Source organism: Harpia harpyja, chromosome 6, assembly GCF_026419915.1.
Source record: "Harpia harpyja isolate bHarHar1 chromosome 6, bHarHar1 primary haplotype, whole genome shotgun sequence".
NCBI lineage: Eukaryota > Metazoa > Chordata > Aves > Accipitriformes > Accipitridae > Harpia > Harpia harpyja.
The window spans coordinates 34,876,280-35,020,458 of NC_068945.1; the positions used below are offsets into that span (position 1 = coordinate 34,876,280).

At 40.1% G+C, this 144,179-nt stretch overlaps 1 protein-coding gene and 1 long non-coding RNA gene across 2 annotated transcripts; one reads left to right on the forward strand and one right to left on the reverse strand.

The window, feature by feature from the left end:
- Positions 1-18,145: 18,145 nt before the first annotated feature.
- Positions 18,146-25,978, reverse strand: LOC128143551 (uncharacterized). The gene is made up of 3 exons (XR_008235790.1): positions 25,859-25,978; positions 25,717-25,775; positions 18,146-19,288 (listed from the first exon to the last, which is right to left on the reverse strand). It is a non-coding gene; the product is annotated as an uncharacterized LOC128143551 (long non-coding RNA).
- Positions 25,979-26,361: 383 nt separating this feature from the next.
- LRIG3 (leucine rich repeats and immunoglobulin like domains 3) lies at positions 26,362-70,835 on the forward strand. Its single transcript, XM_052790582.1, has 19 exons — positions 26,362-26,646; positions 33,921-33,992; positions 34,308-34,382; positions 48,606-48,740; positions 49,386-49,529; positions 51,781-51,924; positions 52,238-52,381; positions 52,803-52,946; positions 54,305-54,385; positions 55,056-55,127; positions 55,498-55,569; positions 58,162-58,325; positions 61,928-62,248; positions 62,790-63,071; positions 63,684-64,136; positions 64,346-64,504; positions 65,596-65,739; positions 65,826-66,101; positions 69,335-70,835. The coding sequence occupies exons 1-19, from the start codon at positions 26,471-26,473 to the stop codon at positions 69,577-69,579; spliced, it is 3,303 nt and encodes a 1,100-aa protein (XP_052646542.1). The 5' UTR covers positions 26,362-26,470; the 3' UTR covers positions 69,580-70,835.
- The last annotated feature ends 73,344 nt before the right edge of the window (positions 70,836-144,179 follow it).

A 144,179-nucleotide genomic window follows, 5' to 3' on the forward strand; every position in this document is an offset into this window, starting at 1 on the left:
TTAAGCTGGGTACAATAATGCTGAAAATGCAAATACTTGATACATGCTAATGAAAAAAACACATAATAATGAAAAAAATCGCACAAAATAAAAATCCTTTGCTGTGATAGGTAAGTGTTAGGAAACCTATTTTGTATACAGAGGAACAAAACAGTAGAGAAGTCCATAGTCATGGCCAGTTAGCAGCAGTGCAGCACAAAAAAGCTACAACCACTCCAGCAGTAATCACAGCTGGGACCCAGATTTTGAGAGCTGCCCTGTACCCAGTTAACTCCTGTGCTTCTTCCAGTAAATGCCCAAATAAAAACAACCGGACTTGTAGTTCATGTAAAAAGCCGTCTGCCAGTTCCCTTCTTTAGCTTCCGAACAAGGTTCCTCCCAGTCAGAGATTACAGGATATGAAAGGCTTGTTTCTGCTGTGATGGTAATGGGAAAATGTGGTAAGGGAAGGCTGAAAGAGAGCATATGCTGCTCCAGGCAATGCTAATGAGGGGGCCACTCATTAGCACAGTAGCCTTCCCTGTCATAAATCTGCCCCTGATTTGTTAATGTTTGCTAATATGTAGTTTACTGTAATAAATTAGAATAAATTGTACTAGCTAAATTGCCTGTGAAGTTGCAGTTTCCCTTTGCAAGACTGGAGCTGCCCGTGCAGTTGATCCCTCGTTCCGTTTGCTCCTGCTCCTGCTCCTGCTCCTGCTCCTGCTCCTGCTCCCGCTCTGCGCCGTGCGGCTCCCAGCACCGCTGGCCCCAGCGCCGCTGGTGGACCCGCGCGCACCCAGGAGGTGTAAGCAAGATGAAATCGCAACCATTGAGTTCCACGTGGTTTCATGCTGAAATAGGGCAAAGCCAGACGCTTTATTTTCGGAGAAGGTAATGAATGAAGTTACCCAAATGAGGTTTCTGAGAAGATTCCAGCCAACCTGGGCTGAGATTTGGAGTACATGTGTCCAGAACGAGACGTTAAGCCAAGACAGTACTGATCACAAGTACCCCAAGCTCTTTTTCCAGTGGGTACAGTAAATTGCTGATACCCATTTGCCAGATCCATATGCTGCCATCAGCACTGTTGACCACACAGAATCTAGTTGGATGCACAGAAAAATTACACAGTTGCTCCTTAAGCTGTTTGTTTTCTTAGGATGAAGTTTGACATTGCAGACAATAGCAAAAGGAAGGGAAAACTACTTTCTGCCATTGACTGTGAATTCCCTTACACCACTGACACTTAAGTGAAGCACGTGAGCCGGTTCAAGAAGCTAAACAAGAAGAAAATTATTTTTTTTTTCCCCCACAGATTTAACACACTGCTGACCCAGAAAGCTGAACCAGTTCATTAAAGAGACAGACAACTCACTGAAGTCAGCCAAAACACCAGTGATTACGCAAGAGGAACAGAAGGAGCGTAAGTTGAGGGATAACAGGACTTTCTGTAAAGCAAAATTGCACCCTCAAATATCCTATGTATTATTTAAATAGTCTGCAATCAGCAAAATCCTTATTTAAATATCATTAACAGGATCCAGATGCAGTATCACAGAATCACAGAGCGGTTGAGGTTGGAAGGCACCTCTGAAGGTCACCTGGGCCAACCCCCCTGCTCAAGGATGGCCACCTAGAGCTGGTTGCCCAGGTCCGTGTCCCCAAGGATGGAGACTCCGCAGTCTCCCTGGGCAACTTCTGTCACTGCTCCATCACCCTCACAGTAAAAAACTTTTGGATGTGCAGAGGGAACCTCCTGTATTTCAGGTTGTGCCCATGGCCTCTGGCCCTCTCTTCGGGCACCGCTGAAAAGAGCCTGGCTCCCTCTTCTTTGCACCCTCCCTTCAGATATTTGCATACATTGACGAGTCCCCCACTGAACCTTTTTTTTCCAGGCTGACCAGTCCCAGCTCCCTCAGCCTTTACCATGTGAAAGATGCTTCTAAAATTCTGTGAGGAAAATTTTTTCTATTCCTTCTCCTGTGAGGTCAGGTGATGGAAGACAGGATGCAGCGTGCATTAAAATCTATCATTTGATCATACCAAGGTGTCTATGGGACATCTATATGCTTAATCTCCCTTCATAATAATTTGAAATCTTGTCTGTATAATCAATAGAGTCTAAAGAGTGATTCAGCCCATCCCAAGTAACTGTCTAAAACAGGAGAGATGAACCATGCTCTAAAACTGCCTATTTCAATAAAGGAGGCATAGTGTAGTTAGTTATCTACACTGAAGGAGACTAAACTTGGACAAAATTAGTGTCTCTGTAAGTTACATGGAACTCTGAAGTGCAATTTGTTAAAAATTATAAAATAAAAATACAACTGACGTGTGCTTATTCTGCACAGAAGGTATGCAGGGGGTATTCTAAGGTGCTAAATTAATGTCGCGGTCCCTAAAAATAACTTTAAAACAGTTTTTCAAAAACTCTGTTCTCAGCTGCAGAAGTCACACGTCTTTGACATAACAAGGTTTGAAGGATCTGGTCTTTGAAAACAGGCCTCATAAAAAAAGATTTCTCTGGCAAACAAATTTACTATAAATGCACTATTATTTGGTTAATGGTAAAATATTACAAATGTTGGCCTGGACCATAAAGATATTTATATCAGCCGCTGTTTCTGGGGTCATTTATGAAGTAGGATAGAACACAGGATAATTGTCATTGCAAGGAAGATATTTAGTGTATTGAATAGTGATTACATAGCAATGTACTGTAGAGATTTAGTTTTGGTACACTACTGTATTCTTTTTTGTTTAATGAATAGTCTCTGGTTTGTCTGAAGCTTTTGTAACTTCTTGCACATGAAAGAAGTATATATAGCAGGAGAAAGGAGAAATTATGGATGAGCTTCAGAGGGACTTTGATAGGATACAGATTCAGCTTCCTTTTAATCATCTGGATGTCATCTGGACAATCATCTGCTTCTTCACAAAAGAAAACAAACACTAGACATTTTTGGCACGAGATTTAAGTTGGCTGGTATTAAACAGCAGCTGTAGATCAAGTCCCTCCATAGTAACCCTCCCCCTCAATAGGGATTCTAATTTTAAATATTTAGGTTTCCATGTAGATGAGACTGTGTACTTCTGGAGACACACTCATGCATTTGTTTATAGAAAAGGGGTTGAGATGAAATTAGGTGTGTTTTATTATTTGAAGACTTGTTATACTTTGCCTGTCAGGAGAAGTTTAGCACTGTAATTAATGTTTCCATGAATTAAACACAGGAGTCTAGTACATACAGTGACAGTATTTAAGTAAGATATATCGTTGCTGTATCATTTGTTTAACAGACTTTGCCAGTTCATATTTCACGTTCATTTTGAATATTAGTGAATCTCCGGTTGTTCTTCCTTTAAAATGTCATTGTTGCATTGCATGGGAAAGAAATGTAAATCTATATTCTTACAAAGAACAAGAAAGTCTTTTCAAAATTCTCCAAGTACTCAGAATATTTGATAGGGAATCTAGGCCCTGATATGAATCTGGGGTTGCACCTCCAACTATGCCTTTTTGGTCCTGGAAATAATTCCAAACACTGAAAACACTGAGTGTTGAAACATTGCTTTACACATCCTATTTCCTTTCAAAATACTGCAAAAAATATTTAAAATATTTTTTGCCAGTTTACAAGCATATAAGCCAATAACCATATGGACAAATATGCTTTACTGGAAGATCTGAATTCAGATTTTCAAAATCTTAAGGCTCTGAAAGGAAGAGAAAAAGTTATCAAGGTAGGTCAGTGCCTACCTACTCTCATTATTGTCAGTAAGGTCTTTGACATATGGGAAATCTTTAAAAATCCACGTACTTCCGTACACATTGAAATGAGAAGTGCTAGATGTTGTGAAAATCTATCTGATAAAGTGAATGATCTTTCAATCCAGTTTCTTATGTCAGTACGCACTAATCAAAAGAATAAATCCAGCTCATTTTACTCTCACTTGGTGTTCCATTAACTGCAAATTGGATATTGGGTCTTGAAGAGTTTGTGACTTAAGTGCTTCTCTGACATTGGATCTGGAGTAACTAGAAAACTCAACTTACTAAAATTTTTCCCCACGTGAAGAAGGCTGGAATCAGACATTTTCCTTCAATATTCTGAAAGAAAACAGTGCAGTAGCTGAAACCAAAAGGAATGCAGGGGGGCCCACAGCAGCATCCAGTATGAAATGCATACAGAGGTTGTCTTAAGAGGTTCTACCCTTCAGAAGCTAACCACAATGTTATTTTCTTGATAGAAGATAAGTAAAGAAGGTAATGGTAATGACATGCAGGGAGATAGGGTCATGCTGACAGGGGGAGATGGATTTTAGGAAAGACAAGGGCGGGAGAAATATGGTAGATTTTAGACTAGAAATTAAGATGGAAAAACAATACAGAATATGAGGAGAGGTTTTTTATTTTACCTTTTCAACATTTTTTTCAATGGTTTAAGTCCTTTACCCCATTTCACAATGCAGAGAGTCCAGAAAAAGTTTCAATGACAGAGCTGACTCTATCATCTCGTCACAATTGTATTGCCTCCTGAGATGGAGAATACAGGACTAGCTTCACAGACCATTTCTTAAGGTTGTACCTAACAGAGGATGTTCAGCGATGAAGATTAAGTCTGTTTTATTCAGGCAAGAGGAACTACTATGTTTTGGGTCTTTTTAAGGCTTTCATTTTCAGAGAAAATTACGTGAGTGACACAAGAACAATTATGGTTACAATATACTCCATATTTCCAAAGCCAGTCTCCAAAAGGATTCATGACTTCATGCTAACCAGTTTTGCCACGTGTATTTATCTCTTGTTTACTATTGAAGCTATTAACTAACCCCACATTAAATTAAAAAGCTATAAAAGATTAACACATCATTTATTTTGAAATGCAAGCTTAATTGAACATATGTTTTGACCTAGAGAGGAGCTTGTTTGTTTACCCATAACCACACAATGTGCACGTGGTGAGATTGCCACATAAATGGACTGGGCAAATGAAGCAAACAGCCTAAATGATGAATTTGGTCTCTGACATTTCTGACCTTTTATTGTATCAGTGAGAGTAATACAGGCTCATCAGAAGTATACAGTCAAGTGAAATTATTCCAGGAAGAAGTAGTAATGAAAACTGGAAAATAATAGAGAACTATATGAAGATTTCAGAACAGATAATAGAAAAAGTTTCTTTTCATAATTTTCTCCCAAATTCTTTTTCATTCTACATTCTAATTACTTTTCAAGGCCAGTGATTTAACCCTCCCCATTTTAATCAGGAGAAACATAAAAGCTGTATGATGAAAAAAATGAATTGGCTAGCTATTTCCCTCTTTGTCATTCTGACCAGTGGATCTTCTATGTCAAAATAATGTGTTGCTTAAATTGCTGACTAGTTTTCCTTAACTAGCCCATGGAGGTACTTGGTATCTGCAGAACATTACTTACATTGTATGTAACTTAATCTTTAACACAACCAACTTTTCCAAACAACAGTTTATAAACATGAGCCATTCTGTTATTACTCCAAGGGCAAAGAACACGATTTTTCTTTAAATTGTACTGGCAACTCTTTTTCTCTATTGAAATGTGTGGAGTCATTATGAATTTGCACCAGAGAACCTGAAAGTAGGTTTTTTCCCACAGTACAGCATAAATCAAGCTGTAGTATGGATATGATCCGTGAGTCACGCATGTTGAAGTTAGCATACATGCAGGCACAGCATGCAGAGCTGCCACTGCTACTACGTGTGATTGATAGATCCTGACATCACGCTGCCAGTGGCAGTCACTAACAAGAAAAGCTTCGGTGACCCACGCCTGGATCATATAAGACTTGCGAATATATACACAGACAGCTATGCATCTGCATCTCTTTCATAGAAAGAAGAGCCATTTCAGGTGACCAATTTCTCAAGAGCCTAAACATTCAACTCTATGAAAACTTATTTGAGGACTCAGAAACCAGGGACTGAGTAAATCTATGTTCAGCTGCATGCAAGGGAATGGACTTTATGAGCCAGATGGTCCTTCTCCATCATATGTTCCTTGTATGAGAACAGAGGCTAATATAAGTGATTTGAGTAACTATCTTAAGACGTTATATAATATATATTATACATATAACAAATTCAGGCTTCTACTTTCAGTGTATAGCTTTGAATCACACCCAAGCTAGATACTTCAAACAGTCAAAAATCAGCTCTGCAAAAGCCCCTGGGGTCTCTTTTTGAATGAAAAAGAGACTTTTTATGGTGGAGAAGTCTCTTCCACATCATAACCAATGACTGTTGACACTAGAATAATTTGGTTTTATTCTGTTACAGTAGCAATAGTCAAAAAGTTATAATAAACAGACCCCAAAATTGTTACCATAAAATTCATTTAGACAAAAGAAGGTGGTTAAAATCTTTTTAATTGGACTACTTTAACGTATCGTCTGTTGCTATAGCACTTCCAGCAGAGCAATAGAAAATGGGAAAATACCCCAATACTGAGAGTTTAACCACAATTGATTTGCCTGACGCTAGGTAGAATGAATGCAGCAGAAGACTATTACATATTGCTCATAAATTGACATGATCTAGCCACAAAGAGAGCACAAAAAGCATGCCTTTGCAATTACTTATGAAAGAAAATCCTGTGTTTACACTCACACTACACAAGCAAGTCGTGTGGACCAGTAGGTGCAAGCTGGTGCTGTACATATTTCAGAGGTGTGTTTCGGACCGCTTCTAGTCTGGTCCTGTGGATTGAATGCCCATTAAACTATTGGAGCCTCCTGAGCGCATTCCTGGAATACATCTGCAATGTGAACTAATGCAGGGAAAGTGGGGACAAAAGTGCACTCCTTATGATTAGTGGAGTTCTAGTCAACAAAATCAATGGAGTCTAGCTCCAGGAATGCTTATTTTTCCCTGCTGACTGTAGTGACAGTTTGACATGATGAGCATACTGTAACTTTCTAAACTGAGGAAGTCAAATGCCACGTTCTCCGTCTCAGAAGATAAGAGTGCTGTCTAACAGTGTCTATCAGCATTGCCCTGTGTGAGTTCTCCCATATCTACTAAATGTAAACTACTCCCTCAACCGTTCTCTCCCTTCCATTCAGAATGGTCCCGCTCCTCTTCTTCTGTCTCTTTTCTGGAAACTTAGTGGCACGTAACCTGCTGGTCCTCTGTCTCGGTTAAAACTGGTAGCAGGTTCAAAAACAGTAGGGGATGATCTGACAGACAAAAATGCAGAAGGACTGCTCAATCCTCTAAACTTCATTTATTTAGGAAAACATAGGCTAAAGCACCAAAACCATTACCAAAATCACAGCAGAAGACTCAAAAAAGTACCTACTTTAAACAAGAAGTACTCCATGCTTCATAAACTTTGCAGTCAAACCTGGGCTGCCTCACCCAGTGTGTGAGAGCAATGGGACACTGCTGATTTTTTTAGCTGGAGCCACTAGCTGTTAAGAAAAAATCTTTCTTTCAAACCATTCACTTACTTTTTGGTTTTAAGTTACATGGGCAAACGGAGCTAAAAGAACAAGCTGAAGCAAAGAAGCACTGAAATTTTGCAAAGGAACAAACCAGAAAAAGGCATTCCTTTGTTTTCTCATATTCACGCAAATGGAAATCTGAAAAGTGAAAATGCTAATGGTACTTTGAAAGTATTGAGTATCTTGGGCAATTTAAATCCTTAAAGATTACTGCAGAGAGAAAGATATTTCCACGGAGTAATTCGCTGCCAGTATCAGAAATTCCCCTTTATTAAACAAGTTCAAATGACAGCTCAGTGTTTCCAAACTTAAAGAAAATGTGAAGTGCTATGTTTTCCACAGAGAAAAAGAGACAATATTTTCTTTTCTGGAATAAGTTATTTTACATTAAGTGAAACAACAAAACCAGAAAAATATAAAAAAATTAAAATTGCCAGTTCCATCGGAGAACTGCAGCTACCCCCATAGAGAGCAAAGTCCTGGAAGAATATCCTGCTTGGAAAATGGAATTGTTACTGCTGTATGTTACAGTTTCATATACCACAGTAAAGGCACTTCTGCCACTTTCTTCTGGAGTTAGAAAATATTTTACTGCATGACTCAAAACTTTCACTGTATTTGGTTTTCCTGAGCTTCTGTCAACAGCAGTTCATATTCTAGAAGATGGTAGACAAAGTATCTCTCATAAATACATCATTTATGTAAGAATAAAGTATTATGGATCAGTCTGGAAGTGATAACATTAACAAATATTAGTTATTGAATAAGATGATTTCTTGATCTATCTGTGAAAGTAACAAGTTATTTGAATGAAAGAGCAAACTTTCCTTCCTCAATTTCTAATTTGAAGTTATTCTTAGAGAAGAACCAAGGATAAAGGAACACAAGACAGAGATGGACTGACTGCAAATGTCTTGGCTGGGATGGTACAATTCCATATTGTGGAAAGCAAAACGAAGACAGAAAAAAATTACCTATATTAAAAGTATGAAAACCAGAACTCCATTATATCTTAATGTCATATTAAGAATTTAGAAAGCAGCAATGCATCCAGTGATGAAAGCACTGGTAGACACAATCCAGGATTTTCAGATCTTTCGGAATTTTAGACAATTTTCAGAAAATATCATGTAGTTTCAGATCTTTCTTGAGAGAGAAAATGAAGCTTTAATGAAAAGCTTTTAAAGGGGAGATTTTCAGCATGGAGGTTTTTGATCAAAACAAGCATAAAGAAGACATCAGAGCAGGCAGCAGCAGCGAGAGGCAAGCACAGCATAAGAGCTCTGGATTTAAGTTCCTGAACTGCTTATACAAATTTGAGCAGCTGCACGACGCGGGGCCGAGAGGTGTGACTGAGTTCTCAGTGATCCTGTGGTTGTGCAAAGCAAGGGTATGAATGGTACTCTTCTACCTGGCTGTGTTACCGGCCAGACTATTCTGTGGTGGGTCTCTTGCCTTCAGGTTTGACCAGACATGCCACCTGGTCGATACATACCGGTTTCTATATTTTCCAATAAAGCAAGTTTCACTGGAAAATTCCCAACCAGCTCTCATCAAGAATGGGCTCTTGTTCGTCGGGCCAGATGAGCCACCCCACCACCTGACAACCTTTCCCACACTTTTTGGCAGGTAGCACTTGGTATGAATGCCAACGGGCATCATCCCAACCCCGGAAGGTGTTCACTGTAAACTGAAGCAGGCATCAAGGGGACTCCTACGAATCGAGACAGCAGCTGGGAACTTGCTCATTACCGGAGGAGAGAGGTCTGGAGAGAAACAGCCCGTGATCACAGCGTCAAGCTTCAGCAGATGCCTACACAGGTGCTAAGGTAGAAATACCGGGCTGAAACCAAACTGAGGGAAAATTATGTTCAGATTCCAGTTAGACAGCGGGAGACGGAAAGCCACGGGTGCAGTGCCCCGAAGAAAAAATAAAAACAGACTGTAGTGATGTATCCTTTCAGATACTGCAATTACCTAGGAGAAATCAATGCATCCTTCAGGCAATTAATTATGCGGTGTAAAAGCAGACAGAGACACAAGAACAGAACATAAGCAAAGTGTTAGTCCCAACGTATGCAATCCCTGCAGGACAGCTAGAACTACGCTGCCCAGAGCAGCATTAGCGCTGCATGAAAACCCAAGGTCACGTTCTCTGAAAAGGGATGAGTTAGTGGGATGTGTGATCTCATCGCCACTAACCATCACAAAGAAAACACCGCACGCTGCAAGACTAAGCACAATTCACATTACTGAGATGCTAGCGTTGTGCTGCAAGGATAAGGAACAACTCACTAACAGCATTACTAATGACAGAGATACACATCAAAGCATGCCTTCTGGAGACAAGTTTTCTTCCAGCTCCATAAAACAGAAAATATATGCGAAATGCAATACCTTTGTTTCTCTTTTGAGAGTGTTGAGAATGGCATGACAGTAGAAAAGTTCATACTCCAGAGCTAGCCATGTCTCAAGGAGCAAACGCCTCAGGAAGTTAGTCCCTGTTATAGACAAAGTTACAAGATGGAGCTTTGTTTAAAAAGGCAGGGATAAAGCAGTAGTTCCAGAGGATTTGGAAGACGACACAAATGCATTCATCACACGTGGAGAAAGAGGTATGTCTGAGATGAGCTGGGGAAACAGCTATTTCACAAGCAGAAATGCTAAATTGGTAGCATACGCAGATCTATGAAAAAATGTTCATAGTCCAGCCATCAACAGAACCAGGAGATCTGTAATAGATCTTTCCATTACTAAAAGTTACAGAAACTACAAGATAGCAACAGATTAGGACTCCATTTTCTAGGAAGTGGGCTGAATGGAGGGCAAAACTAAGGTCACAGGCAAAAATGTCTGGTTTGCTTATAAAGCCTGTCAACTGGTTGCTCTGGTTGTGTTGAGACCACTAACACCACGCTGAACAAGAGATTCTCACTGCTTCTTTGCACTTCCTTACCATCATTTCTACTTTGTGTGCACTGATTCTCAGCTTACACACAAATTCAGGCGGAGGCTCTCTTTTTGATCTTTGAAAGATGTGTAGCAAACCTGAGTTCTTGAGACAACAGGCCTCCATGCCCCATGATAGAACACAAAAAAAAGTCAGTGTCAATCGGGAACTTAAGCACAAATTATCATCTAATAGGTGCTTTGACAGCAAATGAAGGCAGAGTTGCAAGACATCTTAGACTGTCACAGTAGTTATCAATCAGCCATGAGGGAGGGACCTCAGAAAAGGATGGATCAAAAAGAACAATGTTTTTGTTTCACACTCTAGCAGAAGAATGAATGACAGAACAAAAAAAGCAGTAAATGACAGGGGTTCCAAAGATCCAAGGCCAATGCACTCAGGTCAGCAGATCTGTGTCCAGCCCTCAAGGAATGGGAGGATGCAAAAGCCAGAGCTGCACTGGAACAGAGAACATGGGAGACACAGGGCAGGTTGCCCTGCAGGAGGCAAGGCAAGAGTGAGGAGAGTTATCAGTGATCCGTCTTCTCGTATGTAGTTAGGCCAAGGCCAGGATCTGAACTTAACAAGAATCTCAGTGATCAGTGACCCAACGCTTCTGATTTTTCTGCAAGACTTGCAAACGACATCAGATAATAGCAAACAACATCAGGAGCAAGCCGGCGGCTACATTAAATAGAACCCAAACAAGCACATAGAAAAGACTAGTAAAACCATGAAGGCATGAAGGGAAAGGATGCCTTCCTAGAACATCTGCCCACTGCTAATGTCTAGCCCCAGCAAGTCAAGAAAGGCTTTCATAGAGAACACACAATAGTTACTAAAGGAACTTGTAGGTACAACTCAGACGGAGGGATACAGCCTGGAACTGTTCATCGGTTGCTTCTTACGCTGTGGAGAGAGGTTCCCTTACGGCAAAGCTGTTCAAGAAGTATATGCTGAGCTCGTACTAACTCAGTGAGGATAAGTTATAAACAGTATGCAATGAGGACTGTTTATATTTTCTCTGAAAAAGGATCGGTATGAAGATGTGCATTCTCTAAAACCAGCATCTCAGAAACACCTCCAATCCAGACCTCATACTCTTAGTGCTAAGAGAGGGTTTTCTCTGGGTCTCTGAAATTCTCAAGACAGTTCTGATGGTCGTGTTGGAGGCAGCTAGCACTTTTCCTTCTTCATCCAGAGGTGAAAACAAATAGTGAGAGAGCATCCCTTACTAAAACAGAGTAAATTAATTATATGTGTATTAGGATTTACATTACATTGAAGTAGATTTACAGCAACCAAATGAGGAAATCAATGAAGGGAGTGCTGACAGATACAGGGAAATGGTTAAGAAAGTCATCATAAGTTTTTCAGATGTTGGCTGCAGATGTTTGTCTACAAGTAACTATATTCTTTAAGAATCTCTGAACCCTTGGTGAATTAACTGCTTGCAAAACAAGAAACTGTTCTTAGCATGCCGCTCCAGGCAGTACGCAGTGTGCACTAGGGAACTCCAGCAATCAAAACCTAGGCAGGATTTTGGTAACAGTAGTCTTGGGATTAGGAACTTAATTTTAATTTATGGTACCTGGCTGCTTCTGTGGGTCTAAGTCACTTATTCAAAGGTGTATTTGAAGTCAATGACGGAGTTGGAAACTGAGTTTTGACTTATGTGCTAGAACTCTGTGCTGGGGCCATTCTTATGTGAGTGAATGGCAGCTGAACTCATCAGGTTCATGACCTAGAAAATATATGTGGAAGAGTGTCCTCGCTTGTCTTAAAGCAGAGATAAACTCTCTCTGCCTTCTTTTCTGAGAGTGACTTCATTCTATACATGACTTTTAAGTATATGCTTTATTTTATTTTTTTTAGATTTTTGGGAGACAGAGAGAGGAAGGGAGGAGGAGGAGGACATCAGTAGTTCCCTTTCAAAATTATTTTGCAAATACAGATTTTACTTTTCTGTACATAAGATTTTGATCAACTTGTAACATCCATTTTGCCTGAGGCTAAGACAGTCTTTTCAGCTTATGTAAGGGAGAGAACTGAGCCCTATTGGATCTGTCTACGGATATCAATAGTGTCTCCCTGACCTCTTCACTCCGTGGAAGCTCCTGCCTTTGGATAACACAAAGTTTTAGAGACAGAAAGCAGAAGGAGAGGGAGCCCATCTGCTAGCAACAGGAGCTTCCCCTGCTGACCCCACATATTTCCACTTGGAAATCCAAGGAAGAGTTAATGCTTGCTTCAAAGCCTGAGGCATGGATAACTTCCCTTCCACTCTACCTGGCTGCAGCCCAGAGTTGCTGGGGGTCTTAGCATGTGGCAGCCAGCTTGGGTGGCCGTGCTGCAGGGACTAGGCTGGGCACCGTGAAGAGCGGGCTCTATGCTGGACTCTAGCTTTCCTTATTCCTGTGAGTCAAAGAATCACAAAATGCCTGCCTACGTCTAAAACAAACAAAGCACAACCTCCTATTGTTATTGAAATTTGACAAAATTATTCCAGAAATGAACTTAGACCTCCACAGGCTACATGATTCCCAGACAGCGCCATCAGTCACTGCACTGAAATACCTGATTTATTATACACAGGTATGAGGTAATTACTACATATTTATTAGTTATTATTTTATTATGTGTTTATTTTGGAGAGGCTATAGACTATCTGTAATAAGGTTTGCATCCATTAGGCAGCCCTTTCTTAAGCTGTTTTATACCTTTGACTTGCCTTGGCTTGAAAATTACCGCGTTTATTCTGCAGGCAATGGGGAATGGGTCTTGTTTAGTTTAAAAAAAATATGTCCTAGTGCTTCAGTTTCTGAATTTCAACTCAGAAACCGCAAAGGAAGTTACTTTTCTTGCTTTTTTCCTTAAGAAGGCAAAAAATACGGAGGAATTGCATCTATTTTGTTCAGCTTTGACAAGTTTCCTATGAAATCACTGGCTCTGAAGCACATGGGCCTTAGTCCTGCCATGAGTTCCATCCTTTCAAAAGTCTGAACATTCATAAAACCTTCATGAAGCAAATGGGCATCTGCCTATTCACAACTCATCCTCCAGACTCAGGGGTTTATGATCTTTTTTCCATTTCTTTCCCAGGCATCATCCTCTGTCTGATCAATAGGCTATTTGGTCATGAAACAAGGAAATAAACTAGTTTGAATTGAAGCACTGCAAATTCCTTACTGGTACCCATTGTTACATTTGAATTGGTGTATTTTTGTATAAAAGATTCTATTACCAAACGTTTGTGTGTTCTTTTCTCATTATTTAAATGCAAAACCTTGTTCCCCTAAACAAGGTCCTCCCCTTTTAGTGGTAGAATGGTGGAAAGTAAAACATTTGATTAATACATTCCTTGGCAATGTCCTACCAGCACAACCAGAGATAGGATTGTTTTTTTCATAATAATCTTTTCCCTCAATAACTCTTAGTAGAGGTTCCCTTTAAACCTACCAGGGTCAAGCCTTTGCAGTCCTCAAATGCAATTGGTTTTATCATGCCTCCCTTCAGTACGTAAAGGCAGTTATTTTTATTTTGTTTTGCTCTATTCCTTAAGGAGAAAAAAGGGTTTTTTTACAAGTTTACAGTTTTTAAAAATCCTAACGGTGACAATCATCCCATTGACTTCAAAATTTTTCTGGGTCCCATTTCCTCATGCTATTTCCTGTCAATATTTTGTAGTCATCCTAAATTAATTTAAAAATGAAGTAACATCTAAAGAGAAGTGTTAAAAATTTTGCTTTTTTTTTTTCTTTCTTAAGCAATAAACATCTTGAGACTTCACAACAGGTGTCTCGTTTGTGTAGTTAAACCACATCTTTATTACCTCGTTCAGCTAAGACAAAAAGGTGCAAACGTTTCGCGATACTGAAAGCTTTTTGGTGTGCCGAGCTCCGAGGAATAAACAGACTTGAAGCTGCCAGTGATGGTCTGAAGAAGTAATTAGCAAGTGGCTTTCTAGAAGGATTAGTGCCCTTTAATATGCTGATTAACCAGTTTTAAATAGGGAAGATCCTTGAGTAAGTCTTTCCAAGCAAAGGGAATGTCTTTCCTTGCTGGTATATGATACTGGTATTTGAAAATCAAAAGTGATCACTCCCTGAAGTGTGGTTAGTTGTACAAATGTAATTAGTTTCAGAACGGGAAAAGCGCTTAGAAACACATTTCTCGTCTACCTATGCTGTCTGGCCGAACTCTTTATTTAGGGGGTTTCTCGCTCTCCCAGGAGCAGGCAACACCCCCCCATGGACTTCGATGGGAGCGCAGCGGGAGCCTATCGCCTCCCGACGACATACGCCCGCATCGCGACAGCCGCGCCGTGCCTGCGCTCCCCCGCTCCATAACAAGTGATGGAGGGCATTCAGCAAATTGCCTCGCACTTTGCAAAAGTAAGTGCTAATAGGCCTGCTCTTTCCAGCCCTAATTAGTCCTATGCATTGGAAATGGCTCTGAAAGCTTCTTATCTCTCCGTCGAAGACAACCTCGAAAAGCAAATAAATAGCCGAGAAATTCCTCTTTAAAAGCCCAGTTATAAGTATTATTCAGTGGAGAATAGCAACACTCTGCCTCTTTCTTACAAATAAACGTAATTATTTGCAAAGGCTTCTTAACTCCTAAGTGGCTTGTCACACCCACGTCTTCATACGAATTTAATGAAAAGAAGATGTCAAATGTTGGGTGAAAGGGGATTGAGTCGTTTGTCTGTGCTGCCTGGTAAGCTCAGAAGTGTTCTTCCCTCATCTTTCACTCATACACCTACTTCTGTGTTAATTTCCTTGCCTTCTCAGTATTCTCCTTTATTGCAATCTAAATTTCAGAGTACAATTCACTATGTATATTAACTTTTTGTACGATTAATCTCCTTCAGAAAACACCGCTCTCGTGTCTTTCTATGACTTCAGATACGGGAGTAGTCTGCTGGAATTAAAAGCAGCACTCACACTCCTAAAATTAAGCAGGTGTATAACTGTTTGCACAACAGAGGCCTAATTATCTCTTGTCTCTATTCCTAGTATCTCCAGGTTGCATTTATTATTTGCTGTCCTCTGTTGTGTTTAGAGTCCTTACCAATCATAAATATACACAAAATATAAATATATATAAAACGCTTTTTGCCCATTCTTTGAGACCACAAACAAAAACAAGGAATACAAGCCTTGCCATCCGGCAGGACATGTTTCTCCAATGTCTCTCCAGACCCTTTGTTGGTCTTTCCTGAAGTTTCCAGCTGAAAATCGACAGATCAGTTTAAAAAAACCCAAATAAATCAGATTTCATGATGCAGTGTACTGAGTCCTCTACTTCACTTCCCAGAATGGACCAACTATGTTCCCAGAATATTTCACCAAGTCCATGGCAGCTGTAGGACTGTGTTTAAGGTCACTGTCAGACACTATGAGATAGCACTGTACTATTAACTATGGGACAGAACAGCATCTTTCTAATGGGCAGAAATGCCCAGCCTTTTCTTTCATGGGGACAAATGCCAGCCTCTTTAAAGCCATGCAATAAAACACCCGTTAGCTTCAGTGTTATCCCTTTTACTTGATGTTTATTTACTGTACGTGTGGCAATAACACATATTCCCAGTTTAGCATCAAAGAGACTCAAAATTGCAGTTATATAACAATTTGGTGAGTTTGAAAGAGTGAAGTGAAGGTTCCTCATCTGGGAACTTCTAACGCCTCAGCGGAGAGGATGTTTCTACCAGCACTGCAAGTCACAGAAATCTGTGGGGTGCAGCGGCATTTGCAGTTTTTTCTGCCAGGCTGTTGAGCCTGAGGCTGCCATAGATAGTCTGGGTTGAAGGCTGCTCTAGGTGTGCTTGGAACCTGACAAAAATGCACAGAGTACATGAAGTTAAATATCACGTGTGCAGAAAGTTAAAGTACGTATAAAATATATTTGCGTGTATATGTAGATATAGATGTGTGTATATATGAATTTACATGTACAATATAAAAATGGGGGCCTGAGCATTAACTGCACGTAATTCAAATCAAGAAACCAGGCTAAAAAAACATGCATTAAAGAACTGTAGCATACATGCAAACTTTGTGGCTTTAGACAAGCTTCTACAGCATTAGAAATGGAAAAAGAACTTAAAGTACAAGCACTGATGCACGCTCTCTGGTTTGCTTTCAAATATTTTTCACGTTTTGAGCCCCTATACATATTTTATTGGCAATATGAATGCCTGTCAGGCCTAAGAAAATGAGCTTGCTTTTCTTGTACTGCAGGCTCCATGATCATTAATACTAGACCTGCACATTATTGGAGTAAATGGAAGTGCACATTGGAGCCAGATCAGGTGTGAATATGCAATTGCATTCTGCCAAACTGGACAGCATGATGTTCAATGCTCTCTTTAGGATCTTATACTAGCTTTGTTGGAGCTACGGATAGATCCATTCTGATCAAGCATAAAGTTAAACCAGTTGAGGGAGACAACATTTGAGCCAGCAGAGTTTCAAAGACCTATGGAAAAAATACTGAATGCATTTGAAGAGGCAGAGTGAGTTTTTTTAAGTTCAAGGGACTGTGATGTTTCTCATCTCAGACTCAGTGCCCCGAAACTGCATTTACCACCACATTAAATGAGATTCTTCAGGCTGCAATTTATTTGATATGTTGTTTTCAGCGGTAACAACAGCTTAATGCGCACCCAGGACCCCTAATGCCTTGCCACTTGTTCCCTGGTTCATATTATGGCACCTGGCATCATTTGTGGGGCCAAATGACAAACCGAACGAATGAACAGAGCCAGATTAAAAATAACTCCACCAAAAAAATTATGATCTGCCTTCCTGTAAGGCACCACAAGCAGCTGTGCTCACACCAGGGAAAGGGTGGTAGGGGCAGGTCTGAGCAGGCAGCACGCTGGATGGGAAAATCTGAAGCCAGCGCTGCTTGAGAAAATGGTATGAGGAACCGTTCACAGGGATACTCTGCACTGCACTCCCTCGTCCTCCCCACTTGAAAAGTTGTCCACGGGTGTGGGAAGGTCCTCAGGCCACAGGTTAAAGGCTATTCAGGCACATCTGGTTTGCTGCAGGAGCAGCGCTAGAGAGAGCTTTGGGCCGCTCACAGAATGCTTGCAGCTGTAAAGACTTTCCCACCAACTGTAGTCAGGTCCGCTTTGCCACAAGCCTGCACACCCAGATCCTACTTCATGACGGGGTCCTGGTCAGGAAGGGTTCTCACCACCCACCCCACCGGGCTCTCCTGTCCGTGTCCAAACCTTCTTCTTAAACACAGGCTGGAGTGCTCCTCTGAATCAGGGCATTCTACAACAGTCCGTTATGGCTCTGGAAATCAGTGGATGCCACTAAATAACGATGACAACGACAAAGGGTTGTTTGCATTTGGAGAGTAGGCAGCAGTAGCTTCTTTAGTAGAATTATTAATCTGTGTGAGCTGCTCTAACACATTTTATCACTGAATATATACTTCATTTAAAAACATCTGTTTAAGAAAAGAAAAGAAGTATTTGGAAAGCATTAGAGTAAGTTTAAGAGATTTAAAACACAAAAGCAGTCAAGCAGCTATACTTAAAAATTAAAAAAAATCCTACCACTTCATATTTAACCGTTGCCATTTTTTAGACGACATACATTCAAAAGCCATGGAGGAGATTATGGCTTTAGTTTTAACTGAATGCCTTCTTCTTGTAGATTTTATTTGAACATACTTTAAGGTTTATTTTTTATGACACGCAGCCATATATGTGTAAAAAGCACATTTATTTATAATTTAAGAGATTAATTTATAGACAAACTGAAATGTACACAGGGCTAAGTTTCTTGGCTAGATCTCTTTTGATACTATTTTTAAATTGTATTATTTTACTAATAAGATGCAAGTCCAAGGGTTTAACATTGCCCTGGGAGAATTACAGTCTCTGAGGAACACATTGCTCACAGCTGCGGTGAAATATCCATCACTGAAAATTTCAGCACTTTTAATTCCATCTCAGTGACATCAGTAGGATAACTGAAATATTACTCACATGTGGTACTCGGTGAGTGTGTGTATGATTTTATCAAAATTCTAGGAAAGTAGTTCTGTGTTTTCATTAGCAGGTTTTTTCTAACAAAAAATCAGAATGAAAAATATTAGTGCGGATAACGTGGTGTATTAGTGGTGAATTTTTTTTTCATTATGATTAAAATAAGACATAATTTTCCCAAAGTTTAAATGGTCAGCAAACTTCTTCCTGTTTAGTTTCTAGCTTTTTTTTATGTATTTTTTTCCCCCAAATTGGGAAATACGTACTGTAGAAGTAGCTTAACCAATCTTACGGAGACTTTTCTGATTCTAAACCCGTCAAAGGATAACTCGATTATTGAGTGTCTGCAATTCAATGAAAACCACGGTTTCTTAACCACTGCTGCCAGACTTGTGCCCAGCCCGATCATGTACGCGGTAGCACTGCTTTGATTTTGACACTGTACATGTGGGCCAAGGCACAGCGGCACCGTGTGCTCGTATCCACCTGGGATGTGGTGGGATGCTGACACTGCTGTTGGCACCTCTCTAGAAGGTTGCTTTTTCTACTGCTAAGGTCAGTACAGTCCAAAGAGAACTGCACACCGAGCTATTTGCCTTGTAGCGATGCTACAAGCGTTGCACCTTTTTGTCCTATTTATTTCCTCTCCATAGGCTGCCACAGCAATAGAGAACACAACTGCAAGGAGAGTCCCTGAACTAGAAGTTTCTTGTTTGGAGATGACGAGCAGAAAAGTATTTCAAGATTCAACACATGCAACTCTCTGCGCCACTATAATATTTCCTTTGAGAGATGGGAGAGCGTCGAGAGGCCAGCGAAAGGGAGCGATGACTGAGAGGAGACGACTAGGCTGCAAACCTGGGAGGGAAAACAACAAAGGAAAAACTTCACAACGGACAACATTCACAGAAATGTGTGCTGATGCTTCTCTTAGCTTACCCTAGCAGAAAACCCACTTCAGAAAGTCACTGAGGGCCAAGAGAAGTGTCACGGCCATTAGGAAACGGACAAACGTCAGTCTCCCAGTGTTAGCTGGCTGCTAACAGGGCTATTTGGAAGGTGACATCTGCATTTCAGAGGCTTCCCGAACCACGTTGCCTGACTGTGAGAGATGTAAAAGAGGCCACAGCAAGTTTTGCTTGCATAAGATTCCCCCAAAGTGTCAGAGCCACGAAGAGGATTCATACCGGTATCCCTCGCAGTTTCTCCCCATGCCATATTAACGAGATGAATACAAAGAGCGTGCCGCAGACCATTGTTCACCAATCTGGCCAGCTGGTGCACAGTGCTGGTGTTTGCTGCGGCTCCCGCTGGGCTATAGCTGGCGCCCAGCCCACCCAGATCAGCAGGCTGTGTTTGCTGCTGTCTGATCCAGCCTGCTCTTTGATGCTCCGGCTCGGAAAGTCAGACTTTATTGGCAAACACGGCTATTGGAAGTAACCGCTTGAGCAGCTGTGCAAGTGGTGCAACATGTGTTTGGCCAACTTCTTACTGGGACAGCGCTTGCTTATTTTGTTTTGTATAATAATTGGGAAAGCAACAAGGCAGCAGGCAGCAGAAAGAGGGGAGCGAGTCCAGACGACACTGCAGTCTGCTGTGACTCACTGGTTTCGCAATGATGGCGATGGGATAGCTTTGTGCAGAATCTCACGTGCTGCTTGCTGCGCTGCGACGCTGGGTATTCATTTGGTGCGAGCTGTAAACGGCGTCCTCCTGAGCCTGTTACCGGCCTTCTGTAGCCCTCTCCCTTCCACACCATTGCTCTCCACTCTTCTCCTCTTATATCTGACCCCCAAATGGGATATAGTAGTTCACCTTAGCCCTCACCAGAACATTCTTTCTTTCCCTCACATAGAAAACTCCAACTGATGTCCCCCCAAATGCCTTCTCTGATGCTTCGTTGTTGACGCATACTTATCTAGTTTGTCCTAACTAGTCGTAGGTCCTTTTCCACAGGACCCTCATTTTGTATTTGTACATGATCCTTCACTTAAGCATAGCACTTCCCCTTTGTTTTACTAAATCTCCTAAGATTTGATCTGTTAAGAAATCCTTAATACAACTTGCTACATCAGCAGACAACAAAGGAAACTATTACAGGGGTATAATGAAATTAAAAACTATGACAATTCAATTTGTCAGAAATTTTGCTTATTACCGTTACAACAACATTTAAGATACCTATAATAGAAAACGTTTGAGAAATATGCTTACATGTTAGTCTATTTAGCTATTCAATGTGTACGTTTGAAGGCACAGAGCAGGAATCATCTAAAAATCCAGGGTCTAATCTAAACTACTCATAAGGCTTTTTCTAGTCAACGGAGAAGGAGAAAATCCTCCAGAGGCTGATTCGTTCCAAATGCCTTGCCTATTTTAGAAAGGTAGTAATCACTCTCTGGATGTGTCTTTCTCCACCGACTACAGAAGCCAAGACAACTGCTTTAGAATAGATACCAAACTTCCAATTTGCTAAAATTACACAAGATGAGTCCCAGCTGCAGCTTGTTACCCCCCTGGAACAGACAATCAGACCTAAATTCTTCAAAGATTTAGGCCTTAACTCCCATTGATTTCTCACCGTGAGATTCTTTTAGCCGTTGACTTCAATGAGACTTACACACCTAAACGTGGTGAATACTTAACATCGGGGGCTGCAGAATGCTGACAAAAATCTTACCAAATCTGCCCGTGACGATTTAAGCAGGTACAGCCTTCAAGCACCCGCGCTTCTCCCCTGGCAGAAATTTCCATCCCCGTTGCAGAAGCGAACATGTGTTCGCGTTTCAGGTGCGGTAACCCCCCCACCCCACGGAAGGGGAGGAGGGAGGAGCGGAAGACATTTCTGTCTGGGAGAGCCACCCCCAGTTTTGACAGAGCATCTCTTTCGGATTCCCTTTTTGGCCACTTGATCTTTCTTACCGCAAATCATTTACTTATTTTAAGAGATTATTTAAAAAACCCAAACAAACTAAAACAACGAGTGGAACAGACCTGGCAGGTGTTTTATTACAGTAGCACCATCCTGAAATTACATCTACTTATTTTTATTCAAATTGACAACATTTCCACTTGAGTGTTCCTTAATGACATAAAACTAACTCTTCGTTTTTCCTCTTTGAAGTTACATCATTGTAGATGTTGATTGTTTAATTGTCCTTCCAATCATGCACTTAACTTTCCACTTAGTCCCATGCAGGACATGACTTGAAGACATTAACAATCGTCACTAATGTGGATTGCCTTAGGATGTTTAAGTTTATTTGTAGTGGAGGCAAACGCTCACTGTTTGGATGAATTCTGTAAAAGCTGAACATTTTCTGCCCTAGGCAAAGTTTTCAGAAAGAGTTCAGATGGTTTTTCTGGTTGTAATCAGTGCATTCAAATTATGCATAATTTGGTTTTCATGGTTTTAGTGTTGGATCACATAAAGTCAAGTATAATTACTACCAAAAATAAATTTCTGTATGCACCTTGGTATATTCACTGTGGACTTATGACACACTAGTAGGAGATTCACAATTACTAGGAAATTATTTAAGAACATTTTATTGTTTCCCTCAAATGCAAGTGAAATTGCAGTGGTTAGTCACAGGAATTGAAATAAATGGTCATGAAGTCTTAGTGCTGTTATAAACTAAAAGTAATATCAATTGCTATACCCAATGGGCAGAAGAAAAGGAGGGTGGGAAACCTTAGAGTCATTTCCATGAAAAATATTCCATGATATTGGATGAGATTCTTCTTCACACACACAAAGTGAAGAAGTGAGAAGGGTCTTCTGCATCCAGTAGGGAGTTTTCGTGGGAGTCTCTAGTAACTTCCAGACAGGTGCCTGAAACAAAACCTTCTATTGCCTATCGCAAGCTATTTCCTGTATACAAGCAGCCTCCACAAAAAGCATGTCCTGCTCCACTTTTGTTTTTTAAGCAGGATGGGTCTCACTGGTTCATCTCTCTCTCCAGCTGTGGCTTTAGAAAAAGTTTTGTTAGCCTTAAGATTTTTTTTTTTTTTAATAGATTAAATTGGGGAACCTGCAATAGGGAGTGATAATCTTGAGAGGATGAACTCTTCATTTCCTTCTCCCAGACAGTCCTAAACATTCTTCTCTGAGTAGAAATAAAATGGAACTGGGAAAGTTTAGGAATAAAGAGACAGGACATTAATTCTGCCAATACTCCTACAGGGCCATTTACAGAGAGGAAAGTGGATAGATGGGCCATTGATTTCTATCTCAATCTTATCAGAAGTGAGATGTGTCAGAGCATAAGCAATGTTGTTCTGCTTTGCTTCTGCTTTTTGCTGCTGAACACCGCCTAAATCACTTTATTTACCATGAAAAGTAAAAATAAGAAACGAATACTAGACACAGATTTGGATTACCTGGTGATCCAGGAATACACGGGGAGATTCTTAATTCCCAGGGTGGCCTTAACGGACATAATCTCTTAGTAGGTGTAACTGTTCACTCCTTTTGACCTTCTGACATAAATCCTGCAGATTTAACCATACACAGCTATATGCAACTAGATGCAATTGTCTCTTGTAGTGGCTTGAGACTCCTTTGAAAACTGACTAAAAAAACTGAATTTAGATTAATCAAGGTGTTAAAGTTCCTAATGTTATAAAAGATGTTCTAATTTTACCTCAGAACAGAAAATGTATAGTATCTTAATTTGGTTTTGCTTAACTTAGGAATAGGTAAATTACTTTTAATAATCTGCTAAAACCAGCCTGATTTAAGGTTGACCTTTTCTGGAGGTAGGTTACTTGAAAGCAGTGCCTGATTTCAATGCGTTAATGATATGTAAAAAAATCATATTTAGACAGCTTCTGGGTGTGTCTTTTGCCTGAAGTGAATGAATATTTTAAAGAACATAAGTTTGGACTTGAATCTGTAAACCTGTGTTTATCTGATTTAAAATAAACAGGGACTGAAAAAGACACCATTAGAGTCAACCCGTAACATCCCAATGAAGGGTCTACAGTTCACTATGCAACCTCCTTTCCTCCACTCCCAACTCACCCAGACTACTATGCTCCCTACTCCCGTGGAGGAAACTAATCTCAATAGCCAAAGAGAGAGCTTGAGGGTCTAGTTTTACAAGATTTTTTCTCTGCAGCCATGCTTCCCCCTCCTCAGCATCATCCCCTCAGGCTGACCTATATTCAGGCTGCTATGGAAAGGGCCTGTCTTTGCGTAACCACCAGGAATAAGTCCTCTTCCTTGTGCAGCTACATGGAAAACTGGACGAGGGAATTATTCCACCTTGGAACTAAAGCGGGGGGGGGGGGGGGCCTGTTATGATTTTTGGTGGGGTTTCAGCCAAATCAGTCCCTTAATCCTGTTGAATATGCATTTACACTAACGCTGATGCCAAACGAGGGTCAGCAGAAATCCCTTGCCACGTGGGGAGATAACAGGGTAGAGGAACGTGAGACCTCTCATTTTGATACAAGCTTACTTAGGGCAGATATAGTCGAGACAAACCCGTGAAGGAGACAACTGTATTTGCGTATGTACAGTCATGGTGCGCTCCCAACCTAAAAGTCATGATGAAGAGACCCCCGGGCTTGGGGGCTGCCAGCGCTTGCAGCATTCGCGTCAGGTGTGGAATCGGTCCCTAAGACTTCTGAAGAAAGCACATCTCCCTGTGGGGGGAAAGACTTTCTGTCAGGGCCTCTGAAGTAGAGCAGATAAGCATTTTAGAATTCAGAATATAATCAGTTTTAAAACGTTTTATTGAGTATTTTGAGAAAAGAAGCTGCAAAGACAAATGGATTAATTTTCTGAATTGATTTACCTTGCTTAATTTAAAGCAGCTTCATATGTTATTAGCACCAAATATGCGTTAGGTTTTATAAGGGCACAGTATTCCACGACTGCATGAGTGGTTTTCAAAATTACAAAACCAGAAGTTCTTGCCCTTTTCAACATTTTCATCTCTTTTTTTCCCTGCTTTCTTTTCTCAGATTCTCTCTTGTTCTGCAGTTCACATATGCACCGTGTATATTATTGACTGCTGCGATACAATAAGTTCAAAATGCTTTGTTTCTATTTTTTCTTTCCCTTGGATGTTGAAACTGACAGCTTAATGACTCTGTTGCCACCTACTAGTGAATAACTGCCCTTGCCAACACTCAAGATAAGACAAGCTCACTTTTCCCAAATAAGAGGCCCTTTGCTGTGCGCTCTGGGAACTGTAGTACAGGGCTTAGTTACTTTAAATCCATTTTAATTTTAGTAAAGTGCTCCATAAATCTCTGGAGCAACATAAACATGAAGGTCTTCCTCTTGAAGTTTTGATTACTTCGCAAAAGTAGCAAGTATAGCATATTTTACCTAACTATGAACACAACATGTTCAAGTGCCCCTGTATCTTGGTATAACGGTGTGAAACAACTGGGCAGCGAGCACAAATGCTGGCACTTTTGAAACAGAAGAAAGCTTTCCCACTGACTTCAGTGGGAACAGGTACAGGCTAAGGACGGGTAGCTTTGAAAATCTGAATTTGGCACTGTCCTACTGGCTGTTTAGAACAGCTCAGTGTTTCACATGCTTTGTTCATCTAGTGTCACCCTAATGTTTTTGAAAGGAAGGCGGTGGCTGCAAAGAAACTGAACAACTATGACACGCCAATGCCGCCAAGACAGTTTTCATTTATAACAAATAAATGAGAGTAAGTTGTAAATATAGCGCTATTTTTTTTTCCTGTATTTTGCTTCTTTGCTTCCTCGCTTTCACGTGTAGAAAAAAATGTGTGTTCCTGCAGTGCTTGTTTGTTTTCCTGCATTAATTTCCTTCAGGAGCACCAGCGGTCAACGGAGCGCAAGCTGACAAAACACGGCACAGCTCTGCGCACCCTGAAACAGCCGTGTTGACTGGGGCACGGGAGTGTTTGTAGTTACCCAGGACTTGCCTGCCTGGCTTGCAAATTTGTGATTCCCGACTAAAACGCAGTTGCGTTTCTTGAGTTTACTCCACGTCCCGAGATACACATGGGAACAACAAGACCAGGGACGAAGTTTTGGCCTTACAAATCTTGGTGTGGGAGCTGTCAGGCTTTTGAGGCTCCGGGTTCCCAGTGTCTAAGGTGGTCTACAGCCCTCCAGGTGAGACGTGTAGGTAGGAAGGCGGGAGAGGACGGAGAGCGTCGGCGGGCAGCCCCAGGTCCGCTGCTGCAGAGCAGGGGTGTGCGAAGCCTGCGGTAATCGAATCCATCGCAGGGTCCGGGCTTACATATGGAACTCGAACAATAGGTATTTACTTGAATTACATAGATTACCTCAGAGATGTGGAATCCGTACGCCCTGCCCACTTCCCCGAACCTCTGGAGCTGGGATCCTGTGGGGAACATAATGGGGCTTAATTACGGTGTCTGGACGAGCCGCGCAGGACCCGGAAGGCAGGAGTTAACCTCACCTCACCTTTAACATGCCGGTGACCCCGGGCTCGGCTGGGAACCCGCCGGGGCCTCCGGAGCAGCTTCTGCATTGCCCCGGCTCCCGCTCAACCGGCGAAGGGAAACCCTCGGGTGAGCCCCGACCCTCCTCACGGCACCCAGGGCCGGCCGCCCGCCCGCTCCCCGGAGGGCCCAGGGAAGGCAGCGAGGGGCCCACCCGGGGCGGGAGGGCAGCCCACCCGGACCCCCGCGTCCCCCTCCCCCCCCCCCCCGACCCGAGCCCGGCGGGACCAGCCCGGCCGCGGCTGTCACATGTGCAGGGGGAGGGGGCTGCGGCGGGGCGGGCCGCGCCCGGGGCTCCCCCGGCCGCACGGAGGCGGGCTGAGGCGGCGAAGAGTTCGCCGAGTGGCTGCCGGCGGGCCGCCCCCGTCCGTCCCGTCCCCCCCACCCCGGCTTTCTCTCCGTACTTTTTTTTTTTTCTCCTACGCTCCCCCTCTCCTCACCGCCTTCCCCCCCCTTGGCGGCGGCTCCGGGGTATGAGCGGGAGCCGCCACCCGCGCTGAGAGGCAGGAGGTCGCTCCGCGCCGCGCCCGGCTCTTGTCAGTGAGGGAGCGCGGGCAGCGGCTCCGAGCCCGCCATGCCCCGCGCGGCCACCGCCGCTCTCCTCCCGCTGCTGCTGCTGCTGCTGGGGGGGGCGAGCCGCGCCGCCGCCCGCTGCCCCGCTCCCTGCCGCTGCGCCGGCCACCTCGTCGCCTGCAGCCGCCTGGAGCCGAGTCGGCTGCCCGAGCGGCTGCCGCGGGGAGCGGTGCAGCTGTGAGTAATCGGGGCGGTGGGCACCGTTAGTGGGGGGGGGCGGCCCGCGCCCGTCCGCCATCTTCTGCTCACCCCCGGGGGTCGAGGTGGCCGGCGCGGGGGGCCGTGGTGCCGGCCGCCGCTTTTTGGGGAGGGAAGCGGGGGTTTCGTGGCGGCGGCGAGGTGCGTGGGGCGGGAGGGGGCAGCGCCTGCGGCCGGCGGCTGCGTGCCTCGGCGGGACGGCGGCCGTCCGTCCGTCCGTCGGGCGGGCTGCGGCCGGGCTGACAGTGGGCCCGGCAGCGCTCCTCGGCGTTGTGAGAGGGGGAGGAGGGAAAGTTCCGACGACTTTCGTGGGCAGCGTGCAGCAGTCATCGAGTTAATATCGATCGGCGTGTCGGGAAAACCGGCCGCGGTTGCCCGGTAGTTTCGGCTTTAATGGTTTTACCAGCGCCGGAGCTTGCCCCGCCGGGTCCGGTGGCAGGGGTTGACGGAACCCGCAGTAAGGCGTGCTGAAATGCCGCCTCTGGCAAATTTACTTTCGTTGACAAACTTTTACGGGCAAAGCATAAATTACGGGAGCTTTCTAAAAGCCTGAAAATAGCTGAGGGACTTTTCACATTTGTTTTTAATCTCTTGTCACTCAAAGATCTTCTATATAGTCGTATTAATTTTCTATTACATTTCCAAAGCAGATTGAGATAAGGACTTTAAAGTAAACAGGAAGACTTTCAATTAGTTGTGGCTAATTCTGTTCAATTGCCTCGTCTGGAGGTCATGCTGCTTTACTCATGAAATGTGGATGGCTGTATTGACACCATATGGAACGGAACATAGGAATGGCTCTGGGAGTTGAATATTTCCAGGAGTGGTATAGGAAAGTGTGAGGGGAAAGAAACTTTTTTTTTTTTTCCTTATGTGATTGAAGTATACGAATCAAATACCGGATCTGCTCTACATTCAACAACTGGTTTTGCTTCCTATTAAATTTCATCCCTCCTGTTCTTTTGAACTATTTCAGTACGCTAACGTAAGTTTTCTGACAAAACCTAAGGGGTTTTTTTGATACTAAGCTAAGTTTCATAGCTTAGTTTCTTGGCTAAGCTTACTTCAGCGCTGTTAAGTAAAAATTCAGGTGTGACAGCATGCTACACAAAAAAAAAAAGGGGGAAAATCACAGAACTTTAATTTTGAGACGTGCTTTAAAAAGCATTTTGTACTAGCAGTAATCCAAATTTGTCTTTCCCACTTATTTTACTGAGAGGCAATAAAACACATTGCAGGGCTTTTTTTGTTAGCACAAGGGAGGTTTTTATAATTAGAATTCCCATGGTAGTGTAAATTGTCCTTATGTAAGTTCACATTCCTTCAAAAGTGTGAGAAAATAAGTTCCACTTGTATAAATAAGCTTTGGTCTGTTTTAAGAAACCCTGCTGTGATTACTCATTGGACAGCTGTGTCACTCGCTCTTAAACTCACAGGAGTACATCTTTGTAGGTGTCACCAAACCATGTGGTCTGGCCGCTTTTGTGTAAATATTTCTTTTGTTTGTGTCAAATGCCTTAGAAGTACCCTGCTCTTTCTTGCTTCCCCTCTTCTTAATAAGAGAACAAGGAAGAGTGCGGCGTTGTCTGTTACCTCCAGCTACCCCAGCACTTGGAGCTGGGATTGCGCAATCTCTAAGATGATAATGCGTTTCAGTTTTACATACGCAAAAAAGGTTTGACTAGCCTGGATTATTGTTGCAACAAACTGTGCACTTAAAAATTGTAAAAGACTGTTTATGAATTTTATTGGTGTATGTTTACTGGGTTTTCCATGGAAGTCCATAGCGGGTATAGCCAAAGGCTAGTAGTTTAATTGCAGGCTTTCCAATCCTCTTTAGAAAACAACAACTATTACACCATGTTCTTAATGTACACAGGCGAGATCTCCCAAGCAGGAGAGTGAAAGCTCTTGTGCCTGAGAAGGTCTAGGCCCGTGTTAGGCTTTACACCTTCCTCTGCCCGTCTGTCTGCTCGCCCAGATGGAGAGCGTGTTGGATGAAGTGGGTTTTTTGAAGCTCCATTTCACTCTCTCATGCCTTTTGTGGTCAAGTCCCCCAGTGAAATAAAATGAGAGTGTCTAATGCAGAAAGGCTGCATGACCTCAGAGTGGACAGGAGGGAAATAAATAAAAAAAAAAAATAAATGAGCCTGAGTACTGAGCTATGTCACCTTCTTTTTGGTGGCAAGTGTGAGGCTACTGCTTTGTACGGAGGTGGCTTCACAAAATGGGGTGTAAACAGGCTGTAATTGCCAGCTTTACTGTTATTTTAGCTGAAAACACCATCTTCTGTAACCCCGCCTTCATGGAAGATAGCAATCTGTTGAAAACTGATAAACATTTGTAATGGCTTTGTGTAGAAATAGTTTGGAAGTTAGATTTCCATTTACTTCCAGGACGTGTGTCCCGAGATTGCAAGAGCGTGGCTTTGTTGGAGCTGGTGTAGCAGAGGCGGAGGGAGGGAGGAAGAGTGTTTCAGCGTTGGCCGGTGTCCTCCGTGTGTGCAAACTCCCGGTGGCACTGCTGTACCCCTCGCCAGGTTCACCGAGGAATGCTAAAACTGTCCGTGGGGTGGGAGGGAAAGTCTGAAAGATGGTTTTCACTTGTGTTTGTATTACATCTTTAGTATTTACATTTTATAAATCCTCTAGTTCTCTACCAGAATTGCCAGCAAAAAGGGCCGTATGGTTTTCACAGCTGTTTTTCAATATTTTCCAGACTAAAACTTGAACATAGCAAGCTGATTTATGAGTCACTTTGGATCAGTGTCTTAAAACAGCTACAGCCTGGCTTTTTGTTTTTCAGCTCTCCCGATTTCTGCTGAATTAGCAGCTCTATAGGCCCCAGTGGGACTGATTAAGAAGCTGTTTCTGGATTTGCATTTTAAAATTTGACTTGGGGCTCAGGTTTCTGAGTTCTCTAAGGAAGAAGATGATAATTGTGACTAAGTGTTGTAAATTAAGTTAGAGTCTAAAAGTTATATTTATAAAATGTGTGAAGAAACACTCGCCCTCTCCCTTTATGCATTAGGCCTTCCTTTCAATTTTTTGTCACACAAGCATCGATGTTCAGAGTTACATTTCAGCTTTCTGACGCAGAGACTTGCGAGTTACGAAAGGTGGTCATGCAAACGTAATGGAATATAGAAAATAAGACGGGTTCTTAAAGGGCCTCAAAACCTATGGCATGCTTTTTCAAGTGGAGGCAATTCTACTCAAATGCTCGATCACTTTTATTAGAAATCTGAGGTGAAGAACAGATATATATACTTTTTATTGTTATAAAGAATTTCTTAATATAAATCTGGTTGCTGAAGTTTCTGAGTGCATTCACTGCTATATGTTTCATGGCTTTTGAAATTCTAGTAGCAAAAGTAATCACAAAGGAGATTTTCTCCCCACTTGTGAAGTGGTTTTAACAGACAAGGAAAATTTAGAAATGGAAAATGCATAGTAATAATCTTAGTGTTTTAATGTTGTCAGTTCCATTTCTGTGAAGGAAAAACACCAGTTCATTTTCAAACCTTTTCTTCATACTTGTTTTAAGATACATTGAGAAATGCATTGGACTGAACTGTACTTGTAGCTTTGCGACAGGGATGATAGATTTTTATATTTGAAAAATGCCTCAGATCCAGTGCTTATAAGTTTCGAAAACTACAGGCTTAAGCTTCACTTAGAGTATTGGTAAAAGACAAATACTTTCACTTCCAACCACTCTGATTTAACTTAAAAATCTAACTTGCAGGGCGCTTTGTCCTGAAGCTTCTCATGCCAGTAGTACTCAAAAGGTGTTTAATAAAATATTTATAATTCATATTTTATCCAACGGTTGGTAGACAAGCATGTATACAGCTGTGTGAAACAGGCGATTCAGTATTGTCTGGAGGGTTTTTTTGTTGTTGTTGTCGTTTTGCTTTGGGTTTTTTTGTGACTTGTGTTTGACAACCTGCTGTAAGTAAACCAGGAATGAGGAATTTGTATGTATGTATTTTTTAAAGTAGGTGCTATGTGGAAAATCTGAGGGTATCTTTAGTGTTAAAAAACAAACACACAAAAAAAAGTAGTTTGAAACCTAGTGTAAGTTGTTACGCTCACGGTTGCCTTGATAGACTCCAGATGGATGTGAGCTTGAGCTATGAGTGAAAGTGTCTGGCTCCAGTGTGGTGATCATGCACAGCAGTGGTTGTAATTGCAGGATTTTTATAGTTTAAGGACTCTGCCAGATTTTTTTTTTTTTTTTTTTAACATGTTGTAACTCCAGCAGAACAAATCTACTCATGTCTGTTACTGTCTGGTAGGTCCTTTAGGCAAACGTTTTAAATAAACCTTTTGCAGGGTTTTTAGATGAAATGAAGAAATGCAGGTTTTTAGCACTAATGTTGAAACTCTTTGTTGAAATAATTACTGATTCCTCAGTCTTGTCTGAAGCATGAAGAACAGTAACATATTAGGTACTAACAGCCATAACTTCACTAAATTTTGGCTGTTTATTTGCATACTTCTTATAATCCCTACAGACTAAAGCCAAATATTGAATTAAGTTTGAGGGTAAAAATTGTCTCTACTCTGTCTGCTTTAAAGGGCCAAGTTAGAGTCCCGTCTAGATCTTTGTAACAGCATATTTTTTCATTATTTACATTTAAGAATGCAGTATGAGAATTTCAAATCTGTGCAGCTAATGTCTTCAGACAAAGGGATTTTTCTCCAGTCTATGGCCAGAGGAATGTTTGCACTAGATTTTTAAGCAGTGAAAGATGCAGTCCTCTAACTGAAGTGTGGTTAACCTCATTTACAGGAGAACTCAAAATCATAATGATGAAACTAACTTTTGTGGGTTTTTAAAAATGTTAACACTGTATTGGTTTTCCATCTTTAAGAGGAAAATCTGTAGGGGTTTAGACACCTGGAAGAAGGCGCAGATATGTATTAGGTGTTTGAGTCCAGAGCTGGGTCTCGGAAACATCCCCTCCGTGGCCACCTGAAGGTGGTGGAGGGTGTTCCCCTTCTCTAGGTGGCTCCCCCTGCCCCAAGCCTTCAACCCCTCTTTTTTGTGCTGGAAAATGCCTTTCACACCTGCGGGCCTGCCCTGTTCAGGCTTGGGAAACGTGGCACGTATCTTCTCCCTGCCCGTGGCCATGAGCCAGGCACTGGTGCCACAGCTCCGCAGCCTGCTGGGCCTGATCCATTTGGCTGGCTCAGAGCACACCTCGTAAACGAGTACTGGTGGTACCCCTTGTAATGCCCGTACGTGCCTGGGATTATTTTTAATGTTTGATTTCTTTTTTTTATTTATTTTTTTTTTTTAACCGCTGACTCCAGGGGAGGACAAAAGGGATGGTAGAATTGTCCTGGCAACATTGAACAAGTACTGCATAAAGCACCAAACAGTTGGGGGAGTCTAAAACGTGGTTTTACCGTCCCCACGTGCTGTCGAAGAAACCTAGGTGCCTGGCTGGGTTGCAGCATTACACCTGTGTCCAAGGCTGTGCAATGGTGGGTGCAGAGACACCTGAGTTCTCTGGATCTGCAGTTGTTCAGGGCTTAGTCACAGAGCAGAACATCTAGCACGGACGCTGAACCTGGCTTGATTTAAGCCAGTTCTGGTCTGTGTGCAGCAAGGATACGCCGATCATCAGGTTTCTTCACTTCCAGAACTGTAGATGGAGAGTAGACACATCCATGGCAGTCAGGCCTGTGTTTGGCATGCTCAGTATAGGTGACTGTACTAAGTCATATTATCCAGAAAAAGTAATGAATCCCAGGAGTTTGCTCATAGATTCAACTTGAAATACACTTCATGCCTGCGTGGCTTGATGAGGACCCCAGGCATGTTGGATGACTGTTCAGTGCTTAATTAGCACGGGGAAGAGTGTCATGAAGTGTAAGAAAGTTCTTTGCCTTTACCTGATGCTACAACAGCTCACTGCTGAAGCGTGCTGATGAAATTCTTCATGCATCTGCATTGCAGACTCTTACTGGAGTGAGTTTAAGAACTCCTTAAAAATAGTGCAGTTTTTGTTTGCTGGCTTGGATAAACTCAGTGTTAGAACATCCAGGGAGCACTTCGCAGATGGCTGAATTGGTGCAGGTGAGGTAGTGACAGGCTGTAGTATGGGAGCAGGAAGGTGCATGTTGTGGTGGATGAGTGACTGAGAAGGGAGAGATCTTCAACAGGGCTAGCCATGGTTACAAGACCAGTTGTGAATCTGTACCACTTGTGCAGATCTCTACAGATGTGCGAGTTTTGAGTTGCTGTAATTACCTTCTCTGCCTTCTATTGTACGGTCATTCTTTTATTTCTGTGATGTTTCCAGTACTTATGAGCCTACAGCAAAAGTTTCTTAGAACTCTATGGTGTTGCCAAACGTTTGAGAGGACATACGGTAAAGATGCATGGTGTCTGTAGGGAAGTGAAATTCTTGACAGCGGTCAAGAAGATGTCTTGCATTCTCAGTACTCTGGCTTGTTTTGCAGCCAACACTGCAAAGATGCTAACAAGATTTCTTATAAACAGCATCAATATATATTTGGGATCTCCAGTACAGAGTGGCACAAGCTAAGTGCTCGAGCTACTTCTTCAAGTATGATTAAGTGCAGTATTAATGTGACTAGTATACAGACATCTTAAAACTCAGAATGGAATTAGGCTTCCCCATGTCTGTTTTCTTCTGATATTGCTTGTTTAGGATCCCCATTAAATTTGGTTATGTAGGAATGGAGTCCTGAATTGTGTGAAAGCATGAAAATATAATTGAGATTTATGGGCAGTCCTCATTGTGCATTTACGATCTGTGCGTTGCTTTAGAAAAGTAACTGAGTAAATGGTACAAGTAGTATGATTGACTCAAGGAATGAGACTGCAATGAGCGTTGGTTTATGAATTTTCCTTGTAACCAAGAGGTTGCTTTAGCCAGATCTTTTGTTGTGAAGGGATGGGGGAGAGGGGTTGTTGGTGTATACAAGTTAAAATCTTAAGATGTTTTTCATGGGTCTTATACACATCCCAATGAACAGTTCTAAATTCTTCAGAGGTATAGGAAATTCTTTGACACTGCTGGCAGTGATCAAGGTATTTACACTTATTTATACCTTGTATACTCAAATGAGTTTCTATTCTGATCTTACTAATATGAAAAAGAACTTTTTATGTACTTGGAAACAAATGATAACATAATTTGGATTAAAATTGTATTGCTTTACCTGATGTTTTATGGCAAAACTGACAGGCTGTTTATTTTTGTAACCTCATAGGGACTTAAGTCACAACAAATTATCTTCAATCAAGACCAGTCTCTTGGATCACCTCCATAGTCTTCAGGAAGTGTAAGTTAATTTGTCTTAATTAAAAACAAAAACAAACCCCCCCCTCCCCCCCCCCAAACTCCAACAAAACCCAATCAAACCCAAAAACCCCAAACAAAAAGACCCAACCAGTATTTGTGTATGCTAATTGTATAGATATGTCTCTAGGGTTAATTGGTTGAACAAAAGAGATGTTTGCTGTTCTGATACGTTACATTAAATGAAACTGGAATTATTTTTGAATTTTGGGGTGACACTGTTTGGCAATTTAGCAAGTCCAATGTACCTGCTTCTGATTAACATCAAAGCTGACTCTCCCTTTTCTGATATTAATAGGAAGTTGAACAACAATGAACTGGAGATCATTCCAGATCTGGGACCAGTCTCTGCGAATATAACTTTTCTGTCTTTGTAAGTAGATCTTAGTCTTGTCCCTAGTTAGTGGAACTAACTCTACAGAGTTTGTGAAAATACGTGCATTACAGAGATTAAAGTGAAATAATTGGAAATAGAGCAGCTTGTGGTTAGGAAGTTGATTGTGTCATATTATTTAGCAGGTTGTTTAAAATGTGTATAATTGAGCTTAATCCTTGTAGTTTTTATGCTTCCCTCGGATACAAAGACTGCATTAGAATTAATTTATGTTGTGGTAGTGCCCAGAAGCCTCAGCCCTGTTGTGCTAGGCACTGTACAAACATTAGTAAACGTTACACAAACTTGTACAATGTAGACTTTAAAACAAGAGTTATACTCTATCATTACGCATCTTGGCTGAAATCCCACTTGCGTTAAATCATGGCAGAATTCCCTTAATTTCAGTGGGCAGTATGGGGAAATCCCCTCGAGACGCAGCTTCAGGACAAGTATCTAGGTTAGAATATGCTTTGCCAATATCTTTAAAATGTCTTTTTGAGCTCATTTGAATGTGTGGCATAATTTTTTTATGGCTGCAGTTAATACATATAATTGTGACACATGATTATGTCTATGTTCATTGTTTTGTTTGAAAGAAATTAGGAGGTTACTTGATGTGGGATCTGTAATACGGGTATAAAGTTGCAAAAGGCATACAGGTCCCATAACCAAACCAGTTGATTTTAAAGGAAGTTTTATTCCTGAGGTTTTCACTTGAAATCAGTTTGATTTTTTTTCCTGTGATCTAATTTCTCTAAAATGTTGAAGGAACTGCTAACAAAAATAGTTACTATCATACTATTAATTGGAAAAAAGAAAAGACATGTTTTTCGTGTGTGGGATTTGTGTTTTATCAATGGGAATCTAAAGTGTCTAAAGCTAGTAATATGTAGCCCTCTGGCCAAATCCTGCCCTTGAATACAAATTGCAAGTTACCTTTCTTGGAAGAACCCTGAAGGGTTAAAACAATACAGTAAACTTCGGAAAGCTGTTCAGTTAATTAAATTGATCACTGTTCAATTGCTTACATCTGGTGATTTATAGGGGTTTGTTTTTACTCTAGGCCCAGGTCAGCTAAGTCAGCTGGTGCAGCCGCTGTGTCTGGACTGCTCTGTTTGAATAAGAACTAAGTGACATTTGATACTGATGTGGTTTCTTAAAGATCAGAATCAGAAAAGAATGAAAGAAAAAGCAGATGGTGTCTGACAAATAACTGTTGAATTTAAGCATATCTTCTATTTTGCATTAGTGTTGACATTGTTTTTACACTGGCATAGCATTCTGTAGTTTAAGCATCTAATTGATCTGAAGAATTTTTTTTCTTTCTTTTTTTTTTTTTTTATACCACCTTGCTAAGGTTCTTTTTACCACAAGGTTGGAAATACTAACATAATAAAGTGGTTTATATATCCTCCTGCCTTACTTCTGATGAATACAAAGTTGAGAATTTGTCTTAGCATCTCCTCTAGTCCTTCTCATGGAAACTTAACTAGTTTAGATGAACCTAAAATCATCCTTCTGCAGCTGAGCAAAGTTACTTGTATTCCTTTGAGAGAATAAATGAAAATCAGTCACTGCAGGACTGGTTGTTCCATATCCTTAGGTCACTAGCTTGGTTCATTTATTCAGGTGGTCAAACATGGAAAAACCTTTGTTATATCTGTGCTCTGCACTTTATATGCTGACACTTAAAAGAAAAAAAAAAAAAAGTATTTCTAAAAGCTGTTATCATACTACCAATGCAGTTAAAGTTGGTCTGGTTGGGTGCTAGCTTGTTCTCATTCTCATTTCCATTACTTCTGTGTGGTGTTGGGAGATTACTGAGTAGGTGTGCTCCAGCTGAGATTTAATACCTATGCTGTGACCACAGCAGAGATTCCTTGATATCAATATGGTAGAAATAATTCATTAATTAATTTGAAGGTTTCACGTTAACTTATGAATGTCAGTGTATAATAGTTAAGACAATTGTTTGTTCTGTATCAAAACGGATTTACATAGAGCATAAAATTATAGAGTGGTATTGCATTTTTCAAAAAATAAAGCATCTTGTTTCTTTTGCAAAGGTTTCTCTTTAAAACATAGAATAGAATCATAAAATCATAGAATCATTTCGGTTGGAAGAGACCCTTAAGATCATCAAGTCCAACCGTTAACCTAGCACTGCCAAGTCCACCACTACACTGTGTCCCTAAGCACTACGTCTACATGTCTTTTAAATACCTCCCGGGATGGTGACTCAACCACTTCCCTGGGCAGCCTATTCCAATGCTTGACAATCCTTTTGGTGAAGAAATTTTTCCTACTATCCAATCTAAACCTCCCCTGGCGCAACCTGAGGCTGTTTCCTCTCGTCCTATCACTCACTCGTTACTTGGGAGAAGAGACTGACCCCCACCTCACTACAGCCTCCTTTCAGGTAGTTGTAGAGAGCGAAAAGGTCTCCCCTCAGCCTCCTTTTCTTACAGGTTGGAAGTTATTTATGTAAATATGTTATATTCTTTTATGTAGAATGAGATTTAAATAAAGAGGAATAGACATACAGCAGTTGTCTGGCATAAAAATAATATAGTGGTATCATAGATGGACAAATATTCAATCTAATGATTTTTTTTTTTAGAAGTGAAAAAATACGTTCAGTTATTTTTTTCTGTGTTGGATGTTATTTGGAGGAGTTGAATCAAACTGAGTTAATATAGCTAAGTCATGCAAAAAGAACACATGTGGAACAATTAGAATATAATTTTTAGAACCACTCTTCAAAGAATAACTGTACTTGAAACATCTGATGACTTTCTTCAGGATTTTAAACTTTTATATGAAAGGAGCTTGTGGAGCCTTTCCAAAACAAACCACTGTTTCCTTGTTGAGTCTTTGCTCCGGCTTTCAAATAATAGCAGAAAGGAGGGTGCTAGTCTTCTGAAACTTGGTTACATTTCTTGTGAGATCATATAGATTGGTTCATTACTGTTGGTTGAGAAGCCAGTTGGTTTTTTTCCAAGGAGTCTTCAAGGAATGCCAGTGCTTTCACTTCTTAGTACTTGTCATTCAGCTGTGGAGCCTTAGAATTTTACCTGTTCCGCAAGAATTTTCTTGCCCTGCAGAGGAAATTACACTGCTGATATGTCTACAGTGAAAAATAGTGCAGGTACCTCCGTACAGCACTGTATGTCTAAATTCTTTGAGCAGTATAAACAAGCATGGGTGGATTATCATGTTAGTGTAGTTTCCATTTCTGGAGCTACCTCATTTCTCACTATCTAATTGATATTTATCTAGCTTAGATGTTTGCATACTGTTGAATTATGCAGGATAAACATACCCAGAGCAGTAGATGTTCCCAGTCTCATGGTCACACTCTGTCTGTAACATGGAACAACAATGCCAACATTTTGTTTTTATGGATGCCAGTTGGGAGTTGAACACCATGGGAGAGAAAAGTATCAAGCAGGCACACCCCCACCACCACCCTGGGAAGACCTTATGTCTGCGTGAGGGGAGTATGCAAGCACATGCAGGCACACTCTCATTATGATTTTATTCACGTGATGAGTATGTATCTTGTCACATGGCATAGGAGAGCTTCTGAGTCTCCTGGGAATCTGGAAACTGTTGTGAGCTAAATGGGTGGTACATTGGGTTAAGTCTGGTCAGGAGGCTTTAGGTTGTGAAGCTGTGATGGCTTGCCTGACACTAACAGATATAATATGTTCCAGACAAAGAATAGGATTCATTTTCTCTACCCTAAATTCTTGAAAGTTTTTGACATTGTAAATACGAGTTACTAAGTGTAGATCCTCTTCAGGATGAGTGGAGAGGAAAAGGCTCTCTGAAGTGATTTGTCTTCTCTAAGATAGTTCAGATGACTTTCCTACTGAAGCCCATCTAGATACCTATTTTAAACTAGCTTTTAGATGTCTAAAGTTAGGTTCTTTTTGAAATATCTAGCCAATGTACTTGGGCATGCCTGTTTTACAGTGGTGTTACTTGCAAAGGTCTGATTGCATCTTTCAGCATGTTGAACCATTTAAGTAAATTATTGGAAATTAAAATTGCAGGGTGTTCTTTTCTCTCAGCCACCCAGCCCTTTTCTCTGTCTTCTGTGAGAGTAGGCAGGAAGAGAGCAGTTTATCGAGGCAGAAGGAGGGAAGTTCAGCCATTTGCCAGAGACTGCCAGCTCTCCAGTCAGCACAGTAGCTCTAGCCAGGAGGCCAGGTCCCCCCAAGTGCTGGACAACATAAGCTTTTGGGGAGAGTACTGGATTTAACAACTGATTACCACAAATATATAGTGTACAGGTGCTACACACAGTAATGTAGGTGTATTTATCTATCCCTAGAAGTAAAATATGTTAGACGTTTCCTAATTTGCATTCCTGAACTGCTTGTAAAAACAGTTAAATTAGTGTAGAATTGCTTTGAATGGTTGTGGTAGAAAATTCTGCAGTTCTGGGAGAATAAACAAGTTACTTTTCATTGTTTCTAGATAGGTGGATTGCTTTTGTGTCAGGTAGAGAAGTGGGCACTAATGCCCTCGTCCCAGGAGAACAAGCAATTTGGTTCCCATTCTAATGGCATTCCTTTTCCAAGATGTACCAGTCCTGTCCTGTTTATCCTGAAAATCTGCGATGTTGATACATGAGAAGAAAACTAGTATTGCCTTTTAGGTCTGTCATTGCTGTAAAGTATTGTACCTAGGCTGAATCCAGAAATAGATTGAAACCGAGTAATATAAGTACAATAGCCTTGTACAGAAGTCCTGCATGGTGTTTAACTACCACCTACCATTTGCATAGGGGTTTTACTTTAAAACTTCAGAAAATGTTAACTGCTTTTAGTGTGTTTAGTGCTTTGTAAGGAAGAAAGACACTGATTTGCAAATGCTACAACTTTATTTAAGGTGATGTTTAAGGATATACGGTTTAAATAAGAAACGCATGCTACTTTACTTGCAGAATTTTTAAAAATACATAATTGCAGACATCACCCAACATCATCAGTGTTGAGTACTGTGGAAATAGGAAGGCAGCAGTTATTTTAAAGAGACAGAACATCTTTGAGTATTAAAGAATCCTACCTCCCCAACTAAATTTTACTGTTCTTATCAAAACGTATATGTAGAGCTAGACTTAAGATGAAAAAAACATGTTTCTTATTACCCACATTGAGGATATGTTATATAGTAATCATCTTGCTCCCTGTAGGGACTAGAAGAGCTGTACGTGCCAAAGTCTCTAGTGCGTATAGTGAAATTCTAATGTTAGGCTAGCTTTAAACGATGGAGTGTTTTAAATAAACTTTTGATTTTACATTTTATTGAATAGGGATTATTTTATTTAAAAGCACTAGTACATATGGTTGAGGTGATTTAGATGGAAATATCCTTGTAGCTTACATTGTAAAGACTGATCATGTTAGTCTAGAACACAAACAAATATTTGGTCTTACTAAAGCCAGAGTGGACAATACGAAGTTCATGGTGCGGAAGCGAAAGGAGTGTGGATGATTCACAATTCAGTAATGTTTTTCAAGTTTTACATTAATATGTGGTTTGTATTAGGTTCCCACTTCACTTTTTTCAGAATGTGAAATCTTCTGTTCATAAGAGGCATACAGAATATGCACCATGGCATAGGTTTTCCCCTGCTTTGCTGAGGGGACCCTCCAACCCCATCTGCACAGGAAACCTTTGAGGCAGTTAAAACAAGGAGCCGCACGGCCATTAGCTTTTGAGTTCTGAGATGATGAAGAATGTTGCCAGTATTGAGGAGGTTTCTTGAAATGTGCCCACTTGTTTGTTAGGTGCTGGACTGAATCCACAAGTCACTTTTCTGAAGGCTTTCTACAGTCATCAGTTTGTAATGTCTTTCTGTCGGTATATGCTGAGTTTAAATGCATCGTATTTGAAGACACGTGTCTTGTGTCCTGGATGTTTAAAAAAGTAAATGAACAAAAAGTATTAACAAAAAAGATTGGTCAGGAGATAAAAACAGGACAAAAGGACTTTAAAGTAGCCAGTCTTAGGTGACTGCAGGGGTCACAAGTTTTCACAGTAAGCAAAATTGTTTGAACTTTAAATGTAGCTTTCTGATCAGCCAGTATAAAATGACTCTGATGACTTGGTTATGATGACTTGATTATTAATCTCAGGCCTTTGGTGTTCAGTGAACACTTCTGAAAAGCAAATCTAAAAGCTAGAAGTGAATTGCTGTACTGGAAAAGTACAGTCATTCTCTTCAAAGGAAAAAAAAAATAGCAAAATTACCTAAGCCATCAACAATTTGTTTAAAAAAAATTATTATTTTGATCACTGAAAACAAAAAAAACACAGGGAATGCCTAAAAAGTTTTTTTCAGGTCCAGACGGTAGTCTGTGCTCTGAATGGGAGGTTCTACTTGTTGCTCATCTAACCCACACAGCTGCAGCAGGGAATTTATTGGAGAAGATGATCTGCAAGTTTTAGTGTATACTAGGCTTCATAAATAACTTAATTTTGAAATTTCAGAGTTTATCAGAAGAGCCCAAGTTTAGCTTTGTGTCTTCCTGTATTAGCTCCTTCCTGCTACCTTGCTTAGTTGCTCATTAATCCTGATTTCAGTCATCAGTAAAGTTTCTTCAACGGACAGCACGCTTTGCTCTAATCTGAATAAAATCCTGTTGATGAAGGAGCTAGTTACAACGCGGTTGTTTCTTGAGATTGGTAAAGCATTGTGCTGTCAGGCGGTGGAGACAGAGCTAACTCCAATGTGACACAAACCTTTAGTGTGTGAAGCTTATGATACTGCAGTGTCAGTATCTACTTACAGGGCTGTCGGGGTGAATGGGATTGTTCATGCTACCTAACTTAAATATGTAATCTGAAGAAGGATTTTTCTTTATAGCTCTTAAACCTAAGTAAACTAACTCTTAAGTTGAAGTGGCTTATCGTAGATCTTTGCTAAACAAGATGCTGAACTTGTGACTAAAGATTTGTAAATTCATCTGTATTTTAGGCAGTTTCGTGCTTGCTTCCATTCTCCTTACCAGGAAGAACAAGGAAGAACAAAACAGTCTTGCCTTCTTCATATGGGGGGGAATAATAGAGCATATACTGGTCACTGGTTTTCATTCTTTGTTAAAAAAACAATAAAATCTTTGTTGCCAAAAAGGTACTCTTCCAAAATTTGAGTGTGTGCTGTCGCATCCTGGCTTTGATTAACCAACACACAGCTTAAATGCCTATCTAACTTTATGCACAAATGTAGTTACTGAAGAAAAGTGGTGATTAATCCCTTATACTATTTAGAAGGGATTTTATTTTAGTATTATGTGTCCATTTCTGTTGAAAACATGGAAGAGTATATTAAATATGTTTTGTGATAGTGGACATCCCAGATCATGCTTCAGATAGTCATATTGAGAAGTAAAATTCAACTAATTGAACCAAACATGCAAAATAGATTATACATTTGTCCCAGCTGGCAATGTGGAAATGAGAGTGTTAGTTTGCACTGTGTGGCAGTATCTTGATGAGAAAAATGCCTGTGAAGGGCCTTCTGTAAAGAGAGAAGATTTTTCATAATCCTTGTTTGCAAGATAATTTGGAATAGAGGTAGGTATGAGAAATCTGCCTCTTTGTCATCTCACAGTAGGCTGGGAGTGGAAGTTCTGTGTAAAATCCAGGAGAACGCTGTCTCAGTTCGCATTTAGAAAGCTACAGTCACAAGAAAGAAGTTTAGATGCAACTCCTGAAAATGAAAGCTTACATTCAGTAGGAGTGGATGCCTTTCCCTTCTATGCTTGCCAGAGAAGGTGGTATTGTGTGTTTATAAAGCTAGCATACTAAACTGAAGTCTGGCTCCCAATATTAAGAAAATGTTGGTCAAATATTTTACATCCTTGTCATCTCTTCAGCTACCACTTTATTATGGGAAGGATTAAGATTTGGATGCTGCCTCGAAGAGTTTGTTTTGAAGAAGGATTGAAAGAAAGGATAGAGGAATGCCAGACTGGGCTTCAGGCGTAAGGCTACTTGGAGGAAGTCCCAAAAATGGGAGTGGTGGTAAGCCATGTGTGACTTGGGCTGAAGTTGTGATCAAAAAGGTAGAGTGAAGAAACTTACTGGAATTAGTTCTTGCAGTCTTTGACATTTGGTGTGGAGACTAAGAGGAAGTAAATGAAAGAATTTGAAAAGGAACCTGTCTTAGAGTTGCAGACATGGAAACTAGATTTTTATGGCAACAATTTAAGCTGAATGATGGGAAAGGGAAGAAGTATGTAGAAACCCAGAGTTTGTTGTAGCAAAAATAAAAAGTAGTGACAGCCTAAACGAATGCTTTTGCAATGAGAATGGAAAAGAATGCAAATTTTATGAGCTATTTGCAGTGGAAAAAAACTGGCATGATTTTCTGATCAACAGTGTTAAAGAAAAAGATGAATTAAAAGGAATAAGAATGGATCAGAAAAATAGAGAACACTGTTCCCATGTGACAAAGTGGAAGAACGGTAGGAAATTTTACCAAGGAGGAGGTGCCAAGTTGTAGGGCATACAGTACGGAGAAGGATGGAAGTCAGAATGAAGTTAAGAGGTCAGGCATAGGTATTGGGCTTATATCTTAGAGAAGTGGTAGGTGGTTATTGCAGTAGAGCAGTGAAATGTAATGACTTGGTGTCGAGTGAAATAGAAGTGGATAGGAGAGCATCTCTCAACTTGTACTAACAGTTGAGATTGGGAGTAGATGTAGAAGGGTGTGCGGTCTGAAGTGCCTAGACTTCGGTCTGTGCCCTCCGAAAGGTAGGGTTGGCTCTGTAACAATAAAGGATAGGTGTTTTTACTTAACTAGTCCGTACATCAGATTAGAAAGATGATTTATAATACTGGAGGGCACTATGCTGGGTTTAATCTAGGTTATACTTATAATTGTCCAAGACTGTAGCATTCACTAACAGTCACAGAGCTCACCAGATCTGCGGTGGGTTATTATTCCTGTTGTCAACTCATGCTGAAATAGCTATGCCTGTACTGCTTTTGTTTACTGTTGTTAAAGTGATGAACTTACACCTTCACTTGGCTATCACATGCTAAGTAACTTGTGATTATTTTGGAAAGGCCAGAAAGTGGAATGGGAAACAGACTCCACGGTATCAAGAAGAGAGTTTGGAAGGAAAGTTTAATTAATTACATATTGGTACTATGACTGGAATCAGAAGAGAATTGCTATGGAAGTATCATGTGTTTGGAAGTTTGGCAGCTCTGATCCCAGAGCTGTTTCATTCTGCATCTTTCTCTTCCCCTTTTCCCAGTTTATGTTTGGTTTGGGAATCAACAAACCTTTGGTCTCAAGTTTTGGACAGGGTGTCAGTAGTCTACAGAGTTCTGAGGTTTTGTTTTCTACTTTATGCCTGTATACTGCAAAAAGCACAAAAAAAATAAGAGCAGAGACTTGCTGACATGTGGCTTGAAAGAGCAATGACAGGCATGGATCATGGAATGAAGACCTTCAAAAGAAAGAACAACTGCTTGCTGCAAGAAACGTTAAGAAGCCTGTGTCTGAAGGAGGCATCAGACTTGTAGACCTACCAGTAGGACTGGAAGTGAGCCAGAATCCTGACTCTATTTCTGGCATCTTCATCTTGGAGAAGAACAGGTTCACTTGAAATATTTCTGTATCTAATAGTTGCAAAGATTCAAACAACTGGATGTTCTTAGTTCAGTGTGGTTGGGTGTCTAATGGTGAGAAGAGCATGTAGTCTCTTTCATATCAAGGGATTTTTTTCTAAGAGTAGTGTTCAGCTTGAAACCATAATTACAATATTTTAAATTATGTAATTGTTCATTACAGTATGGCTAATTTTAGTAGTCAAATGAGTAGAAATTGAAGAAAAACAATCTTTTCTCTCTTTCTTCTTGTAGGAGTTACTGAGACTCTTCATTCTGATATGTGCTCCTTAAAGTTGTCCAGCCTTATCCTAAAAACCACAAAGCATGTGGCTTTCAGCCCTTTTTGAGGAAGTTTATTACAGTCTTGATCTTTCATCTTTACTATCAATTATTTTTTTTCTTTTTGCTTAAATTTTCTTTCACTCAGTGTCTTGACATCATTGTTTCTTACAGGAGCTCCCAAAGTCCAAAGGAGTTTGGGAGGACAGGAGGGGGAGCACAAAAAACAATAGATGATATGCCAGGAGTCGTATGATGTCAGTGGGTGAGTGGAGGGAAGAACAGGTGAAGCAACCACAAAGATTTGAGGAAATGTGAAAAAGGGGGCTGTGAGCTGTAGTGGCACGTAATGGAGACCACCCGGTATGTGCTCGGATGTGGACAGTCACGTCTGCTTTGCCTGTGCTCTGATACAGCTGCCTCCAAGCCAGCTCTAATCTGGAAGCCATGTAAACACAAGACGGTCAAACTAAACATCCATGAACCCCAGTGTCTTGGCTTCAGCACCGCTCAGAAAGATATATCTAGCCCTAGCAGAGTGCTTTTTTCTCTTTATATATCCTCTTAGTCTCTAGCAAGAGACTCTAATACGATTTCATTTGCCTGTTTGTGGGGCGTATTCAATATATCCTGCCTCTCAGGGCTCGGTTGAGGGACAGGAGATACTGTATTAGTCCAGAGTCACACAGATGTTAAAACAGTTATTTTGCATCTAACAGCTTTGGAGAACTGGCTGCACAGACACAGCTCTCCAAAACTGTCTTTCTAGACAGCTTGTTTTTTACCAGGTTGCTCCACCTCCAGGCTCCTACACATGCTCCTTGTCGGTATCATGGTGTGAGATAAGACTAGGAGGTTCTCAAAATACAGCAGATCAAGATCTACCTGGAAGAAAAGAAAGAGTTATGCTGGAGAAGGAAGTGCAAGGGTATTTTTTGGTGCTGAGATTTTGAATAGAAACAAAAGATAGGACTTTAGGTCTTAATCTGTTTCTGAGTTGGGGTTTCCATGTTACAGGATCAGAGTAATGAAGCTTGCATAGATATTTCTCTTAGGTAGAAAACATTACATATTGACAATCTTTATCAAGAGATACTCAATGATACTATCTCAGATCTTTAAAAATTGGGGTTTTTTTTCAGCACATAAGAACTATTATGTCTAAATGGTGTTAACTAGATCCTTAGCAAAATGGATACGGAAGTTGCTGTCCTGCTTTGTATTTCCCCAGAGGCAAGGAAAGTACAAGTCAATATGTCAGATATGGTGTAGCTGTTGTTTATGTAGAATGAATCTTGGGATCGTGATTGATAGGGCTGTTAGAGATGTTTTGGCCTAGTGGTGTGGTTAAAGTCATGAATGCTGAGAGGGAAAGCTAAGGTTTCTCATACCCATAATGAAAAACTGATATTCTGTCTTAAGCTTCTATTCACACAGGCTTATGTAAAAATAATTCAGTCAATCTGCATGCACTCTTGGGTTGTTGGGGGTTTTTTGCTGCATGTCAGGGTGTAGGCACTCAAATTGCAAAAGGCATGTTCAAATTCATGCAGGTATTTTTGGTGGTTTTATCTGTGTTCCTCGGTGCTCCTGCTGCTTTAGTTGTAACAGGAGAAGTTGTAAGGAAGCTGTAGCGTTTCGCTGTTTCTTGCACCTGAAGAAATTGTGGTCAAATTGCTGCAGGTCCGCTTCTGTGAGAACTTGATGCACTGGTTCTCTTGTTGCAGGGGATCTCTGTTGCTCTGATCTCCCCTTGAGGGTCTGTGAAATGAAACCAATGTGGTGTGTGCAGCTTCTTTTGTCTGAGCACGGTAATAACAGCACTTTGTTGGAAAGTTGTTTTTTTTTGTGGTGGTTTCCCGCCCCCAGAGAGCAAACTTGTATGTCATTGTGCTGACACAGAGGATACTGTTTGGTTCTGCTTTGACAATTAGATAGGCTTTCATTTTCAAAAATGTCCTTCCTGACTAATTTTGACGGTGATTTGGCAGTTATGAGGAAGCCAATACATTGTTTTTATTTGCTTTACTTAAGTGATGATTGTGAAGAAAAATCAAATTAGAATTGAAGTTTCTCATTTTAACTAAAGAGTTAAAAATATGTTCAGTGCTAGATAATCTCCTTCCAGGTGTGAATTATGGCACTTAAATTTTCTTGAAGAGGAAACTGGACTGAACCATTCAGATATTTTGCATTTGAGCAGCTTCTACAAATATGAATAAGCAGGAAGGTGCAGTGAGGGCTGGTTTGATTTTCATTGTGAGATGGGCTAGGACTTTGATGTGTAGCTCTGTTTCAGTGAACAAAAGAAGTTGCTTTCTCCCCACAGTGTGACCTTCTCCATCTCCAAAAAAGAAAAACGTTCCCTGAAACAAACAAGCTGGGGTTTTTTGTTTGTTTTTTTTGTAACCTGGTCTGTGTCAGGTAATTTGCCAGTTAGTTTAAGCGCTAATCTGAAGGCTCTATAAGAGTTTTATTCAGTTCCATTAGGTCCAACTAAACTTTGTAATACAGGGGCTATTATCCTGCCAGTTGTGAGGAATTTCTGTTTTATGGAGCAATGCTGACACAAAGACAGCACTGTGCAAGCCGTCTCTATAAGTGAACACTTTCACACTGCAATTTAGGAGGCGTGCAGTTCAGGAAATTGCTGGCTTCTGCTGAAGCACACTTTTACTGCAAGGAAAATTTTGTTCGTCACTCAAGTAATTGGCAGTTTTAATACCTTGTTAGTAATTACCTTATAAACAAACTAATGCATAAAGGCAAGGCTCTATGACCTGTTATCTAACTCACAGTCTTATTTGGCCAGTGGAGCTGACACATGGTGGTGGTGTTTGTTGTTGTTTTTTATTAAACTAATTTGTTTCCATTTATTATAAATACTTTCAGCTAAGAGTTAAAAAAATGCAGTGTACCTCTACCAGACAGCCTGAGGAATGAAACATGATACAAGTGCAGCGTTGGAGGGGCTGCAAGATCACTTACCCATTCCCACATGTGGTCAGAAGGCCCATTAATCTTAACTTCTGGTTCAGTTTTTGAGTCAGGACTTCTTTGTCTCGCAGTAATCCCTCCCCCATGCCTTGAATATGTGAGGATTGTCCATGGTATCCTAAATGTGTGGCTTACTATTTGATCCAGAGCAAGTATTTCCAATAAAGGCAAACACCTTCCAGAATCAACATTCTTGTTGATAGTTTTACTGAAATCGCCTTTGCCTGCAATCTCTAGGAGCTGGGGAGAGCTCCTAAATTGTGATCGTTCATCATACTAGCCTACAGAATGTACCGCAGCCATAACTGACTTGAACTTCCCAAGGTAACAAGGATCATTTCAGGTTACGTTCATTTAATTGGTCACGATCTGTTTTCCCCTATGTACCATTAGCCCCAAACAAATAACCCTATTAGTGTTGCTGATGTGCGTGTATGGTTCTGTACATTATGCAACTGGGATGGAAAAACTGGTAGGTTGCTGGGTATGAACACAAAATATGATCGCTAGAAAAAGTACATTTCATTGGAAGTGAAAGAAAGGGTGTTCCTTCTAGTAGACTAGGATACCCATGTCTTTAAACAGTTGCAGAGTTTTTGTTGTGGAATTGGGTGTGACGCTTAGCTGAAGTTTGACCAGACATGAAGTCCAGAACCTTTCTAATGAGCCGTAATAAGCAGAAATTTTATTCTTTGCTAACGCACTAGAAAAACTTTAGGATTAAATACTAGGTCTAACTGCAAAAGTGTAGAATATCTTTCTGAGGGGGCACACCGTCATCCATCTTTTCTAATTTAGCTCTGTTTTCCTGGAAATTCAGCTTGATTTTCATGCCGTAGGAGTTTTCAAGAAAACGGAAACATTATGTCTAGCTACTATGATGTTAATTTGGTTAAAATAGAGAGCAACTCTAATCTCATTTCATTACAATACTGTGATATACTGTTCAATGTAAATACAGGATATTTCTACTGTACAGAAATAGATGACCATAGAGTTTTATATCTTGTTTTAAAAGCCATGAATTGCAGTAATTGGATTATAATGCAATTTTTTTCATCTTGTTTGCTGGGAATATGTTTTAAGAAATGTTGATGAACACATTTATGTAGAGCATTCCAATTTGTGATTTGGGATGGCTAGAAATGAATGTTATGTCTAGAGAACATTCTTTATTGGTTTTCTTTAACTAGAAGTTATTTTCAAGTAGGAGAATTAAGAACTGACTTTTGTGAGAGTCATGTGTAGTTAACAAGTGTTTGCTCTGGAAATGACAGTCTTTTGACTACTGTCCTTAAATTTCAGGACCAGTAACAAGATTGCCAACATATTGTCTGAACATCTGAAGCCATTTCAGAGTCTAGAAACTTTGGACTTGAGCAACAACAACATATCAGAGCTAAAAATATCATCATTTCCATTGTTACAGCTCAAGTATCTGTAAGTAAAAGTATTATGCGTTTTTTTTCTTTCAGGTTACTTTCAAAAAACTTATTGGAAAACTTAGATTGGCAGCTGTTTGTTAGGCTACTAAATCTTCTTTCAATTAGACGTGCATTAAATATTTATTCCTACTTTCACCTGTTCAGTTTAACATAAGCTGCTAACCTGAATACATGAATTGTTACGACGACATGTTTTAGTTCATAAAAAGTGAAGGTCATTATTTTGAGATGAAACAAATAGATGTGTCTCTTGAGAGAATTAATTATGTAACAAAATGAACTTACCTTCCTCATGGTTAGGCTAGTCTTGAGCTACATGGAGTTTGGTGGACTTTTTTGAATCTACTTTAATCCTTATTCAGTAATACTGCAATACCAGTGCTATACTGAGTGAGAATAAAGTAATGGGGTTGCAACATGCTATCTTCTGCCAATAATACGCTCCTGCAGAGTAGAGCAAAATGTTGGTGATGAAATACTATTTGACTATAGACTGAGCTGTCAAGAGCTCTAATTAATGCAATAAATGAAATTCCATTTATCAAGGAGTAGGCAGTGCAAGAGCTTTGTGTTTCACTACTTGGTATTAAGAACTTATTAAATAACTGTAAATTTAACCTTCTAGACATTGTTTCAACAGGTACATTAACAGTAACCGAATAACCTCCATGGAGCCTGGTACTTTTGACAATTTGTCTACCACACTTAAAGTATTGAAACTGAACAGGAACAAAATTTCAGCAATCCCTCAAAAGATGTTTAAACTCTCCCATCTGCAGCACCTGTAAGTGCAACCTACAATTGACTAATTGTTTTCAGGTTTTCCAAAGCACTGGCAGTGGTTGAACTTTAGCCTTTAATTTAACCAGAGGCAGAATGAGACAGACACAGAAAACATATTACTACAACCCTTACTAACTGCAGCTTTGTACTGAACAAAACTAGTCTTATATATTGGTGAGATGTGAATAGTCTTTGTGTTTAAAATTGTGTTTGCCTATTAAAAGAAAAAAAAAACCCACAAAAACGCTGGAGAAGGGGTAATAGCAGTATTCCTGTAAGAAAGTATTGGAAAAATACTAAGTGAAGTAAACTTATATAGTTCACTACAGCAGTCTCTTATTTATTTTGTGCTTTCACGGTGAAATGAAGGGAATTAATTTGCTTTCAGAAGGTATGACAGTAAGCAATATGCTTGAGTAAATAGACCTCCATCAGCTTCACTGACACAATGCTGTGTATAAATGTTTTACCGAATAAATAATAGATAAAGTTATTTAATATGGAAGAGGCTGGGGAAATACTTTTTTTGGAGGTGGGAAATCTAGAGTGCAGGAACTTGACAAGAGAGTGGGCTGGGACTGCACTTTGTCAAATCCTGAATGATTATTTTCCATATTAGGTAGTCAGGAGTTAAAAGTGGTGAACTCTCTTAGGTTAACCTTGAAAGTAAAAGGTCATAAGAACAGTAAAGTGTTAGGATGCTCGACACATCTGGAAACAGTGACTGTGTCTTTTCTGTATACAAATACAGGAAGAGTTTGACTCAAGCCTCAGTAGAATAGTGTGAGAACAGTCCTGCAAAGCTCAGTATTTGATAATGATCTTAGTAGACTTTCTGATCTTCAGATTCAACTGAAGTTTTGGAAGTTGGTGATATTCTTGCCTAAAAAAGTTCTGCTCGTTCACAATTTAATCAATAGGCTGACCTAGTTACGTTAGGTAGCTAATCTGCAATGAAGGCCAAAAACTTGTGTTATCACCCAAAAGAAGTATTTGGAGGAGGAGTGGGGAAGAACTGAAGGCTGTTCTTCCTGACTGTTCTTCACTGCTTATTGCACATTTAAACACAGGAGGAGGAGTAAGGTTCTCTGTTGGGTATCTGTTATCAGGTAGGGTTCGTATCAGGCTGCCAGAAAGCAAAGCTGAATTCTTACAAGACTGAGACTCTGAAAAATAATTGTAATGTAATTATGGAGAGAGAATTATTTAGGCCCTTACATCCCATGGGGAGGTAAGTTTTGGAAGGAGAGGATTCTTCTTGGTTAGGTAGGATGCAGACTGATAGATCTAAGACCTTCTTGAAGGGGCAGATGTTTACTTGTATGAGGGCCTTTTCTGAGTATTGTCTAATCCTGTCTCTTTATACTATAGATCAGTTGTTGCTAAAAAATAAACTGTTTATTTTGCAAATGATAGCTAGTTTTAAAATTCACTGTTACAAAAACAGTTAACATTGTTCTTTGTGCCTGTGTGAGGTTAGACTTCCCTTTTCACGTAGCTCAAAGTCAGAAAGCTGCTTGGGGCTGGTGCAGGGTTTGGAGTTAAAAAGGACCAAAGCCAAGAAAGTGGTGTGGAGAGCAGGAAAATAGAAAATATTGAGTACTACTGTCACTGCAGCTTGCTCTCCAGCTAATTATGCCTTATAACTCCCTTCCAGGATACACATAGGTCCCAGCTTCTGACCTAAGGGGTGTGTGTAGTGGCAGAAGGGTGAGTGCCAAGACCGCTTGAGAAAGAGGGAAGAAACTATTTGTAACTAGTTGTGGAGAATGAAGGAGGAATGTGTAATGAATGCTTGGCTCCAGATTAAGAAAGGGAGGGATCACCCAGGGTATTTAATTTTGCCTAGTTATCACAACTAAAAATTTTAACTTTTTCTTTCTGACTGATTATTGATTGCAATTACAAGCTAACCCTTATGGCTCTACTGCTGGATAAACATCAGGAACTTGCTTTCACTTTTGAATTTGTGAACGGGTTTAACCATGACATTCTAGGTCTACAGGGTTTCTTTAAATCTGAAAATCAAGGAACTACCAAGTACTTGTCCTCAGTGTCAGAACAGCAGAATAGTGTTAGCATGGTTAAACATAGTGTATTACAGTAAAATGTTTGATTTTTATTACATCTTGTCTCTGTTGTTTTATGTGCAAGAAAATCATTTAAATAAGGTTTGTTTCCAGAGACGGAAGAAAGGTTGTTGGCATGTAGGTGAACTTACTCTGCCATAACTGTAAATTTTATTGATGCAGGGAGCTGAATCGCAACAAAATTAAAAAAATAGATGGGCTTACTTTCCAAGGACTTCCAGCTTTGAAATCATTAAAACTGCAGAGAAATGGCGTTACTAGGCTCATGGATGGCGCTTTCTGGGGATTGACCAACATGGAAGTCTTGTAAGTATCACCTTTTTGCTGATAACATATTAAGTAGAATTGCACAAAATCAATAGAATTGCGTGATAAAATTTAAAGGTGTTTTTGAATTAAATTGTTATAGCGTGGTTTGAAAAGCAGCAAGCAGTCATTGGTGAGTGTGTAGGACAGCACATTCTGAATGTGTGCATACAACTCTAAATGCAAATAGAGGCTGCAGCTATCTAGCCAGTATCATGAAGTCAGATGCGGACCTGTGGCAAAGCATGCACGCCGTTGAGTTTCTGAACCTTATGTCTTTTATCTGTTTGTATGTGTTTGTGTGTGTTTGTAGGCAGCTGGACCATAACAACTTAACAGAGGTAACGAAAGGCTGGCTTTATGGCTTGCTGATGCTGCAGCAACTCCATCTCAGCCAAAATGCCATCAACAGGATCAGTCCTGATGCCTGGGAATTTTGCCAAAAACTCAGTGAGCTGTGAGTAGCTTTTATTCTATTCCAGTTTTGAAAGCCAGGTACATGCCAAAGCATGAGCTTCTTACCACTGATCTGTGAATTTTTCATAACAAAGTTTCCAAGGTGACAATAACTTTTTTGTATGTAAGACAGTTATATTTTGTTGAAAGAAGTTGAAGCCAACCGTGACTGCTTCATTTCACTGTGGCAGTTGTACTAAAGCTGTAACACTCATTTTCAAATGAAAGAAATTCATTTTGCAGTAATTTGTGAATTGTTGGAAACGGTACGCAAGCTGTGTGGTCAAAAATGGTGTAGTAGGTTTTGTGATAGTTGTAAGGGGGAAAAAAACTTTCTCCCCACCTGAAAATTCACCTGGTTGAATTGAGTAATAAGCAGTGCAGCATAAACATTAGAATACGTTTTTTCCTTGAATTTGCAGAGATTTGACGTTCAATCACTTAGCAAGGTTAGATGATTCAAGCTTCGTTGGTTTAAGCGTGCTGGTTGGACTGTACATTGGAAACAACAAAGTAAATTACATTGCTGATTGTGCCTTCCGGGGACTTTCCAGTCTACAGACTCTGTAAGTTGACAAACTCAATTTTTAAGGTCAAAAACCTTAAGAAAAACCCTCCGTGTTTATAGTTTCTTTTTTTTTCCCTTATGAAATATACAAGTACCTTTTGTTAACTTTCCCAGATCAGCGTGTGTTTTTCTTACAGTAGGATTTTTTTTCAGAATAGTTGGGAGAGGGAGGACTTCCTCTTTTCGTTAAGGCTGTGCACAATGGATGGTGATAATTATGATACGAACTTTAAGTAGCATTGTTACGGGAAAGGCATGTCTCCATTCAAAGGCAGCAGGCAGCACTGCTACCCACAGCTTTAGGGATCTGGATCATAGTTTTGTCTTAACTGAATCAGCGTTTTCCCTCGTGGAAATAGAAGACAAAACTCAAAACTGTTGTTACTATGGATACTGATGCTTGTCGTGACTGGGCAATTGCTTTAAGCATTTGAGCATTTTTTGAACTAGCATTTCTTAAGGGAAGGGGAAGAAAGAAGTAAACTAATCTACATTCCACTTCATTAAAATCTTCCAATTGCGTACCATTGACCCATCTGTTAGCCAGATGAATGAAATGGTTGTCTTTCCCTCTAGGCTTTGAAAAGGGTGCTAACGCTTTACTTTCAGGGGTTTGCTCACATATTCACAATTTGGGCATGTAGCAAAGGTGCAATTCAGAGGGGTGTATGCTATGTTTTTTAAGTATACAGAGAGATATAGATCATAAAGAGAGGAAGTCAGACTTCCAAGGTGTCTAGGAATTAACTGTTAGACTTTTCATCCTAGATTTTTTTTTTTCTCCTCTAGCCCTACCCTGTTGATTCTTTGCTGACACACTGTTTTTTCACAAATCTTTAATCTGTTTATGCTTCACAGATAATTAAGCTAGTGTTGCGGATGTTGTATGATGTAAAAATGATTCACTTGTTAATAAATCTCTGTGCGTTAATATTAGGAACTTAAAAAGGCCTGAGTGTATTTTGTTTTGAAGGGGCAACAGTTGATCCCTTCCCTTCCTGTGATGCTCCTTCTCTTATGATAGTCCTGTATCTGAATACCCTTGTAGAGGGATGTGGGTTTGTTTTCTAATGATTCTTAAAATTGTTGGGTTTGTGGTCTTTTTAATTATCAGTGGAAAAAGTACTAATAGTCTTCAAAGTCTCTCACTAGAAATTGAAATGAAATAGCTAATCAGGAAAAGCTGCTCTTAAAAAACAAACAAACAAGCAAACAAAAACCCCAAACAAACAAAACCAAACCTACCAGAAAGCTATCTTAGAAATTATTTTAAATAATACATGCTCTTGAAGAAGTATGTACCTTGTTCGTTTTAATAGCTCATGTGGTTTGATTTCCTCTCCCCCCTTTAAACAGGGATCTGAAAAACAATGAAATATCATGGACTATTGAAGATATGAATGGTGCCTTCTCTGGCCTAGATAAACTTAGGAAGCTGTGAGTATTGCTACAATATTTGTATCTCATCATTCCCTAAAAAAAATAGCTTAGGTTATGTGTGTTTCAAGGGACAAGCCCAACACTTAATGATGTTTTATTTTCCATAGCTGAGATGATTTTTTTTTCCTCTCTTACCATTTTGTTCTCTATAAAACATTCCTTTTCTATAAAAGAAATTCCAGATTTTTTCAAGTCAAACTAATCTGAAATATTTTAGATATTACTGCTATTTATGGAAACATTTCTCAAAAGAATGAGGTTTTCACATAATAGGAAGTAATAAGTGCATTATATGACAAAGGCATAGTGACAGGGATAGTCTTTGATAAAGTAATGCAGCATCCAATGGAAGTGGCTTCATTGCATTGAAATTTTCAAATGCGTATCTATGAAATAAAAAGATGCTTATGTGTATACATTTAGAATAATCCATATCACTGAACTGTACACATTAAATGTCTTCTGAAATCATTATAAAATCTAGATGTTTACTCAAGGGGAACAAATGACTGTCTTTTAGAGGTGAGACATTTTGCTGTATTGGGGAAGGTTGAATTGTGAATGTTGGTCACAATTCAGAAATAAATGCCAAAAATGCAATTGTTCAGCTCAAAAAATGCTTCCATGTTACTGCATCTTTTTTGCATCATGCACTTATATTTTTCAGGATACTCCAAGGAAACAGGATTCGATCCATTACAAAGAAAGCATTTTCTGGTTTGGATGCACTTGAACACTTGTAAGTAGTAGAAATTCACGTTTAACCCCACATTGGAAAAAGTGAATTTTGATACTAATTGAAATAAAAGTAGGACTAGCAAGCTTTACTTATGACTTTGAATGAAATAAACTTACCCTGGTTGCTACTGTGATATTCAGAAGGTTCTTTTATTTTGGAGTTATGCCAAATATGAATTTTGGAATTAATGCGGAAAGTGTTATGTATTAGGCATGCTATAGAACTCCTTAATCCTGTCTCTTCAGTTTTTGAGCTAGGGGATCCTTTGTATACCACTAGGGTAGCAAACTATTCCTTGAGTCTTAAATACATTCAGTTTAATAAATTACTCTTTCCGCCTCTAATGTTGTTTTTCTTTTTTTTTCCCTAGAGATCTAAGTAACAATGCAATTATGTCAGTTCAAGGAAATGCATTTTCACAAATGAAGAAACTCAAAGAATTGTAAGTTTCTATCTAAAGACATCACCTCTATTAAATACATAAATCCGTATAAGTATATAAATAAAAGCCTTGTAAGATGTTGGCTGATGCAGTGATAAACTCCCACTGTAATCTCTCTGAAGTCATGTAAAAAGGGTATGTCAGTGTTTTGATTTTTTTGTTTTTTATGTGATGACTGTATTTAAGTGAGATAGTGTAGGATAGGAGGCATTCATTTTCTGCTACATTTGGTGTCTAGAGTCCTTATTTTAAATTGGCTGATCTCTAATAGGTATTAGATAAGGGAGACTTTGATGTAATGTGCTATAAGATCAGCAGTGCTATCACTGAGCTAAAGCTTACTGGACCAGTGAAATGCAGTGCTGTAATTCTTTTGTAAAGACCTGGTTGTCAGTGCTTGTAATTGGGTCCTTCTATCCTGTAGTGGCAAAGGGGCAGATCTTCAGAGAAGTCATGAAGCGGTCACTCGGAAGAGTGTATTCTTTAGTGAGTTTTGGGGAGTTTTATGTCCTCTTACCTGCTGCTTCTGTTGATCAATGCAGAAAAATGCTGTCACTGTTCCTGTGTTTTGAGCACAGCTAATTCTTCCTCTAGCATATATCTTATGTCTCCTCTATTCATACAAGCCTTCTCTAGTCAGACCTGTTGTCCTGAGCTGCTCTGTGGATAATCTGTCAACAAACTAAAGAATAACAAAAAGATGCTGCTCTCATTATGAGTAGAAACTGCCGGAAGCTTGTCTGGAGCTTTTCATTTGTGTTCTCCAGACTTCTATCAAGTATCACCCTAGCAGCTGGCTCTACTTCATCTTATGGTATTATTCCACGTTGGGTGCCATAGAGAAAGTAATGAGGAGCCTTGTGTATTTCATAGAACAGCTCAGGTTGGGAGGGACCTCAAAAGGTCATCTGGTCCAGCCTTTTGTGGAAAAGGGAGCCTAGACAAGATTATCTAGCACCCTCTCCAGTTGTGTCTTGAAAACCTCCAGTGCTGGAGACTCCACCATATCCCTGGGGAGGTTGTTCCAGTGTACTATGGTTCACACTGTAAAATATTTCTTTCTTGTATCAGGACAATATTTGGTTCATTCAAAGTTCGGTTTGATGTTACCCATATCCTGGTGTAGCTGCAGCTGTTCTAGAAAGCAGCAGCCATGCTTCTACCCATAGCCAGGAGTTTTCTGCCATTCCTTTTCCTTGAGTTGGATCTGGCTGTGTAGCTTGATTAGTTTGCTGAACTGACTCAGCCATCTGCAGGGCAATTGCTAGTTTTGGCACAAGAGAAGCGTTGGGAGCACAGTGCTGACAATTAGGGATTGATACAGATCCTATGAAGAGTGATCAAATGTGATGGAATGACTGGCTAATGCTGTTCCAGGAGGTGTAAGATGCTACAAGATACCAGACTCTGAACACTTCAATGAAATAACTATTCAAGATTTGTTGGGGGTATTTTTCTGTGCTTTTCTTGAAACACCTGGTAGACATCCATTATATCTGAGGAAGATGTAGACAGATGGTAGAAAGTACTTTCCCAGAAGTAAGATTGTTTAGTTTAAATTGCCATCTAGTAATTTTATTCTGCAGCCCCTAGAGAGTAAATCTGAAAATAATATGACGGATACCCACTGTATCAGGGTAGCAAAAAATGCTGTGTTTTCTCTGCCTCCTAAGAATAGCAAGAATGCCCCTAGAACTTCAGTGAGAGATGACCTGTTTCATCTCAGTGTGAACTGATGAGCTGACATCCCTAGGTTTTATCCATGCAGTGTTAGTGTGAAAAGAGAGCACAGAGACACTCCTCCTTTTCTTCAAGAAAAAAAATCAAGAATTCGTATGTCTTCATTTATCTTTGAAGCTATTTCTCTCCCTGGATCCATAAATTATTTTTGCTTTTTCTCCAAGAACAGGTAAAATTTGAAGAGAGGAATTTTATTACTGACTGTGTTTTTTAATACCTTTTTAAAGGGTGATTCTGAGTTTTCATCCAAAACTGAGAACTCTTCCTGCTTCAACTCCTGATTCTAGATGCTTCACAGAATATCGCTTTGCTATCTTATTTTTTCCCCTTCTGTGAATGTAGCTATTCGCATAGGTTACATAAGCCGATAACCATTTCTGCATTTGTTATTTCAACACTTGACTATTCTTCATCTCCCAACTCCCCTTTTTAAATATCTTCCCCAAGATAAATTCTGACTGAAATGGAAATGAGGGAATGAAATTGTCTCAGAATTTTTTGATGTTAGCTTCCAGATTGCCTTCCTTCTGGACTGTTCTCCTACGTGCGCATTCTGTGTGTCCTACTGCTGACTGTAGTTTTGTACCCAAGACACTACAAACATGCCTGACTGCCCGTACTCGTATTCGTAGTAGAAGCTGGGAGTTCAGGATAACATGTCTGCTTTGTAGAATGTAGGAGTCACGACAATGGTGTCACCACATCTGAGCTAAATAATATTGCTGGCTTTCTTTTGTGATATATGGATTTAGCCTAAAAATTTAGTTTTGTTACTGATGTGGTCATATAGATCTGTATTACAAACAGAAAAAAACAAGCAGACAGGCTTTGAATGTAATTGCTTTTTCTTAGGCATTTAAACACATCGAGTCTCTTGTGTGACTGCCAGTTAAAATGGCTACCACAGTGGATGTCAGAGAACAACTTTCAGAGCTTTGTAAATGCCAGTTGTGCCCATCCTCAGCTGCTAAAAGGGAGAAGTATTTTTGCTGTCAGCCTGGATGGGTTTGTCTGTGGTGAGTATAGCCTTTATTCCTCATTCCATAAAACAAATTTTGCTGAATGCATTGATTTTTGTTGTGGTTTCTTTGCTATGTTTTGACTTCTCTAACAAAATGGAGATGATTTAATATTTGTTACCATTTCCTTCTCTGTTCCCAACTGTGATGTAGATGCTCAAAGCTTGTGGCTTTGTACAGGATGGGGAGTGATGGTTTTCTGAGTTTTATTTCATGTACAGCTTGCTTACATAGTACATAGCACAGCGTGCAAGGGAAAGCTCAATAGTTTGTGATCGTAAATGTGTATGCCTCTAGATTTAAAAGATGGATATTGTTTAGATAACTGTCACTTTTAAGTGAGACATATTTTGGCAAACTGAGGATGCAATTTTTGGTTTTGATGATTTGTAAATTATTTTCATGCTTTATCAGTCTTGGGGTTATTCCAGAGCTGAGAAAATGTGAAGGTAAGGTAGCCATACTGGCCTCAGCTCTGACCTTTTTTATGTGTGCTTGTTGTCTACTTTAAAAATTATTTGGACCATGTAAATTATTGCCTGTATGTAAACTGTATTTTAAAACATCCAGTTACCGCAGTTATGCTACCGATATTTTGTATTTCAGTGTGCTAGATAGTAAATACTAGTAAAATATTTTTACTTTGACTTGAAAATTTGTGGTGATAGCATCCGCCTTAAAAATGAAATTTCTCTATGTGTGTTTAGTAACACTGATTATCACCTATGTTATGTTCGCTATTTAAAGTAAAGTGAAGCTAAGCATTCAAAGATCTGAGAGTACTCTGATACATTAAATGCGAACTTTGAAAATATCAGGAAATTAAAAGCTAACTGGATTTCATATATTTTTTGTTGTATACATTTTATTTTTCTTACAAAAGAAAATTCAAACTTTATATGCTTTGGAGACAAAACAGTAACCATACTTGTCTTCTCAATTACTTTCCTCTCATAGCAAATCTGACTGCTTAATTTTTACTGTTGCCACTCATTTCATGAGATTTCATGCCCTTTTTTCAGTGGGTAAGCAGGCACAGAATATAAAAGTGTACAAAAATGTTGTTTTCTCCCTTCCTATTAGCAGTCAAATGTTTACTATGTTAATGTTAAATGAGTAGATGGTGCATAATCTAGCTACTGCTGAAAAGGAGAAGTTCACATAGTGCAGGAAATCACAAATTACTCAATAGCTAATGGAGTATATGTCCTTGTTTATGAGAAGCTCATTCTGGCAAGAAATTAAATTGGGGGATTTAAAGATGTCTCTGTTATTTGTTAAAACCACGGGGGATCGTGATCTTTCTTTTAGCTGCTGAATGCCATTTTTAATTAATTAATTTCAAACCCTTTAAGATGTATTAGCAAAAAGAAGTGTACTAAGAGTAAGTTGTTACTTTTAACACATAAAATAATTGTCATGTAGAAGTAACTAGAATCTCTTAATACAGTCAACGAGTGTTTCACTGTTCATTAAATCTTTAAAGTGTGCCATCACTAGACATGTTGGGGTGTACATACCTTGCCTTATAAGTTTACAATGGCCACTGTTGCTTTCCTAGAATTTTCAAGAGGAGTGTGCTAAGTCCTGTCTGAAATTAAAATAAATAATCTATTACATATAATTTATGTAAGTGTATAAATCCTCCACATCGTGCCAAGTTACATTTTTGAAAACAGCTAGGAGCTAGGAGGGAGTCATCCTAAATTTGTTAAAGGAAAGTACTTGTTAGGCAAGGGTTCTATAACTGTGAAACTAAAAAAAAAAAAAAAAAAATCTGTGTAATTTGTGCTTCCTAAGATCATGTCTTTCAAGCTGAAACAAATCATGAGACATTTCTGTACTAAAGATAACTGTGGAAGAAAAATAGAATAGATGCTTTTTTCACCTGTATTTATTACTTCAAGTTAACAGTGATGCTAAAAGAGTACCATCTAGGTCATGACTAGCTTGTTTTCTGTTACATAGTAGTCAAGTGGCTTCTACATATAGTAGTCAAATGGCTGCTATAAAATGAGAAATACATTTCTCAGAGAGAGTGTATGCATCTGTGTGTATATGTGTTTATGTATTTGTGTGTGTATATATGTGTGTGCACGTTTCTGTGATGCATGTATTCAAATACGCTCTCAAAGTACTCCGTTCTGACAAAACACATTGCCAGTCTTATCCTAGAGTGTTCTTCTGTATTCTGCAGTATCTGCTTATTTGAGTGACCTTTTCATCCCCTCTTCCTGCCAAATAATTAAGATTTTAAAATATTTTATTATTCCATTGATAGTACAGCTAAAACAGAATGAAATACATTCTCCTGTCCTTTTGCAAGGCTAGTTTAAGTATTTACAGTGCTTTACTTAGTTATCCCTGTGTGAGGTCAGTGAAAGTATCAACTCAATTTGCAAATGGATAGTTTGTCATGGAGGACTTAAGGCATGGGTATGAAGCATGAAAACCAAACGGCCTGGGAGATTGTTAAAGGCGCATGCTTAGGGTCCCAGGTCGGAGGGTCCGTGTTGCCCTGTCGCTGGAGTGCAGCTCCAGACTTGCAAGTGTTCTGCAGGCAGCTCAAGTTCAGGCTATCTGCACATCTCATTTTCTTTTGTAACACGCAGCGTGGAGGTTCCTCAAGGAAGTAACACGTTGGCCCTGGTATGTTGTTCCTAAACAAATGAGATGTGAGCAGGCAAAGGGGCTAGGTAAAACCTGACTCTGCAGTGCAGGCAGGATCTGCAGTAAGGAGTGTTTGGGGCCCACAGCTTTTCCTGAAGTCGCTGTGAAGTTTGGGCCTGTGTCTTTGTCAGGAGGTAGGAGACATCTTGAAAGTTGGGAATACACTAAGGCTTTTGCTTCTGGGAGACCAAGCATTTAATTGCCCACTCCTTTTGTACATGCAATGTACACACAATTGACAGAATAAATAGTTCAGAAGGCAACTAGTTCTGTAAACTCACAATATGGCACTTCGAAGGTAACTTCCCAATAGTAAAGGGACCTCCAGAAACTAACCTCTTGAAAGTCTTGTGTGCTGCCCTGCTTAAGGGATCTTCAGCACTGCTGTGTTTGTAAGGTGGACCAAACAGCCACAAATCACTGGAACAGTGACTTTTGTACGTGATTGGTTTTTGTGGGTATGGGGAAAACCCGTGACTTTAACTTGCAGTTTCTGATGGCAGAAGAACTATGCTTTCAATAAAGAAAAACTCACAGCAGCCTGAGGTATTGTAAAGATGAAGGGTAGGCTTCATGACTGACATTCAGAATAGTTCTTACGGATGTCAGGGGGTAGTTCTTTCCTCTTTAGTGCTGCTGTTGAACAAACTGTACGTACAATCTGCTTTAAATGTGCTTTCTCTTCAATAAGAGATGACTTGGCACACTAAACTCATAAATACGGCATCTTTAAATGCCCTAAGGCGAACGAAATTTAAAACGAAAGTATTGTGTATCCATTTTATAAATACTTATCTGACTCCTTTCAAACCTATAAAACAAGGCTTACAGACTTTTTCTAAAAAGAGTCCTCAGGCCTCACATACTTGTTTGTTTTTTTGTTTTTTTTTTTCTCTTCCTCTGTGTTACTTTTTCTCCCTTCTGTGCAGATGATTTTCCTAAACCACAGATCACTGTCCAGCCAGAAACCCAGTCAGCAATCAAAGGCTCCAATTTGAGTTTTGTATGTTCGGCAGCCAGCAGCAGTGATTCCCCAATGACTTTTGCATGGAAGAAAGACAATGAATTACTGCAGGATGCTGAAATGGAGAATTATGCACACCTCCGGGCACAGGGTGGTGAAGTGATGGAGTACACTACCATCCTTCGGCTGCGCAATGTTGAATTCAGTAATGAAGGGAAATACCAGTGTGTTATTTCAAATCATTTTGGTTCATCCTACTCTGTCAAAGCCAAACTTACAGTAAACAGTAAGTATGTTACTTTTTGCTTGTGGACTTAAAGTAGAATGATTTTAATCAAGATATGTAAACATAGTTATTTCCATTCTCATAATCTTTTCTTTTAGAAGATCCCTTAATAAGCTAATATTATTTCTTAAAATATATCTACTTCCAAGATCACCATTCAGTTTTACATCTGGCCCCATTGTGCTGAACCATAGTATAGGAAAAAACAAATAACAGACCCAATTTGAAGTAATTCTGACAAAATCTATGTAATAAGATGGAAAAACATTAATCTTTTCTTCACAGGAGGTAAATAGTATACTCTTGTTTCAAGGTACTATGGAAAGGTCATGTAGGAGGCTGTTAGCAGAAATGAGGTTTTGGTCTAGGCCGTCTCACATACTCCACAGCTCCCTCCCTTTTTCTTTGCTGGCTACTGATAAATTTATGTTCTGTGCTTCTCTGGCATTTTTAGGCCCAAGGATGGTGTTAAGAAAATGGTGTGCAATGTAGGAAAAATATGTTTCATTTATTCATTTTGGTATCACTAACTTTCCTTTAGTGCTGCCTTCATTTACAAAGATCCCCATGGATTTAACCATTCGTGCTGGGGCAATGGCACGTTTGGAATGTGCTGCAGTTGGGCATCCCGTCCCACAGATTGCTTGGCAGAAAGATGGTGGAACAGATTTTCCTGCAGCGCGCAAGAGGCGCATGCATGTCATGCCTGAAGATGACGTATTCTTCATTGTTGACGTAAAGATCGAGGATACAGGCGTTTATAGCTGTACAGCTCAAAACACTGCTGGAAGCATTTCAGCTAATGCAACGTTAACAGTACTAGGTAAGACATAGGGAATCCTTAATGGCATAATCTCCTTGAAGACCAAAACTATTGCTGAGCACTTTTAAATTGTCAGCTGATTAAAAATAGCAATGTTATGAAAGTGCTGTACAGAAATAAGAATATTCTGAAATAATTTGTATTGACACATAGTTATAGATTAGAAATATGTACTCCAGCTCACAGTCACTATTATGATGCAAAATAATAAAAGTTAGTTATGTTTCTCAGTGTGTACACAATGTCTGATATGGGGGAGGGTTATGGGTTGGGCTGTTATTTTTGTTTAGAGACAGGAGATTTTGTTTAACTTTTAATCTCCTGATGTTTTGTTAACCATTTTTAATGTAGTTCTTTGTAATCTTGAGCCTGTATGATTTGGCCTTTTTACCTTCCAAGGTAATCAAGCGTCTAGGTCTGATCAATTGACAAGTAAACTGTAGGCTCTAAGTTCAAATTCCTTGAGTGTGTTTTTTCTGAGAATGAGAGTAAGCTTCATTAGACCTTACTGATGCATTTAATTTAGCTTTTCCTCTTGAGCTGTGAAGGAAAGGGACATGTTCCCATTCTTGCAAGGTCATTTAGAATATAAGGCTTATGCTTTCTTTTTAGAAACACCATCATTTTTGCGGCCTTTGCTGGATCGAACTGTAACAAAAGGTGAAACTGCAGTCTTGCAGTGTATTGCTGGTGGTAGCCCTCCACCCCGACTGAACTGGACTAAGGATGACAGCCCTCTCGTGGTAACGGAAAGACATTTCTTTGCTGCAGGCAATCAGTTACTAATTATTGTGGATACAGATGTAGAAGATGCTGGGAAATACACTTGTGAAATGTCTAATACGCTTGGAACGGAGCGAGGCAACATCCGCCTTAATGTAATTCCTACTCCCACCTGTGATTCTCCTCAAAACATTGCCCCATCACTTGATGATGATGGATGGGCCACAGTTGGCATTGTGATCATAGCTGTGGTTTGCTGTGTGGTGGGCACTTCCTTGGTGTGGGTGGTCATCATCTACCACACCAGAAGGAGAAATGAAGATTGCAGCATCACAAATACAGGTGTGTAAACTGAAGGTTTGCCTTGGAAAGGAAGAAAAATGCTTGTGGTTGCTTTGCAATGACTTCATTGTAGGAACATTGTGTGCTTTGAGTCACAGTCAGAAGAGTGAATTACTTGTTACCTTCAGCACTTTGCTGACAGGTTTAAAAACGCTTCTACGCACTCTGAAGTATCCTGATGGCTTTTTGTGTGTTTTGCCTCCCCACAGATGAAACAAATTTGCCTGCTGACATTCCAAGTTACCTGTCATCCCAGGGGACACTGGCTGAAAGGCAGGATGGATATGGTTCATCTGAAAACGGCAGTCATCATCAGTTCCTCACATCTTCTGTGGGAGGGTATTTCTTGCAGCAGAGGGACAGTAATGGTAGGTGTAAAACGTTAAGCAGATTTTCCATGTTGCTTGAGTAGCTGCATTTGGCTGTTGTCTTTCTAACTAATAGAAATAACACTAAAGGAACATCTTCATTGAAGTTTAAGAGAGGATTTGAAATATATTGCTTGGGATTGCTTCAGCGAGATAATAACAGAAACTTGGTTCTGTCCATCCAAATGACGTTATGGCATCGCTTAAATCATGCAGTGTTTCTCTAGTTTCAAGGGTAAATTTAAACTGATGATCACATTTCCAAAACAAGAGCGTCCAAAAGGAATTACAACAGCATGTCTTCCTCTGTTATAGCTTGAAAAGGTTGCTTTTAATGGAGTGTAGGCATGGGTGGTAATACCAGTGTAACTTTAGTATAATATAACTGATTAAACTTTCCTGTTAGAAAAGTCACTAGGGTCAGAGTCAATAAAGGATTTAAGGTGACAGCAAGTTAAAAGCTGCAGTACTCAATACTGGCGCCTGAGAATCCAGAACATACCTGGGTTAGGGAGGAAAAGGCACCTTGTTGGGAAGGGGTTGGGGTTGAGATATAGGCAGGAGTGGGGGCAGGTGGGAATGGAGCAGTGGTGAGATAGTTCTGCATTTGTAGGGTAGTGAGAGGAGCAGCTTTTTTGTGGAGCAAGAACCACAGACCATGTCCACAGCTTTCAGGAACCATTGAGGTGAAAGTCAGTATAGCTGTTAGAGCAGCCAGTGACTTCCCTCAGATTCTTCCACCTGGGACTTTCTTGTTAGCACTCTGTGCTCCAAAAGGGGGCTGTGTGACAGAGCATGAGCCTGGCTTCCAGTGCTTTAGAGGAAGGGAGTCCCTGGTTCTGAACCCTGTGGTTGGGTTTGTTCTGTTATCCAGGGACTGTATAATGAAGTCTCTGTCAAGCTAATTAATTGAACACTTGCTAGAGTTAGAATTCTCATCAAAAGGTTAGGTTAAACTTAAGCAAGCTCTAAATACACTATGAAATTTAGTTGAACAGACAGGGTTCTTAAAAGAACAAAACTTACTCAAGAAACTGTAAGCTGAAGCTTAAGAAAAGACCATATGCTGACACATCAGTTTTATTTTTAAGGCATTTGCCATCTAGATAACGGCAGTGAAGCAGACTTGGAGGGTGTTGCAGATCCATTCCTATGCCACTATCTGGGGACTTCAGGGACTTTGTATTTAAAAGGAAACACATATGGCTCTGAGGCCTTTGAAGCATACAGTACAAGTAAGTTGAGGGGGTGAATGTTTCAGTCCTAATCTGATCTTGTGCTGTGATGAATCTATATAAAAACAATTTTTCATTTTCTTTAGGTTGCAGCCCTGACCAAAGAACAGCATGCCTGGACCCTTATGAATCTGGATATTTAAAGAAAAAGGAATGCTATCAATACTCACCTCCACTGGAAGATCCCTTTGACCAGTGTGTTGGCATTATTGGGATGCAGGCTACAAGTAGCAAATTGATTAACTCCGTTTATACTCAAAATGAAGGAACTGGACTAAAAAGCAAAAGCCTGAACTCGGACACATTTGATTTAAACAGAAGTTTGGAACCCTCATCTATTATCAGTAACAGCACTTTCATGGGTATGTTCTAGCTATTGGTTTTTATTCAAGCTGCTGGTATTCTTGCTGTCTCGTTTCCTACTTCCAACACTAAGCAAACCTGATTTCTCAGCTTTTTCTTTCCCACTCCTACAGTAGGTAATTCTGTAGTAGTGTTTTAAGTGCTCATATAGCTAGCGTTGTGGAAAAACTAATTCGGTGCAATTTTGCATGGGCTTCTTTTTGCGTGTGTCCGTGAATTTAGTGAGATAATACAGTGTGTGGAATATAAATACTTTAGAAAGAAGGAGAGGAGAGACAGGAAGTAGCTGAGGAAAGACAGTTTGAGAGTTGTCCTTGATGTTTTGCATGTGTTCTTGTCTTGTTTTCTTCCTCCCTGAGTAACTTGCAGTACTGCAGGATCTATTTTTTAAGGCTCACACAACTGAACTGTACATGTAGGCTCACTCTCTCTCCACTGCAGTGCATGAGGACAGTTGGATGCCCCAGAACTCAGGGTGCCCTCTGGATCCTACTGGGAGTTAGCCAGGAGATGGGCCCTATCCTGTGTTGCAAAGGGAGCAGCTTGGGGCTTGGTCAGAAGCAGAACTGACGTACATCAAAGGAGTCCTCAGGTCAAACGTGGTAGTCCAGTGAGGTGGTTCACCTCTGGGTGTAACTGTGAGCCCTCTTCTGCTCCTTGGGAAACCTGACTTCTGAGGACCATTAGGTACAAAGTCCCACTTATTTGAAGTTCAGGAACAGAAAAGTGATTGCAGTGAAACTGCGTAGTGAGCATATTTAGATTACCAGGAGATCTTAATAGCTCACACTTACATGAAAATCTCATCAGTGGTGTGATACTTCTCTTTTATCTTAATAAAGCTGGCAGATTTCCATAAATGTTACGATACTTACTTAAATACATCTTAACAAACTTCAGGCATACCAGAAGTCTTGCCTGACAGGCAAAAGGTGTGCAAGGCCCCAGGAGGGCTCAGGGCAGGTGGGGAGACTTGAACTCCAGCGTATGAGGACATATTGTATAACACAGTGAGCCAGAACTATTTACCATTTATTCAAGCTGCTGGTATTCTTGCTGTCTCGTTTCCTGCTTCCAACACTAAGCAAAAATGATTTCTCAGCTTTTTCTTTCCCACTCCTACAATAGGTAATTCTGTAGTAGCGTTTAAGTGCTCATAATACAATTTTATTTTATTTCAAAGTAAGGCACTGTGGCAAAATGCCCTCTCTACCCCTCCTTTGTCTTCTTTTCTCATGGTGTGTATGGCAAAAGAGTTCTGAAGCTTAATTCAGGGTTTACAATTTTAATCCAGATTGCAGGGAGAGGTGGGAGGAAGGAGAAGAGCGTTGCTTTACCTTTGAAGCTCCCTAAATTTTGGGTGTTGGTTTGGTTGGTTGGTTTCAAACACATATAAACCCACATACTGCTTTCATCCCTGTGATAGCTGAGCACTCAGTGCAGCCCTGGTACTGTGGGTTGTCTCCTGGCTGGTGTGTCAGTATGGTTGATCAAGGCCTGGGTCTGCTGGCTCTGCGAGGGGACCTGGGGGAATGTGCATCACTGGGGTCTTTGTTCTCAGGGGGTGGGGAGGGACATACAAGCTCTGAAGTTTTCCCCCTTTGAAAGCCAGATGTTTGGACTGTAAAACATTGCAGATGCCATGACATCTGGCAGAGGCCCTGGGACTACACACGGCCTCCTGGCTGTCTGCCACTATTGCTGTGGTGGGACTGTGCAGATAGGGCTTTCCACATCTCCTGCAGAAAGTAATTCTATTGTATGTGGGTCTACCCAGGAGTTAATACAGCCTCGAGGGCTCATATTCCCCTTTCAGCCCTAAAAATCTATGCAGAGCTACTTTTTGCTGTCAGGTCTCTGAGCTACCACCCAACCTTGCCTTGGATGCTTCATAATCATTAGCACTCTTCACTCAAAGAGCCTATGGTTAGATCTTGGAGGTGGTGGCTGTGGAAGGCGTCTTGATAGATTGCTTGTCTTTAGCGGTGGATTCGCTTCTTCAGCATCGTCTTCAAATTCAGCCCCCTTTTGCCTCTATAATCACAATGAAGAAGGCAGCTGGCGTTAACATCACTGTTGATGCGTGAGCCAGAAAGTTCACAGCTTGGATTTTTTTTTTTTTTTTTCAATACAGGATTCTTTTGTAGCTTTGGTGCTGTGAGGAACATCCTTTCATGTTGTGTTAGGAGCAAAATTGCTCTGCAAATCATTGATGCAAATATGGACCTTGTCCAAATCCGTTTTTAGTAACTTCTCAGATTACAGTTTTACTTGAAACCTCTGCTTCTAGCAACTAAGCAAAACTAGAAGTACGGCTTTTTGAGTGCAAAATTTGTTAATGATTGTAGTGTTATTAATAAAAACAGAGTTCTTCAAAATCAGCCTGTGGCACATTGTCCTCTGAAAATAAGTCTTTTGCATGTCACTTACAGACACTGTGACTTGTGATGGCCATGTCTTTCTTCAGTGAAAAAAAGAAGGCCCTTCTTGCAGAGGTGTTGATGCTAACACCTTCCCAATGGTGAAGAGTGACAGGCACACTAATTATTTTCTGGCTAGTGAACCAAGATAATTATTAATAAAGATTCAAGTGAAATGCCAAATGCTCTTTGGGCTACGTTTGTTCTAGCCAGTTGTGGGCAAAGAGATGAAGAGGTGTGAATGGAGAATTTGGCTGGCAGGACCTTTATTATTAATGGGAGATGCTAGCCAGAAAAAGATTTGTTTTAGCATTCACGCTGCACAGTGGGAGGATGTTGTGTAACCTTATGCATGTTGGGTTTTTTCTTTTTTTAATTTTTGCTGTACTGCATGGCAGATTTCATGTGCCATTAGTTCACTGAAGAACAAAACAGGGAGACTGTTGTGACTTTTGCATTCGAAAGTGTCTTGTCATATGTTTGCAGTTTGGTCTGTGTGTCCACCTCCCCCCTCACCACCCTCCCCAAAGAAAAATGGGCATGGGAGTAGTCCTGAAAACAAAAGTGATGAAGATGTGTGTGGCCATACATTTACTTGGGAAATGTTTTTAATGTCTCAGGTGGCAGAATCTTGCCTTATGCTTGTGATCACACGGATGTTTTCTTTTAAGGGGTAAAAGTTAAGTAAAACCTCACTTTGATGAACTTCTGCTTGTGTCGATCCTTGGCTTGCATTCTAATGTGCAGCCCTTAGTGAGGCACAAAACTGTTAGCATCAGTATTTCTGTACTTACTCAGTTATTGTCTTTCAGGAACATTTGGAAAGCCTTTATGGAGGTCTCAGCTGGACTCTCTTTCAAGTTGTAGACAGCCAGCAAATTGCCAGCCAAAAACCTCCCGTAATAATCCTCATGCCTCGCTGGACTTTGATGCAGAGGCAGACGAAGATGGAAAGGAAAGGACAGTTTCTAGAGGAGAAAATAGCATTTATACTTACAAACAGTCCTTTGAAAACTTTAGGACTTCTACTTTCCCGTCGTGTGATTTGGATACATAGCTCCTTTTGGACCTACCATTGATTTCTGGAACCAAAGAAATACTTTGACATACTACTACCTCAGTGTGGAATTTTATTTAAGAAGGGAATAAGGAAAGGAAGAAGGGAAGAAAGAAACCATATGATGCTATGAATTCAGAACAAATAAATGCATTTTTATTCAAATAAAGCATAATTGCCAAAATGCTCTACATTTTATACAGGGAAAACATTCCTTATAAAATACTATATTTCTAATTATTTTATAGCTTTGTTTTATGCAAATAATATCTTTTGTAAATTAACGGTGTAAATAATACAGCATATGTATTTCTATGTCAGACTTCCATTTTATTGAAATGAGTAGTAAGCATTCTAATTTTGTACTGTTACTTGTACCTTTTTACAAATGGAAACTTCATGCTGTTTGCAGGTATCATGCATCTTATTTGCACATTACTTTTAATAAAATATGCTGCCATGTGGTATCTGACCCACATTAGTGTATGAAGAATGAAAAGCGTGAATTATGTCTGTAGATAGTGTTGCATATGTAGGTGCTTTCTGTTGCATGTTTGCACCTTTATTTGACTAAAACTTGTATCTTTAGATTTACTGTGTTAAATCGTATGTTCAGCTTCTAGAAGTGGGTGTGGTCCTGCCACAGCTACTTGTAGGGTGGGTTGAAGCTGTTTGTGCCAAAATAAGTATGCAAATCTTCCACTTTGTGAATTCCCATTATCAGATGTGTGTGCACATGTTCTCAGTCTTCATGCACGCAGGGCTGTAGTGCCAACAGTCTGCCCATGCCTGTGTGCAAATAGCGTACATACATTTGGTGGAGGATATGCCCAGGAGATGCACAAATCCCTGTCAAGCTATTTAGTAAAAGAAGAAAAAAGTCACTGGATATCTGCCTGGTAGCATCACTCTTTTCTAAGTGGCTTGGTGCTAAGTGTTTGCCACATACGCAGTGCGTGCCCCAGTCTTTGCTTTCCCATACCCTTTCTCCCTCTTTTTTGCTTCTGCAACCCCTTCCATGCCCGACATGAGAAGGTAATCCAAGTACAAGGTAATGTTTTCTTTGGTTGAACTCATGCTTCTGTTCCTTACTCGGCTGCCCTTTTGTGGTTATAGATGAGATCTGTGCTTTATTCAATTGCTCAGTCAAGTTCAGCAATTGTGAATTCTTGCTGGATTAAATTTATGGTAATGTACCCAATGCCTTTAACTATACGAAGTCAGAGAAAGAGGATTGCTTACTATAAAAGGGTAATTAAAACTAAGTGAAAACACTCTATTTTGTTTTTCTGTGTACAGATGCCTACTATTTTTAAAAAATGTGAATCCTGTCGTCATCACTGCATTAAAACAGTAAGACTCCAAAATGGTTAATATTACAGGACATCAGCTTTTTAAATCTGCCTACTTTGAAGGTGCAAACTTACATGGTTGCCAAATAGCTTCTTTTAAACTAAACTAAAAGCAGCTGTTGGAGTAGGCCATCACAGACATCATGGCTAAAGCTAGAGCAAAGGTTTCGCTGCCTGCTGTAGCTGAGCTAAGGGGTTTTTGTTGTTTGTAGCCAGAAACCTGGTACCCAGATTGCAACGCAATTTCCCTTTAATTTAGGCGCCAGTATTAGAGACAGGAAGTTAATCCATCCTTAGTCACTGGTGGTCTAAGTGTAGAGAATGGATTTTGCGTGCTTTAGTTGATCATATTGCCAGATTTTCTGACTCTGATTGTTAATTTGTCTTCATTGCTGCCAGATGTGCTGATGTGGTGACAGACATTGATATGGGTATTTGATTATAATTAAGTGCATTTTGAAAGAAATTAATTTTTCCCGAGTTAAGCACAAAGCTATAAGTCAATAAGGCAAGAAATCTTAAATTTGAGTCACTCAACTCTTCCTCCCCCCCCCCCCCCCCCCAGTGACCCTAGCTTTTTTAGGGGGAGGAGAGCTGGGGGCCATGACAGCTTGTGTTTGTAACCAGATACTGCTTTTTGACATATCTAAAATACAACGAAAGTTAAAAACAGTAAGTACATCTTTCACTCCAGAATTAATGTTTATCCTTAAGACTCCATGTTAAAGGTCCATCATGAAAAACAAGTTTAAATTTATTTTCTGTAGTGGGGGAAGGTTGGGAACAGTGGTAATGTTATTTTATTCCTTTTTCATCTTCTCCCTTAAATACTTTTGACTTGCTGTTGGATAGTATAAAGATCCTAATCTTTCAAGGACATGGATCTCTGTACCCAAATAAATGTGTAGGGTCAATGACTGAATTTTAAATGCTTCCCATGAAGTTTCATTTAGCATCCTAAAAATACGAATGACTTAAAATTTTATTTGATGCCTTAAATAACCCAGAAATGGAAATGAATGCTCGAGTCCTCTTTTCTGCCAGTGTGAGTTTTCGTGTTTAGTAAGTTGATTGTGCTTAAATACAGTGGCAATCTGTAAATTGCAAGATACTTACACTATCTTAATAGTTCTTTTTAAGCCCACTGATGTAACCGAACATCTGTTTTAAAGGCTTGCAAGTTCTCTTGCGTCTATTTTCTTTTTTATTTTTCCTTTTTTTTTTCTTTTCCCCTCTGAAGATCCAGATGTTAGGGAGCTGGTAGCCTGATATTTACACAGCTGAAAGCTAAATCATAAGTTGATGTGATTGGGGAAATAAATTGCGGCCAACACTGAGTAAAGCTTATGCTGCATCTCAGAGTCTTAGAATGAGAAACAAGTGTTTCTGAACACCAGAACAGACATTGCAGTTTTATGAGCAGCAGCAACTGGAGTCTTGTCATGGGCTTACTTAAAACTTGTAAAATATTCTTTAAAGGCAGTATCCTCTTAGTGCTCTACACAGCAAAATGTTTTACCCGATGAACTCGTACAAACAATTTCTGAAGTATAGTTTCTGTAAGCCCTGAATGATAATTTTAATAATTTTAGACAGATAAATGGAATTGCTTGTTTACCAGAATCTCTCTGGAGCAAGCGTTTCCTAGCTCAATAATGGAAGTGGTGTGTCTGAGATGACACTGGGGGATACCTGCATAGTTGAACTGAAGGCCGTTACTATTTCAAACACACAAAACCTTAAGGAGCGCTACAGTATTTCAGGACCAAATGCTTTAATTTAGAACTCTTTACTTAACTGTAAATGGATTTTGACAGGGCCACAATGGCAAAGAGTTAGGCTCAAACTTTCTGCTGAAGATTATTGCTGCTTTTCCAACTGAGGACTCATTAGTGTCACCAAACATTTCTTATTTTGGTCTCGGGGATCTCTTGAACACTTAGGTCTTATTTCTTGAACTGCTTCAAAGAAGCTTAAAACTAAGCCTTAAGATTCAAGATCCATTAAACATTTGCAAAGATTTATACTGCAAACGTTTGTGTTCTGCCAACCTTACAAGCCAGGACCATAATTGGGGATTGTGTTTCTTTTCAAGTACAAACATAAGCAGAAATTTTACTTGCTATTTGCAAGACTTCTTGTCGTGGATGTGACACATGTCAGAATTATATTTTCTCAGTGAAGTCTTCTCCCTTTTTTTTCTCACTTTTTGTATTGCTTTGTCATAGAGAATGTGTCTTACTAGTTGGATGTTAGTTTAGCAGCTGTGTGAAATTATTTTATTACGAAAATAAGGAGAGGGAGAGCCTCAGCCTGCTTAGTGAAGGGAGAAAACCAGTGTATAACAAGGTGCAGTTCTTGTACATACGGTTTTACTCAGATGAAGAGCTTACCAGGTACTTTATTATATTTTAGGGAAGCGTTACAGCAGGGAATAAAAGCCATAGTGTCTTTGCCCACTTACGTGTGGTGAAAAGTGCTTCTTGCGGTTGTTGTGCCTAAGTATTAGGGGTCTGTAATTCTGCTGAAATAGCATACGTGCACATCTTATCGCTTACCGAAAGGTACAGGTGGCCTCCCCCCTTTCCCATGCTGCTTTTCCTCTCGTAGCTCAGCACTTCCCGCATCCTTTGGACACCCTCTCTGGGAACCCACACTGCTCTCCTTCCAGCTCCTTTGCTTGCCTTGACGACTGTGGTTATAGATTAGGACGACTGTATTCATTTTACAGAGCACAGTGTAGCTGAAGACAGAAGTCAGCAGGGGTTGGGTGCTGCGGGAGAGGAGGGGAAGCATGGGGAGACAGGCTTAGCCACAGCTTTAGGAAGCTCTTGGTATGAATATGCAGTAAATGCGTAATCGAGGAGACGGATACAAGATATTTCAAATACAATACATGCATTCCTGTGCTCTTCACAATACTTTTTTGTGTACTTAATTCCTCTTGTCCTCTGGGCTCTAAAATGCCAAAGGCAGCTGTGCAACAAAGAGCATGTTGTCGGGAGAGTTATGTCTTACTGCATCTAAAATCTCCTTTTCTGGTAGACGAGAAACAAGATCCATTTGTTATTCTGCGTTTGAGTTCAAGACTAAATATTGCCAGTGCAATGCATAGTTTCCCAGAGGCGTGTAGTCCACGGGGTCCACTGTGTCAGAATGCCTGTGCTCAATGTGACTCAGGAATGCCATGGGACAGCAGGACCTGAGAGTGAAGTTGGTAGTAATTTAAGTTCACTGCTTGTAAAACAAATTTAGGCTTTGTGACTCGAGTCCAGGATTTCATTTCCCACACAACAGAGAACAGAACCATAAATTACGCTAGATAATGGACTACTGATGGCACTTCAGCATGATCGCATCTCCTCAGCCATCAACAAGTGCTCTCGTATTCTATCCATTCAGCTGGACTGTTGACCATGGGCTGTTCACCAAGTGCAATGCAGGAGTTTGCAGTCTGAGCACCCGCATATGCCATGTTCCAAAATGAATAGTGACTAGTTTTAAACCCTGTGAATTTCAAGTATGATGGCACTGGAAATTAAGATTTTACTTACTCAACAGAGGTAATAAGGTCCCCTGAATATAAGACAGGCTTTGAGATTTTGTAGGCCTTTACTTTGGAAGACTTGTATGCAGCGTGGTCTGAAGACCCCCTCATTTGCCATAGCAACGTGCATCCTCCTTACTTTCAGCACGTCCTTTGTAGATGTGCGTGGAGAAGCTGTGACTTATGATTTGGGTCCACTGCTGGATAATCAAAATTCAGGTATTGATTATACAGCTCTTTGAAATAACATCTTCTTGAACGGTGAGGCTTCAGCTTCTTTTACGGCAAAACGATGCAAAACCATGTCAGTTCCTATCCAGTTAAACTATCTTTGGCACTAATCCTGGTGTCCAGTCTACTTATTTTAGAAATACACTGAAAAAGACTGTAATGGAGGAATCAACGCTGATGTCCTTAGGTTTTCTTTATGCCGCTGTCTTCCACTTTGCGTTGCCATAACATGGAGAATTTGGGGCTCGCGGCTCCATCATCAACAAACGGTGGGGTTTCATGCTGAGTTTCTTAGATGTGCCAGCACTTGACAACCATATCTAATTCTGTCCTGCTGCTAACGTGCTGGCACGCCACATTTGAGGGAAGTAGTCCGAGCTACGGAGATCCTGTAAAGTGAATGCAGTGGAGGAAGGCTAGAGTTCCTATCATATCGTAAAGCAATTTTGAATAATAATAAAGGAATAACTTGTGCAGATTTTAATGTTTACTCCTTGTAACACAGTTCAATAAGCTTATCGAGGAGCTAGAGCTGCCACTCTATCAGCCCTTGAATGGGGCAGCTGTGCCATTTTCTGCAGGACACAGAGGACATTGGGGCTGGAGATGCTTGGTGAGATACTCGTCTGATGCTCAGTCCACGTATGGCAGAATTGTTGCTGACAAAGTGCCGTCCAGGTGCCAGGGAGAATTGCATCTGAAGAGATAGGTACATTTTCCCCAGAAACATTAGAGGAGTTTTTGAAACTGCTTTTCAATCTCATTGTGATTCTAGACTCTTAGAAATAACCAGAAAGACCTGGTCCTTCATTTGGCATCACGAGGTCCGTCATGACCTGCCTAACTACATCCAGAAAGATTTTGCAGACTATTGACTGACATAGTTGAAGACCAGAGAGCTCACACACAAAAATATCTGTTCCACTGGTACCACAAAATAATTGTAACACCTCTCCAAATGAGGCTTTTGTTCAATAGTTTTTTAACAGCTGTGGCTCACTAGCACAGCAATGAAGACGCTACTATTTGAGTAAATGGTAGGAGGCGTATATTAGCAAGCCAGCTCTTGTAACTGAAACTAGCTACTCTCTTAAAATAAACTGTACTCGCACTGCTACCTGCTGCAGGTCTGTATGCCAACAGCATTAAGAAAGCATCGGTGCTACAGCAGCCAACTGCCCAGAGCCTGGCTTCTGCCACACGCTGATCGTATTCTTTATTAGCATAAACTTCTTTCTCTATTAACCTTCCCTCAGGAAAGGGGAAACGTGGCCTCCATCGTAATTAGGTTACACAGCCTTCCATGCAAGCTAAAGAATGGAAAGTGTCAGGGGCATTCGCAGCAGCCTCGTAGGTATTTACTGTAAGGAGGGACAAGTTAATCTGCTCTCGGATTTTGGCAAGGGGACAAAAACCTATGTGTAAAATAGTACTTAGAATGAATTAAATTTCACGTAACTGACCACACAGTAGGTAAAGTAGTAAAATGATGGCAATGATGGAAAATATGACTAATCAGAAAGCTGTATTAACTTAACGAATAAAATTATGCTTTAATGTAAACAGAGGTTAAGTGCCTCATTTTAAAAACGTGCTTGTTTATTGCTCTGTAGCTTGTAACAATTGTGTTATTTCACCTACCAGCACGCTCTAGCAGTTTCATATGAAATAGCATTTTCATTCAAAGTAGTTTTTTTTAAAAAAAAAGAAGATGAAATCAAAAAGCAGCTCTGTGACACTGAGTCACTGAACTCGTTTTACTAAATTGCTTAGATCAGAACATCAAAAAAATTCTGAAAAAATGGAAACGCTTTGATTTTTCACTTTGAAATTTCTTGTTGTTGCAAAATTATTTTTGGTTTTGGTTTTGAATTCTCACTTTTCCCTTCAGAACTGGAATACAGAATGCAGACCCCTTTGGGTTATCAGGGCAGCACAGACCAGACGCAGAGGCTGGTGCGGGCAGAGCTGTTGCTTGTTCTCTCCCCACCGCGCATCCCTCTTCCGAAATCCATTTGACCTGAGTTTGGCAGGTCTCTGCAGATTGATCCTCATTGCCACCAGAGCATGTTCCTCTTCCTGATTTCTTCTTAGTGGTTCTGACTCAACAAGTTTCTGTAGTTGTAAAGAGTCAGGCTTAATATTTTTCTGTGTGATTAGAAATGTTCTGCTTTCTGTACACTTTGAGAATTGTATATAATGTTTGATCAACTTCATTTACTTTTAAAAACCCCCAACAACTTAAACAGCACTGTGTTGCAGGGTGATGGAAATAATATTCAGCGTTCCCAAATATCAGCAGCTATCTTCCCTGCTTTCTTCAACATCTTGCTGTCTTGCAGAGAAAATGGTTGATAAGCAAACAGAAAAGCAAGTTATTGTAGGTGCAGATCTGGGAAAGGCATTCCTACCTCTTTTCTCCACCTGAGCCTTTCCAGCTCTTCGATAGTGTTGGACCTCTTTTCTCCTCACAAAACGTTCTTAAATGAAAAAGTAGGGATTTGTTCATACAGTTCATAGCAATTACAAAGTAACTATTATATAAATTTGGTGGGATTTTTCTTTTTTTTTTTTTCTAATGAGGTCTTTCACAAAGGAGTTTTGAGCTTATGTGGCCTTCCTGTTTAAGCTTCATATTTTCCTCAGGAGGAAAAAAAAAAAGAAAAAGGTCTGCTTTTTTAAGGCCAGGTGTTTTATATAGCTAAGTTAAAACATGCCTGGAAAGGCTGTGGTTATTCTCCTGTCTGACAAGTAATGCACTTTTTTTTTTTCTTTTTCTCCCCCCTTTTTATAACATTTAGCATATATCCATTTAAACATGTTGGGTTTTTTCTGTGTTTTCTGTCTGTGAATCTCCCACCACCATTAGTTTCTTTGAAACACTGGATTCAAAAGCGGACATTGGTTTCCTCCTCTTCCTCAAATATTCTTACAGATGTTGCTGTAAATCAATTATGGGGCTGACATAGCATTTGGCTGCCTGACAAATGTGCCATAATAACGCAGCTCAGTAAAATGTGGAATTTCTGAGGTACTACTTGTAGGTTTTTCAATGCTGTTGTAAATTTCCAGCCATGTCAGCACAGGTGGAAACAAAGTCATAAATAACGTGTGTGTGCGTGAGCACGTGTGTGCATAGAGGGTGGGGAGTGGAGGTTGCGTGTACTTTACTTATTCTTCCTAAAGAGTTCCCCAGGTGGTTCACCGCATCCATGATTTAGTTCAGCTACTTGAAGCGAATTAAGAAAAGAAATCCCTCATTAAAATCAAAATAATCTTGCTAACCAAGTTTTGGAGAGAGAATGCGTGCGTGCAAATTGAAGCGAGTAGGCTGTTGCAGCTACGGGTACGAGCCGGCCCTGGGAAGCCATTTCAAGCTTCACAGCAGTGCTTCAGATAACGATGAAAAAGCTGTTTCAGTTACCCACCACGAGCTTCTGCCTCTCAAAGGGCTGAGCCGAGCCGCCCATCGTCTTCAAGAGAAATCAGCGGTGAGCCGGAGCTCTGTGCTGGTGGTTCACAGCGCGGGGCAAGGACGGGAACGCGCGTTGTCCCAACATCTTTTGCTTCCCTGTTGCCTGGTGTGATTGATTCCGAGAGGCAAGACATTTGGATATTTCCTTTTTCCTTTTGTCCTTAGGCCACTTAAAGGTAGGGTGACGTTTAGCAAGACGGCTAATCCGATGGAATGGCCCGTGCTGCCGGGGCGGCCCCCTTCCAGCCTGCCCGGCCGTGCCCATCCTTCTGCCTCCCCTGCGGGAACTGGCCTTCACCCGAACGCATGCCGAGCCTGGCAAGGAGTTAGGCCATCTTTCCCCCCAGATAAATAGTTTCTGGCTGCTCCCTTTCAACCCCTGAGCGTAGGACTGCTCAGGAGTTGTTAGACAATAGCTGAGGGCAAAACATTTGGAGGTGTCTTGGAGAGAATTTCATGGGATGGTTCTCCTGAACTACCTGAGAGGATTTTATGAATTTCGCCTCTTCTTACAATCAATGCTAGGAAGTATTACTGCTTAACAACCAAATAATAAGCTCTGCCTAAGAACCAATTTCTTAGCTATTATTTTAATCATCAATAGAGAAACACGATTTAGAACAAAATACCAAGTTACGGTACACAGCAATATTTATAGTCCACAGATATAGTGACTAACATTGAGCTGCGCACAAAAAGAATGTTTATTTTCACAATTACAGACTTTAAAATCAGGTATTGCTAAAGGTAAAAATGAGTATTTGGCCTTTCTTCACGCACTTTCTGTCTTTGTCTGCTTGGAAACAAGCAATTTCTTAAATATGGTAATCTATGTATATTGTATTTTCACTTCTTATATTTATTTCAAATACAGTCTACCCACTAATATGCAACAGCATTGTCAACTGACAAGAATAATTAGACTTTAAAATTTGCAGAATAAATCAGCTAACTTAATTGGAAGACCAAACAGTAAGTATTCTAATTTTTTCTGCTATCTACTGTTTTATGGTTATCAGTATTTATACCAGCATTTCCCAAACAAAGCATGCTTCAACCTAGCTCCTTTTATCCATCAAAGTATTTGATTTAAGGGAAAATTTATAATTCTATTCTCAGCAGGCTTCAAAATCAGCCTACTTTTTAAAATTATTATTACCCTGCATGTTGCAAAACGGCATACTTACTTAGAAACTAGGTCCTGTATAACTTCAAACCAATTGGTCCAAAAGGTGACCAAAACTAGTATGAGTTCCCTTAAGTGGTAAAGTGATAGCTCCTCGTTACTGCTGCAGTTCCTGGTCCCTCTTTTGTGTCAGTGCCGAGAAGCCACACAAGAGGAGCTCCCACTTGGCGAGGCTCCTGCCTTGGACCTCCAGCTTGCACAGAGAAGGCAAGGGCTAAAATATGGACGGAGCTTAGGGTGGGAAGGTTCAATAAATGTGGAGGGGAGCAAACAAAGGGAAAGAAAAAGAGAATGACGAGGGAGGAGTGCGTGCGGGAGGAATCTAAGGACTGGGCCATATAGATGTGCACAGACTGGGAGGAACAGGGATGATCAGATACCAAAGAAATGTGAGAAAGTCCGAACAAAACAGCAGAAAGAGTCTGACTGGTTCCTCCCTGTAGGCTGGAGGTTGGGCTGGAAGGAAGGAGGACAGAAAGTTGGACGTTTGTCCTACTGCCACAAGGAGGTTCTACTCCGCCCATTTTGAGCTCTTTTGAACAAAGTTAAATCAAACTGCTCTGCCATAGATCATTATGAAAAATACTTCCACTGTCTTGTATTGGCACCACCCAACCCACACGCCTGAAAGACACTCTCAAGTCTTCACGTGCACCATGAAGAGCCCATGCTGTGCAGTCTGGTGACTTTGGTGGAGGTTTTAGCTCATACAGGTGGATACAAGTGGTAGTTAGGGCTCAGATTCTTCCTGCTTCATTTTAGCTGACAGAAAGTTGGGCGTCTAGCCTCTGGTAACTGTCTTGGTTTCCTCTGGACTCAGTGGACAAGCGATAACCATCTCAGGAGATGCTTCTCCCCACATGTGTTGGAAACCCATCTGAGGAAGAGCTGCACTGCTGTTCAAGGCTGCCTGACAGCCTTAAACAACCAGATTGAATTCACCTAGCTTTTGGTCATGTAGGGGTAAGTGAGTAATTCTTGTGCCGTAACAATATTTGTTCCTCACTAGGAATAAGAAAAAAGCGCACAGTTCAGCTGACTTCAGAAAGCCCCAAAAGGGTTTATGAAAGCCACAAGCAAGAAAACATGTTTTTAATTGTAAGCTGTGGTGCATCTGGTTCTGAAGCTGAGATTATTTACCTGGTACCCTTTTCTGCTGACTTTAAATGCTCATAATAGTAATGGAGGACAGGAGGACTAGAGACAGTCAGAGTTCAGTCCCTTTTGCCAATACTATGACAAATAAATTATTGCAGAAACTGTTCCTCCGTAGAAGCCATCTGGTTTTTCCTCCTCCAATCTACTTAGAAAGGTCTCCTAAAACGTGCTTGCTCACAAAGGTAGGAATCTTTTTCTGATTTTCAGCATAGGTTTACTCAGGGCAGGCATTTACTCTTTGGAATAACATTTTTCGGTAGCTGAAAGTAGGTGGAACCATATCTAGTATTTAGACTCCAGTGCTTTTATAAAGACCAAGCATATTCCTTCTCAGCCTTTCTCCTGCTGGGCTAAAGAAGCCAAATTTTCGTACTTCCCTTTGAATGTGACTTTTCTTTTCCATAATCAATTTAGTATCCTTTTTTGGCATCTCTTTCTTCTAAATTTATAAATCCAACCAAACATCACTGTAAATCAACAATAGCAATCATTTGAAAAATCAGCTTTATATTGAACCTTGAGTTAAATATTGAAACCCCTCTAGGAGAAGAACAAAAAAAGTTAATAGAGATGTATGCTTTATGTTTGATTAAAGCCCTCTTGTGGGGTCCACCAAACCTATAATAGAGCCCTAACGAATTCTTCAGGCCTACAAGAACTGATGTAGTCAGAGAAAGGAAAAAATGAATTTCTGTTGACCAGAAGCACAAAAAGATACTGGCTTGTTTTTAGACAGGTCATGTTACACTGGGTGCAAGTTGGCCTTGTGTGAAGTCAATGGTAATATTCCTACTTATGTTAAGATTTTATTAGTGTTCTAGCAGTTAAGTAGAGGGCTACTGGAGAGGCTGGTAACAGTGCAATGGAACACTGGGTTTAGATCTTTCTGTTAAAATAATTTCTCATTAATGCAGCCAGCAATTAATTGCCACTTAAAACTAATGGAAATAAATCAATTTGATCAACATTCAAAATGTTTCATTTCTCAGAAACCTGAATTGTAATGAAAAACATGAACATACTCTGACACTTTAGCTTGTCTGATCTCCATTCTCCTTGCACTAAATGTTAGTTGTTTAAAGCATGTGAATAATTGTAATTACACTGTACCAATTTAACATTCTAGCCTTAAACCTGAAATGATATATAAAGAAGGCGGCTGTGAAAGGAAAAAAGCAAAGCCCCAACTTTCCTCAGAAAGTAACTACGCACATATGGTCATATTCAGACCACCTACATGTCCAATGTTGCTGCAATAGCTCCTGCATCTAAGTTCAAGAGTGCAGCAAATCATTTCAGCTGCAGGCTATCCAGAGGTTCAGGAACCTTTCCATCCAGGCAGTGTATGACTAGATGACATTTTTTACCCAACATTTGCATGTTGTTGGAATTTACCTCATGGTGCTTCTGTTACCTAGAAGTAAGGTCTCTATGTAACCATCCAGCCTTTCCTCGGTGATAATGGTGAGAATAACCACTGGTGCTCCTCTGGGCCTCTCCTACAACTGGCATTTCCAGGAGGAGATTTGGCTGATCAGTCTCTCTCCCTTCACAGGGAACCTCCATGACCGCGGGGAGTGGATATGTAACTGCTAGATGGCAAAGCTGGGTGAGATGAATCCCAAAACAAGTGGTAGGTGGTTGAAAGTGCCCTGAAGCTAGCACCTACCACGTATGGCCTGAGAGATGCATTAGTCTGAATCCTAGTTGTGTTTGGCGGAAAAGATTCTTTTTTTCAATGTATTTTCACGGAGTTAAAGTCCCTTCAGAACTTAGTGGTCTTGTTTTTTCTTGTTTATCTCCCTTTTGCTTTCAACTGAGACGCGTATGAAAGAAACATGGTCTTTTCTGCAAGTTTATAATTGCCTGAATTATAGACCTCAGGTGGAAAAGGTTGCCACGCTGCCATGCTCAGATATTTATTAAATGCCTCTCTGTCTCTCTCTGTGTCCTGACATGAAGCTAAGGCCAAGCAGGCAAAAGCAGGTTATTCTTTGAAAGGGTCATTCCTTCGGTAAGCAGAGGCAGCTTCACAGCTGCCTGCAGAGCATTTCTCAGTTCCAGGTTATTTCACCCCTCAGGTCCAGCTTTGTGCACCAGATGCTTCTTTCTTCTGACTTCCACACGCTCATCATGATTTCACAAATAGGGCAGGTGGCTTTGCTCTGCAGCTGTGGGATTAATCTGTGTTAGCTCAGTAAGTCCTTTTGGTTTTGGTTTGATTTTTGCTTTTGTGTATTTGGTAAATTGTTTTGTCCTCACATATTGTGCAGCCAGCATCATCTAAAGGGAATTCGTTTTCTCACAATAGAATGCTCTGAGTTTCCTATTAATACTTCCTTAATTGAAACGTTGTTCAAAGCCCTCATCAGCTGAGCCCAAAACCACCTAGAGAGAGAAGAAATCATACAGATTGAGAAAGAAAATGTAAGTCTTTTCTTTTTTTAATTCATTCTATCATTCCTGAAACACTTGGCAAGAGTGCTTTAAGGGCAGCGTTGTCATCTTTGCCTTGCAGAGGCTGGCTGAGCCCATCGGGTCCAGATGGCCCATTGGAAGTGCCCGTCTTTCTCTAACGACACTGAAATGCGCTTGGGGCAGACACCTAGGGAAACATCTTGGGTTAGCAAAAATTGCTCCTGGGCTTTTGCTTTGCATTGCTCTTCTCACACATGATGGAGAGACTCCCTTATCACTACCGTACACTGAGAAATGTTGTATCCGTGTATGAAATTCTAACAGCTAGAATTTCATTATTAAATTGGATGGAACTATAAACTTTTTGTTTAAGCACATAAATGTGAGAACAGGCACAGTGTTTATCACACACTCCCCAAAGACCTAATATATTCACTCTGATTATGAATCCTGAGAGCTAAACCCAAAGAACATGAAGCGGTATTGTATTTAATTAACTGTTTTGTTATAAAATGTTCCACTACGTAGGTATTTATTTTGTAAGTTTGAATGGAAAAATTATGTTTTGCTACTGGAAACTCTTATAACTTTATACTACCACCCAGATAAATAAACTAAAGTTAAGGTGTTTCTTAAAATACAGAATGGAAAAAGAGATTAACAATTTTTTTTTCCACAGAAAATATTGTTCCCTATCAATAAATCCTGAAGAAATTGTTGACCTTTTGAAATAACTACAGACTGAAAAAAAGTAATTTTATTTTACTTTCTTTGCTTTTTTCTTAAGTTTGAATCTTCAGTTTTAGTTTCCCGTAGTGAAATTTTCAGGTACTTCCCAACCAGTGTCTTCAAGTTTTCAGAAATATCCAAACATCATTATCACTTTGTGTGATGAAACAGAAAAATCTTATGCTCTGATACATCAAAAGCCTGTCTTTCATATGTCAGAAAGATTCACTCCTAGCATCGGTAAACTTGCACAGCAAAATGAGACTTCTAGGTTGGGAGCCTGCAGGGATATGAGAGTATCTTCACTGTCTTAACATCTCAATTTCCCTATTCAGGCCTGATCTCTTTTTTAGAATGAATCATAGAATCACAGAATGGTTTGGGTTGGAAAGGACCTTAAAGATCATCTAGTTCCAACTCTCCTGCCACAGGCAGGGACACCTTCCACTAGACCAGGTTGTTCAAAGCCCCATCCAACCTGGCCTTGAACATTCCCAGGGATGGGGCATCCACAGCCTCTCTGGGCAACCTGTTCCAGTGCCTCACCACCCCCACAGTGAAGAATTTCTTCCTTACATCTAATCTAAATCTACCCTCTTTCAGTGTAAAGCCATTACCCCTTCTCCTATGACTACATGCCCTTGTAAAAAGTCCCTCTCTGGCTTTCCTGTAGGCCCCCTTTAGGTACTGGGAGGCTGCTATAAGGTCTCCCCAGAGCCTTCTCTTCTCCACGCTGAACAACCCCAACTCTCTCAGCCTGTCCTCATAGGGGAGCTGCTCCAGCCCTGGATCATCTTCGTGGCCCTCCTCTGGACTCGTTCCAACAGGTCCAGGTCATGAATGAATCATGAGTTCTTTCTGGGGTGAAATTCAGATGTGTTTCTGGGGATGACTCTGTTTGAGGTTGTTCCCAGTGGTCAGATGGGGAAGGAGTAGGGCCACTGTTCTTCCCTGGAGAACCTTCTCACTTGCCTTCAAATCAAGGTCCAGGGCTTGCAATATACACACTTGGTATCATGATATACAACTGTTGGCTTGATAGGCTGTAACACAGTTCTTACCTCATTTCAGGGATTATATCTGGAAAAAAAAGGGAAAAAAAAAAAAAGAAAAGAAAGAAAGAAAAGAAAGGAAGAAAGAAAGAGAAAGAAAAAGAAAGAAAGAAAAAGAAAGAAAGGAAGAAAGAAAGGAAGAAAGAAAGAAAAGCCCCAGAAATAATGATGTCTTAAATTCATGGAGGCGCCAAATGGAGCCTGGAGGTGACCCAGGCTTACAGCTATTCTGGAGGGCTGCTGCCAGGGTTTTGTAGCAGAGTTTGTCCTGAGCAGCATGCACATAAGCCACCGTGTGTCACTTGATCTGGAGCCAGGCATTGGTCCCTTGTGTGGATGGCTCCGTGTGGTGCGAAACAGGTACTGGCATCTCGCAAGTGCAATTTGGATCTTTGGCTGCATGAATTCACAGCCTGATCTGCGTTAAAAGCTGTAACAGCATCAGTCTTCATGTGCAGGCAGGGGAGGAGGAATAGCTCTGAGCATCTATCAATTTGGGATTATATGGGGTGTGTTTGTATCTGGTTTTTTCCACTTATTCAAGAGACCACTGAAGAAATTATACTATTAAAATTTATTTTTAATAAAGCTGTGGCTATGATTTTTGTTTAAATAGCAAAGACTTCTATTCACAGGTGAAATGAGAAAAGGAAGGGAGAGGGTTGTGAAAAATCTCTAGGGAAAAAACAGAGAGGAAAAAATACATCGACAGAACACAACATGTCAGCAAAGGCAAAAGGAGGGGTGGTTTTTTTTTCTAATTATGAGCTTTGCTAAGAACGAGTCCAGAAAAGATTGCAGCTGAAGTACTTGGAACTTGCCTGAGCTGGAATCTGAGGACTTAATCAATCTCCCACTCAAGGGATGGAGGTTTTCCACCGGGATCCTGTTCTACTCTGTAACATATTTCTACAGTATACCAGTATGGCACAGTTATGCTCATGGGATGGTTTTCCATTCAGTTCCATCAGCACTGAATATCTTCTCATACTTTGCTCTGACTGTTGGCCAAATATGCTGGAAGCTTTAATGCTTCATATTTTAGGGGGGTGTTATGGTTTAACCCTTGTTGGCAGCTCAGCCCCACCCAGCCGCTTGCTCACTCCCCCCTGGTGGGATGGGGGAGAGAATCGGAAGGGTAAAGGTGAGAAAACTCAAGGGGTTGAGATAAAGACAGTTTAATAGGGAAAGCAAAAGCCGTGCACGCAAGCAAAGCAAACCAAAGAATCCATTCCCCACTCCCCATGGGCAGGCGGGTGTTCAGCCATCCCCAGGACAGCAGGGCTCCATCACGCCGAACGGGGACTGGGGAGGACAAACGCCATCGCCCCGAATGTCCCCCCTTCCTTCTCCTTCCCCCAGCTTTATGTGCTGAGCATGACGTCCTCTGGTCTGGGATCTCCCTTGGGTCTGTTGGGGTCAGCTGCCCCAGCTGTGTCCCCCCCCAACCCCTTGTGCCCCCCCAGCCTCCTCGCTGGTAGGGTGGGGGGAGAAGCAGAAAAGCCCTTGGCTCTGGGTGAGCACTGCTCAGCAGTGACGGAAACATCCCTGGGTTATCAACACTGTTTCCAGCACAAATCCAAAACACAGCCCCATACCAGCTACTGTGGAGAAAATTAACCCTATCCCAGCCCAAACCAGTACGGGGGAAAAGGCAGTATGAGATCATAATTGGGGAATATTGTAAAATTTACTTGATACCATCCTTTTACAGTTATTTTTAAGTGCTTTTCCTGTTTTATTCCATTGCATTTCTAAATTACTTACAAGACATGCAATATGACATCTTGCCCTTGCTGAAATGCAGTAGCTTTAGATAGGTCAGAATTTAACCCAGGAACTTTCAAGAAAAAAAAAAAAAAGCATCAAAATATAGAAAAGATTTTTGCAGGTAAACCTGTAAAACTTTTACCATATTCAGTGAGTTTACATAACCAGTATGATATGATTTGGGAAAGCAAATCCTTTTAAAAATTGACAAGAATTTTTTCAGAAAAAAAATTGCAGAAAAGAAAAGCTCATGGTCTCAAAATTTGGAAAACAGCCATAAAATCTTCTAACCAGCAATCTTCTGGGGAACTTTTATTCAAGACAAAATAAATTAGATTCACTAAACTAATTGCCTTCAAGAAATAATTTGACCAGCTCTCCAGTTAACTTGCCACTACTTTGACCAAAAAAAGCAAAACAAAATCGTATCTGTGGTAGAATCTTCTGTTTACTCTTCCTTCCTTGTTAAAATGCTCACAGATAATTTTTATTGGTAGCAATTTGGTGTTAGTGGATAACCAACAATTTATTGCTAGGTTCATGCCATATTCCTTCTCCAACTTGCAGAAACCTATTTCTTTCATGCATAAAACGCTTTTTAATTTATCACCTCTTGAGAGCACTTAAGCAACTGTGATTCAATTAAACCAATGTTCACTGGCTGTGCCTGTGTTTCACACTTGGCTGATAAAAGAAAAAGATGGGATATATTACAACTATTGATTGACTACAGTTTATTTATGGTTTTAACCTATAAGTCTTCAACAATCACCTTAATTTTGTGTGTGTGTGTGTGGAGAGTGCTGAGCTGATAAAAGAAAGCTACGAGTGCAATTGGTGCTGAGAAAGGAGAAGCAGGCTTTAACATTTTATCTGTTTATGTAGTGAATTTATAGCTTGTGACTTTGTCAGTTCTAGAGAGCAATTTTCCCTCCTTACATGCATAACAGGGATGCCACGAGCACTAGTAGTGCAATCTTCCCTAAACTGGAATAGCCCCCAATGCTATTTTAAGGGATTTTTATGGGGATTCAGGCTCTCATACATTTCTGTTAGTTTGCCAAACTCCTGTGACAGGCTTTCTGGCAATAATGTAATTTCAGTTGTGATATCAATGCATCAGAGAAAGGAAAATAGTCTTTAAAAATTATGATGGTGGGGAAACTAAATCAGACAACTGTATACTGACTTGTCCAAGGTCATGTGGAAAGTCAAAGCCAAAAAGAACCCAAATCTCTCTCTCTTTTTTTTTTTTTTACATTGGCCAGGCTGGATTTGAATCCAGAGGGAAGCACACAACATTTCAGAGGCACCTAGTCCAGCTGAGGGAATGAAGAACACAAAGATGGATAAAACCCAATCCTTTAAAACGCAAAAGGAAGAAAAAATAACATGATTGCACTATATTCGCTGTTTATTTAATCTGCTGTATGGCGCTCCCAGGGAAGCTTTGAAATAAAAAGAGAAACTGGGAACACAAAGTGGAAGGGTAGATAGTGAAGGGTACCTGAGGTGCTTACCCTGCTGTGTTATTTCCCAGGCTCATCTGAATTATAGCTCTTGAGGCTGTTACTTTGCAGGGGTTCACAAGCACAAGGCAAAACACTGTGTTTGACTTTTTATTAATTCATTTGTGCAAAAGGCAGTTTTCAGGGACGCTCTCTCACAAGCACGGCTACCAAGATATCTCCTTGGAATCCAAACACAAAAGCTTACTGACATGGACATTTCTGCAGGAGGCTCCTGTGATCACTAAATCCTCCTGCACGGCCTGCAGAAAAGGTTGGGTGAATTTAAAGAGTGCAAATGTTCTTGGAAAGATAGGTTTAAATGGTCACAGAAACAATATGTTGGAACTGGTGGAAAATTTTCCTTTAAAATTTTTATTTGGCATAGAATATTTTTTCACAAACTTCAGGTTTATTTTTTGTCAGAAACTACGACTTTTTACATTTCTTCCACTTTCTAAAGACATTTGCTGTAAAAATAGAAAACAATTTTGAAGGATTCATGTTGGTTTTGTTCTTAAGGAAGAAAATTCTTTTTTCCCAACGGCTTCCTTGTGTTCAGCAGGTAGTGGTGGTACAGCAAGGGCGGCTGAGCAGTCAAGTGAAGGTGGGAACCGGCAGGACCCCAGGGAAGTCGCAGTATTTTCCCAGAGATTTCTGGTAGGAATTTGTCTTGAGGCTGATGGGAGAATTAAACACTGAGTATGACTGATTTCTATTTTGTTTTTTAAACTTATTTTCTCAAGCTTTTCATCACTGATGACAGCCATGGAAAGATGAGGGTTTTCTTTGGTTTTGTTTTTGTTTTTTTCCCCTGCCTAGGCCTCTCTTTTGTGTTGTTGGTGCTCTTCTTATTGTTCCCATTTTATTTCAGCCAGCTATTTGGATAGGCTTTATGTTTTACTTTGTATTGAGCTGTTGCTTTCTGGCTGTGGCTTCCACCTCTAATTTTGTACATAATGAACAACATAGAAGAAAAACAAACACAATAGCAAAATATGTCATTATCCTTTGCATCTTTTCCATGCTTTTTGCTGATCATATGCACATCATTTGCAGTGCTGCCAAGAGCATCTGAGCCTCAGTCAACTACCTTTGGGATTGTAATTCCTTTATGGTCTATTTTCCTATTTATTTTGATCTGAATGGTTAGTAGTGCAGCTTGGAAAAGGTACAGGCAAAGGTCTTTGGACTAAGTTTCTGTTGAATTAACATGAGCCATTTCACATACCGTTGGGTATTGGCATAATACGTTTTGGGCTGGCAATTGGCCTTGAGAACATAAATCAAATTCATTTATTCTCTTTTTCAGCTCCTATCTTACTTGGGCAGCAGACACTCTTATCACAAGTCAATGCTACACTAGCAACAGATTACCACTGAAGAAGGGTAATGGATACAAGAAGTTCATTCATCTATCTATCTTGCTATTTATCCTACATATATTAATAGAACATGTCTGCTACACAGAATTCACTGTATTTAGTTTTCTCTCCTTTAGTCCTTGCATATGGAGATATAACTGTGGGTTTTTTTTTCATGAGGAGAGGAAAGAGGGACGTGATCTGCATTATTCATAGGGGAAAAAAATATGGCCAAGAGGTAGGTCTGGCGAATTGAAGTAAATCACAGGGAAAATCGGTAATTAAACTTAACAACCTAAAGTATGTACATAAGAGCCAGTGTAGCTCTCTCTGAAGGGCTGTATTTCAAAAGACGCCTTTGCAGTCAGAGACAACAATGGTAGCTTTCAAAATGTCTCTAGCTTAGATATCTGTGCTGCAGAAATCTATACCTAACAGGGTATTCCAGCCTTCTTTTGCAGACTGCTGTAAGAACCAGCTGCTCCTAGAAAGCCCCTCAACTCATCTTGATTAACAGATTTAAAGTATCAGATAAAATGTGATTTAATAATGTCTTTTTCTCTCCAACAACAATAAAAAGAACCTAGCTGAGTAACTCAGATGTACCTGCCTGCTGCATCAGTGCTTAAAAGTTCAGTGAGATGAATCCCACTTACAATTTTATGGAAGTTGAAGTCTTGCATTATCTTTTGATAGAGTTGTGTTCCAAAACATGGCATGCCTCATGATGAAAATGGTGCTTATGTTATGTATTCAGAGTCCTTAACAATTCTACAGTGAATGAGAATCAAATATTCACCAGTGTGCTTCAACATAGATATTAGATTTAATCATATACTTGAGTATGATCATTAAATATTTATGTAAGTGAATCAATAAAGATTATGAATAAAGGTAGCAAGATACACACAAAAATGATTTAAAAGAAGAAATACCATTTTTCTTATGGAGTTAAAATTAATAGTTAATGTATCTATGTATGTATGCTTGTGGATATATCTTAGACAGAGACTTGCATCTGTGGCTCAGCAGGTGGCGAGAACATTGGCAATCGCTCAAAAATGTCAAAGGTTTGGTTGCATTGTTCCTGGCCATCTCAATTGCTGAATTAAAATTCACATAATTTAAATAACAGTATTAAAAATATGGAACTGAAAATCCCTAAAGTCTGTCTAGCTGCAGAATTTCTAGCTAAAAGGAGCAGTTGAGGTAGTGAAATCATAAAGCAGTATAATATGAACCCATCGCTGTTGGGGCGTGAGACTAGAGCAGATAGTCAGTGCAGCAAATCTCTTTGCCATCTGCTCCTTCAGCTTCTTGACCAGGTTGCAAGGCAAGCAGTATCCTCCCTTTTGTCCCATTAAAAGTGACATGTGCTGTCTTCTGCATCGAAGTATTTGATGCAGTCCAAACTTCACACATTCTGAACTAAAATTAAACAGAGCAGACTTGGACCAAGCCATAGGACGTTATCCTTCAAGGGTTGTCCATTGAAGCATTAAACTCAGTAAATGTAAACTCAGAGTAGGCAGTGCTAAGCTAAGCTGTAAGAACCAGTCCTAAATGAGCTAATCTGTGCGCTGGAAGACAGTGATGTGGGTTTTTTCCCCTAGTGTATGATCCCACTAAAGAAACTCTCTTGCCCCAAGTCTCTAAGGTACTTCATTTAAAGTTCACATGGGTATTTCTACACGGCTTTGCCCTGCTCACATGTAGCCATGTCTTCAGCAGACTTAACCCAAACTACAGCAGAGGACGTTTATATACATGTGAAATCACTGCAACAGAAACATATTCCATGGAGAAAAGTAAGGTAAAAAGGCAAGCAAAAGAATTTAACTGCAAATGCTATTTTTAACCTGGCTTTCTCTACCAAAATTAATTAAATTTGATGACTTTCTTTTTTAAAATGAATTTTCTCAGTATTTCTGTATAGAGTCAATATATCTGCATACATTGTTTCAAAATACCATTTTCTTAAAAAAAGCCATGCTACCAGCAACTTTTTTTTTTTTTTTTTTTTTCTCAGAGCTATGTCAGGGACCAAACATTACTTCATTATCAAGTTTTTAATGCTAAAGATTACAGGCTCAGAACAAAGGTTCTCATATCCTGGAAATTATAATTTTAAGGAATGTGTATTTAATGAATCTGTGCTGTGACATACCTGAGAAAACACTTAGGAAATACATCTTTAAAAAGTACTTTATTTAAACAAATCTATATTATATTTATAATTATATATTAATATATATTATAAATCTACATTATATTTATAATTATATTTAATCAGCAAAAGGCAGGTGATTTAGGAAAGCCATTTGCTCAGCAGATTCTTTCCTTTTTTTCTCTTTTTCTTTTCATTGTCTTGTCAAATCAATAAGTACAAATACTTTGTCTAAAGAACAGTGAAGGAGGTGTGAAGAGATGAAGAATCTAGGTGTACTCATCACTGGCTAAGTGTTATATTAAGGGAGCAAAAGAAAATAGAGAACCTTAGCTACCCAGAAAGGGTTTCAGGGGATGACACTTTCCATTAACAGTATAAAGAACAGGAGTGAATGAATGAATCTCACCCATGAAAGAGCAAAGACTGAGGGTGAGGGCTAAGTGAGCATCTGGAATACAAGGCCTACATCAAGAAAATGGAAATATCTCAGCTGCAAGTACTTCACAGCCATCCTCCATTCTTTTATTATTTTCTTTGTTGCTTTAATTGCACTGGCTATTGCTCCTTGCTGTGAAAAACACAGCTTCTTTCCTTACTGGAATACTGCTGTTTCTGTGGTGTGTTTTTTTTCAATTTCATAGCACATTATGAGACTATAATTTATTTTTAATTTACAAAATAGACCAAGATTTTCAACTCTTGTAGTGGAGTCTGTGCACTCACTGGATATTTCTTACGGTCAATAAATCAAAAATGTTGCAAATCTCTGATGCAGGAGGAACAATATTTAAAATATAAATACATAAAAAACTTTCAGGAAGAAAAAAAAATTATCAAAATCAACTAGTGCACAATTGAATTAACTACCCCCAAAAACTGTTATGAGCTGCAGGTGTCCCCTGATGTGGTGTGCTTTTGTGGTGGCAATGCTTTCCCTTGGTGTCTCATTCCTCTTGATGCTAGCAGCATTACTCCCTTCTGGCCCTGTAGGGTAGGATTTCCAGTTGGTAAAATGTAGTCAGACTTTCTGACTCTGGATTATCTCTGTAAAGAAATCAGCCAACCTAATTATTTGTATTCTAAAGGCACTTTCACTTTGTTTTCCATATTCCAAAGGTGTATTCAGCATTGGGCAGATCAAGCAAAATTAATGATGCACTGTTAGAAAGTAACTCTTTAGCTGCTGTGCAGTGGTGCAGGTTCTTGGGGGAAGAGTAGTTTGTGTTATTTATTTCCTTTATTTTTAAGAAGGTGATGCACCCAAAGAATGAACCTTTTTTTGTTGTTCATGAAAACAAAAGAAGAGGTAAACAAGTAGTTAATGAATCACAGAGAGCAAAATTCAAACAACTTCTGTAATTAATTCCACTAGACTTTCAGGCCAAGATACGTGTTTTCTGTCAGACACCAAAGGTGGGGCTAGAATCCAAAGTATGGTGTCAGATTCTTTTCTGTATCAGAAAAGCACTTTGCCTTTTTTTCAGGTGAGCATTTCCTAAGGCCTCATACAACACCCAGAAATACAGAACACTTTTATTATGTATTCATTTTATGTCACAGATTTTTCATTATATCCTTTTTGCCCAGTAGTTAATAGTATCACATAATTTTTATAATTTTAAAATATTTTTTTATTATTATTGCAAGTTGAAAATTGATTTTCATTTGCTTAACTGTCAATAAGGATATGTATGGACAGACCACTCTCAGCTCGCTAAATGCAGCTCAGTGTGTGTGTATGTACATACCAGAACAAAGTCAAACCAGTCTATATGCACTCAATCCCCTTGGGCCTTTGAACCAAGCCAGTGAAAGAAGGCAGCTGGGAAGGCCTTGTGGCAGCCAAACCTTGAAATGTTAACAGAAGCAGCTAAAGAAAGTCTCGCCAAGTCAGCAACACCACTATCCCAGTTGCATCCATAGCACTAAGTACTGCCAGTAAAGAAGATTACAGTGCTTGGTTTACGAGCTCTGTGGCTGCCAGGCAGGCTTTGTGTGTGGCCGTGTACGTAACAGTCAGTCCTTGGCGAAGGAAGGATGGGTACCAACGCTAGTGCGCAAGGAAAGGATGAACAGGTGAGAATTTTCAAAATTGTATTGTTTCTCTTCTCTCAGACACCGCTGTCTGCTGTCCAGAAACCGGGAACGGCACTGCAAGGCTGATCTTCTGCTCAGTGCGGTCAGAGTTTCAGTTGTATCCAGTGGTCATTGAGCTCTGTAATTAATGTGGCTACATTAAAACATCCAGCTGTCGGGTCCACATTTTACCCTCAAATGCATGTGTGTGGCTTCCCTGCTTCAATGGGAACAGTGTATGCATAGCTGAGGATAGAATCTGGCTGTGTGTGTACACATATGTATACGTATGCGTCTCTGCATACACAGTAGTTGTAAGGAGAAAGAAATATATTTTCCTGAATTATATTTTTCATTAGCTTCCCATTTCCTTTCTGTACCAAATGCTCTTACATCTCTGTAGAGTCCTGGGCTTTGGTGTATAGCAGTCTTCTTTAGGAAGCTCGTTGGTTGTTTGGTGACTCTGTTTCAACCAAAGCAATGGGATTGGTCCAAGCTCTTGTCCTAACCTCTAGCTGAACCACAGCCCCAGCTGTTTGGAAGTGTTAAAAGTAGTGAGAGAGAGAGAAGGCAGAAAAGCAAGAGAAGAGAAGAGAAGAGAAGAGAAGAGAAGAGAAGAGAAGAGAAGAGAAGAGAAGAGAAGAGAAGAGAAGAGAAGAGAAGAGAAGAGAAGAGAAGAGAAGAGAAGAGAAGAGAAAAAGACCAAATGTTCTGTTTGTGTTTGAGACAGGAAAAGGCAATACCAAAATATCCCTGAAAGGCTATTCTTGCTGTACTACTGACCCAGCCAAAACCAAGTGCTTCTGGAAATCTTTCAAGAAATCCTGTTTGAGTTATTTCTAGTCTTGCTTCTGGACCAGAGAGGTTTGGATAAGGCATTCAAAAATTTGAGTGCTTATCAGCTGCTTCTTCCTTTTGCCTCTCCGCACCTAAACAAAAGCCCAGACCCATCATCAACTCTTCATGGATGTGGCACTTCCTTTTGCAGACATCTATGACTGGTTCTCCTCCCATACAGGTCAGGCAGTTGAAAGAACTGAATTTAGCTTTTCTAACCATAAAGCAAAGCATGCTAAGACAGAGGAGTTGTTAAACAACATCCTATAACTGAGCAAGACTTGATGGTGATATTGTCCTTCCTCCCGTTGTTCCCTTTTGTGCACTGCAACATTTTGACCATCAGTATGTATCCTCTTTGGCAAAGTGATTGCAGCTTATTGAGTAATATGACTAACCATTTGTCTGCTGTTGCAGAAGTGATGCTGCATTTCTCTCTGAAGCTGCCTCTGTATATGTGCAGGCAGCTACACTTGTAGTTCAGGCAGCAGCTGTGACTTATTTTTACTTTATTTTTTCAGAGCAGAGCTAAGAATATGAATTACTTGTTTTCTTTAAACTAAGGGAGCATTTGCCCTGACCTCATCCTTCACATGGTCATCCATGCTTGGTTGGAATCTGGGACAGAGGTAGTTCATTTCATATTCTAACTGAACTGCTTTTCTCATTCCTAATTATCTTAAAGAATTAAGTATTGGACCTTAACTGAAAAAAAAAGTCAATTTGATTAAAAACGAGAAAAGAACACTCTATCTCTTTCATTGATGTTCTTCTGCTTCCTAAAAAAAAAAACGTTAGTCCTTTGCACTATATATTTGAGGTATGTCATCCGTAACTAAGCCTCATTATTCTTACAGTCTAACAAACCTTGGTAGGTCCTATCTCAGTCAAGACAAATCTTTTAAGATACAATCTCTTACAGAAGTCTGCCTCAACAACATAACCACATATAACCTTACTTCAAATTATTCAAATCCAACTTGTAATTCTGCTTGGTTTGAAATAAGTAGTTGTGCATGAGTCATAGATTACATGTTCAAAAAAGACCAGTGTGGTTAACTACCTTGACCTGTGACACAGGACATCGGGCTGGTCTGAATTAGATATTACAGTAGCTAGACCATGACCTTTAGAATAACCCTTTTTTATTATTTTTTTCCTCACAAAGGTATATGTAGACTAAGATCACCTCATACCTTTATTTAATCTTTAGTAAAGTGATAAGGCTAGCTGGATTTTTTTTTGCTATGAGTCATGTTTTCTTATATCTAATTATTCTCAAAAATCTTCCCTGAACTCTTTCCAAGTATCAATCCTTGATCTTCAGGCATAGGAATTTACTTGAGTATTCCAGTAATGTTTACTTTGGGACAAATACATAAGTGTTATTGACTCTTTACGCTTGCTCAGTACCCCCTTGTTACTACATTCAAAGGTCTTGTTAGCCGAAACACAGAATCTCATGTGAAGCTCAGATCAGTTCAGAGCAGGACCATCACTATGGATCTTCCCAGAATTAGTGTTTTCCATGTTAGCATCTACTCTCTTATTAGTATCTTTTATGTCCTTTATTCTTTAGCCTCTCTCTCTCTCTCTCTCGATTTTTTTGATTGTTTGTTTGTTCAAATGAAAACACAGTTTGCAAGCTTCTAGTTTATCAGGGAATCAAGATTGCCCTTTGTTAGTAACATTTCTTCTTCATTATTTGCCAAGCTCTAACTCTTCCTGTTAACTGCAAACTTTGTTAATGATATTCTTATGTTATCTTCCAGGTCATTGATAAAAACTCATTAAAATATATTACCAATGCATTACCTATGGGATCACAGTAAAAGCACACCTGCTTGATGATGATTTCTCTGACACCCGTCACTTAGTTAATGGATAATATATGTATTGTTCACTGTGTTAACTTTGTAGCATCCTATATTTTTAATCAAAATGTCCTGAGATACACAGTCAAAGGTTTGACTGAGCTTTGGTTATATACACTAATATTACTACCTTTGTCAACTCAACCTGTAATCCCACCAGAAAAAAATCATGTTAACTTGACAGAATCTGTTTCCCAGAAGACTAGTTTGAGTGGCACTAATAATATTTTCTTATTTATCAATGTAATCTTTCATCATCTGTTCTACTATTTTGTTTAGGGTCAGGATCAGGCTGACAGAATATCTTTAGGCAGGTCATCTTGTTTTTCTCTTTTAAATACTGGTGCAACATTAATTTTCTTCCAGTTTCTGAAATAGTTCCAGTCTTTCTAGAGTTATTGAAAATAGCTGTAACAGCTTAAAGACCCTTTCAGTCAGCTCTCAGGATTTATATTTTTTATAGTGCTTAAGTCATAGTTCATGAATGTATGAATGCTCTTGAAAACTTTACCCACAAGACCTGGGATGTTGAGGCATAAACTATGAGTACTGCAGGTGTTATTAATAGAGAAATGTTAGGTGTTTTTTTCTTTTTCACTAAATCTTTCTGATATTTTTATTCCATTCTCCTTCCCTAATAGGACAAACCTGCAATATTCTGGCACCTTTAAAAAGGAAGATATCTGTGGTTAAGGCACTTACCTTGGATGGTACAAAAAAAGAGACTTGTAACCATGTCTCGTAAGTTCGGGATTCCTGCATTATTGATATTCTTGGCTAGGGGTATCTCAGTGTACATGCTTGCATAAATAATTTTAACATTAGTTAACATTGACCGAAACCCGACATCCTTTACCAGATCTCCCCTGGCCTTTTGTATCCCAGTTTTCTAAAGATTTTATTGTTGGTGCAGAAGATCCTGAGGAATACATACTATGAACCCAGGAAGCAGAAGGTGGTGAGAGCAGTCTGGCCATGGTTTCACAGTACAGCTGGAGCAAAATTGGTCAAACCTTGACTAAAATGGTAAGGTCCACTTTTGTTGCTATCACCTACTCTTGCTCTCTCTCGTTGGATTTCATCTGCTGCTTCCATGAGGTATTTCTGCTCCTCACCTAGTTTCACTGGGAGTTGATTCAGCTAAATGAAATGGCATAACTTTGACCAGAACAAAATTCCAAGGTGATGAGCAAAGGCAGGGAAGGAGAAGGGTCTCAGGAGAAGGCAGGAGAAAAGGTGAAGATATGGCAAAGCAGAACAAATGAGAACTATTCTACTTGGGAATGAGCTGTTATGTGCAGTTTAGCCATTAAAAAAAAAAATAAAAATCCATAACAGCATGTTTTATAACAGAATGGTTTGGGAAAACCAAATAAGAACATACTAGCAGGTTTCAAATACATATTTTACTTTTCTAATAGCATCTGTACCATCATTTATTAACTACAGATTAGAATTAGTCTAAAGATGAACTCCAGGTTGTGTACTAAATACACGTTTTTAACTTGTTTTCTTTTTTGGTCATTAGCTAGAAGTAGAATGGCCAATATTCTTCTTATTGCCAGTTACAATAAACCAACAAGAAATACGATTTAATTTAGTAAGAATTCTAAAATGCAACAATTTTACACATCTCAGAGCATCAATATGAAATGCAGGAGCCACAAAAATAGACAACAAATGTCATATTGGCTGACTGAAAGGCCTAGAGGAATAAAAGGAATAAATCAAATACTTCGAAATGAGAATTTCATTGTCCTTTACAACTCATCAACACAATTATAGCATGGATAAATCACAGAGCTAGATAGGCTTGTAATAAAGAATTGTGCAGTTTAACAAAGAATTGGACTCAATTGGAAGAATGTTTCAGAAAAGCCATGAATAATGTATTTGTTAAAAAGACTTAAAGGCAGCAATATGTAGTACACTGTATGCATATTGCAGTGCCAAAGCAAACATGACCACATAAATGCAAGTCTAATTTGGAGAAGCAGTTTCTAGACTGTAATCCTGATGGTGAAACCTGTGATTATGGGTGCAATCCTGCCATCCCCAGCAATTGTACTAGGTTTATTCAAGCCAGTAATCGAGTTGGGCATTCCCACATTCTGACTGTAGCTAAATTCTTCTGACTCACCACACATAAAACAGCTAAGCTCAATGTTTTCTGCTTTCTTCACAAGTCCGTTGCTACTGCTTGTTCACTCCTGGCCTTGGTAACAGCCACCAACTCATTTCTAAAGAACCTGCATATGGTTTTATGTTAAGATTGTCATCTTTTTGTCATCTCTAGCTGTTTTCCTTCTACTTTGATTCTTTCTCAAGGCTTCCTCTCACCTTAAGCAAGTTCTAATGCCCTTTACAATTCCACCTTTCTGGTTCCCATAAGTGATGATTCTGGTCTCTGTGCTTTCACCATGACCACTTGTGGTCATAACGTGCTCATAACGTGTCATACCATTGTTATCTTTCGCTTCCTTGTTTTGTGCTTTTCCTCTCCTTTCCTTCTTCCCCAGTAGAAAAAAAATTATCTATGAAAACACACTTTTGATGAGATAATGCCAACAAAACCAGCAGGCTTAAATTGCTATTTTTTGCATATGCCATGATTTGGTTGTCCACTTATTTGGTCCCTAAGGACTGATCTGTAACATTTTCCTTTCTGTAATTCTCAATCACCCCCCAAATCCCATAAATTTAAAAATTTTAAACTGGAAATGACTACTTATGCCATCATGGTCAGGTCCCTGCATTTGTAGACATTTAGAAACAATGTTGTAACAAAACTTTCAAACACAAGTTAACAAGAGAGACTGATGACGTAAACTCTGTTCTAGGTCACTGCTGTGAGAGAAAAATCAGCAGGTGAAAATAGTTGAAAATGTTACTGGCTACAGAGAAAGAAAAAACCACCTTGTCCATCTGCCTCTACCTATAATGATTTGCCCTATAATGATTCTGGATGTATGAGAAAAGCTTCAAGGAGTTGCTTAAATCAGCAAGGTAGAGTCCATGTCATCTACACTTAATCCTCTGAAAATGAGGGGGTTGCTTGTCTAGACCTGTGTGAAAGTCTGCCTTTCTCTCTTACAAATACCTGCAAAACATGATTCATCAAACCAAAATAAATACATTTGAAACAAATTAAATGAATCAAATTCTGGGAGTGCCTGCTTCTCCCCATTGACTAGTTTATTTATCTTGTTAGTCTAGATGACTACTTTAAAGAAGGTACTTAAATATTAAAATATTAGTTGAGAGTGATACTGTTCTCATTGTTGCTAATGGCTCCCTATTACGTGAGCAAGTTTCAGGCACTTTTGGTTGCAAAAACTGCTCTGTTCCATGTGTTCTTGTCATACTGGTTATTCCATGTTCACAAAATAATCTTAATGATGATACAAATATAAAGACATGTAAAGGTATTTTGCTGGTGGTTAAGGAGTGAAATAATCATCTTTAGGGGTTCTCTACCCAACTGGTGAAAGTGTGTTCAACACAGGCTAAGAAAGAAAAAGAAACTAAAATTTACCTTTGGATAAAGAGTAAAAAAATAATTGTTAGTCAAGACTACCTTCTTTGACAGCAGTGGCAAATCTGTCAGTGACAAGTGAGGGTTTTTAAAAATGATTGAAAGAGATATCAAAAAGTTATTAACTATTTGGGGCTTGCTGATTCAATTTCTTGAGAGCTTGAGGGGAAAGAAAAGGGAATATTCTTTTTCTGATATTTGTGAGGCAACTACCCAAGGGAGAGCAGTTGCATCAGAATATCAAGAAAGTGAAATTAAAATAAACAAACAAACAAAAGAACACACAAACCCACCAACTGCCTTTCTTTTTAATCCTCTTTCAGTGACTCCACAGCTGTAAATTTAGGAAGGGTTCAATTAAAGTAAATTGGAAAGCTAGAAATGAGCTTAATGAGCTTTAAAATTAAGGCAACATGGTAAAGAAAACCAACAACCAATGCTCTAACTTACAGATGTTATGGAAATTAAACATGCCAGCCACCATAACAGGGTTCGACTCTAGGTTTCTGCTGAATCAATAAGCCAAAAAGAGATTCTTCTATAAAGTCCTTTTTATTAATAGTGCTACAGCTTGAGCTGGGTGCCTCCAAAGAGGGACCTCAAAGAAAGAAATCCCTGGGCAATTATACCCTTACAATGTAAATTCCCCACCCCTCATGCGACAGTTCGGACCCGTAGTAATATTAGGGTCTGGGGTCTTCCCGTTCTTCATGGGGTCCTTTCGTTGTTCCTAGATGGGCCGTTTCTTTTCTTAGCTCTAAGGTTGCAGCTTCTGTTAATGAATTCAGCTTCCTTATCTTCTGCCTTGAACCAGCTCTGGAGCCTTCTTTTACGTGACTAGGTAAAAGTTCAACATGTCTAGGTGAAAGTTCACTGCTTGTGGCCAAAGGCTTCAGCAAATTTAGCTACTAATGCTAAGAAAGTTATGCTAAACAAGTTCTATATAAGCAGTATACCAAATCGCACAACACAGAAGACAAGGAGGAAAATTTAAAACAGTCCCAAAAGGAAATAATCTTTAAAACTGGAAATAGCCTCATACTGCAAAGTTTGAATCCATGTTTGCATCCCAAATTTTGACAGGTGCTCGTGGGAATAATTGTTACTGTGGCCTTATTTTCACTTGTACTTTTTTCTTTAAGGCTCATGAAAGAGCATAGAGTACCTTTCTTGAGAAAGTTGTGATTTTTGTGACAAAACTAACATGCTTTTCTTTATATCAATAGTAATTAAGTGAGCCAGCATGTAGCTTAAAACATTGTCTGATCATTTTTCTTCCTCTCTGTGACTGTACAGCCCTTTCATGGCACATGTGGGTTGCTACAATTTTCTGAAATCAGATAGAAGTGATTGATTTTATTAAAAAAGAAAAACCAATACACAAACATATACCAGACAAAAACCCTGGGTGCATGTGATGTAAGGTAATTTATCTGTGTAATGTAATCTCCAAGTGAGGGGTTACAGTCAGTTTGTTCAAGGACAGGTAAATTACTTTAAGAAGTTGAAGTCTCTAGAAGACTTTTCCTCACATTTTTCACTCCCTGCTGGATGAATTTTAAAGTCCACTCACTCCTCTTCTTGATGTTAAGTGTAAAGTAAGGTGGGTGGCACCAAAAAATAACCAGCCAGAAAGAAGTTTTTAAATATGAGCGATTAGTTTTTCACCTGTCATATCGAAGAGTGGGTGGGTGGGTGACAAAGTGTGGAGTTAGCTGTAACAAAGTCCCATAACTTTGCTTCAGAGGATTAGGGAAAAATTTTGCTAGGTATTTTTATTATTGATATTCTAAATTTTACTAGGTGTTTCTTATGCTAGACTTAGAATTATTAGTAACCTTAGGCATTTTCATAACTTCAGGTAAACAAGGATTTAGTAGTTCACTGCTGTATTCAGGCAACAGAAATCTGTTTCAAATAAGGAATGATTTTGCATCACTGAATTTCAAGTAACCAAGATTCAACTGCATTTTATAATTCTACAGTAAATCAGAATAGGGGAAGATGCCCTGGTATAGAGGAATAAAGTTATGGTGGTTGTTAGAATACTTGATTTGGATGGTGTTCAAGAGAGGAGGTGCTTGGTAGAAAATACGGTTGAAAATAGAGCCACTGAATCACTGCACTTTAGCTTCTCACCTGCCAAGTGGGAGAAATAAGTTTGTAGTTTTTTGCATTTTCTCTCCTCTTGTCCATTCTTACCTAAGTCTGTTTGTGTGCCATTCTTACTGTCTGACTTAATTAAGGCTGTACTGTCAAACCAATGACGAACAGTTCTGGCGGAAGAACTGGGAAGGGGACTTCTAGGTCTAAGTGAGTACAGTTCGTCAAGATTAGCATGGGTAAAATGGGTAAAAAAAAATTAAGAGGGTGAATCATAACAGCCAGATCTCCCAAAAAGGGACCTTCAACCCACTCTTAACTGTCTGGTAAAGATAGGTATGTTGTTGTTTTGTGTCTCCAGAGCCCCTCTACTAACGTAAATGTAATGCATTTATAAGATGTGCAAGTTCCCTTTTGCTACTTGCATGAATATTTCTGGAGCTTGAAATCACTCTGAAAATAAAAAATGCTAGTGTGGAAAAAAAGAAACATTCAACTAATTCTAATGGAAGAAATATGCATGCGAAGTAAGATTTTCTATACAGTAGAACACAGGTGCTGTGCCTACCTCATGCATGTTATCCATGAGTTTTAATTTGGAGAGACTTTCAAACGAAGAAAGAGTAAGAGGAGAAAATGGCAAATGCTTTCTTTCCTTTCAGCTCCTAAATGCAACTTAGTGCAGAATATCCATCACTGTTCAGAACGGCGCATAAACCAGCTCCTTGGCTCTTTTTACTGTACTATAACTCATCTTTGCCGGGAATTGTCACCCCCGTAACAACTTGAAGTTTTCCCTTGGCTTCATTCTCACAAACAGTAGCCGGGGAAAATGATTTACTGCCTCTGCAGAGGCAGCACCAGAGGAAGAGATCTCTGTCACAGCAGGGCTGCGATGAGCGCGACATGCTGATTTCGCAGCGCGCCCCGCCAGCATGAAGGACCCACTCTCCTGAGCCCGGTTTGCCGCTGGACTGGCTGCAGCCCTAGAAATGTTGTTTGGGAGTCTAGGGACAGCGACGCTATTGCGGGAGCCTCTGACGTGCGCCGAGCGTGCTTTTGTGGATCCTCAAGTTTTATGCACAGCCAGCCTTGACCCCCTCCCCTGGGGTCTACCTGTGCCCGAACCATGGTCTAGGACCTGCCCTGGCCGGCCATGGGCCCTGCTGAGCCAGGCTCAGCCGTCAGCCCATGTCCCGGCCGGGCCTCTACCCGTCCCCAGGGAGGTGCCCGATGTCCGGGGCACCCCGGGCATCCCGCTCCTGGCTGGGGCGGTGGGACAGGACCAGGCGCTGCCAGGCCCTGCCCTGATGGACCCCACGGACAACCCCGGCCTACAGGAGCCATTGGCCTTGTGGTGCCCTGGTCGTAATTCACTAGGTACGGTCACACAAAAATTACCGAGGAAACCCAAACGTAAATACTTCGGTGATGCCCATGGTAATGTGCGGATATCTTCATTTCCCCATAATGGGTGGACTGTGAAAATGGTTTCCCCTGTAATCCTGATGCCTCAACTTAATCAGCTTATGGCCTAACTATTATTTTAGTGTGAATCGAATGTGTACATCCAGTGGGATTTAAGCCTTGGTCCCTTGGTCTTTTCATTTGAAGAAGAGGGACTACTGTTACACAGAAGGGTTCTAGTGAGCTGTAGGAGTTGTCCCGGTCCCACATATAAATTATTCTTCTTTAGCAATGGAAATGTTCCCTTATCAAATGTTTTTTTCAGAAACTTGTGCAGTTTCTAAATGGCTCAAAAGTTGATTTTTTTTTTAAGCTCGAATATAGTCAAGAAATGCACAAATGATCCCTTATAACCAAAATATTTCAGTTTAAATCTGGAACATCTCAGAGTGTTCTTCCTCCCAAAAGAACCACTCAGTAGCATCAATGCAATGTCAGGAAGTATTCTGGTGGTGTTCCTAGATTTCCCTTTTTTCAATATGACATGTCCATATGTGTGTGTGAAAAATTTTCACCTGCCTTTACCTAAAGATTCTGGCTGTATTTTTATTGTTCTGGGTCCTGGAGGTTGATGGTCCTGTGATGATCTGTTTACTAGATTGTCCGGGTTTGTGAATGCTGATATTAGAAGTGCAAACTTCAACTCCAGTGCAGACGAACCGATGGGTGAATGTTAGGTAAGACCAGTTCTGCACATGCAATAGGATGTTAGCACAACCAAGTTGATTTCTAAGGACCTTCATACTTTCTTGAAAGACTGAACATAGCAGTATTTCAGCAATGCAGGAACAGGTTGATTTTCTGAAGAAACTGAATTTAAGAATTCCAGTATGAACCAAAACAGTTTAAATTTTGAATATTGGCAATTTGTCAGAAACTGCTGGCGTCATACTATGTTTGCTGGGATTGCTGCAGTCATTCTGAGTAATTAAAATAGCTGAGAAAACTGCAGTCTTTTACAAGAGAGAGACATAATGAATTCAATAAATCAAATATTCACCATACTTCCCTCATCTAACAATTATTGTGTGTTCATTTGTTTTTGTCATCTTTTGGTATTTCACAGAATCACAAAGTGGTTGAGGTTGGAAGGGACCTCTGAAGGTCATCTTGTCCATGCCCACTGCTCAAACAAGGCTACCTAGAGCCAGTTGCACAGGACCATGTCCAGACGGCTCTTTAATATCTCCAAGGATGGAGACTTCACAACCTCTCTGGGCAACCTGTGCCAGTGCTCGGTCACCTCTCGCAGTGAAGAAGTGTTTCCTACAGTTCAGAGGGAACCTCCTGTGTTTGTCTGTGCCCACTGCCACTGGTCCTGTCACTGTGTACCACTGAAGAAAGCCTGGCTCTGTCCTCTCTGCACCCTCCCTTCAGATATTTGTACACATTGATGAGATCCCCCTGAGCCTTCTCTTCTGGAGGTGGAAAGGTCCCATCTCTCTCAGCGTTTCCCTATGTGAGATGCTCCAGCCCCTTAAACATCCTTGAGGCCCTTTGCTGGACTGTCCCCAGTATATGCATGTCTCTCTTGTACTGGGGAGCCCAAAACTGGACACAGCACTCCAGGTGTGGCCTCACTAGCACTGAATAAAAGTGAAGGGTCCCCTCCCTTGACCTGCTGGCAATACTTTGTCTAATGCAGCTGTCGTGGTTTAACCCCAGCCAGCAACTAAACACCACGCAGCCGCTCACTCACTCCCCCCCACCCAGTGGGATGGGGGAGAAAATCGGGAAAAGAAGCAAAACCCATGGGTTGAGATAAGAACGGTTTAATAGGACAGAAAAGAAGAAACTAATAATGATAATGATAACACTAATAAAATGACAACAGTAATAATGAAAGGATTGGAATGTACAAATGATGCGCAGTGCAATTGCTCACCACCTGCCGACCGACACCCAGCCAGTCCCCGAGCAGCGATTCCCCGCCCCCCACTTCCCCGTTCCTATACTAGATGTGACGTCACATGGTATGGAATACCCCGTTGGCCAGTTTGGGTCGGGTGCCCTGGCTGTGTCCTGTGCCAACTTCTTGTGCCCCTCCAGCTTTCTCGCTGGCTGGGCATGAGAAGCTGAAAAATCCTTGACTTTAGTCTAAACACTACTGAGCAACAACTGAAAACATCAGTGTGTTATCAACATTCTTCGCATACTGAACTCAAAACATAGCACTGTACCAGCTACTAGGAAGACAGTTAACTTTATCCCAGCTGAAACCAGGACACAGCCCAGGATACCATTAGCCTCCTTTGCTGCAAAGGCACATCGCTGGGTCATGTTGAACTTGGTGTCCACCAGGACCGCCAGCTCCTTTTCTGCAAAGCTGCTTTCCAGCTGGGTGGCCCCCAGCGTATGCTGGTGCATGGGGTTGTTCTTCTCCAGGTGAAGGGCTTTGCACCTTCTCTTGTGGAACTTCATGAAGTTCCTGTCTGCCCATTTCTCCAGTCTGCTGAGGTCCCTCTGGATTGGAGGATGACCTGCTGGCATATCAGCCACTCCTCCCAGTTTTGTATCATCTGCAAACTTGCTGAGGGTACACTCTGCCTCATCATCCAGGTCATTAACAAAGACATTAAACATCCTCTGGGCCTGGCCATTCAGCCAGTTTTCAATCCACCTCATTGTCTGCTCATCCAGCCCACACATCAACAGCTTGTCTGTGAGGATCTTCTGGAAGACAGTGTCAAATGTCTTACTGAAGTCCAGGTAGACAATATCCACTGCTCTCCCTTCACCTACCAGACCAGTCATTTCATCATAGTAGTTTATCAAGTTGGTCAAGCATGACTTCCCCGTGGTAAATCCATGCTGACTAGTCCTGATGATTTTCTTGTCCTTAATGTGCCTGGAAATGGTTTACAGAATTAGCTTCTCCATCACCATCCCAGGGATTAAGATCAGGTTAACCAGCCTATAGTCCCTTGGGTTGTCCTTCTTGCCCTTCTTGAAGACAGGGGTGACATTTGCTTTTCTCTAGTCTTCAAGCACTTCTCCGATTTGCTATGATTGATCATATTATGGTGAATGGCCTTGAAATGACACCTGCCAGCTCCCTCAGCACTTGTGTGTACATTCCATCAGGGCCCATGAACTTATATATGTCCGGTTTGCTTAAGTATTCCTTGACCTGATACTCTTTCACCAAGGGTACATCTTCCTTGCTTGAGATTATCCTGCTGGTCTCTGGGACCCAGGATTCCTGGAGGCCGATGTTGCTAGTAAAGACCAAGGCAAAGAAGGCTTTCAGTACCTTAGCCATGTCCTGTGTAACCAGATCCCCATTCTGATTCAGCAATGGGCACCCTTTTCCCCTATTATTCCTTTTATCACCTATGTACTCATAGAAGCCTTTCACGTTGTCTTTGACATCCATGGCCAGGTTCAATTCCATTTGGGCTTTAGCTTTCCTAACTTCATCCCTGGATGCTTGAACAATGTCTCTGTATTCCTCACAGGTTATCCAACCTTGCTTCCACCCTCTGTCTTCTTCCTTTTTGTGTTTGAGTTTGGCCATCTCAGCTGGTAATCTTGTTGAAGGACTCCTTCAATATCGAAGAGAACTGTCCTGTCACCAAAAAAAATTTATCAGTTAAGGATTTTGTGAAGCATCTTTATTGAGACCACAAATCACTAGAGAATTTTAAGTATGACTCCATTTATTTGTTCCAAAACATTTAAATATAAGTTCCAAGGAATAGAATTTAAGGGAAGCTACAAGCTTTTCAGAACTCGGACTAAGCTAAAGCTTCACATTGTCTTCCCAACTGAAACAGCTGTCTGAAGCATTAAAAATATGGAAGAGGTGAACTACAAGCATTGTGGGGTTTAGCCCAGCTGAGAAGAACTTCAGCTAGAGGAACATATTTAGTGTATTGTCCTCTCTAGGGTGATGCTCACTTTTCGATTGGCACCTAAGGCCTTCCCCGTATAGATTTAAGTTGCAGAGTTTACTTTGTTGCCTTTCTAGTCTGGCAGGGACTCCAGCTTTACTCCTTGTCTTGTACTTTATTTCTGGATGAAATTTTCCTACTCTGTCATTAGAGTGGTGTACTTGTGTCTAGGGACTTCTGCAGCCTGGGGACAATTTCCCTCTGGTGCGGTGCTGATATGTCATAACCTTTTCATCTGGAGTATCTGTGAAAATGACCCAACTTATTTGAAAAGACTGAAGTTAGGAAAATTACTTTTAAAAGTTCCATCAATAAGAAACTTAAATCATTATGCAGACATCAATTTAGGAGCTTCTTCAGCAACTAGAGATTGCCTGTTCCAAGTAAAGTATCTTTTAGTTTGTTGTTTTTCATAGTTTATCTTTTCCCTCATTAGTATTTTGTGTTTTCCTGATCTTGATTTATTGTTTGGACAAAAAAGAGCACTTCAAAAGATTTTTGATGTCTGACAAAAATATCTGTTCACAATTACGCAAACAACAATGAACCATCTGGGTTGTTTGCGTGAGAGCATAAACATGACTAACTAATAACAAGTTTGGAGTGATATCCATATACTTTATACTTGAGATCATTACCCTTGAATTTTGGACTTTGCTCACATTTTAGAAGCTAAAATTGTAGACCCATTGGTTCTCATTCCACATACAAAATGCCTGTTTACATCATTACAATGACTGGCCACTACAAGAGGGTTGAAGTATTGCTCTTTACAAGCTTGAGGAAGGTAGAAAACATGCCTTACCATAGAGTTCAACACTTACTGATTCTTAGTTATTTTAACAAAATTCTTTATACACAGGCAACAGCGTAAACTCAAACCAAGAAAAAGGTTTCTTTTTTTTAAAACATGGGAAATAGAAGCAAAAGGAAGAAGGCAGGAGCATGCTGACCTTTGAATACCAGCCTGTTTCTGACAAGAATGGCTCCAAGTGAGGAAGTAGCAAGAATTACCCCAAATTCTCTTGAGGGATGTGATTCTGCATTTGAACCTGATCAGACTGGGGGATGAGGAGCTCCTCCTGTGGTCAGGGATGGATTCTCAGGTTCCCAGAAATGGAGCAAGCCATACTGGTAATGGGTATTAGCAGCTCCTTTTACTACACAAGCCTGAACTGCCTACAGCACAGCTCAGGAATGCTGAGCATTCATGATTCATGAAAAAAAAAAGATGAAACTTCTTCATGAAAAAAAAAGAAACTTATTCAATAACAAGCAATCGGATCAATCATGCAAGTAAGGACACATGCTGGGTTTTTTTTAATCAATCAAAACCTGTGAGTTCAGCAAGTTTACATTTAATTTCCCTGTCAAAAGGGAATTGTGATTAGACTTCTAAATTTTCTTATTCATTTCTAGTTGAATTTCCATGTCTCCGTAAATACCTTATATCCTCCAGTTGTCAAGAATATGATAACAGACATGAGAGGATCATGCAAAGACCTTTAAAAATGTTTTTGACAAGTTGTTCTTGTCTCTTTGATAAAAATGGAATCATAATTGTGGATTATATTTATTGCAAGCTGCACAAACTAAATGCACTTTGAAGGTGATTTTGCCCCTAACGTCCCATATAATGTGTAGTTCTATAGCAGATATATTCAGCTGGTTAGATTTCCGAAGAATATTATTGGTTCCTGTAGAATTTTCACTAATGTCGGTATCTTACCCTGAGGTTTTGTTCTGTGTGTAAAAGGATTGCAAAGCCTAAAATGTAAGGGGCTGTCAAGGCAATTAAAACAGGCTAAGTACCTTGATACCTTGCGCAGCGATAGGAGGAAATCAGACACTTCAAAGAATCAGAAAGCCTCCACCCAGAATGAAGGCTTGTTTAGACTTAGCCAGTAAGAAATATCAAGCATGGACCTGTGTCTCTCTGCTCTCCTCCACTCATGATTCAGAACATGGAGGTTTTTTTGTCAGTGTAGGCTTATATTTTCTAAAACAGTTTTTATGGAACAGAAATGGAAGGTGTGTCTTAAAAGACAAGGAGCCACATACCTTTGACGTTGAATGCTGTCATTACCCCATGCTGGACATCTGAATTCTGCTTCCTTGTCAGATAAATTCCCATCCCTTTATTCCCAGGTAGTGCCCCTGCCACCAAGCTGTAAGGTAGTCCAGACAGGGAAGCAATTCATTGCTCTCACTGAAGTATGGTTGTGGTGGAGCCAATAGCTATGGTCCTGGGCCAGCGCGAATAAAGAAATGAAACACAGTGGAATATGACTCTGCTTCTCCCAGTTTGCTGCTTAAGACTATTGAGCTGGCAGGTGAAAAATCTGGCTTCTGATCTATGGAATCAGTATTATTTCTGGTTTTATCCTGTCCTGGGGAAGAACCAACACCCTTCCTTTTGGAAAGCTAGGGGCAGTCTGCTTCTCATTCCTTCTTTTTAACTTAATAGCTCTCAAGTTCTTCAGTGCATAGCAGCAGGCTTTTAACCAGAGTAGGAAGACCACAACTTACCAGAATTATAAGGGCACCTCTGGTGTGGTGGGAATTGCAAGTCAGAATCTCCTCAAGGTGGTGAGGGGGTTCACAAAATCACTGCCAATATCCCATGTTAATATCCATTAAGCTATTACGTAAAATTATTAAAAAGAGAAGAGTTCTCTGTTTAATTTCCTGGGGTGAAGCACATAAGGACTTACCTCAAGAGGGGATGCTGGGCTGTGAGTCCCAAGGTGTCTCCTGTGTAGCTAAAAGTCCCAGGGAAATACTGACATACACACCTACTCTGCACAGATCTCTGCACAGCTTTCCTTATTGTTTTCCTCCTGGTGGATGCTTCCTCTGCCTCTTGCTGCTGTCAACCCCGCTCTGAGATGCCTCTTTTTCTGCCCCCACACGACCTGAATAGATGGATGCCCTGGTACGGTTATTTGGTATGGTGTAAAACCTAGTCCTCTAGGAACTATGCCTAGTATGTTGGCATAGTAAATGCTGTTGAATCCAGCTGAAAATATCACACTTTTTCACAAACGTGCATCTTTCACATGAAAGTGTATGTTCCTTCTTATAAATTAATCTTTCTCTCTTTTCTGCATCAGTTGCAAAATACTACCTGTGCACTTGGCTTTTCTTTTTGGTGTGTTTGGGTTTTCTTTGTCAAAGTCTGGAAGGACTGAGAAGAAACTGCATAAAAGAATTTAAGGATATATCACTTCTGTGACTTCCATTAGACATATGCTGATTTAAGAATAGCAATAAGCTGAGGTAATGGGTTGCACTTAACCCTGAGTGAAAAATTCTCATGGTAAGCCAAAACTTAAAGTGTTTATAATGCAAATATATACTCTATATCATTAAGTGATGGTTTTCAAGCAGTAGCAAAGTTCTGTGAGATCCCTTAAAATATTTAAGATGTTTAAATGAATACGTCTTGTCAGTAGTATAACCTACCATATAATTGCCAGGATCATTAGAGCTTTACTGAAGAAATGTGATTCAGAGAGTCACAGCAGTAGGCCTAAATGTGGCAGAAAATGTGACAATGGGATAGACCTAGTTAAGTATCTTACTGAGCAAACAACAAGCAAAGTCAGTAAAGCAGCCTATTTGCATGAAAAGTTTGGGTGGTGGGCATGAAGGGGAAACATATAGCTTTTGAGGTCATGGCAATCCATAGTGTAGTGAGCTGAGTTCTTTACTCACTTGTCTTTTGTTTCAACCTCAAATATGGAAGTCGAGTGAAGCCAAAATTAAGTAATGAGGTCATTCTGAGACCTGAACTTTTGGTGGCTTGCCCATCATTAAATATCAGTAAGCACTGGTAAAAAGAATCCTTTTAAAGAGCAATGGCAGAAAAGCGTGCAATGGAAAATGTCTGCATAGCAAAGAATTTAGCAGGAGGAATTTCCATTAAACTGAAGAAAAAAAATGAAGAGCAGGCAGCTGTTAAGTGTTTTGACATAATGGGTTAATATGGGTTAAATAGCACATATATCCATCTTGTTTGTGGGTATAACATGTTTACTGGATACTCTCTCTAATCATGTAAAGATTTTATTACAAAACCCCACTTCTTACATTCTTAGAGAAACAAGCAAAATAAATAAATTACATGCATTTCTAAATTTATGAACAGAAGATTTGACTGCTCTTTTGGCGGCAGAATAACTAAAACATTTTTTAATTAATAATCATATTTTCAATGTTGGCATTTTTTGCCCTAATAAAATAAGCATTTCAAGTTCCAGTTCATGATTAAAAATTGGCAGACTGCACAAGGCAGACTGAGTGCCTCCACTTCAAACAATATAATGAGAAAAATATTAAAATAATATCATATTTAAGAGCTGTATTTAGCATAAACTCTGCCATTGTAGAGCTTGGCCACGTACCCTGTGGACTTCCCCAGAGCTCTCGAACTTGATTCTGGTTAATCAGACCAAAAGCACATGAGAGTATATAAGACTGGAGAAAATAACAAAGGTCAAAACTGGTGCCATTCCTGCATCTTGGAGGATGATCTGAGTACTCGTATGAGCTATTTCTTCCTTCCTGCATGTTAGCATGTTTAATACAGGAAAGGTTATTTCAAAACAGCAATTTGATCCTGCCACGCTAAGTGAATAATCCCACTGTAGTCACAACACATGTTCTTTCCTGTCCAACAGCGTATGGGAAGAGGCAAATTCAAGAACTGACCCGCCCCCCCCGCACACTCCCCAGCTTGACCTGATCTTTCCAGTGATCCAAGAGTCCAGCAGGACTACAGAATTCACAGCTAGGTGTCACAAGTGAGTAGCACAGCTCAGAAGCTCAGGTCTCAGTCTGTCATGGATTGTAAACCAATATGGATTCTTGTTTTACCGTGATTTGGTTGAAGCACCTACCTTTTTCGTGCCCCTGAAGCAAGGATGCCATTTGCAGGTGGATTTCTGCTGCTCTAAGGGGAAGTGGAAAGGAGTGACAGAAATCAGGGACTAGTTAGGACATTGCTATATTCATAGCATCACAGAATTGTTTGGGTTGGAAGGGACCTTAAAGATCATCCAGTTCCAACCCCCCTGCCGTGGGCGGGGACTCCTTCCACTACTAGACCAGGTTGCTCGAAGCCCCATCCAACCTGGCCTTGAACATTCCCAGGGATGGGGCATCCACAGCTTCTCTGGGCAACCTGTTCCAGTGCCTCACCACCCCACAGTGAAGAATTTCTTCCTTACATCTAATCTAAAGCTACCCTCTTTCAGTGTAAAGCCATTACCTCTTGTCCTATCACTACATGCCCTTGTAAAAAGTCCCTCTCTGGCTTTCCTGTAGGCCCCCTTTAGGTACTGGAAGGCTGCTATAAGGTCTCCCCAGAGCCTTCTCTTCTCCAGGCTGAACAACCCCAACTCTCTCAGCCTTTCCTCATAGGAGAGGTGTTCCAGCCCTCTGATTATTTTTGTGGCCCTCCTCTGGACCCGCTCCAACAGGTCCATACCTTTCATGTATTGGGGACCCCAGATCTGGATGCAGTACTGCAGGTGGGGTCTCACCAGAGCAGAGTAGACGGGGAGAATCCTCTCCCTCGACCTGCTGGTCACGTTTCTTTTGATGCAGCCCTGGATAAGATTGGCTTTCTGGGCTGCAAGCACCCATTGCCAGCTCATGCCCATTTTTTCATCCACCAGCATCCCCAGGTACTTCTCACAGGGCTGCTCTCGATCAATTCATCCCCCAGTGTGTATTGATGCTGGGGGTTGCCCTGACCCAGGTGCAGGACTTTGCACTTGGCCTTGTTGAACTTCATGAGGTTCATATAGGCCCACTGCTCAAAGCTGTCCAGGTCCTTCTGGATGGCATCCCTTCCCTCAAGTGAATCAACCGCACCATGCAGCTTGGTGTAATCTGCATGTTCAGAAGTATTCTTCTGTTGGTTTAGAGATACAAGACATGAACCATTCTTAAAGCAGCAAACTGTTTGCAACAAGAGATATACAGATTAAAGCCCTTACGAAATGCAATAGTAATCACAATATTTCGTATTAGCTTTTTTTGCCACACTCTGAAACTATGATACCAAGAAAAGTAGTCAACAAATCTTAAGCCATCTTTGACAAGGAGCACACAACTGACATTTTATGGGTATTAAAAGGGAGTACACATACAGAACAATAATGGGGTTGTTAGGAGACAAGGTGCAAGGATTAATTTGGGACTCCTTACACAGTTTACAGCTGGTGATTACCTTCATCTCCATCCCACCTTCATAGCTCATATAACATACTAAAGTCTATGGCCTGGGAACATACCAAACCAATAGACTGAAACAAAGCCTTACACTGCTCTTTCTTTTTCAGTCTCTGAGACATAGTGCTTACTGCATGAGTAGCTCTCTGGTGTTTTTATTCTTATTCAGAACCTGTGCTGTCTTGTGCATTGAAATAGCTCATGCTCTGTGAAAAGTTTGAATGTAATTACACACCACGCTATAATACATATACCCGAAGAAAAAGAAATTATGGGTGTATGTGGCCAGTACCAGACCAGTTCTGGTATTTTCTAACTTCTGGAGTCTTTGGCTTTGCAATATTATATTCTCTTAATGCTCTTTAGACAGCTTGGTTTCAAGGTTCATATGTCAAAATGTCTTTTCTGTTACTCTGAGGTTGCACTGATTTCCAAAGTTTGGCTTCTAAGCCATATTATTGGTACTGAGAGTCGGGTCCATGCAACACAGTGCCCTAGATCCATGCACACATCCTGAAACAGTCAGTGAGCATCTATGTCTAGGTCATGAAATTTCAGGGATTTGGATGGAAAATACCATACTCGTGCAACTACATTCAAAATTGCCAAGTCCAGCTGAATTATTTCAGTGCTGGCTCTCCATTTTGGTACACAAGCTTCACTGTAGAAGATTGGAAGCTGCAGAAGGGCTCAACTGTTTTAAAGAGCTTCACATATACAACTTGTGTACTAGCATTCCTATAGCCAGAAACAGTCCTCATTCAAAAAACTAGTCCCTCAAATTTGGGACAGATCTTTAGACCAGTCATGTATGTGGGGAGATTTTCACTATCCAGAAAGAACCCAATTTCTCAGACTGCCTCAAATAGCAGGTAAGAGCCAAGGAGGGAGGCCTGTCTCTGGAGCATGAGCAGAAAGGAACTGTTGAACCTACCTAGACATTTAAATGCACTTACTGGCAAGTGGGGTTTTTGTCAGCGTGGATAGGATTCATTTTGCCAATGCGTAGGAGTGTAATGCCATTTCAGATGCTCTGTGGTATTCTGTCAGACCTCCAGCTGATTTTGTAGAAGAGTCCCCTATAGATCTTATATCATATACGGCAGCCACACACAACTGTCTCACATATCTTAGCACATTTGAAATGACACTAGATGCCTGTGTTTAGGCAAGTGAATCCCAGCCAATGTAATATTTTACTTGTTTCCTCGCATTAGATCAAAACTTTGGCATGACTGATTTTTTTCTTTTAAAGGACTAACTCAGGATGCATGGACCTCTGGCATTAAGTTTCAATCCATTGTGGAAATCTTTGAAAACATTTTCATTGTGCAGCCAGATTTTCAGCTCACTAACCTGGCTGGATACAGATACAAAAAAATCAGCATCTCCCTGAGTTGCAGAAGGCTAAATATTCTTTCCCACTGAGTAGTGCCATCACTGTCTTAACAGCTACCAGGGTTCACTCAAGAATGCATTTAAAGGAAACAGCACACACAAAAAAATGCAGCTGACCTGCTGTTTGATACTGCCTTCGGAAATGAATGGTGAGTCTCTTTGAAAAAGGGCAAAAAAATGCTGATGACAGTACTGTTAACAAACAAGGAGAATGGAAAAACTAGTGTCACTTGGCTTGAACTCACTAACATTTTCCTGTGATATGTGAACTTGCATAGAATAATCTGCTAATTTGTGGCTTTCTCTCAAAAATAGACATGTGAGTACTTACATTTGATTTACTAGCCTAATTTCTGGCCACGGCAACTGCTACTATCAGCTGTATTTATGGTAACTCTAATACATCACCCAGAAACTTTTAAATGTCAACATTGCAGCTCCCTGTAATAGAAGAAGTTTTTACTGATGGAAGACCACAGACTAGTAGCACAGCCCAGCATTTGCTGTTATTCATCTAAGAGAGAATTGTAAGCATACAGGTTACTGAGACCAGCAAATTCACATAGCTAATAAAGGCAGTTAGAAAGTCAAAGTTCCTATGTGGAAATGTTGTGTTTTCCCCAGTACTTTTGAAATTTCTCACCAGTATTTTTCTCCATCTACTGAGGCATTAGCAACAAAGTTTAAAAAGTGTTTTAACAGTGTTTACAGTTCAACTGATCTGCTGTAATATCCCCTTTTGAAGCTATTCAAATAAACATTATAAATATGTTTGTTATTAACATATGGTGCTGATACAAGGAGAAGACTTAATTCACTGTGTTATTTATGCAGCAAAATGTCCTAATCGTTCCCAGACTAGGATGAAAAGCTGTTGCGGCCCCATCCGTGTATTAGATAATGTCTTGGCACTTTCCCTATTATGCTGTTATAAATAAATATAATGATTAAAACAGGGTGGTGTCTGGTGCATTAAGATGCATTTTTGGTTTGTCCCTGTTTCCAGACCAGACCCACCCTCTGCTGGCAGGAGGCTTCTTTGCACACATCTGATCGAGTAGTAGAGCCAATAAGCAGAGCAAGGGTTGATTCAAAGCCTGTTGAAGCTAACTGATGGGTTCTAATCAAGCTGACAGGTCCTTGTGGACATGCACTGGTGACATATAAAGGAGCAGTATCAAGGGACCCACCCTGCCATTAGATAAATAAATGAGTGTGCTTTGGGGAGGTCTTATTTCAGAGAAAAAAAAAATCAATCTTTTCTCTCATATTGTTTTTATCTGCAGAACACTTCCATTATTTTCTCTCTAACTGTTGCCCTCCTTTTTTACTTTCCCATGCGAGATATCTCATCTCTCTGTCTCTTGCCTTTCAGAAGAGCAGAAATAAGCACGTTCAAACCAGCTATGAAAACGAATTTTCATTATATCTTGCACTATCCAACATAAATATTAAACACGTGAAACAAGAAAAATTTTCATCGTGGTTTTATGCTAAAGACAGGGCAAATGAACAGGTAACCATGTGTGATAAGTTCGGGTATCAAATGGCCCCTGTAACTGCCTGTGTGAATACTTGGACCCTGTGGTAAGCCTGAGGTAAACGGCAATGAAAGACATTCTTGATATTCGGAAATGAGCTAATACGCAGAGACATTTACCCCCAATCATAAAAGCTGTTTCATACACTTTATTCCATTCAGGCTGGTGCTACCATTTCCTGATTTACATGAGCACCCCCTAAAGAGAACATTTCATGGTCTGCTTCCCGAGACCCACAGATCAGCTTGTGTTCGGCTGGCTACCTCCCTGAGATTGCATGATCCCGTCCCGGGAGCCTTTCTGCCCCAGCCACTGTGCCGCCGGGGGGGAACTGGGCCCACTGGAAACACGTAACACATCTTGCGGAGTGAAGCCACTGGCCAGATGGGTTTTAGGCCCTCGGCTGGAGAACTGGGACCCAGGCTGTTAAGGATCATTTGTCCCTCCTGGGTAGAAAGGACATATGTGCTGCCTGGAGGAAGGCAGTGTGCTCTGGGGAAGGAAAGGTTCAACAAGGCCGAGTGCCGGGTCCTGCACTTCGGTCACGGCAACCCCACGCAGCACTACAGGCTTGGGGAAGAGTGGCTGGAAAGACCTGGGGGTGTTGGTTGACAGCCGGTTGAATACGAGCAGGCAGTGTGCCCAGGTGGCCAAGAAGGCCAACGGCATCCTGGCCTGTATCAGAAATAGTGTGGCCAGCAGGAGCAGGGAGGTGATCGTCCCCTGTACTGGGCACTGGTGAGGCCGCACCTCGAGTCCTGTGTTCAGTTTTGGGCCCCTCACTACAGGAAAGACATTGAGGTGCTGAAGCGTGTCCAGAGAAGGGCAACGAAGCTGGTGAGGGGCCTTGAGCACAAGTCTTGTGAGGAGCGGCTGAGGGAGCTGGGGTTGTTTAGTCTGGAGAAAAGGAGGCTGAGGGGAGACCTGATCGCTCTCTACAACTACCTGAAAGGAGGTTGTAGTGAGGTGGGTGCTGGTCTCTTCTATCAAGTAAAAAGTGATAGGATGAGAGGAAATGGCCTCAAGTTGTGGCAGGGGAGGTTTAGATTGGATATTAGGAAAAATTTCTTTACCTAAAGGATTGTCAGGCATTGGAACAGGCTGCGCAGGGAAGTGGTGGAGTCACCACCCCTGGAGGTGTTCAAAAAACGCGTAGACGTGGCACTTCAGGACATGGTTTAGTGGGCACGGTGGTGTTGGGTTGACGGCTGGACTTGATGATCTTAAAGGTCTTTTCCAACCTAAATGATTCTATGATTCTATGAAGACAGATATTATCACTCTTACCAAAACCATGCCCTGTGCTTCTGAATTAGTATTGAAAGACACAATCTGAATTAACATTAAGCCAAAAGGGAGACAGAAGAAGGCCAGGCATTATCTATGATGTCCTCTAGGTTACGGATCCCAGACCTCTTCCCTTATCATAGCCTTGCTGAATGCCTCAACTCCACTGCCGTCAGCACTTTCAGGCTCACCGCACCACACCGTGTACACAGGCTCACAGCTGCACAGATAGGAAATGCTTCCCCAAGGCTGAAGATGTGGGATAAAGTTTACCATGAAGATGTGTTGCTACTTAGTGAAAGCTTTAGTTAATTAGGTCAGACAGCAACAGGAATCGAGCTGGGACAATACAGTTTTTAAATGAGCTCATAATTAGAGCACACAGTCTCCGGGGCCAGGACAGGTATTTTTGGGTGTTTTCATGTGCTGAAGCCTGTCCTCTGTTACTGCAACTAGTGTTAGTCTGTCTAAATTAGCAACAGGATGTTAGCACATGATATCATCCCACCTTCCTGTTGTTTTACAAACATTTACGAAAGCACCTAAATCACGAAAGATCTTTTAAATCAATGTTTTGAACTTTGTGCTATTCCATGGAATACCAACTGAGCGCTGTTATGGATCTAGTTTAGGGACTCGTCTAAGGATACACAAGCCTCTCTTAGTTTTGACAATTTAAGTAAAATCATCCATATCTTTAGTTACTGCTTTCAACCTCAAACCCTGCTTTTTCTTGTCAAATTCTATTCGGATAAAGCACATTTCTTGCCTATTTGTTTATAGGTAGATCTGGTTATGTTGCCGAAATCCGGAATAAAACTCCTTAACAGCAATGAGAAGTTAAGAAGCAGGCACTCCTTTATTGCAGCGCTGGGCACACGGGGGATCGCTCCACCTATCGTGTGCCCAGCGCTGCAATAAAGGAGTGCCTGCTTCTTAACTTCTCATTGCTGTTAAGGAGTTTTATTCCGGATTTCGGCAACAGTTTTGGCGACCCAGATGGGACCTTGCGAGTGAGACTGGACGAGATCGAGTGGTGATCGAACTCCAGCCGGCACCGAGGGATTCTCGGGGGGAACCATCGCTCTCGACTCGCAAAGCTCCTCGCAACGTTCCCTGGAGAAAGGGTAAGGCACTTCTTCTCTGGAATCTGTTCGGATAGCCTGCCCGTAAGGCGCAGCGAAAGCTTCGCAGGGTTGGGGCTCAGAGGGTACCCGTCTGTGGAGAAGCCTAGGCGTCTGCCCGTAAGTCATAAGCGAAAGCTATTGCTGGGTTGGACATCTGTGTATCTGGGACAATTGTCATTTGCATTTATTTGGTATTTGATATTTGGTATTTGATATTTGATATTTTTAATATTTGGTTATTAATATTTGGAACTTTGAAAATTGATATCTGGTGTATTTGGTAATTGATATATAAGCATAATGGCATTAGCCAAATTATTTAAGAGTAAGAGTATGGGAAATATAACCACTGATGAAAAGATACCAAAAACATCACCATTGGGATGTTTATTGGCACATTGGAGTGAATTACATGATGATTTACGTAAAAATCAAATGATTGAATATTGCAATCATTGGTGGCCTTTGTATGTTTTGGAAGATCAAGAAAAATGGCCAACAAATGGAACTTTAAGTTATAATACTATATTACAGTTAATGTTATTTTGTAGGAGAGAGGGTAAATGGAGTGAAGTACCATATGTGGATCTGTTCTTTTATTTGAGGCAGAGAACGGATTGACAAAAAGAATACAAGTTAATTAGTCGAGACAATTTGGTGATGACATTGACTTCAGAAAATAAGAAAGTTAAGAGTTGTTGTTCAGCTTGTGATATTGGAAGGAGGTGCATTAGATGTACGGTGCCAAAGGAGGATGAAATGGGACTAGAATTAGAAATAGCCCCACCAAGGGAGGAACAGGATCTCTCTCCCTCACATCCACGAGAGAGGAGTATTGAGTCAGAGAGAATAATAGAACCGGATAGTACTAGAATGAGGGAAGAAGCTGATGAAACACCAGAAGTAGTAGTTCATACCCCAGTGTCTCGGAGAACTCGTCAGCAATCTCAATTGTTGGCTCCCTTGAGACAGGGAGTGGGACAGCATGGGCCAGTATATGTCAAGGTGCGTTTTCTATTATGGATTTGATGGCATGGAAACAGGCAGCAGGGGTTTATAGAGAAGATCCGGAGAGAGTAGGAAGGGTTGTAGAAACAATTATTAGAACTCAGGATCCCGATTGGAATGATTTACAAGTAATATTGGATAATTTATTAGATAGTACTGAAAAACAGATGGTATTAAAAACTGGAAAAGCACAAGCAGAGGCAGCACTTATGAATGAAACGCTTTCTGGGACTTTGGAACAGAGTTTTCCTTCAGAGGATCCCCAGTGGGATCCAAATGACACTGTACACAGGAGAAGGTTAACTCGATATCAAAAATGGGTATTGTATGGAGTAAAACATGCGATGCCGAAAGCTTTGAATTGGTCTAAATTATATGAGATAAAGCAAGACAAAAATGAATCTCCCTCTGTGTTTTTAGAAAGATTGAAGGAAACCGCTAGAAAATATACTGATTTGAAATTGGAAACAGAAGCAGAACAACAACAATTGGCTTCGATTTTTATGGGACAGTCGGCGCCTGATATAAGGCAGAAACTCCAAAAATTGGAGGGAGAGGATTCAAGAAATTTAAATAAAATGTTAGAGACAGCATGGAAAGTCTATAATAATCGAGAGAAAGAAGAAGAGCAAAGAAAAGAAAAGAAAGAAAAGATTAGAGACAGTAGATTAATAGCTGTCTTAACAGGGAATGCAGCAAGAGGAAGAGGACGAGCTCGGGGAAGAGGAGGTTTTAGAAACTTTGGTAACCGGGAACCTAATGCACCTCTAGGAATGAATCAGTGTGCATATTGTAAGGAGGATGGACATTGGAAAAGGGATTGCCCTAAAAGGCAAATAAGTCAGCAAGAGGCTGCAAAAATGATGACTTTAAATGAATGAAGGGGACCGGAGGGGAACCCAGCTGAACCTCTGGTTACAATTAAGCTGGGAAATGATAAAGTTGAATTTTTAGTTGATACGGGAGCAGTATATTCTGTTTTGAATACTTATAAAGGAAAATTGGGAAATAAAACAGCGAACATAATTGGAGCGACTGGGAAACAGGAGAATAGACCATTCTTTCAACCCCTTGATTTAAAATTTGGAAATAAAACAATTACACATGAATTTTTGTATGTACCAGAATGTCCGATACCCCTGTTGGGTCGAGATTTGTTATCCAAATTGAATGCACAGATAGCTTTTGAGGGAGGAGAAATTCTTTTAAAAATACCAGAATCAAAGACAGGGGAAATACTGATGATACAGGAGAAGGTTAAGATTCAGGAGATGCCACAAGAAGTTGATGATACTGTGATCCCTACAGTTTGGAACACAGAGATACCTGGAAAATCTAAAATGGCACAGCCTGTAAAAGTAGAACTGAAGGAAAATGTGAAACCAGTGAGATTAAAACAGTATCCAGTTAAACCTGAAGCTAGATTGGGAATCAAGAAATTAATTGATAAATTTTTGGAATATGGAATCTTAGAGGAGTGTGAATCTGAATATAATACTCCAATTTTACCAGTGAAAAAGCCATCAGGAGAATATAGATTAGTACAGGATCTGAGAGCGATAAATCAGATAGTGAAAGACATACATCCTGTAGTGGCCAATCCATATACACTTTTAACAGCTCTAGGAGAGAATCACCAGTGGTTTACAGTGCTTGATTTAAAAGATGCTTTCTTTTGTATACCCCTGGAAGAAGGAAGTCAAAAATTATTTGCTTTCGAGTGGGAAAATCCAAAAACAGGACGAAAAACACAATTGACATGGACAAGATTGCCGCAAGGATTCAAGAACAGTCCAACAATATTTGGGAGCCAATTAGCAAAAGAACTTGAGATGTGGAAACGAGATGGTCCCAAACCTGGACATTTGCTCCTACAGTATGTAGACGACATATTGATAGCAACAGAGGAGAGACCAGCGTGTATAAAGGTAACAATTGATCTTTTAAACTTTTTGGGGTTAAGCGGATACAAAGTCTCTAGAACTAAGGCCCAGATAACAAAACAGACTGTGATATATCTGGGTTTTGAAATCTCACAAGGGCAAAGACAGTTGGGAACAGACCGCAGAGAAGCAATTTGCAGTATCCCGGAACCGAGAAATACCCACGAATTGAGAACCTTCTTAGGAATGGCTGGGTGGTGTCGGCTATGGATAATGAACTATGGTCTGTTGGCTAAACCTTTATATGAAGCTCTTAAAGGTCCACCATTTGAATGGGGTCCAGATCAGCAGAGAGCTTTCAAGAATCTAAAACAGGCCCTGATGACAGCACCAGCCCTGGGACTTCCGGATCTGACTAAAGACTTCCAGTTATTTGTACATGAGAAACAACACCTTGCACTGGGAGTGCTGACTCAGAAGATGGGAAGTTGGAAGCGACCGGTTGGATACTTTTCCAAACAATTGGACTTTGTAAGTAAAGGCTGGCCTGCTTGTTTGAGAACAGTAGCAGCCACTGTGATGATAATACAGGAGGCCCGAAAATTGACTTTGGGAAGGATGATGGTGGTATATGTACCACATATGGTGATATCAGTGTTAGAGCAAAAGGGGGGCCATTGGCTCTCCCCAAGCAGAATGATGAAATACCAGGTAATTTTGATGGAGCAAGATGATGTACTTTTGAAAACCACTAATTTGACTAATCCTGCAGTCTTTTTGAGTTCTATACAAGAAGAAGGACAACTGGAACATGATTGCCTGACTACCATTGAGTATGTATATTCCAGTTGAGAAGATCTGAAGGATGTACCTATGGACAATCCAGACTGGGAATTGTACACAGATGGTAGCAGCTTTGTTGAAAATGGAATCCGCTATGCAGGATATGCGGTAACAACTGAAAAATCAGTTATAAAAGCCAATGCTTTGCCAAACACAGCTTCAGCTCAGAAGACGGAACTAGTGGCTTTGACAAGGGCTCTAGAATTGAGTGAAGAAAAGAAAGTGAATATTTGGACTGATTCGAAATATGCATTTGGCGTGGTCCATGTCCATGGGATTTTATGGAAGGAAAGAGGACTATTATCCTCTCAGGGGTCCAACATTAAATATAAAGAAGAGATTTTACATTTACTACAAGCAGTTCGGAAACCAACTACAGTAACAATCATGCACTGTAAAACACATCAATCAGGGAATACAAAAGAGATTGTAGGGAACAGATTAGCAGATAAATCAGCTAGGGAAGCAGCCAAAAGGAATGCCCTACAAATGACATTAATTCCTACAAAAACTATTACAATACCAAAGGAAAAACCTAAATATTCAGAGGAGGATGAGAAATTGGGGAAATTATTAAATGCAAGGAAAAATTTGGAAGGATGGTGGGTGACATCAAAAGGACAAGTAGTAATTCCACCATCTGTAATGAGGGAAATAATACAGACAAAACATAAGGAATGTCATTGGGGGGCAGAAGCATTAATAACTCTTTTAAAAAGGCAAGTAATATCAGTAAAAATGCTAGAAATAGCTAAAATGACAACTGCGAAATGTGAGATATGCTTAAAGAATAATCCAGTTGTAAAAAGGAAAGTTCAAATGGGAATGTTGAAATCAGGAATGGAACCAGGGGATTATTGGCAAATAGATTTTTCGGAGTTACCTCGACAGAATGGGTATCGATACATTCTAGTGGGAGTTGATACTTTTACAGGATGGCCGGAAGCCTTTCCCAGTCGAACTAATCAAGCAAAGGAAGTCATTAAATGGTTATTACAAGAGATTATCCCGAGATTTGAGGTACCTATTGGAATCTCGTCTGACAGAGGTTCCCATTTTGTTACAGAAGTGGTCCAGGGTGTTAGTAGAATTTTAGGAATTACGTGGGACTTGCACACACCTTGGAGACCACAATCTAGTGGGAAGGTGGAAAGAATGAATCAAACATTGAAAAGACAAATTAGTAAAATATGTCAAGAAACTAATTTGAAATGGCCTCAGACCCTCCCACTAGCCCTTTTACGAATTCGGGTTCAGCCAAAGAGTGGGACATTAATCAGTCCCTATGAACTATTATATGGTAAACCTTATGAATCTCCTGAGCCAAATCTAAACATACATTTAAAAGGAAAGCAAGATGTGTATAACTATCTGCTCTCTTTAGGAAAAACTCTAACTGCACTTTGGAGTACAATTGTTTGGAACAGACCTTTATCTTTGGAAAATCCAGTACATGATTTCCAGCCAGGTGATTATGTCTATGTGAAGACATGGACTTCTGAACCTCTTCAGGAACGCTGGAAAGGACCCTTCCAAATATTGTTGACCACCTTCACCGCTGTCAAGATTGCGGAGTCAGATGCATGGATTCATTATACTCGAGTAAAGAAAACACTAACAGGGAACTGGAAGACTAAAGAAACTGGTCCTTTAAAATTGAAAATTTATAAATAGTTGACATGTTGTTTATTGAATTATGAGTCACTTAATTAGGCTGATAACACTTTTTTGTATCTCACCCCTAATTTGTAGCCAAAAAAATACAGAATGGCCATGGTCACAAGCTATTGTTCAGTATACTCAGAGTATGGGACGATATCCCAAAGGCCGTTTCCCAAGCTTAGCCACTGTAGTAATGCATGATTCTGAAGTGTACCACCCATTTGAATGGGGGGAATGAGACAGAAAAGACTGGGTCCGTGTCTTGACTGGAACGGTTGGAGAACAAATTCAAGTGGGATGCAGAAAAGTGGAAGGATCTCTTTATGAGAAAACCTCTTCAATTACCATCTCTGGAAATTTATTGGACCCAAGTTCCAACATCACTACGAAATTCTGTCCTACTATAGAATAGAGATGTAACAAACAGGATTCTATCATTATGTGTTACCGTCAAAAGAATGTCAGTAACTACTCCCTAGACCCAAGTACCAGCAATGTTGAAATTACCAAATCCTGTATTAAGGAACAAGGAGATTGTTGATACAATTTCACTCTAACCAAACCAGTCTATGTGGTGTACAATTGGCGATCTAATCCACCGATAGGAGAACTATCAGACCTAACATTTAAATTCAAAATGAATGTTGTAACTAGACCTATAGTAATGCTTGTTGCAGTAGTCACACACGATGACATAGATACCCTCTTTCCGCTAACTGACAAAGATGAAGTTATACCCTCTTTTACGGTGATACAAGGAGATAACATCGCAATAAGATGTAGACTGATCACTGAATCTCACATTGAATCCACAAAAAATTATGGGATTGAACCATATGACCCTACTTTGTTGTGTAAAAATCAAAATCTAGACTGTTGGTTAAATTTGACTGCTGTACAATATCCTTATAAAGTCATGTGTGGAAAAAACAATACCAAATATTAGAGAGGATTTAAAATAGATGTTACAATACCTACTACTCAACCAATTGTTGTACTTAGCCCAAAAATCTTTGAAATTGGACCGTATGTGATCAGAAATAACCTAACAAATGCTGCTTAACCCGGCATGGTCTCTCAAACGGGTTGAATTGTCGATGCAAAACAATGTTTCAGACATTCAACCAGCTTGCTCACCTTTCCTAAAGACTTCTTACGAAGGATGGACAACCTGGCTGCAAAAACGAACTCTTTTCATGAGAAGAACGCAGAGAGACCTAACCGGTGTTTTGGGAACAGGATTGGGAGTTTTAAATAACATCGATTCGGAAGTAATAATGAACAAGTTAGCTATTTCAATTAGTGATTTGACCAAATTGCAACAACCTTTACGATCCTCGTTATTGGCTTTGGGGACCAACCAGTGGCTGTTATCCAATATATTACCAAAATGAGAAGAGGTAAATGTAAGGGACCACGAATTGATTACTGATGCACTTGGGGTGGTCCAAAATAACCTTTCTTTGACTCTTAGTTGTATCCAGACTCAAATATGGATGCAGTCGGTAACCGCCTCAATTATAAGGGAAGGTGAAGAAGGCATTCTCCCTACTGAAATTCGGAAAATAATTTGGGACAGTGCCACTGATTTTGAGAAAGAACTCCAATCTTGGTGAAACCTAGTAAACTTTACTTATGATCCCGTTACAAATACAGCTACAACTTTTGTACTTACTGTATATAATGCTACCATATACCCGATCTATCCCATTATTACATTAGGGTTAAACCACAACGGAACTATACTCTATCCTTTTGAACATAGAGTATGGGCTCGAAAGGTGAATGAAAAATGACAAACTGTTAACTTGGAATCTTACATTGTACGGGAACAACAAGGATTTGTTTGTGAAGGTAATGCAATTGAGGCAAAAGATATTTGTTTAGATACTGAACAAAATATTTGCCATTTTGAGATTCATCCTAATGAAAACCCTGAAACAGTACTTATATATATTGACAAAAGCTGTGTATGTTTGAGGACTGTTTGTGACTTTTTATCTGTAGACGAGGTAGTTGTAGAGACTAAAAATCATTCAAATTATTGTGTTTACAATTTTACTAAGATTGTAAGATGTGACTTTTCCTATTCGGCCCCGGTCACGTCTCACCAACTTTTGCAATCTAACTACATGCTGATTCATGAATTACTACCTATACCCATCGGAATGAATCTTGCTTTGGTAAAACAGTTATTACAACACAAGGATTTAGTTGAGATTTTGGAGAAAATTAAGGAAAATGGACAGAAAACCTTAATAACTGTTCATAACAATGTGAAAGAAATACACCGAATTTTTGAAAGAGTGCAAAAAGATGTAGAACATAAATGGTGGGACACACTTTTCGGATGGTCACCTACTGCTACAGGCATCCTGAACAAGTTGTGTCACCCCATCGTGGTTCTTTTGATATTAGTTTTGATCAGTTTGACTCTATCGGCAATATTATATATCCTAACTTAGAGAATGATGAATCGACTAACACGTTTGACTCGTAAAACTTCTTTTAATCACATGATCATCCAAGCTGTTGCAAAACAACAAAATGAACAAAGAATCCCAGAACCTCCTCCAATAGTAACTGATCAGTAAAATTATAGTGAAAGTATTGAAATGATTTTCAAAACTTTCAAAGGGGGGAATGTTAAAAATATTCTGATAAAGAAATTAAAATCCAATTATATATATATAAGAGTTTGGTTTGATTAAGAAGTAGAAAATGATTTCTTTTAGGTATGGGAATGTTAAGTTTGAAATGTAGTCATAGGAACTTAGGAACTTTAAGAAATGTACTATATGTGACTATAAGAATACAAGTATTGTCTAAAATCAGTTAACCACAGAAACTTTGACAAAGATTTATTGGTTTATAGTGTTTTGTTCTAGGAAGCTAAGGAAACCGTCATGGACACCAGTTTGCTGCTTGGAAACCCCTTACCCCTCCCATCTCGATCTGAGTATCGAGGATTCTAATCAGTAGAGTTAAGAGAGATTAACCAATGATTGTTTTAACATAAGAATATTAATAAAATGGTGTGACTGAAGGACCAATCAATATAAAGGTTAAATTTAAGAATAGACATAGTATGCATTTTTATGTAAACTAATATAGATGATAGTGAGAATCGTACTGCGCAGCATCACCTGAGAGGTCAAGAAGCGGACAAGTGAGGAAGACTATGGAAGACCACCAGAGGGCTTCTGAAGACCACCAGAGACCTTTACTGCGCTTGCGTAAAGGACATTTACATATGTTAATAGTTTCCCGGAAAACTAATGATTATGTATAATGTTTCTCGGAAATCTAGTGAATATGTATAACAGGTGTGTATTTAACTGTATCGTTAGACAAGACAGGTGCACACGATAGGTGGAGCGATCCCCCGTGTGCCCAGCGCTGCAATAAAGGAGTGCCTGCTTCTTAACTTCTCATTGCTGTTAAGGAGTTTTATTCCAGATTTCGGCAACAGTTAGAACAAAAACCATGCTCTTGATGAAGGATGGCTGTTTTAGCAAAGCATAAACATTTTGGGAGGATGTATGACTCAACAAAACTTATCACTGAAATTTTTTGAAGTGCAGAACTATCTAATAATTTTTCACCAGAGAGTTAGAAAACAACAAAGAGAAATACCTGTTTTTAAAAAGAAACAAAATAGCAATTTTGACAGTTATATTTTGTGAAAATGCCTGAAATTTCTTGGTTCTGTTCTAAAGTAAAATGTAATGTAACAGGATATCCTGAAAGGTATAAGAAAACAAAGTTCTTTTCTTATGGGCACTTCTAAATAATGGATATTATTTAAAATAATAGAACACTGACCTCTATGTTCTCTGTAGAGCATTTAGGAGGATGTAAAAGTGCAGAGGAAAAAGAAAACTGCAAAGTCATGAAAAGGAATATGGCAATTATTTGCTAATGTGTTTGTCCTTAGCATTATTTATAGATGATATTTCTAAGGCTGTGAGTTTGTTAACAGTTGGGTAGAGAAATACACAGACCCAGAAACACATTACATGTACCTTAGCTGCCTATAAGTTAAATATCTAGTTTTAAATTAATTATTTCCACAGTCAACAGAGAGGGACAGAGAGTGAGAAAGGATGAGTGAGAGAACGCCAATGGAGTAGTGGGAGAGACTAAACAACTAGCTTAAATTGGATGTCTATCTTATAGGTGTCTAAACGCAGGCGAAATGAATCCACCTGTCCTAATGTGAGTCTCACCCCAGTGATCACTGCATACACTTAATGTAATGAAAATGCTTTTTCTTGGCTGGAAATTATTTTATTTTTTTTTTATTACAGGAAGTGCACCGTTGCAAGCAAATAGCTAATTCCATGAAGTACTTCTCAGTTACAAGTAAAACTGTCCTTGGATGGAAAATTTTCTGTGCTAATGCCTCCGTATGTTTCCACAGGAGCTTTAAAAATTGGTTCTGATACAGTTTTACACGGAAAAATATATTCCAGGTATTTAGAGGATTATTATTTCATATTACTATCTATGCCTATCTTTGGAAGAGTAAGACCATACACCATTATTATCTCCTTTTGAAATTCCCTTCTTTCTTCTTTTTAAACATGCAACCAATCTAACAGCTCTTACAGATAGCATCAAGGCCTGAAAGGTCTCCCCTTCCTTCATCACTGATTTAAATGAAAACAACGCTGACTGACAGTACACAGCTTGCCTTCCCCTCAGCCCTTTCTTGTTTTGCCACCTAAGGAGAAAAGGACAAAAAAGACTTGTTTTTCTCTTATGTAGGTGATAAGGTACGCAGCCTTTTTATGATGCAAATTCAGACCAGTATTTACAGAAGTTATATCAGATAACAGAGAATATTTACAGAAGTTATATCAGATAATAGAGAATATTTAGGTCACCTAAAAAACAGTGTCCAGAAGGCCCATGAGAACAGCTGGGTCTTGCCTCTTCTGCTGTGCCCTGTGCATTTTCATTATCCTAAAGTAAGCTGCGCTTCATTGCCATGCCTTCCACATCTTTGGGCAGCAGAAATCAACCTGTTTCCTGCCCTCATGCATCATTCTCCATATTTCAAACCTGCTTACTAACAGAAAGCACAGCTAGATATTTATATATTATATAAATATATATACAATCTATATAAATATATAAACATATTTATATTAAAAATATAAACATATAATATACATTATATATCAATATATTTGTTTTTCTAACTCCTTCCCTCCTAGGCTGTTGCCACTTGAAGCTTTTGTTCCAGTACCCCAAAGTGCAGCCCTTCGTTTGTATCCACCCTACTACCCAGATCTGCTATTTGCCCATGCAGATCTTCACAACTCAAGCACCTCCTCTTAGTGAGAACTGGCAAAGATTTTTCTGGATTCAGGTGAAAAAAGCCAGAGTAAGATCCTCTGGATTAAAATTTCTAGCCTTGGAAATGTCCAAACTTGTTCATTAAAGTGTATCATCTCCTTAAATTCTCCCAACGTACAGACAGAAATATGAATGTGCTTGATTCATGCCTGGGGATTCAACTCAACTAACCTTAAACATCTGAAAGGCAACATCTAATCTGGGCTGGTTATGTTAAACTTATGCTGCAGTGAGTAAAAGACGACTGGCACCTCCATAGAGAGATTTCTGTCATCCCAAAAGAGGTATCTGATGTAGGTGGACTAAGCTACACAGTGAGCTTTCATATAAATTAAGTAAAGTAAAATAAATTGTGGTAAGGAAGCGTTATAAAACAGTAGGTGGGCATAAGAAGCCATGTTTGAAATCAGAGATCAGATGAATCTGTCCTTCCCTCATTTCAAGAACACAGCCATACTGAGGGACCTACATGGATCTTCTGTATGTGTGAGCATATGGATGAACAAAGCATTACACAAGGAAAACAGAATCTGCATTCCTTACTGTAGCATGTACTTGCTGTGTTTGCTGTAAGGGCAATGCAAAAAATTGCTCTTGCAGTTGCTCAGTGCTTTTAATGTAAGCTCTTTTTAAATGCAAAGTTTAATTAGATTTTAGTTCTACTTTCAGACAGATCTGTGTGTTAATTAAGGGCCTGGAGCGAAGCTGTATTTAAAAGTCTCATAAATCTCCCTGTAGCACTGGGGTGATGATCTGCTCATCATGCAGGTGTTTTGGCCTGCATATTTCATGCAGAAACAATTTTCCATCACGCAATTTCTGCTTCCACTTCCTCCCCCCTGCTCCTCCTCTCCCCCCCTTCACTGCATACAAACTTTCAGTTAAGGGGTAGGTGGGCAGGTAGGCCAATACCTTCACATGCTAGATGTTTTACTGAAGTGCAGTTGATTACAATATCCTTTGATTAATTCCCTCCTACTCATTCCTGTACACAGGGCACACAGAAATTTATGTGCTATTATTCAGATTATTTCCAATTTAAAATGCAGTATTTGTTGAGGGTTTTTTTCCCCTCCAGCTTGCTAGCAGATTTAAGATAATGGCTCTCTGCCAAAATCATATTACCTTTGTCCTTAAGCAAAAGCATAAAAATTGAAATTAAGCTAATATCAATTCTCTTTTGACCTTTTGGGCTCTGTGCTATTAGTTAGGCGCAATATTGTGTTTCACAGACACAGTCCTAGGGTGGTACAGTGATTTGGCATCCAGAAATGGAGTCCAATGGCAAAGCCTTTGCTGAGGATTAGAGAAAGAGAGAGCACTAGCAAGCACAGTGAAGCCTTGATTATAGAGATATAAATCTGCCTTTCTGGGTTGGGAGGTTTGTGCCTCTCCTGAGTATTGATTCTGCCTTCTCCACTTGGCTCTTTGTAACTCTGCTTTTGGTTCCTCTCCAAAGTACTCTCCAAAGATATTGGGAGATCTTTACATGGCTGGAGGTAAAACTCAAAAGAAAATTTTCCAACCTAGCTTTCCATAGACAAACGGGAAGAGTATGTGTACACCTTTATGAATTAGGAAGTAAACCATCCCAATGCTACATGTGTGCCTACGTGCGTGGCCAAAACAGTTTGGACGAAGTTCAGTAACTGATAAGGGGCATTCTACCTACATGTCCTTTGTGAAAGTGGGGAGTGAATCCATGCTGCCTTTGATAGCTGATCTCATGCCCAAGTCCGCAATGGGGTGTCTTGTGACAATTCTGTCCATCCTGCTTGTAGGGACAGGTTTCGATTAGCAGATACCCTTTTCCTACTTCTCCCTGCCAGGTGAGGCAGCTGGATGACCCCAAAGCGCAGGGAGAGTGACAGTCAATGCACTTGCTCTGTGGACCATCAACTGTTTGGGTTCACTTTGAGGCTCAAAGCTGTACCACCATGTATGTTAAACGTAACTAACTTGAGTCCTGCTGCTGGTGTGCCCTCACTGTCTCCAGTCATACTTGAGCAGATTTTGTTCTCTTGAAGAATGCACGGTGCATGCAGTTTGCTGCACGCTGTTTGTGACTTTCCTGCTTCTCCTTCTGTGCTGCCCTTGTTGAGCCAGACCTCAGTATGGTCACCACCTGACTTCTGCAACCACCTGAAATGGGTTTTGCCTCTCAACTCCCAAATAATTTCCTTTGCCATTCACGTTTATGCAGACAGAACTTTGCATGACTTGATATTTGTAAAACGTGCAATGCAAATGGGGTGCAAACAGAGGTATAAATAATTGTTTGAAAATTTCCCATTACTTATCCAGTCCTAAGATCTATGAGCTAATTTGTCTCAGCTATAACACTTTAAAAGGTTGGATAAAAGGCTGTATGTACTTGCTAAGTGTAAACACCAATGGTGAACAAGAACTATTTAATATCATTAACAGAGTTGTAACTAGAAGTGATAGGATTAAAGTAAGGAAGATATAATTTTCATCTGAGTAGGATCTGTAAACTGTAAGCGCCTCCCAGAGGAGGTATTTGGTGCATTTTAAATTACTCTGGACACGATAATTTTCTTGACTATACAGTCATAAGGAAGCCTGAAATGGCACAGACATGAACTACATGGCATTAGATTGCATAAAACCAAATAGGAAATTAGATTGTCCCTGGGAAGAGAAAGACATTGTCATCCTGGTGGAACCTCCTTGAGATGTTAAATGCAACGGTGAATCAAGACCCCAAAATTTTGGGGTTGTCTCTGAACCTAAAAAGCAACAATAATAAATTGACGTTGGTTTTGAACCAATTCCAGCACTCACCCAACGAGCAGAAGCAGGAGTGCAATATACTGAGCAAACATGATGGGTTTTCGGTTACTGAGCGGGTAGGATTTCTATTGCTGCACCTGTGAAAGGGAGCATGTAGACACACCTTTCTGTGGATGAGATCACCCCAACACTTTCACTCTCAGCTTGGCAAGAAGAGTGTAAGGAACACCATTCCAACCACATTAAAAATAAACCATGGGATCTGCTAACTTTCTGTGCCCACCTGCGTGTGAATGCATTCATTACCACCAGACTTAAAAGTGGAGGCAGGAGGTAACTTGAAGGGGAGAAGAGCCCAGCACTGAAATTGAAGTTTTTCTTTTCAAAGAAGGAACTTGTTAAGAAAATAAAACTGACTTCAAAACAAAAATTGAAACTAAGTTCAGTATAACAACATAAAAATAGTAAAACTGGAAAGTATTTCCTTAGCACATTTGCTCTAACACTTATTAAAGATATAAACTAAATCCAAGAAAAACAAATCCCAGGTGTGGAAATGTGGTTAACCCATGACTCAGTTTAAATTTAAAATGTAAAATAAAACAGTCAACATTCACCAATTTGCTTTAAATCTAGACAGGCGTAAAAAAAAAGGAGAGAGATCTTTACAATTCTCCTTCAAGAGAATCCAGTTCACGGCTGGAGACCTGAGAACAGCCTGGTAGCAAGCTTTATAAAGCAAGCACAAACAAAACAGAAAGACCTAAATGCTCATAGCTTTCTGTGCCTGCAAATATGCATGAGCTACACTATGCTCAGAATGGTGCCACATGCAGAGAGCTGTAAGGAGATTTTTTCCCCTATATGGACTTGTCAAATCATCAGAGACAAGAGAAAAGAGTTGACAGCAAACTGCTATTCCCTCTCCTGTCTGAAAGACTCTGCATGGGTAGCAAATAGCTACAGTCTTAAGGTGGGAAGAAAAGAAGAGAAATATATGCTACCAATTCCTAAGGAGGATGGTTAGCACTCTATCATACCATGAAGAGAATAGAGAAGGTACAGGAATGCTCATCTGAAGCTTTCCTGAAGAAGTTTCCATTATGCCATTTTTGGGGGCATGAAAGGGTACAACAATGACATATATATTATTCTTTATGTGGACTGAATCAGAATGTGTCAGCTCTAGGCCCAAATAAACATTCCTTCTGGACTTTGTCCCCTAGATTACTATACGCAAACCAACAGAGAAGTCAGAGACCTACTGAACAAAAGACCAGCAATCACTTCTCACGTTGTCATATAAGATGTCCTGCAGAAGGCTGGAGTTTTTCTTCAGAGGGTGTAAATTCTGTCAGGCTCAAGCCTGTCATGCCATGCTGTCATGGGTTTATCTTTGGCCACAGACCATTGTTGTAAAAACCTAGGTCTGGGATAGGCTACAAGACATCAGCTAGTTTTCCCAGCCCTTCATCGTTTCCTGAATCACCAATTTAAGTCTATTCTTTTTGACCTTATCTACCAGAAAAATTATAGTGCACATCTATTTAAAGTATTGGTGAAGATTGTGACAGTTCTGAGGGACATGGTGGGAAAAATCAGGAGGCCATTTAAAAAAATAAAGGCAGGAAGTTGTTGAATGATGAAGATTTGAGTCAAAAATACAGATAACATCTTAAAAGCTGTGCAGAGGTATGTCATTCACAGAGAAGATATGAACGAAACTAATTTTTAAAGCTGACAGAGCCATCATCTGGTTCCAAGTTTTCTGTGTTTTAAGTTTAAAAGTGATTTTCAGGTAACACTTTGATAGTCTCTGGAAATCATTAACACTTTATTGCTCATGGTCTACCTTTATTTCACAGGTTTACTTTCTTTCAAGACCAAGGGGAAAAAAAAAACCTCTGCAAACCTATCTATACAGAATTTCCATGGAGGCCGAGAGCAGTAATTGATTTAGTCCAGAAGAGTGTCTATGGAGAAAGGGAATATCAGGGACATATTGATCTTCATAATCACTCATGCATCCAGTCACATGATAAAGAAGCTACTGTTTTGGCATGCAACTCATCCTCTAACCAAGTAGACGCACAGCCTTTCAATAATTCAGATTTTCCATTTTATGTGCTTTGTTGGAGGGAGATTCTACTGATACAAAAACTGACTATATATATAAAAATGTGTTTTCTTGTCATCACTCTGTTTTCATTACAGTGGTGCCCAAAGACTCAGATTTCTCAAAGAACAGAATAATCTCTCAAAAATATAAGGTCAGATGTCAGTGGATGCATATTGATGTAGTTCCAATAGAAGAGTTGCCTCAGGATATGCCAGTGGAGAACATAACCTGGTATATGTAAACTAATTAAATCCTTGTTGGCTGCTGCTCTTCTTAATTCATTCTTTCTACTTTGTCTATTTTCTTTTGAGATGTCAGGACTCCATCCAAAAACATAATGTGATCTAAAAATAAGGATTTTGGCATCTAAGCTAAGATATGGGTGGGTGCATCTTCATCCTTCCTTACTTAGATATTTGGTGTCTGAGACACCAAATTTAGCAGCTTTCAGCTGTAGAGAGAAATGTTCCAATCTAGAGGCCAATATAGCTCTTGATGCCTGGGTCTCGTTCCGCTGCCTAGGGAGAGGAGCCTGGAAGATGGATCAGAGTTTGTGTGCCTCAGTTAAATATGTAAAGTTAAGAAAATGGAACCATATCTCTGTGTGTAGGTTCACATTTTTTACCATCTTCAAATCCCTCATTCCTGGATTCTACAATACCTTGGAGTTTAGATGTTTTATGTGCTCATTACAATCAGTAACTTAATGAAGGATGAAGTAAAATGTAGACACAGTTACATTTCTTCCACATATATATCTAGAGGAGAAAATGGTGCTGCCTTCTTTTTTTTTTTTTTTTTCTGTTAATAATCTAATGGTTAGAGCATTGACCTGGAAAAAACATCTAGGGTCAGTAAATTCCTCAGAAGGTTCTAGTCCACCTCTTTTTATTGTACTGCACCCCTGCGTAGAAGGAAATCTAATACTCACAGGGAAAAGGTGAGTTTGAAGAAGGAAGTCTGGATCTGTCATTCAGTCTTTTGGGGCTTTCATCTAGGAAGAAGAGCTGCACTCTTGCCTCTGCTCCCAGCAATGTTCTGTCATTGTATATACAACAGTCATTGGCTAAAAACCTGAAATAATCATGGTAAGATAGACCAAGCCCCTATATATTCTGTGGATACCAGCAATACTTTTTTCTCCTCCAGGCATTTTGTAAAATAATTAGGTAGACCTTAATAAGATGAGAATAATCAGACCCCCTTCTCTGAGGATAACACTAAAAGTCTGAATTCAAAATGGATGAAGAAACTTTCTTGCACCCTTATCTGTGTATATGGGCTCTTTAGAAAACATGGCTTTTGGGTACCTTCCTCTGTTTAGCATTTTCTACTATCTTGTTCAACTGTAGGTTTTTTCAGACTGTCCAAATCCTTCCCATTCAACATAGGATGACAGTAAGCATAAATGTCTAGAGGTATCAGATTCTAATTACCTTATTCTGTTTTTTTCTATTTGTCCTGGTTTCAGCTGGGATAGAGTTAGTTTTCTTCCTAGTAGCTAGTAGAGTGCTGTGTTTTGTATTTAGAGTAAGAAGAATGTTGATAACACACTGATGTTTTGGTCGTTGCTACGTAGTGTTTATCCTAAGGTAAAGATTGTTCAGTTCCCCATGCTCTGCCAGCAAGCAGGTGCACTAGAAGCTGAGAGGGAGCATGGCCAGGACAGCTGATCCAAACTAGCCAAAGGGATATTCCATACCATCCAATGTCATACTCAGTATATAAACTGGGGGGAGTTGGCCGGGGGGAGGCGCGGATCCCTGCTTGGGATTCAGTCAGTGGGTGGTGAGAAATTGCATTGTGAATCACTTGTCTTTTCTTGGGTTTTATTTCTCTCTCTTTTTGTTATATTCCTTTTCATCATCATCATCATCATCATTATTATTATTATTATTATTATTTTAATTATAATATATTATTATTATAGTTTATTTTATTTTAGTTGTTAAATTGTTCTTATCTCAACCCACAAGTTTTACCTTTTTTTCCGATTCTCCTCCCCATCCCACTGTGGGGAGGGGGGAGTGAGCGAGCAGCTGCGTGGTGCTTAGTTGCTGGCTGGGATTAAACCACAACACTATTCAAATCTAGGGAACAGGAACCTACAAGGTAAGCATTATGGCATCTAGCCGTAAAAATTTAAGTTCTCTAGTGCAGCTAGCTCTGAATTTTCAAGGTCATGAACTACTGGGATTTTGTGTCTTGCTTTTTGTGCTGTATGTATTTTAAAATGTACATAATTCCATTGGCATTTCTCTTTCTCTAAAAGCTTTGCTAATGTTTTCACTCACTTTCTTCTCTGCTTATTATATGATTTCCTTCTCTTTCTTTCCCTTTATTTTGAATTGAATTCAGAAACTACTTTTGTGTATGCTTAAGGAAAGCTGAAGTCAACACCTGGAGGCAATGAGTAGGATTAATCTGCCCAAAGGCAGACACCTGCATCTCACGGAATTTATCTAATTTCAAAGTAGACATCTAAAATACATGTCAGATGACTCATCTGCTGTAAGAGTCTATATATTCTCCTTTCATTATAAAAGGAGCACAAATGACTAAATCAGATAGTGTCATCTATATTGCAACTGTCTAACTATACCACTGGGAAAAAAAAAACCCACATAAGAACTAAACAGGACATGGGGAAAGTAAATAACTAAGTTGGAGATCATATAGACTTGAGGAATTGTTTGCCAGATAAACTACCTGGCCGGTAAAGGAGGCTTGCAGAATCCATCCCCGCCGACATCTCCAAACACTTCCATTGCCAATACCTAACTCTTAACATAGTGCTCCCATGTCAATAGCTAATTCTTTAGTTTGTTCTGTCTCCCTAAAAAGGTCTTTGCTTTCATGTAAAACATTCACTAAGCTACTTTTATATCACTGTAACCAGTTGGAAACTGTGCAATTAGAAACCATCTCTGCTTCAAACTCCTTGTGAAAAATAATCAGGGAGCATAACTTTTACTTCCCAATGGACAAAGCACTCATACCTGTGAGTTTTAAACAGTCAAATCAGGAGCCCTACCAATTCTGTCTCTACATTTGCACTAGCAAGGAGAACACATATCTATAAGTAAGACCTTTTTCCAAATGACATCCTTTCCTAATCTGAATGCCTGCCTCCTCCCAGACCTGCCATAAATAACCTAGGCCCATTTTATAAACTATCCTTTGTACAGTGTAACCAAAGCAAAATTTTTGTTTCCAAGTAATTTATTTCAGAATCAAGATGTTCTTGTTTTCATTTGACAATATTAAAATGTCCCTCTGCTCTACTGTTTGGTGAATAGAACGTTTATAATAATACAAAGAGGCTGGATTAAGTTTTAAGTAGAAGAGGAACGGAAGAATGAGCCTTGTGTCCAGCCATTAACCTAAGTGGTAGAGGTACACTTTCCCTCTCACTGTTTTCTTAATGGGTCAGTAGCAGCCAGTGAAGGACTAACAAACAACTGGACAGTGATAACATCTTAAACCACTGTATTTCTTTGCTCGGTGAACACAAGCTGAATCTTGACCCCTAAAATAAATATGTTTTTTATAGCGAGGCAGCTAACAAGAATTTGAGAACAGGTTGAAAAATTTCATGGAGACGAGACGCAGAGAGGTTTTATCACTGCTTCCTCAATGCGGAGAAATGAACTTCAGGATGAATATTAATGAAATATTTGCCTTCTGGCAATAACAAGTTTTATGCTACTTCCCACACCCAGCACTTGTTCCCAGCCACACCATACAGTCTATATTGCTTTTTGAGGTAATGTGAGGTACTCTTTATTTATAGAGCTGGCATAGCCATGAAATGTCTCTAACGCCTGTCTTATGGAATGAAGGAGTCCTTGAACAGGTGCTTTCTTTTGCTTAAGTTTGTGCTAAGCGAAATAAATGCTTATGCCAAACATTCAAAAAACAGAATTTCTTAAAACTTTTCATTGTTCAGTCAGAATCATATTAATTACTGATGAATATGATTGCTTATGCTCTAATATATTTTAATTGATTTTATTTTATTTCCATAACCTTGGATCATGAGTTTGGAATATTTGTCATCTTTAACTCATGAAAACAATTAGCACAGACCTTTCCTCAAGCATATATAATGATAATTGATACTTTAACTACCTGAACTCTATATATTTCAAAGAGAGTGGCATTTTATGACTTGTTCTCTGTTGTATTTAGGAAGCCATCCAGCTGTTGTCATTTAGAAAGACTGTATGGAGAATGGTAAGTATATGACTGGGAAGCCACTCTATTAGCATGTAGTCACTACCTAACAGCAAATGTTTTTTTGCTCTGTCTACATTGTTGGCTAATTATGTCATTTTTATTTGTTCAATACTCTCTTAGACATTCTCCTCACATTTTTTTTTATATTCTGGAAATAACCATTATTACTAACAATCATTGAGATTTATTACTATATGCACTCACACACAACACACATTTAACATTTGTGTTGATACTAAGGCTTTTGGTCATCTAAAACAGTCCAAAAAAATGTTTCTGGCCACCTCTGTCTCTGATAATTTTGTATTTGGTTTGCATGGCAAGGTTTTGGTAGCAGGGGGATTACAGGGGTGGCTTCTGTGAGAAGCTGCTAGAACCTTCCCCCATGTCCAATAGAGCCAATGCCAGCCGGCTCCAAGTTGGACCTGCCGCTGGCCAAGGCCGAGCCCATCAGCGATGGTGGTAGCACCTCTGGGAGAACAGATTTAAGAAGGGGAACAAAAGCTTCTGGGGGAGCAACAGCAGCTGGAGAGAGGAGTGACAAGATGAGAGGAACAGCCCTGCAGGACCCCCAGGTCAGTGCAGAAGGAGGGGAGGAGGTGCTCCAGGCGCCGGAGCAGAGATTCCCCTGCAGCCCATGAGGAAGACCACGGTGAGGCAGGCTGTCCCCCTGCAGCCCAGGGAGGTCCACGGTGGAGCAGATATCCACCTGCAGCCCAGGGAGGACCCCGCGCCGGAGCAGGTGGGTGCCCGAAGGAGGCTGTGACCCTGTGGGAAGCCCACACTGGAGCAGGCTCCTGACAGGACCTGCGGATCTGTGGAGAGAGGAGCCCACGGAGCAGGTTTTCTGGCAGGACTTGTGACTCCACGGGGGACCCATGCTGGAGCGGTGTGCTCCTGAAGGACTGCAGCCCATAGAAGGGACCCACGCTGGAGAAGTTCATGAAGAACTGCAGCCCGTGGAAAGGACCCATGTTGGAGAAGTTCATGAAGGGCTGTCTCCCGTGGGAGGGACCTTATGTTGGAGCAGGGGATGAGTGAGGAGTCCTCCCCCTGAGGAGGAAGGAGCGGCAGAGACTAACGGGTGATGAACTGACCCCAACCCCCATCACCTGTTCCCCTGCACTGCTAGGGTGGGTAGATAGAGAATCCGGGAGTGAAGCTGTGCCTGGGAAGAAGAGAGGGGTGGAGGGAAGGTGTTTTGAGATTTGCTTTTATTTCTTATTACTCTACTCTGGTTGATTGGCAATAAATTAAGTTAATTTTCCCCAAGTCGAGTCTCTTTTGCCTGTGACGGTAATTAGTTGAGTGATCTCTCCCTGTCCTTATCTCAACCCACGAACCTTTCATTGTATCATCTTCTATCCACTGTCCAGTTGAGGAGGGGAGTGATAGAGCAGCTTTGGTGGGCACCTGGTGTCCAGCCAGGGTCAACCCACCATAAGTATAAAGCCATCATTTGACAATATTCTGTTTTTAATGGAAATATGACTTACACAGTTTCCATCCCACTGCCTTCCAACTCCTAACCTGATTGGTGTTGCTATTCTTCCTCCCTCCAGGTTATTTTGACATGGATGACTGTGGACTATGCTGTAAATGCGGTAATTTAAAAGTAACCTTTTCCTGACCTCCAAAATAGAAAAAGGTCTGTCTTTAACCTGGATCATTTCATTGATTCCATTTGCTGCTTGACCCCTCAGACAGTTGCAGTGGTAAAACAGAATAGTAAAGAGCTATTGAATGGAGGTCACCACAAGCAGGAAGGAGGTATGAAATCCATGAACTGGTCTCATTTATTTGAGTACCAGTATCATGAAACTATGATCTCAGTCTAACTCTTGAGATAAGTGTAATTGTTCCTGCTTGTAACAAAGTATATTAACCTTTGTAATTCTGATTTTCATTGTCACCTTTTGCCTTCCCTTTAAACCCATCATATCATTCCTAAAGTGGATGCAGCAAAAGCAAGGAACCAAGTCATTAGAAAAGTAGCATAGGAGGTGAGAGCTCAAGTTTAACTTTTTGCTCTGTCACAAATGTCCCACTCATTTTGAAGAAAGCTGAAATCAGCTCCTTAATTTTGAAATAGTTTCTTGCCATTGGGTGAGGTGCATTTAGGGTGGTGCTAAATTGATCTGCTGACTAGATGATGCTGAAAGGAGAATTTCTTCAGTCTTCCTACTTTGCTGGATAAGCTTCCTGCAGCTTTAGCTGCATAAGGGACTTACTTATACACTTAGGCTTGCATAAAAGGAGAGGCAGAAACAGTGAGCTGGTGCAGAAGGCAGAATAGGACCACAGCTTTTGGCAGCAACTTAACATCAAACTGGTTTTCCATTAACATGAAACTGTGCCCTCAATTACTCATCCATAAAATGGGAATAATAACACTTTCCTTTCTGTGTTGTTATGAGGATAAACATATTAAAATTCATAATGTGTTTATATATATAAGTTACAGGGGCCAGACAGTATCTTAAATATATTTTACTGCTGGGATTAATAAAGAAATGAAATTATGATTCTCTGCAGTTTTGTACTTCTTGGTACAACTTCTAACTTATCCAAAGAATGGACTAGAGCCTTCCAGTCTAACCTCTCCTGTTCAGATGCTTGAAATTTTAACAGCTGTAAATCACAATGCAGAATAATGACAATGAATCAGTCCCAGAGAATTTAGTGAGCCAGTTCAGAGCCAAGAGTAGACCCATGTTTTAAAATTTAACTGCATGGCTGTCTCTTTCCAATGGGATTGTTTAAAAATATGTCTCTTTCCCCTAATAATTTTGTTATCTAACTTCATCTGTGATAACCAAGGTTCATATTTTGATTTTTGTGGAGGTGGACAGGAATAAATTTGCAGCTCTGGTGTCTCAGAGAAGAGACTGCAACAGGAAGGATACATGAGCTGAACCTTGCTTCCTCTTATCTTGAGAACCAATTCCTTCCTGGACCAACTTCTTTGACTGCCCTTGCCTTGTGCTGAGAAGATGGCACTTTATGACGTGCTTGTTTACTCTTAGTGAGTCATGTGCTGAGGATTGTATAGTCTTGGTCATTTGTGCCTTTGAAAACATGATGTAGAGAGACAATGCATAAAATTGGATTCCATAGTGATGATATTTATACAATTATAGATCACATCACACTACTGCACCCTTTTATCTCTGATTATTTTAATTCACACTAAAAATTCACTGATTTTCTGCAAAATAAGCTTGCTGGTGAGAGAGTTTTGAGATTTACTTTAAAGCAAGTATGTAAATGTGAACAACTAAAAGGCAGTTTTTCCTTCTTGTTAGCCTTACAAGTGGATGTTTTCTCTCTATTTTTTTTTTCTTTCATTATTTAGTTACATTAAAAATTCTTTTGGCAGAATGTCTTCTGTAGATACATCAGAGTCCTTGAAAGAAATGCCTGGAAAATTAGTTCCACGTACATTTTAGGAAATCTTGCTAACAGCTGCATTTTTCCATTAGAAATGGTTTCAAAGGCTACATAAAATACCAAAGCCAAATGAGGCAAAGTTTAAGTGAGGAAACATGTGTGCAATATTAAGCCAAGAAAAGGGAACAGTTACTTACTTAGAGAAATCCAGACCTTTCTTTGCAGCTCTTTTCAGAAAACATATTAGGAAGTATAGGTCAAATCTTCATTTGGTGTAAATGTGTGCAGCTCTGCTGAAATCAATGAAACTTCCTTCAAATAGTCGAACTCGGGATCTGGCCAACTTTCAGCTTTCCAAATGCATATCAAAGAGCTGCAAGTACCTTAAAACGAACTGATTAAATTAATTTCCTATTTAGCACTACTTGGAATTAAATGCTTAGGTGTGTACTGAGAACTACACATTTAAAAAGTATTATTTGGATAGAATATACCAGAAAATATTTAATAAAAACATTTGCAAGACATTCACAGAGGAAAAAAATAGTTTATGCTTGCATCCGCTGGCCCATCCAGCCTACTCCACGTTGATTTTTGATGAATGAAGAAAGCCTGAATGCTCTATTTTCTGTACTTTGAATCTGCTTTTTTCTGCCTGGAACTCTGCAGCTGGAGAATCGGGATTGGGATGACATCATCAGAGACAGCACTTGGAACTGTTCAGAGAGAAAAAAAGAGTTGCACAAATTATAAGCGATTTCCTGACATGAGGTTAAGAGAGAATGTAAATCAATTTGTAATTTGGCCCTGAGACTGCACAAAGACAGATTTTTAAAGCACAGCCTCATTTTTCAAACCTTCATTTTCAAGCACAAATAAAGTCTCTCTTTAAAAGCCTTTTCTTCCCTTTGATTCATTTATGTGTACAAAGTCAAAATTACTTTATAAAAAGGCAGGATTCTCTCCTCAATTATTATCCAGGAGGCAGGATATAAACTCAACATGCTACAAGAAAGTGAATCTACTGCCATACCTCTCCCAGTGATAGCAAAAGGAGGCTTGTATAGCAATCAAGGCCATTGTCTTTAAGTAGCAACTGAACTTCTAGCTTTTTTATTTTTATTATTCAGAAATTATTGTCTCGTTCAGACTCTCCCTGGGACATTAATTAGAGCTGGTTCAATATAGTAAAGCTTTTGCAAACCTGTCTTAAATGTGTTTAGGATTCTTTCTCAGATTATTTTTTTCTAACTGAAAAATAACAAGTTTTATAGTAGGAAAAGAAAAGAACAACAAAACCAAAGATTTGTACTTCATAATACTGTTCAAAAACTATGCCCCCCTCTCACCTTGAATTTTTCCTCTGTATTCTAACTCCTCATCCTCCTGCCTCTATTCTCTCTGGTTTTCTTGTCTGCCTCTCTAGTCTTTCTACAGCATTTCCTTCCCCTGGAAAATCTCAATGCTGGGGATTTCGCACCGTTCCCTCTGCCAAACTAATCAGCAGATAACCTAACACATACCATGAGGTGCCATCCCCAAACCAAGCTTTTAACTTAATCTTTGCAAAACCTGAAATCTCCAAGCCCTGGGAAATTTGCATGTCCAACTCTATTTTAATTCAAATTCAACCAAGATGATTGAGGGGAGAAGAAAAAAAAAAAATGTGCAAAAGTGTAAATTGCAATGTTTTTAGGAATTTCATCTCCCTGGCAGGTCACCAACAGGGCTGTGAATCCTTTGTGCCACTAAAAGCTTTCCTGGTGGGCGGTGCAGGAGCCTTAATGTCTGGGGAATTGGAGAGCAGGAGGATCTGGAAGCCAGAGTCAAAGGGACTTCTTTGGCCATGTGCCTGGTAGGCTTCCCAGGAGATGGGAGTTTCTGGCAGGGTCGCCTTGGGTGGATAGGCTGGCAGAAAGCTGAGCAAATTTCCATCTGAAATCCACCTGGTGGTAATCAGAATTGATTTGCTGCCGTTAAACATCGTGGCTATTTTCTGA

Bases quoted from the DNA above. Each gene is read 5' to 3' on its own strand.
- LRIG3 (XM_052790582.1), top strand. From the start codon at position 26,471: ATGCCCCGCGCGGCCACCGCCGCTCTCCTCCCGCTGCTGCTGCTGCTG. The intron at 52,382-52,802 runs GTGAGTAGCTTT...TTGAATTTGCAG, and splicing joins TGCCAAAAACTCAGTGAGCT to AGATTTGACGTTCAATCACT. The intron at 58,326-61,927 runs GTGAGTATAGCC...CCTTCTGTGCAG, and splicing joins CCTGGATGGGTTTGTCTGTG to ATGATTTTCCTAAACCACAG.